At 37.1% G+C, this 144,179-nt stretch overlaps 1 protein-coding gene across 2 annotated transcripts; it reads right to left on the bottom strand.

The window, feature by feature from the left end:
* Positions 1–29,256: 29,256 nt before the first annotated feature.
* LOC131028711 (meiotic recombination protein SPO11-2) lies at positions 29,257–114,291 on the bottom strand. Of its 2 annotated transcripts, none has more exons than XM_057959048.2 (11): positions 114,024–114,291; positions 88,981–89,064; positions 81,092–81,221; positions 80,832–80,969; positions 80,650–80,738; positions 80,389–80,517; positions 80,168–80,262; positions 30,105–30,167; positions 29,948–30,024; positions 29,725–29,852; positions 29,257–29,614 (listed from the first exon to the last, which is right to left on the bottom strand). In XM_057959048.2, exons 1-11 carry the CDS (start codon positions 114,096–114,098, stop codon positions 29,474–29,476), a joined length of 1,149 nt encoding a protein of 382 aa, XP_057815031.1. In that variant the 5' UTR covers positions 114,099–114,291; the 3' UTR covers positions 29,257–29,473. The 2 variants fall into 2 exon arrangements, 1 of the variants encoding a protein (XP_057815031.1); XR_009102640.2 differs by having other exon boundaries at positions 29,562–29,614; positions 29,725–29,808.
* Positions 114,292–144,179: the final 29,888 nt, after the last annotated feature.

Genomic DNA, 144,179 nt, shown 5'->3' with positions numbered 1-144,179 from the left:
CCAATGAGATACCTGCTATGGAAACAAAATGGTAACTCCATGTCATCCTCCTCCCAATCCTCATAGGCTAAGTACAACCACCTTGTCACGTTGTCTATGTCATCCATAACCCATCTCTAGTACACTAGCTTCCCAATCTATGGCTGGGAAGTGATCACGTCATAAGTGTGTACGTAAGCCTATATGTGACCCCTAAATCTAAAATGGACCAGCCTCATCACTGCAATATGCTCATAAGCCTAGATCTATAATAGTGTAACCCCGCATCCTAGTCCGCAGCCACCGAGGTACACAAATTGATGCAATACATGGTATAAGTGCACCAATATGCATGGCCCCAATGCAAACCTAGTCCTCTCTATAAGAAAGATCTACAGTGCTCTCCCCCACCCTATCACTAATTCGGGCAGAGCCTTGTCAGGACATAGGAACCCACTAATCACCCCTCCCACCACTACAACCAAGGTATGTCCGTTGGTGTACATCACCTCCCAGCTCAAATGCCCTCCCCTCAGCTCTAACTACGGGTCTCCTAATACTCGTCAAAGTGCATCCACGTCTCCCTCTCTATCTTAAATCACTAACTCTCCATGGATCGGTATCTACAGTATCCTGTAAACATCTTCTAAAGTGACTGACATCTCGCCAGTCAGCAAATGAAATGCACAAGTCTTGGAATACCATCTCTCTGCAAGAGTAGTCAGTAGTCTTATGTTCGCTCGAATCTCAGGCATGAACATGATGCGTCTCAAACCCATCGCCTCGATTGTTGCATGATCATTGGTAGTTAGGTTCGGTTGTAGTCATTTTGTCATCAGTAATCTCTCTCACGACTCTATTTGAGGTAGATACTCCTGCATCCAATCAAACCAATGGCATCAATGCCAGTAGTACTCATGTCTATTACATAGTGATGCTTATCCTATCTTAGCCTAGTGGTACCTATGTTTATCACATGGTGTTTCTCATCAGGCTCTTTATCCTAGTGTATATGTTTATCACATTGCACTTGATCCTATCTTGCTAGAGCACTCAATGGATTTTATCAATTCAATGGTTTATCCTATATTCAGCTTAGCAACCCTATATGTTTGAGGGCACCTATTGAGTGAATCCTCTCAACAACTTATCCAATTGGTAATACATGTCTATCACACGGTTGTCGATTCTAGCCTTGTTTTCAGTTTGTCTAACCTAGGACACCTGTTTGAATGAATCCTCTCAGTAGCTTATCCAAATGACAGCACATGTTCATCACAAAACTGTCAATTTTAGCCTTTTAAGATAGACGCAGTTTTGTTTAACACATACGCGTTCAAACTACCTAAACGTGTCTTTACTTCACATATGCAATTTTACTATGCACAAATGCATTTTTACAACACAGACGCGACATTGTTTGACAGAGGCACACCCCTATCGCATACACGCACACCTATAACCTAGACGTGGTCATTAGATGTAGATGTGTACATCCTTAATGCAGACATGATTACATTCACAGTGTATTGTTGGCATTTGCATGAAGATTGCATTAATGAAATGTTATGTTGTCATTGATGGCAATTGTAACTGGTAATGATGTTGTTATAATGTTGTTTTGTAACCGGTAGGAAGAGCTAGTGAAAGGAACTACAACCAGTAGGTGAGTTTGTGGAGTGAACTGGTATTGCTAAGCATTGGAGAGTTGAACCGATAAACCCTACCTATTGATATGATAAACCCTAACCAATTAAGTTTGGTGAATTGGTTATATTGGTTTATGATCTGATGATGAGCGGTAATGATTATGACATGTATGCATATTGTATGAGAAGAGTTTCAAAGTGTTTTTGGCACGTTGAGATAACAATTTTTGTCTTGGGAATGAGCAAGTATATTGCATGTAATGCAAACTACGTGATGAGTTACTGAGTTTGATGAAGCGGTGATCAAGGAGCGGTCGAGGCTATCTTGAATGATGTGCAGAGATTGTTATGTAATCCAATGGTTATACTTGAACCGACTTGTTTGTAATCTCTATGAGAGAATTAGGTTTTTGTTGTGTTACTGACCTATTGATTTGTTTATAAGGTCAATGAGTTGTTTTGTTTCAGAGTTGGCAAATTTATAGTTGAGTGTGGTTTCCGAACCGGATGATGTATCTGTAGTTTGTGTAAGGCAAATAGGAGAATGAAAAGGATTTGAACAAGCAAGTGTAGTGGTATTCAAACAGATCAGCAAACCCTTGTTGTTTTCTAACAATTACAGTAGTTAAAATCCCCTAACCAGGTAAGCTCTAACAAGCTTAGTGTTATTCAAATCCTCTAACCAGGTGGTCCAATAGCTTGGATTTCAAATCCTCTACCGAGGTTACTCCTCACAGGCTATTGCTTCTAATAGGGCATTATAGTCAATCCCTTAGCCGAGTGGTCCCTAACAGGATTTGTTCTTAACAGGACTTTTGTAAAGCTTTAACAAGCTTGGCTCCTAACACGGCGAACTTCAGAAGAGTTTAGAATACTTGTGGGTATTCATCCCCACCGTGGTTTTTCCCATTTGGGTTTCCACGTCAAAAATATTGTGTCAAGTGGTGAATGTATTTGTGGTTATGTTTACTATGGTTAAATTGCTTAACTAATTAATCCACTTTGATATGTTATGATAACCGGAAGCAATATGAAATGAGGTTTTACTTATGTCAGTAAAGTATTTGGATGTTTGTGAGTTTCAAGTTGTTTACTGTTAATCTGTTTTAACTGTCAACCGGTTTATCTTGATAGTGATATTACGTTTGTAGTTTAGTGGTTTAACTTGTCAATTCTGAGTTTACTTTGAGAGGTTGATTTTGAGATTGGTAAAAGATTATATCAGTTTTCTATCTACTGATTCACCCCCCCCCCTCTCAATAGTTTACCGGATCCTTATTCTTTCATCATACCATCAATTGGTATCAGAGCTTCTCAGGTCCTCTAAGGTCTAAGCCTAACAGCTTGAGGTAAATATCTTATAGAACATGATGAAGAAGGAAGGTCTGAAGTTTAATAGAGAGAACTACAAAATATGGAGTGATAGAATGAAAATTTATATTAAGAGTCTAGGAAGTCAATACTGGGAACATGTTGGTACTCAATATGTTGCACCTAGTGGGATTATGACTAATGATTATAAGAAAGAGCAACAAGAAAACAATCAAGCACTGGAGGCTATTATCAGTTCTTTGTCTAATGCAGAGTATGTTGATGTTCATGGTCTGGAGACTGCACATGAGGTATGGAATAAATTTGAAGAGATTTATAGCGGTGATGAACATGTGAAGATTGCCAAAGAAGAGAGTCTAAGAGGAAATTTCGATGACATGCGGATGGCTGAAGGTGAGAATATCCAACAGTATGGTCAGGGGATGAAAGAGATAGTTGGTGAGATCAAGAGTGTTGGTGGTAAAGTAGAAGATGCCACAGTGGTTAGTAAGGTGTTGAGAACCCCTTCTACCAGTCTACGCTATCCGAGTTGCAACCATTCAAGAGATAAAGTCAATTGACAAAACTAAGGTAACCCTTGACTCCATCATTGGTAAGCTTACTGCTTTTGAATTAAATGGTTATGATGGTAGTGTCCAGAAATCTGAATCTGCATTTAGAGATTTAGTTTCTAACCCATCTTTGAGGAAAAGTAGAGATGTCAGTCACAGTTATGAATCTAGGTCCAGCAGAGAAGTTGATGATGAAGACATTTTGGTTGAGCTTGAAGCATTGTTGGCCAAGCGGTTGTCCAGAGTTATCGGTAAGTACAGAGGTAAATTACCTTTGAAATGTTTTGCATGCAACAAGATTGGACACATTGTAGCTAACTGTCCTAATGGTGATAATGAGCACAAGCGAGAGAAGTTTAAGAACTATAAAGGAAAAGGCAAAAGAGATTGTCTTATTGCAATTGATGGTGGTATCACTAATGAGGAATTTGAGGGTGATTCTAATGAAGACATTGTCTTTGTAGCCATTAAAGAGGAGACATCTGATCAGAAGGCTTTAGTTTCTCGCATGGATAATTATGATGATTGGATCATTGATAGTGGTTGTTCACATCACATGACCGGTGATCGGAGAAAATTTATTTCTTTGAAGGAATTTGATGGTGATGGCAGAGTTGTGAGATTTGGTAATGACTCACTCTGCATGGTAAAAGGTAAGGGAACTATTTCTCTTAATGGGAAAAGCAGTGCAGACGATGTCTACTGGGTTGAAGGACTAAAGCACAATCTTTTGAGTGTTGTTCAACTCAATGACAGAGGATATCCATTGGAGTTTAAGAATAGTATGTGCAAAATCTATGGGAGCAAAGGTGAACTGATTGCAACCGACAAGAAAACTAAAGGTAACCTGTTTCACCTTAATCCTAAAGTCAACAACTATTTAATTGCTAAAGTAGATGATAGTTGGCTTTGGCATAGGAGATTTTGTCATATGAATTTTGATAACATTGTTAAAGTGAGAAAGTCTAAGACAGTGATAGGTTTGCCTCAGTTGGACAAACTGGTTAATGCTCTATGTAAGGAATGTTATTTGGGAAAGATGACATCCTCAACTTTTAAGAGCAAATCTTTTTCAACGGAACATCTGTTAGATTTGGTTCATACAGACCTCTGTGGACCAATAAGGACAAAAAGTATTCAAGGTGATAAATATTTTATGATCTTCACTAATGATTGTTGAAGAATGATATGGGTCGCCTTCTTGAAGGATAAAACAGAAGCATTCAGTAAGTCCAAGGCACTCAGGGCCTTAGTTGAAAAGGGGAGTGGTAAGAAGATAAAGTGTCTGAAGACTGATCAAGGTGGTGAATTTACTTCTATGGAATTCACTAGATATTGTGAAGAAAATGGTATCAAACGACAGCTTTCTGCACCGAGGACACCACAATATAATGGTATTGCAGAGAGGAACAATCAGTCAGTTGTTGAAGCTACTAGAACGATGTTGATACAAGGAGGTGTAGCAAAAAATTTATGGACAGAATCTGTCTACACTATGAACCGGATTTTGGTAAAAAGAGGTAAGGATAAGACTCCTTATGAATATTGGTATGGTAGATCACCTAATGTCATTTATTTTAAGATATTTGGCAGCAAATGTTTTATTAAGAGAGGTGACTATGCTAGTAAATTTGAAGCTAAAAGTGATGAAGGTATATTTCTTGGTTACTCCACCAAGAGTAAGGCCTACAAATGTTACAACAACTGAACACAGAGAATCATTGAGAGTGCTGATGTTTGAGTGGATGAATATCCTGAAGTCTCAGGGGAAACCAGCGTGGAGAAAAAGGATGAAGATTCTTGCATTTTGTTTCTGGAACCAGAACCGGTGAAACCTGAAACTGGTAAAGAGAATGGTGTTGTACCAGTTCAACCGGAACAGGTAGATTCAAAAGAAGATGATGATAATGAAGAAGAACCTGAAGATAATGATCATGTTATTCTGAGGTATGTGAGACTCAATCACAATCCTGGCCAGATTATTGGAGATAAGGATGCTGGAGTGTTAACCAGAAGAAGAATTAGAGAAAATTCTTCCGTGATCTCCACTATTAAGCCTAGAACTGCTAAGGAAGCATTTGGAGATGATCATTGGATTAAAGCTATGGAGGAGGAGCTCGATCAAATTGAGAAGAATGATACATGGACCCTAGTACCCTGACCGGTGAATAAAAATGTGATAGGTACTAAGTGGGTATTCAGGAACAAACTGAATCAAGATGGTATAGTAGTCTGAAACAAAGCTAGATTGGTTTGCAAAGGTTATGCACAGGAAGAAGGAGAAAATTATGGTGAGACTTTTGCACCAATTGCTAGATTGGAAGGTGTCAAGACTGTACTTGCATTTGTAGCACATAAGGGATTCAAGTATACCAGATGGATGTGAAGTTAGCATTTTTTAATGGAATACTGGAAGAAGAAGTATGCATTGAGTAGCCAGATGGTTATGCTTTGACTGATGAAAAAGACATGATATGCAAATTGCACAAGGCACTATATGGGTTAAAGAGAGCACCGAGAGCATGGTATGAAAGGCTTCATTCACACCTGATGAAGATAGCTTTTCAGAGAACCAGTGAAGATAGCAACATATATCTCAAATATGAAGGAGATAAGATACTGGTTAGTGAAGTGTTTGTAGATGATATCATATTTGAAGGCAATGATGACATGAGCAATGACTTTGCAAATGAATTGAAAAGTGAGTTTGAAATGTCTCTAGTGGGAGAGAGAGAAAAATTCATAGGCTTGCAAATTCAGCAAATGAAGAGTGTTATTTTCATCACACAGTCTAAATATGTGAAAGAGGTATTCAAGACATTTGGTATGAGTGACTATAAACCAATTGGGACACCAATGGTTACGGGATTTAAATTGTCTAAGGAAGATGAAGCCACACCTGTTGATGAAAAGGAGTACAGGTCAATGATTGAGAAATTGCACTATGTTGTTCATAGCGGACCGGATATAGCTCATGCAGTTGGTCTAGTTGCTAGATTTCGGAAGAATCCTAAGGAAACACATTTGATAGCAACCAAGAGGATATTCAGATATTTGAAAGGCACTATTGACTATGGATTATGGTATCCATATGCAGGTAACTTTGATTTGAAGATGTATATAGATGCAGACTGGGCAGGTAATGTTGATGATAGGAAAAGCACAACCGGTGGAGCATTCTTTCTTGGAGGAAGACTTGTTCCATGGAGTAGCAAGAAGCAGATTTGTATATCACAGTCTACTGTTGAAGTTGAGTATGTTGCAGCTTATATGAATTGTACCCAGGCTATCTGAATGAGACACATTTTGGAAGGTTTCAAGATGAAGTTTACAGAACCTGTAAAGATCTTATGTGACAATACCAGTGCCATAAATATTTCCAAGAACCCTGTTTTGCACGCACGAACCAAGAATATTGAATTGAAGTATCATTTCTTGAGGGAAAAAGTACAGAGTAAAGATGTGATATTGGAACATGTTTCTACCAAGGAGCAGCTTGCCGATATCTTTACTAAACCTATGCCTAAGACTACTTTTGAGTATCTTAGAAGTCAACTAGGGGTTGTACCCCTCCATGAGGTCAATTGAGCATGATGTAGAGTGCATCATTCCTAGAGCTACTTGCAGAATTTTACAGCAGGATTGGTGTATAAGTGGAGTTATTCCACAGGGGGAGCATCAAGTTGCAAGTTGTTGATGTTGAACAATGAAGTTTGACATTACATGTTTTACTTTCACTTTGGCATTGTTGTCAAAGTGGGAGAAGAACTATTTGATTATGGGAAGAATAATTGTATGATTGACAAAGAGAAGATCTACAGCCAGCTACCAGTTGAAGATAAGGAGAGTACATGGTAAAATGTAAACCAGGATTCTTATTCACAATCATAGCAATCAATGGTATTGATATTTGTATTGCCATCAATGCCAAAGGGGGAGATTGTTGGCATTTGCATGAAGATTGCATTAATGAAATGTTATGTTGTCATTGATGTCAATTGTAACCGATAATGATGTTGTTATAATGTTGTTCTGTAACCGGTAGGAAGAGCTAGTGAAAGGAACTACAACCGGTAGTTAAGTTTGTGGAGTGAACCGGTATTGCTAATCATTGGAGAATTGAACCGGTAAACCCTACCTGTTGATATGATAAACCCTAACCGATTAAGTTTGGTGAATTGGTTATATTGATTTATGATCTGATGATGAGCGGTAATGATTATGAAACATATGCATATTGTATGAGAAGAGTTTCAAAGTGTTTTTGGTGGGTTGAGATAACGGTTTTTGTCTTGGGAATGAGCAAGTATATTGCATGTAATGCAAACCGCGTGATGCGTTACTGAGTTCGATGAAGCGGTGATCAAGGAGCGGTCGAGGCTATCTTGAATGATGTGCAGAGATTGTTATGTAATCCAACGGTCATACTTGAACCTACTTGTTTGTAATCTCTATGGGAGAATTAAGTTTTTGTTGCGTTACCGACCTATTTGTTTATAAGGTCGATGAGTTGTTTTGTTTCAGAGTTGGCAAATTTCTAGTTGAGTGTGGTTGCTGAAACGGATGATGTATCTACAGTTTGTGTAAGGCAGATAGGAGCATGAAAAGGATCTGAACAAGCAAGTGTAGTGATATTCAAATAGATCAGCAAACCCCTATTGTTTTCTAACAATTACAGCAATTTAAATCCCCTAACCAGGTAAGCTCTAACAAGCTTAGTGTTATTCAAATCCTCTAACCAGGTGGTCCATTAGCTTGGATTTAAAATCCTCTACCGAGGTTACTCCTCACAGGGTATTGCTTCTAATAGGGCATTATAGTCAATCCCTTAACTGGGTGGTCCCTAATAGGATTTGTTCTTAACAGGACTTTTGTAAAGCTTTAACAGGCTTGGATCCTAACAAGGTGAACTTTAGAAGAATTCAAAATACTTGTGGGTATTCATCCCCACCGTGGTTTTTCTGTGAGAATTGGGATCTTAGGATACTAATCATTATAAACAAGATTATAAAGTAAATGAAATATGAAACATACATGCAAAATGTACACATTACACAAGATATACATGGGGAAAACCTTTCGGGTAAAAAACCCCATAAAGCATCATTTAATTAAAACACTTACAAATATAGTCTATCATAAAATAGACATGAACTTGGGGACACTCCTCCAATACTTCCACATGGCCAATAATACCTCATATGCATAGTGATACAACTCACCATAAAGCTCCAAATTCACACACCTCTCAAATGAGAGAGAACCTCCTTAAATATAGGAGGAAGGGTGACTTCACTAGTCACACCTTTTCAATAACCCCCACTTATAAATAATTAATAATCTAATAGTTATTAGATTATAATTATTTCAAATGGGATATGCTTATAAAGCATATAATATATAAGGTTTTATAACCTTATATTAGAACATTATATATAAATGTTATAAGGATGTGATCCCTAATAACATTATGTTCTAACACTCCCCCTTAATGTTAATAGGGGATCACATGTCAATTTCCATAAAAGAAAAAATGAAGCACCCCAGTAACGTAGGTCTTCTTTGACAGTGATAAATAGGGACACAAATATATGCCAACATGAAGATCATGCATTCCGGACTACATGAAAGTCATCTTGTCATAATTTATAATCCCAGTGTTTTAAAAATGATGCTGTGAGGTCTTAAAAATTATATTGGAGCCGCAGTCCCCTCAAATTAGCCTCTCCCCAGGTTCATTACATAGTGCCCGTAGGTCTTAATACAATGCTTTTACAAGTGGAAGTTTTACAAGGAGAAGAATTTACAATATGCCCGTAGGACTTAAAAAAATATGCCCGTAGGTCTTACGATACTGTGCTCGTAGGACTTAAAAAAAATCTGCCCATAGGTCTTACGATACTGTGCCCGTAGGTCTTAAAAAATAAAGGATTTAGCCACTAGGTGGTGTCATTGACATGCACACTCCCCCTCAATGGCATCACCTAAGGCCAAGCATTATTTGAATTTGGAGCATATAATGCCTAAAGGTCTTATGCCTATTAGGTCTTAAATCTAGGATTTAGCCACTAGGTGGTGTCATGTACACTCCCCCTTAATGGCATCACCTCAAAGCCAATCACTGCATAGAGGATTTCAAAGTGATGGCTAAAAATATAATATATAGTATGTGCTCATGATCTTCAAAGTGTCTTTATTATAAAATGCTTTCACTTGAGTGAGGTGCCCATGATCTTCAAGGTGCCTTTATTATATAATGCTTTCACTTGAGTGAGGTGCCCATGATCTTCAAGGTGCCTTTATTATATAATGCTTTCACTTGAGTGAGGTGCCCATGATCTTCAATGTTTATTTTGATCTTTAGAAATGATATTCTCTAGAAAGAGTAAAGTAACTTCAAGTAATATAGTACTTTCATATGTATCCAAATGGAATTCTTCAATAAATCTTCAAGGCCATATTGATTCTTCAAGATCTACATTCATATTTTGTCCATTTGATTCAAAGACACATAGAAGATAGTCTTCTTATTAAAGTATTGCAGCATCCATGTAATAGCACTTGCACCATATGTTTTGAAGGCATAACCTCGCCATAGAAGAAACAATATAGTTAGTAACATAGTAATCAACTTCTTTTTTGGTACAAAGAAAGAACATAATATTATTTTTTTTGTCATTTGCCAAAGATCATATAATATTCCTTATAAAAATATAGTCCAATGATTGGTAGAAAGGAGATCAACATATATTTTCATGAGAAATAATTTGTTGTCTTGCTTAAAATACAAAAATAGACATGCTGCTACATATAGTAATGATCCACAAAAAATTAGGCAACAGGTGAGTTATCCTTTCTAGGTTTGCTCCCCAGACAGTTTATAAGGGCGATAGTCACCCATTTTAAATAGTATGATTGAAAAAAAAAGGATCAAATATAGAATAGAATAACAAATCACTTGGATCTCCAAAAAAAAATGCTAATGAGAAATTTTTTAATTTACTTATGAATATTTAATAGCCTTTATATTTCATCGGTAAATATTTTATCCTCTATCTATAGATGATCATTGTGATAATTTGATAGTAAATCATTCGTACATCAAACATAGTACAAGTAGGAATATCCTCAATGTTAATATAATGCATATCCTTCATCAAATACTAAAAAAATTAAGATAATTCATGATGTTCCTTCCCTTTATTCCTTCGTATGTGACATTTTAAATGCAACATAAGTACTAATATAGTTAATAATAAGTAATTTGGAAGGTCCACTTGAAAGGGTATGTTGACACATTGAAGTAAAGTTAGTTGATTAAAGATTCAAAAACCATTCCATGGGTCTTAAATATATATGAAGACTTGAAAAAAAAATTGAAAGTAAATAGATAAATTTCATGATAATGACAATGGATGCCAAAAATTACCCTATCAAAAATGTAGTTTAAGATATTCTCGGAATAATTTCATGCCAATTAGATTGACAAAGAGACTTCAAGTATATGATTTGCTTCTAGATATTATCATGCCAATTTATATGCTTAGAAGGGGTGTAGAGAGTATTCCCTTCTTTTCGTCCTCATATCTTAGTGAAAATGGAATTAAGTTGTCAAATTTAATATAACAAGAGTCCAAGTTCTTTGAGAGAAATAGTGACCTCTTTAGATAGTTGTGTGGACCACTTATATTCTCAACTTTGTGTAAAGCGGAAAATCGCGATCGAACCCTAGTTGCTCTCCCCTCTTCCAACTCCAAGGAGAGAGAAGGGAGATTCACTAGGGTTGATGGTTTTCACTTAGGGGAGAGACTTTATATTCAAAAGAGGGGTTGAAACCCACAAGATCCAATCCCACACAATGCAAGATTGGATGCTAAATGTGTTTCAAGGGTTAAGAAAGCAAGGCTACCCTCTTTTGTAAAGAATGTTGATAGAAGAATTAAGCTAGGAATGCATAGAAAGTGAGAAAGATTCGCTTATAAACTGAGATAGGAATATAGTATGAAGCTGCGGACCTGGAATTAGCAGTAAAATGTCGATACGGCACTGTCCTGCAAATTTGAGCAAAAGTTGTCGGGACGATGGCGCCCGAGCGCCACGGTCCTCCGAAAAATCCGCGAAACGAAGGGGGATCTGTTCGTCTCTGCACAAGGATTCCAGATCTTCAATTTCAGTCGCGTACCTGCAACCTACACACAGAAAAGCGAAGACGATTGGGGGGTTAGGGATTAGGGGTTTGCCTTTAGGTCAAACCCCGGTTTTGGAATTAACCAAGAAATGAGCAATGCTGTAAATGTAAATGTCTGTAATGTAAAACAAGTACTAATACCTTGTTGTAAGGATGTTTGTATCCTTATGTGCGAAGGTATAGATGTTGTATGTTGTATGTTGTAGTAGTATGTAGTAAGTGATCTCCTCTTCAATGGTTGAATCCTTGTCTTGAATGCAACACTTAGCCTTGAATGGAGACTTGAAATGATCAATTGCTTGAAGGAATGCTTGAATGCTTGAATGCTTGAGTATAATTTCCACGCTTTTTCCATCATATCGAATGAAAGAGGAAAATGTAGTTTATATACTTGTCAATTAGGGCTGATAGACTGATTTTCCCGACCTTAGGCCAACCAGGAAAGACAATTTTCCAATTTGCAAACATAAAGACCCGAAGTCCAAAAGAGACCGGGCCCAAAATAGGACCCAGGGACCAGGGCGCTGGGCGCCATGGTCCTGGGGGACCAGGGCTCTAGGCGCTCTGGTCCCACCTCCCGGGACAGCAGGGTGCAAAGGAGATTCAGGCCAGGGTGCAAGAAAATGCAGTTTTTGGTGTCATGAGCAAGTTTCGGGGTCTCCATTCAGGTTCCGTGTTGCGTCGCCATCGTGAAGACCGAAATGTAGTCGAAATTGCAAGTGTCACAATTTTAGGACGCTACATTTAGCCCCCACTTTAGCGAGAGTATGTATGCTCATACTTCCGGTAAAGTACAAGGAAACAATATTGAAAGACTTTCACCACGTCAAGGAGGCAAGACACACCAAGCCCCCAGTGGACTAAGGATCTTACGACTTCAATTGACAAAGTAAAAGGGAAGATCACGAGGGAGAACCATGACTGTCAGTAGTAAGGTTCCCTCACTATGAGTCATGCAAGAGAAATACCAAAAATTTTCAAGGCAAAGCTGAGTTCTCCAAGAAATTTTCATGTATCCTGAAGGGATAGACAGGGTGTATGCCCCCCTACGTTAAAGCGATCGCACATGCCTCAACGAGGGTGATTGTTTTAACGTAGTGATACACATAAGAAATGAGAAAGGAAAGAAGCACGTTATCGCAAGGATTTAGCCCCCAAGTGTGAGATAAACCCAAGGATAATAGACACAAAACACAAAGCACGAGGTGACTTCGCTTTCCTCGGGGTCAGTATGCTGTATGATAATTCATGTATATCATATGTATGTATGCATAATTGTTCTTCATTCCCCAATCAAGGAAGGTCACCTAGAAGAAGGGAACACATGTGTCTTTTGAGTCAACATGAGAGAGACCAAAAGAGATCTCAATGCTTTCCATCGTCCTCAAGTAGACAACACTAAGGACAACAAATAGAAGAATGAGAATAACACATAGAGGAAGTAACAAAAGAGAGGGGGAGAGAATTTGCTATGCTAATGAAACTAGTCTAGCACGTCATCTACCCCCCGATCTTGCTGATCAATGTTTCGGGAAGGTAGGGAACACGCTAGAGGAGGAACATCCAACACAGCAGATGGAGCTATCACAAGATCCAAACAAGGGCTATGTTCATGTTCCGAGCCACGTTGTTCTTGTCTAGGAGCTAGGATAAGTGCTTTAGAAAATTCATTAGATAAATGGTTATCAATATCAACAAGTTCATATTCACTATCAGAATGAACAGGACTAATATTTTCATCATGAATAACATTTTCATCCATATCATCATCAAGATTTATAAAAATAGGATCTTTAACTCGCACAGGATCAAGACCATCATGCATCTTATGTTTAGGAGATTTCGGCTCAATCGTCGGCTGAGGAGAAAATGGAATAATGCTTGTTGAAGGTGTTTTTGGGGATTGCAAAGTTTGAGCTCTAAGACGACGCTTTCGCTGGCGTTCACGTGCAGAACAATTTCGTCTAGTCTTAGTAGGAAGAGTAGGAGATTGAGGAGGAGGAATGTTCTCATCCTTAGCACTTGGGTGTTTAGGTTGTGGTCTCTTAGGCTGAACAATAGGAGAAGAGGAAGGTCTCTTCTCTCCATAAGAGGAAGGAGGAGGAACTGCTCCATATAAGGGAGGAATATTTGGTTTAGGAAGGAGACCAAGTCCATCATGATGAGGAGGTATAGGTCTACTCTTAGGAAGTTTATTAATCATAGGCATAGTCACATCCATAGGGATGGGTTGGGAATCTTCTTGAGGAAAGACATTAGTTTTATCTTTCAAAGGAAGAACTTCCTTCTCAAGAATGATAGGAATGTCAAGTTTGGGTGTTCTAGGTTCACTTAGAGATAGGATCATATATGTTTTCCACTTTTGATAAGATTTGAAAAGATGATCACTTCGCGGAGGAAGAGATTGGAATTGTTTAGGCCAAAAGTAATCAAGAGGAACGCTAGAAGTTCTTTCAGCTGGTTTAAAGAGACTATGATTGACAGTAACAACTTCACCATTATGGGGAAATTTCAAACACTTGTGAATAGGAGAAGCAATAGCTTTCATGGAAGATAGCCAAGGATAGCCAAGCTTCACACGAAATTGTTCGGAAGATGGAATAATAGCAAAGTTCACATCAAGGGATCTGTTATGGACCTCAATAGGCAATGTAATAGAACCAATTGCAGGAGAAGAAAATGCATCAAATAGTTTCACAATCACATCTATTTTGTCATAAATCACTTGATTCAATTGCAAAGTAAAAAGAAATTCTTCAGTAATAACATTAACCATGCACGAAGGATCAATAAGCACTCCACGGCAAGGTGTATTCTTGACTTTTGCAACTATGTATAAAGGACCATCAGGTGCCCTAATGGTTTCACTGGAATCAAATGTGATGGAAGGTTCTTTAGGGTTTTCTTGCTGCTCTACAAAGTTAATCACATTCGGAGTCATAGACACAAGACCATCAGATGAGAGAGAGGAATCATTAGCCTCAATTGCATTAGAGGTATGAGAAGGTAATGGATCAGTGAAAAACTGAAGATTTTGATTAGGAGGAGCTACAGATATATTGCCTTTATCATTCACTCCAAAAACAGAAATAGTATTGTTATCAATCAAATCTTGAATTTTACCCTTTAAAGAAAAACATTTTTCAGTATCATGCCCAGGCTGACGATGAAATTGACAAAAAGCTTTGTTATCAAAATAAGGTGAAGTAATCTTTGCAGGATCAATTTTCCTTATAGGAGGAAGAGTAAGCACATTTTGTTCCAATAACTTATTCATAATACTATGCAATGATTCATTCAAAGGAGTATACTTTCTTTCTTTCTTGAAAAATTTAGAAATAGGAGGCACACCTGATGCTGCATTCACATTGTTGTTGATGATGTTTTCATTGAATTTGATGGAATCTCTGTTCGGTTTAAACTTTCCAAATGGTTGTTGACTGCTATCACCCTTATCACTCGGAGCCATAGGATGTGATTGTTCCATTTGACTCACAGTCAGTTGATAATTGTGAAGAGTTGCACACAACTGTTGGAAAGAAGTAAACTCAGAAAACAGAAGTTTGTCTCGAATATCTTTTTGTAAATTAGAAATAAAGATTCTTTGAATATCATTGTCAGGCACTGGAAAAGAAATTTGAGCATACAAATGCTTATATCTACCAATGAAATCAGTCACTTTTTCTTTAACACCTTGTTTACAATGCATTAAATCAATCAAAGTAACTTCAGGACTTATATTGTTTTGAAATTGTTGAATGAAAGCATTTGCAAGTTGTTTGAAAGAAGTAATAGAATAAGAAGGCAACGAGCAATACCATTGTAGGGCTTTGTCTCTTAATGTTCTAGTGAACAGTTTTGCAAGCAACCTTTGGTCATAAGCAAAATCAGTACATATTGTTTGAAAAATCTTAACATGTGTTAGAGGATCACCTTTACCATTATAAAGCTCCAAATGCGGGATTTCAACATGTTTAGGAGGGATAGCTCGAACAATGTCAAGAGAAAGTGGGCTCGCAACATCAAATGTGGGCACACTAAACTTAGATTGATTCATAGAGGCAATTTGTTGCTGTAAAGAAGAGACAGTTTGTGCAAGATTGTTAATGGTCGCTTCAGTCGAAGAATTCATATTAGATGTGTTAGATTGAGATGGAGGTGTTATGTTATTGAAAGAAGGTAAAGAGTAAGGTGGTGGGACTCTATGATAATTAGTCATAGGAGATGATTGGACAGGAGGAACACTACAAGGAGGAATGGAATGGTTAAACGAATTGCCCCCTTGTGTCATGTTCATTTGTGGAGATATAATAGGGACACTCATTGAAGGAATGAATGAAGAAGTCGGATTAAATGGAGGAAGAGGGTTAATTGAAGAAGAAGGATTGCCCCCATGACTGGTGATCACAGGAGGAATGTCTTGTGTAGAAGTAGCCATTATGTTTGATGTAAAGGTAGGTACGCTATCAATAGAAGTCATCAAAGGAATAGAATGATTGACTTGAGTAGGAGGTTGTGTATAACCCAAGGTTTCGGCACAACTTTTCATAGGCATCACATTTGAATCTACAATGTGTGCAATACCACGCAAAATATCAATTCCATTCTTATCACTTTGAAGCATAAGTTTTAGACCCTCAATTAAAGGAAGAGCTTGACTATCAGGGTATTCTTGAGACATCCATTGTCGAAAATCGTCAAATTGGTTATCCAATTTCGAAAGTTGTTCTTCAGAAACCTCATGGAGAGCTTCTTCATCATTAGGAGGATTAGAGGAATTACCCATGTCCTCGTTAAAAAGGCTATTCAAATTAGGTTCCATCTCCTCAGTAGTTAAACCTCGGAAAGACTTAATTCTACGGCTTCGTCTAACCGGAATAGTGTAAGTAGGGCTTTCTGTTGTAAAACTCATGCACTAGAGAGAGAGAGAAAGTTTTGAATTTAGAGGTAGCAATTTTCAGTAAAATCAGCCAATCTTCTGGATTTAAGCTGTTAAATACAATCAGGACAATCTCCCGAAATTTCAGAAAAAATGTCAGGGACCGTGGCGCTTCGGAGTGCACACGGTCCCAGCAACTTTTTTTCGAAATTCGCAGGGATGAAAGTTATGATGATTTTAGAGCTAATCTGAAAAAATTGAGTGATTTTACGATCTGTAGATAGGCCAAATTAAAGTTGCAATCTCGAAATTGAACCCTACCAAGATTGTCGAAAAATGCAAAAATTTGAATTTTGAAAAAGAGAGGGAAACTGAAATTTTGAATGTTATGATTTTAGAGGGAATGTCAAGAGCAATGCAAGTTTTGAAATTTAAAAGTTGACTCAATTTCACGCAAAATTCAATTTTGAAAGCGGAAATTAAAATTGTTGTAATTAAGCACTTAATTTCAAAAGTCACAAATTGTAAGAATTTGAATAAAGCACTGAAATTTCGAATGAATGTTAACACACTTTTCAGACTTAGGACTGTAAGAAACACAATTTTGACACAAATTTCAATTTCAACAATTTTTGAATGATTAGAAGCGTTAATCCAAGCAATCCCTAGACCAACTTTGACTGTAATTTTGAAGGTGTTAAAATTGATAAAATCAGCCAAAATTCTGGATTTTAGCAGGAAAATACAATAAGATCTCGCTCCCGAAATTTCGTAAAAAATGTCGGGGACGATGGCGCTCAGAGTGCACACGGTCCTCGCAACTTTTTTCCAAATTTTCAGGGATGAAAGATATTGTGATTTTATTGCGGAATCCAAAGTTACAGCTGATTTGGAGATGTTTTGCTCAGTGAAATTGTCGGACAAAGGTTGAATCAAGAGGGTTTCAAAAATTAGGGTTTTGACACTTAACCACTTAATTTTCAAAATTAAAGCACAAATATGAATTGATAATTTGTAATAGAAGGGCAGATCTGAAACAAACATTAATAATTAAACATTTCACAAGTTTAATTACTTAAAAAGGAAATTTAGGGTTTTTATGCAATTAACCTCTAAAATTTTGCAAAAGATCAAACATGGAAATGTAATCAAGGAATCCAATTTTCAGATCTAACTATGAATAATCAGAAAGGATGTTCACGTCGGGTTCACCAAAATGTAAAGCGAAAAATCGCGATCGAACCCTAGTTGCTCTCCCCTCTTCCAACTCCAAGGAGAGAGAAGGGAGATTCACTAGGGTTGATGGTTTTCACTTAGGGGAGAGACTTTACATTCAAAAGAGGGGTTGAAACCCACAAGATCCAATCCCACACAATGCAAGATTGGATGTTAAATGTGTTTCAAGGGTTAAGAAAGCAAGGCTACCCTCTTTTGTAAAGAATGTTGATAGAAGAATTAACCTAGGAATGCATAGAAAGTGAGAAAGATTCGCTTATAAACTGAGATAGGAATACAGTATGAAGTTGCGGACCTGGAATTAGCAGTAAAATGTCGATACGGCGCTGTCCTGCAAATTTGAGCAAAAGTTGTCGAGACGATGGCGCCCGAGCGCCACGGTCCTCCGAAAAATCCGCGAAACGAAGGGGGATCTGTTCGTCTCTACACAAGGATTCCAGATCTTCAATTTCAGCCGCGTACCTGCAACCTACACACAGAAAAGCGAAGACGATTGGGAGGTTAGGGATTAGGGGTTTGCCTTTAGGTCAAACCGCGGTTTTGGAATTAACCAAGAAATGAGCAATGTTGTAAATGTAAATGTCTGTAATGTAAAACAAGTACTAATACCTTGTTGTAAGGATGTTTGTATCCTTATGTGCGAAGGTATAGATGTTGTATGTTGTATGTTGTAGTAGTATGTAGTAAGTGATCTCCTCTTCAATGGTTGAATCCTTGTCTTGAATGCAACACTTAGCCTTGAATGGAGACTTGAAATGATCAATTGCTTGAAGGAATGCTTGAATGCTTGAATGCTTGAGTATAATTTCCACGCTTTTTCCATCATATCGAATGAAAGAGGAAAATGTAGTTTATATACTTGTCAATTAGGGCTAATAGACTGATTTTCCCGACCTTAGGCCGACCAGGAAAGACAATTTTCCAATTTGCAAACATAAAGACCCGAAGTCCAAAAGAGACCGGGCCCAAAATAGGACCCAGGGACCAGGGCGCTAGGCGCCATGGTCCTGGGGGACCAGGGCGCTGGGCGCGCTGGTCCCACCTCCTGGGACAGCAGGGTGCAAAGGAGATTCAGGCCAGGGTGCAAGAAAATGCAGTTTTTGGTGTCATGAGCAAGTTTCGGGGTCTCCATTCAGGTTCTGTGTTGCGTCACCATCATGAAGACCGAAATGCAGTCGAAATTGCAAGTGTCGCAATTTTAGGACGCTACACTTTGATACATAGAAATTATTGATATCTAGTTACAAGTGTGAGGCCAAAAAAAAAGGATTACTCTTTTAACATACATTCTCAGTAAATGTCTTTAAATATTGTTACCATGGGTCACTTAGTTGTTCACCAATTTCTATATAAACCTCTTTGCATAGATTCATTAATTATTTAGAATCATCCAAATGTTTCAGCAAGTGTCTCTTTTCTTGTATGGATTAAGATTGAACTTAGAGGGTTCTGTTAATACAAAATTTTATGATCTATTTATTCAAGGATCATATATAATGCTTAATGACATATATAATTGTATATAATGTGGTCGATATAGAAAATTCACCCCATAACATTTATGAAAAATATTTTTGTTATCCAAAAGAAGGTTGATCTATGTTATGTGAATACACAAAAAAAGAGAAAAAGAAATCCCTTAAGAAGAAAAAAATAGTTCTACTCTGACATATATTCCTTTTTCCATATGGTGGAAATATACAATCCAATGTATTTTGATCCCTTGAAAATAAAAATAGTTTCTAAATTTTCCCAAATTGAGATTAACATTTTGAGTCCCTAACTTTAAACTCATATTTAGAAGTCATTTGATATAAAAGATCCCCACAAAAAATAGTCTCATTGTAATTCAATATAAAATATAGGCGTAATTACTTCATATGCCCATGACAATAATAGGGGTAGCAGGAGGAAAGGCACGGGATACGACTCGAGCAAGCACAGATACAGAGTCAAATAAAGCTAGAGGGGGTCGTGAGAGATGCAGATCCGCTTCCAGGCGTGGATCCATATACCATTCCAGTTGTTTACCCGGTTGACCTTGCAAGACCAACAACAAGACCAGCCGTGGAAGTAGCACCACCCTGAGTAGCATGTGAATTGTAAGAGTCTAAAAATCTGTACAAACTGAATCAATGTTGATTGTCTGGATGGCTGTTCGTTTCAAATAGACAATGTTTATTGGCCCTTCACATGCCAGATGGAGATGTTGGCGATACGCTAAATCCTCCCAATTTACTCTCACTATCAAATGATATGGAAACAAGGAAACTAGTAAGCAATCTTCAGGACAAATGTTTCTATACTTTAGATGTAAGTAAGGAGGTGTGTCAAGCCCTGGAATTTAACATGGAAGTTATAGGGATAAGAGAAGAAAATCTTGGTGTCTTAATTATGGAAGTAGTCTCTTTGCCTATTATAATGGAATTTGAATCAAAAAAGTCTTTGAAAGGAACAACCAGCACGTAGATATTATGTGTGGTTGACTTCCAAACAGATTGTAATAATGAGAACCGTTAAGAATTCCATAAAAAACGGTCAAATAACTCCAACCCTCGAACAGTTTATTAAGGTTATTAAGGTTGCTTGAGATCTCAAAAAAAACTTTGGTTGCAATCCATATTTAAAGATAATAATATCTGGTTTATAGGAGCGTCTTTACGAGGAGAACCATGTGTTTGACATTATGAGCAAAACCAACATAGAACAAAAAATCGATGTTTTCAATTAACTGCTTTAATTTCCTTATGAATTTATAATACACACTACAGAGTGTGCTTGATTGGCAAACGATTATCTACTTGGATAGGCATCAATTGATACGTTGAACAATATCATGCCAAAGGTCGTGACTTATTTACATTCGATCAGTTGCAAAGAGAGTCCTTTTTAACTATTATAAGGATGAGTACTAGTTCCTTGAGTAGTACAAACTTTTATGAAGATAAGAAATTGACAGAGAGGAGGGCTTCAATAAGTGATTTGATTTATTTAAAGATTTCATTTAAGGACTCTTATTTAAATAATGGTTTGATTGAGTTCATACTTAACAAACTTAAAAATAAAGATAAATTATAATTTTGATTGAATATTGTAATATATATTTTTCATATTTTTTCATAGAAAAAAAAACAATGACCTTATATCAATTGTGATCAAATTGCAAGTGAAATGGTGTTTGCTTGAAATGCCATGTTCAAGAGCTATGAATTTTAATTCCTTTTTATAAGTTGAAAAACATTTTTTTGGCTTTTATAAAGACATGAAATTTGATAAAAGACTTCATGAATTCAATTTTAAGGTTAAACAAATGAAAAACTCAAGTTTCTAAGCATTATATCAAGCTGTTTTTTTGATAATTTATAATCTCACATATCTCTCTAAAGAGAAACAACATCCAACTTTCTAAAGTACTTGATCTAGTAACTAAAGCACAACTTTCTTTACAAAAAAAAATTTGTAACTATGTACATCTCTTATAAGGGAATAATTTTGAGTTAATAAGAATCTGAAATTTGATGTTATTAAAATATATGTTATACTTCACAATCTTATGCATTAATTTTTTTGAAAATATCACTTCATAAAAAAGAATAGTTAGAATTTCCTTACTTGGCTTTGATAAATTGAATTTAAGTGAATGGAGAAGGCATAATAAATACATAGCACAATTGGCCTTGCATGTGTGTTGATTTAGCATAAATACGTTTTCCATCAAGTTTTATAGTCTTCTAGTATAACCTGTAAAAATGATTAGTACTAGCCTAACTCGCTCTGATACCATGTGAGAATTAGGATCTTAGGATACTAATCATTATAAACAAGATTATAAAGTAAATGAAATATGAAACATACATGTAAAATGTACACATTACACAAGATATACATGGGGAAAACCTTTCGAGTAAAAAACCCCATAAATCATCATTTAATTATAACACTTACAAATATAGTCTATCATAAAATAGACATGAACCTGGGGACACTCCTCCAATACTTCCACATGGCCAATAATACCTCATATGCATAGTGATACAACTCACCATAAAGCTCCAAATTCACACACCTCTCGAATGAGAGAGAACCTCCTTAAATATAGGAGGGAGGGTGACTTCACTAGTCACACCTTTTCAATAACCCCCACTTATAAATAATTGATAATCTAATAGTTATTAGATTATAATTATTTCAAATGGGATATGCTTATAAAGCATATAATATATAAGGTTTTATAACCTTATATTAGAACATTATATATAAATGTTATAAGGATGTGATCCCTAATAACATTATGTTCTAACATTTTCCCATTTGGGTTTCCACGTCAAAAATATTGTGTCAAGTGGTGAATTTTTTGTGGTTATGTTTACTATGGTTGAATTGCTTAACTGCTTAATCCACTCTGATATGTTATGATAACCGGTAGCAATATGAAATGAGGTTTTACTTATGTCAGTAAAGTATTTGGATGTTTGTGAGTTTCAAGTTGTTTACTGTTATTTTGTTTTAACAGTCAACCAATTTATCTTGATAGTGATATTGCATTTGTAGTTTAGTGGTTTAACTTGTCAGTTTTGAGTTTACTTTGAGAGGTTGACTTTGAGATTGGTAAAAGCTTATATCAGTTTTCTATCTACGGATTCACCCCCCCCCCCCCCCGCCCCCCCCGCTATCAGTAGTTGACCGGATCCTTATTCTTTCATCATGCATATTGACACATACACGCCTACGCATCGTGAACATGCCCTAAAACTACCCATACACGTTTCTAAGCTTAAAACCTGATTCTGTGTTTTTTTGTTTATCTACCTTCCTAGCCTAATAAATGTGTCATAAATGCAAAATTAATGAGCAAGTTTGTTACATATTGGCTCACCCATGTCCTCTAGCCGCTCGAACCGTCGGATGTTCTCGAATCGATGCAATCTAACTGCCATCTCTCCTCGATTGTTGACTACTCTCTAAGCTCTCTTAGTGCTTTGCTTTGCTCTGATTTCTCTACAAGCAGGTTGTGGATGCAAATGAGGATGTTTCCCTCATGGCTTGTATATATAGGTTGTGTAACCCTAGCACATCGTGTCAGTCTCTTGTTACCCATTGATCCCTCTTGAGTCAATTTTTAACCCGCGCGACTTAGTCACTCTCTCCTTAGCCTTTTTAGCCTTTCTTTCTTATTGAGAGATTGTGTCCGATTATTTTCAACATTTTTCATCCAATCTCTCGAGGGGGCATATAATTCTCGTCCTGGGGCAACTTTGTATCAGTTTATCTTATCTTCTTTGAGCCAACGTGACAAGCTACATTGTCTCAAAGAGAGGCAAATGTAGACACCTAAAGTTGTCTTGTCCTAATTAAATAAATATTTTATTTATTTAATTATTTTATCCTAAGCCTTCTATTAATTAAATAAATTTTTATCTATTTAATTAATTCATTTATCCTTTTCTAGATTTTCCCTATTTAAATAAATATTTTTTATTTATTTAAACTATTATTTCCCTAAATGAAATAAATATTTTATTTATTTAATTGATCCCACTTCCTCTATTAATTAAATATATCTTTATTTAATTAATTAATTCATTAGTTTTTTCCCTCCATGACACTTATCATTTATCTTTTAATTTTTCTCTAACTACCCCCTTCATATTATATTATTTTTCCTACCTACCTTGTAATCTTAGTTGATTATTTATCCTTTCACCTCTTAATCTTATCTGTTCATTTTCTAAGGTGTTCTCTATATAAGGTGATACTTTCATCCTTATCAACCCTAATGACATATGCAATCTAGCTTAATTGTGATCAAGCAACTCTACACAACCATAATTATGTTGTTTGTTGAGCTCTTGTGCACATACAAAATCTAAGAACAACCATAATAAGCAAGATCGATGGAGATAGGAGACAATGAAGATCAAATGCTACTTGGCATGTGAATGGTATTATCATCTTTTTTGTTGATTTGCATGTTCTTAAGTTTCTTCATTGGTGTATGGTGGATTCTTGATTGTACAAATAGGTTTTTATGTGGTTGGATCTTTTATGGTTTTACAATAGTTTATCATCATCATTTTCACCGTATACAAACACTATTACCCTAATACCATTGTTGCTCATATTTCTACAACAATGAATTCTCCTACTTCTTTCAATAACATAACTTGTGCTTCTTCAAGTAATGATATAATTCCTAAACCAACCAATGATCATTCTCCCTCTCCTACTTGTCCATTTTTGTTTTACCCCCTTGAATATGACATTGTCCTTCCTTTGCAATCTTCTATCACAATTCCTATAAAGGATCCAAGGAATGACCCACTTAACATTTCTTCACATATCATCAATGCTTCCCCTTTTCCTAAGCCTCTCCCTATTAATACATTATTCCCTCTTCTAGAGCCACTCGTCTTCCCTTCTCACATAATCTAAACTATCCTATAACTCCCAATGATAAACTTACATTTGCCTCAATGTCACTTTACACTCATCCAACGTGCCTTTGTTTCCCTATGATTCATCATCCTTACCTACTACCCCTACTGAAACATCTTTATGTCCGCATCTCCTAGCTTTACACTCTACTTAGCATGCTTCCATCTCTCCCCTCTATTCACATGATTAGACCCTTCTTACCCACTTCATTCCATACATGTCGATTATTACCAAGTCCTCTACTCTCTACTTAGCATGACCAATACTATTGTTTTTATGGCTACCTAGACCATTGATGATACTTCCAGAGCTGGACCCCTCCAAACACATTGGAAGAGTTGACTCTACAAGCTCCCAAGGAGAGATTGGAGGAACCATTGATATGAAGTGAAAGACAAGTAACTCACATTTGATTTGATGGTCAGATACAGATTCACTTGCCTGTTCTTCTTTAAGCTAGAACAATACAAGGTCTTGTTGGTGCGTGTTTTATGACACATTGAACACAAAATAAAGATGCCCAAAAGACACTTTATCCTCTCTTACATAAAATCACCCCGTATGCTAAGATTGCAAAGAAGATCATATGGTGATTCCAATGTTTACATTGTGATCTAGCAACTTTAGTGTTGAATATAGCTCATTTGGTTATGTATGTTGGTACTCCAAGGGGGACTTGCGGATTTCAGTCATAATGAAAACTTTTTGCTTTGTTTTGGGGATTTTCTCCATTTAGACTTAACAAAAGGTAAAAGGGAAAGGGTTTTAGGAATTCTATACTACTCCTAGGAATTTAAGAGATGGTAGTGATTAGGTGAATCTAAACCATGCTTTGGTTCGCCAACTTAAACAACTAGACAAAGTGGGTGGAATCTTCAAGGGTTGCGCTTATAATTTTCATACTATGAATAATACCATCAAAATGAACAATATTTATTCAAAGTAGAGGTTAAACATCCACAAAATATGTTCAAGTTGCATAATGAACAAAAATCATCTCTTCATTAAAAGTATGAGCAATGATTTCACCAACCAATACTATCAAATCTTGCATTCATTTAACAACTTATTAAGCAAATTCTATTTTATGTTGAACAAAATATGAAACCATGCAACCACAAGATAACATAGAAATTAAAAGCAATGCAAATGAATTTTATTATCTTAGTAATCTTAAGCAACAATTTCACCAATCTCTCCCATACAAATGAGAGAAGAGGGATATATATATAGAGTTTTGAAAATGAGTGAAAGGCCCAAATCAAATAGAGATCAATGACTGAGATCAAAACACATACACCCTTAATAGGGTTTACAATAGTTATCCAACAAGAGCAAATAAAAGATTGACAAGTGTCACAAGGAGCTTTCTTCTAGAAGAATGCATCCTTATTACTTTTATGTAGTAGCATACTCAATGAACATAGACACAAGAGGATTAACCTCTTCCATTGTGACATTATCTTGAATTTGATCACGTCCAACTCATCAACATAGGTGGCAAAAGCATTCTCCCAATCCAATGCTTGTCTCTGAAAGGCATCCTTGATGGAAAAGAAGGTGGATGCCTTAATCAAATTTTGCCTAAGGATCGGTCCTATGAAAGTGGTGAAATTCTCTTGAGCTTTGATCTTCAAATTTTCCATATTCATTTCATTTTCTCGAATTGCTTCCTTTCCAAGCACATTAGTGACTATAAGGAAAATCTCATTTTGATTTTCTTTAATCAGCTCTTCAATTTTGACACCATCAACCTTAACCTTTTCTAAAACTTAATTTCTTGCTATCAATGCTCAATACCATGTGTTGAAGTCATAGATATCTCCAGCTGCAATTACTTGTCCATCTATTAATTCCTATTCAGCAATTTCTTTCATCACCTTCAAGTATGGGATTACTTTATCTTGAATATTTTGAAAATCCTCCCACATTTTTGTCATGCCTTGAATTCTAGATAGTAATGAAGAAGTTTGCCCATATGCCAATATCAACTCTTCCGCGAACATGACAACTTCATTATTGATGTTTGTCATCCATTCCTTAGTTTCTTTAGCTGTTACCTTCATCTCTTCAAAGTCTTCAATTGTTTCTTGTGAAAGAGCGAAAGGCGAGGGAACCACTACATTTCCTTGAGCAATAAGATTGATCAAATGTTGGAGATAATTTCTCAGTTGTTCACTCTCTTTCTTTAATTCTTCTTTCTTTTCTACTTCTCTCTTCAATCTTTCCTTGATTGTCTTTGAAGTCAACATGACCAAGGTTGGTGTCACCAACCCTCTTCCACTTTGAAGTGATTTTAGATTCTAGTTGTGCTCCCTTGCTAACGAACTTCATTTGAACTTTCCCTGAAAGCTTAAGCTAACATCTAGCTCCTAAAAATCATGAAAAAAATCTAAGTTAAAAAACAATAAGGGGGTTGGATGTTTGTTCCCATCCTAGAGTGCAAAGTTTGAAGAAATTTTCAAAGGTTAATTTTAACTAATGAAAATTTTGGAAATTGAAGCATTTGCCCCTAAAAAGTATAAAAAAGCAAGACGATTTGAAGTGAAACTTGTTTTGCAAGTTTGGAAAGTCTTTATTAAATCACTCCAACTTTGACCTCAAGTGTGGAAATTGGTTTTGAAATTATTTCGGAAGATGTCTTGGAAATTTGCAATTTTGAACTACTTTTTCAACACAACCAAATTTTCTCAAATTCCTTCCCTTCCAAGACTTATGCAAATTTCCTCATGCTTTTCACTTTTGTTTTAATCATCTTTCCATTTTCCTTTCAATAGTTGGGTGGATTTTATCCTTTGGCTTCGATCTTGCTTTAACTTTTTCACTTTCCTTTCTTTACCTAGGTGAATTCCCTTTTGATTTCAACCTTTGTTTTTCTTGTTTTAGTCTACCAAATTTTTCCTTCTCAACTTGGGCAAATTTCTCTTTGCCTTCCGCATTTGCTTTCACCCTTAGCCAAACTTCTCATTTATCCACCTAGGGTGGACTTCATGTGTGGATAAGAAACTTTTAAATTTTCCAAGACGAACTTCATCTTGACTTTAGAATTTTTTCTCATCTCTTTATACTTAGCCAAAATTTTGTCTTTTCCCTTCAAAAATGCCAAGACTTAACCACTTTCTTTACCCATTCCTTGGGCGGACTTTGCATGTGGTTGAGAAATTTTTCTAAGTGTTTGGGCGGAATTCATGTGTTGCCAAGACATTTTCAACAAGGCTTGGGCAGACTTTGCCATGTTTCAAGACATTTTCTACATGTGGGAGGCGGATTTTACCATGCCTTAAGACATTTTCTTACCTTCAGATGGACGGACTTGATGTTGGGTCAAAGAATTTTTCTTCTTCTTAAGGCGGAATTAACATTTGGACAAGGAATTTTGGCTATCCTTAGGCAAACTCGGTACTTGATTTCAACTTTTCTTTCAATCCACCAACACTTAGCCAAATTTTCCTTCATCTTCCTTGGGCGAATTTGCTTCTTGCTTGGGGAATTTCCTTATCACTTAACCAAATTTTCAAATTTTATTTTCTGAATTAACATTTGGACAAGGAATTTTGGCTATCCTTAGGCAAACTCGGTACTTGATTTCAACTTTTCTTTCAATCCACCAACACTTAGCCAAATTTTCCTTCATCTTCCTTGGGCAAATTTGCTTCTTGCTTAGGGAATTTCCTTATCACTTAACCAAATTTTCAAATTTTATTTTCTCCAAGGTATCAACACTTAGCCAATATTTGTATCCTCTCCTTGGGCAGACTCGCTACTTGGACAAGGAATTTCCATCGTGTTGGACGGAGTTTGCTTGTTGTCTTGCCATTTTTGGTATGTGTAGGGCAGAGTTTGCTTGTTGACAAGTCATTTTTGTTGTGTAGGGGAGAGTTTACTTGTTAACAAGTCGTTTTCTTGGTGCCTTGGGTAGAGTTCATGCATTGGCAAGCCATTCTCAACTTTTCCTTGGGAAAAGTTTACTATGGCACAAGACATTGCCTTCTCCATTTAGAAACTTTCTCTTTGGCAGAGTTTGTGCATTGGCAAGCCATTCTCAACAATTCCTTGGGCGGAGTTTGCTATGGCACAAGACATTGACTTCTCCATTTAGAAACTCTCTTTGGAGAAGTTTGTGCATTGACAAGCCATTCTCAACTTTTCCTTGGGCAGAGTTTGTGCATTGCCTTCTCCATTTAGAAACTTTCTCTTTGGCAAAGTTCGCTATGGCACAAGACATTGCCTTCTCCATTTAGAAACTCTCTTTGGCAGAGTTCGCTATGGCACAAGACATTGCCTTCTTCGTTTAGAAACTTTATCTTTGCCATAAACACTTAATGGATTTTCTTGCTCATCACCATCTTTGTTTAGAACTTCTAGATCAACACCTTGTCTGGAGATTTTTCCCTTGCTTTTCATACTTGGAGATACAAACTTTTCATTTCAAAGACAAGAACCTCATTGCCATGATCTAAATGACCCAATCCTAGGTCAACTTTCAAAAAAGCTAAAAAAACAAAAAAGCAAAAAGCAAAAAAGTTGCTTCCCAAATTGGTCTCAGAGTGCCAAAAATGAAAAAGCAAAAGGCAAAAAACCGATTTCCACAAAAATAGGAAGTTGTCAGAATTAGCCCTAAGCAGTTGCATTTTCCGTCCTTTGGCTTACCTTAACACTTTTGAGATGTCAAAATGCCCATTTGATCATGATTGGTCCAATTGCCCAAAGGATTTTTTTTAAAAACTCTTTGAAAACCCCTAACTCTAGACTTGCAAAGATTGGTGACTCAAACACTACCCTAAAAAGCGAAAAAAAGGGGGGTCCCCATTTGCAATGGGGCAATGTGTGAAAACGTCAAAACAGGTCCTTAAAAAGTGAATTCTTTTCCTCTAGGCCCTAAGTTGGTCTTTCGGTATGGACTCAAATTCACAAGTATTTAGTCTTTAGTTCTGAACTATTAAATTTCTGAAATTTACATAGTATATCACCAGCTATTAATAAAAACCGAATTATGAATACAAAATACAATCCAAAATATAGTAAATTATTGGATATCCATAAAATTTCTAAACAAATTATAGGGGTGCAATTTTGTTCCCTCATAGCCTTCATCTTTAACTACATATCCATTTTGAATGTCATCTTCAATACACAATGGAACCTTGTCAAAAATAAAATTGAAAAAAAATTATCTTCATCTAGATGACTTCACATTAAGACTCCTTAATTAAATGTTCCATAATCAGATGTAATCAGCTTGAACAATCTTCGTTGCAACATACTGTGCCAAAAAGCCATATCCATGACAATAGAGTGCTTCTATTTCGACCCTGTGTCCAGCTTGAACCATGTATAAGAGCTCCTCCTTGTATTTCATTTGATTCTGATATTAATCAATCAAGTTAATCCTCCACTTCTCTGCAAGCTTTATTTCTGGGAAAAGAAAGTTTCAAAAATTTCCATTTAACAAGACCATGTTTAAAGGCCGGATACCTGCAACATCTTCGATGAAAGTAAACTTTTGGCCAACTGATGATCCCGCGGCTTCAGTTTAAGACGTGCATTTTCAGGTACAAGCTGTAGATCACTCCCTCTTAAACCTAACCACTTAACATCACAAACTGAAGAAAAATCCAGACTCATATACCAGGGCTCCGCATTTCATTAAATTTCAAGTAATGACAATGACAGTACTTGAGCTTAAATGTCAAATTACCATATTTGGATGCTTCCAGCCCCATGGCTATACTCCCAAACTTGTATGTGCATACAATTGCCAAGCCAGCCGGATTCCTCCAATTAAACAACATACTGTGAGTTGACTCAGCTTGACTAGCAAAAACACTAGTGAAATTGAGTCTGATAAATCATACCAATCAACCAATGCCAAAATAAGAAGATTGGGAAAACTTCTGCTCAGTCGATGGAGAAGAATCCTGTTCCAAATCAAAAAGCTTACCCAAAAATCAGGAAACATAAAAAAGGAACAAAAACCATACAATTTTTATCAATTTCAAAATAAACCAACCGAGTTGCACTTGAGCTTCCCTTTAAAGTAAAAGCCATTTACATAGTATCTTTGAAGTTTCATTGCTTATGAAAAAGTAACGACCACAAAACAGAGAATAAACCCTCAAGAAAGGAACACCAAAAACAAAGAACAATCAATCCACATACAAAAAAGTAATTTGTTAACTAAATACTTGTGATAATAAGATTCAACATGCTGACTAATGTCGTCAATGGCAAAGAATCTTAAGAAATGAAGCAACTCATATTGGGAAATTAGCTGATAAACATTTATGTTCTGTCATGCACAAACTCTTAAAAGTAAAACATAAGTAATGGATGCCAAAAAGATCGCATCTTATAACTGCTTTAGATATTGCAAACAGGGACTCACTTGGGAGATTGCTTATAAGACCAAAACATACGTGTTCTCTTTCTCTAGTGAACAAATGACCATTATGTATTGGCATGCTTTCCTTTATATTATTGCTCTGCATTGTGGAAATCAACGGGCTTTAGCCTTGCTCCTGTGAGGCTCTCGTATGGATTTAGCTTCTAGTTTTAGTCTACATTCTTTTGAAGAGACCTTAGTTTTTATTTTAAGCATCATTTATTTGGCCAACAAATCATCTGATTAAACAGTTATGGGTGGAATTCTTGAGCTATCTTAAGTCTTTCATTTAGTCAGCAACTGCTTAATGCAGTATTTCTGTAATCTTTTCTTCATACTAGTATTAACTGCGATCTCAAAAGATATCCAGGGGGGGTAACATTCTAAATTGCTAGAACACTGGTATGTTATTACATTTATGCATAAGCAATATAAACTAAGTTGCCCATTCGGGTATGGGTAGGTACAGCAAAAAAGAAAATTTCCTTGGGTTCGGGTACGGGTACGTCCATGTGTGTAAGATATATATATATATATATATATATATATTTATAATAATATTATAATATGTTTCAATATTTTATAAAGTTAAACATAAAACAAAATAAATAATAAAATATGTTTAAAATTTAATTTAAAATATTATAAATAATAATAGATTTATAATATTAATTTAAATTAAATATTTTAAAATGTTAAATTTTAACATATTAAATTTAACAAATTACCAAATAAAATGATTTAAAACATAAAGTATAAATAAAATAAATTTTATTTGAAAAAGAAAAAATAAAAAATAAAAACAAGAAACTTTGTAGAGTCAATAAAATAAAAATAAATTTTATTTGGAATCTTCCATTTTGGGTTGTTGGGACACATGTAGCATCTATGAGACTTATTGCAGATGTCATAAGATTCTATGACAAAATATTGCTATTTTGGACCCTAGGTGCCCATACAAGTGAGATGCCTTATGACAGTTGTAATAGCATCTTTAAGTGGCTATTTTGGGCTGCATGATGATGGTTTCTAGTTGGAGGCATTGGGTTTTTCTTATGGGCTTCATATCACTTGAAGAACTCATTTGTGTATATAACAAGTGGCTTGAAGAGAGTCTTCATCGAGTTTTGTTCAGCCTTTTGAAGTGAAGGTATCTAGGTGCTGCCGGACTCTACAGAGGTTTAAAGAAAAGTGTATTGTTGCATAATCTTCATGGATTAGTAATATACTTGCCTCTCTATGGTGGAGTTTTTTCCTGCAAGGGTTTCTCTACATAAATCTTGCGTTGTGAGATGTTCTTCTTGTGTTTCTAATTTGTGCTTCCTTGTTTCTGCTATCTTATGGTGAAGTAATGTTCATTTCTATAATGTTTTATGTTATCTAAGATAGGCTTATTAAACATGTCAGAGTGGTTGGTTTGGTATAACAAAGAAGATGAATATCTCCATGGTTTACTGTATAAGACACCTTAATTTTCAAATTTGCATACAATCACATATTTTCATTTGGCGTAGTCTAAGCTTTAAATCTCATCAATGATTTTATTGGATTAGAGATTGAATAAATTTCCAGAAATTTCCAATAGTAAGGGCAGGAAAAGAGATACAATCAACAATCGATGGTATCTTCTATGGAGACTTAAGCCCTACAATTTTGACCACAAGTGACCTAGGTCCAAGACCATGACGTGTCCAATGTATTACTGCACGAGATTGGTGCAAAATTTCAAGATAGTGCACTCCATTCAATCTTCTCCAACTTTCTTACTTGCTGAAATTGTTGGTGTGCTATCTAGTAGAGCGCTGAGTAACGTCTGGAAACAGCTGCCACTGATCTTCGTGGTACTACTGTAATGTCCCCTTCTTGCACCTAGTCAGTTGTGCCTCCCGTTAGCCTATTCTTGAGCTCCCATAGGCTATTCGGAGTTGGTTAGGGGACTCAAAGTTCTATGGAGAGCTTGAGCATGCAGTTTCATTGTGTTTTGACATCATTTCTATTTTTATCATGCAATTTTTAGTAAGTGCTATTTTGGGTACTTAGCCTCGATTTCAGTTCCAGCTACACTTTTGCGAGTGTTTTCTTCTTCAGTGTTGTCATGAAGTTTTTAGGTGATGGAAAATAATGTTTTATATTACTCACTTAAGTGTTTGAAAAAGTGACTTTAATATTTTCACTGAATGATTTAATAAAACATGTCCCAAAAGGGGACACCTAGTTGACGAGACATAACTATTGTGTTTAAGAAGTCATTTGGGGGCCTTTTCTGAAAATTGTCCTAATTTCTCCCTCCAAGTCTATATATTTGGATTTTGGCTCTAACTCATTCATTAGGATTTAGCACACATAACAAGATGTTGAAATGAACCTGGAGAGTTCTCCTTGGGATTGCCAAGGACAAAAACCCTCTACAGTTGGTCTGGTTTTGGTGGTGAAAGATCCACCCTAGCTGGTTGTTGGTTTTCAATCAAAGAATACTTCTATTTTCAGAGTTTTGGTGAAGCGGGTTTTGGTGAGATGAAAATTTATTAGGATTTTTTAGTTGCTTTCAGGTTTTTGGAGTGGATTGTTGGTATTTTGGTGGCTGTTTGTTTTTTGTGAGTTTTGATGGAATACCTAGGTCTGGCCGTACCATTTCGGCTACACAAAGAATCATATTTTGCACATAATTCAAGAAGTTGTTTCTAGCTTATGGGTATTGGTTTCTTCTTTTCCTAGCAGCCTAGCGATGCAAATCCATATATCATTTTCCATGTTTGATGCACATTTTATTTTTTATGTGAAAATCGCCCCTATGGAGGTAGCGCCCATCTTGGTATTGGCACATGGGAGTTTGTAGAGGCATACCTGCCTTCTTTGGTCTGCAAAATCATCTTGTTTTGAAGTGTCTAGGCTTTCCAAATAAATCTGGAAGAGTTCATAACCGTTCATGGCCAAGGGAAATGATTATCATCAATTTATGTGAAGCATGAGTTTGGTGCCCAGGATGCTATAGCAGGGTGTCCAGTGGTATTTTCAGAAGTTGGGAAGATCAAATAATCATTTAAGATTACTCCTCAAGTCTGCAAGTTGATTTGGTGTTGAAAGATTGCTGGAGAAGGCTCGAAATACATCCCATTGACCATGTTTGGAGCAAGAAATAGACCCCAAGCTATCATGTGTTGCTGGTTATAATTATCAGTCAAATTTGCATTCTACGGGTCTGCAATATCTATAATTAATCTACTTTTGGTGTTATGTAATATGGTTTGATGAGACGATAGACATCTTAGTGATTCTATGCACTTGTTCTTTCATTATGCTATGTGTTGAATGTTCTAAATGTCATTACAATGAGCACCTGAATGAAATCTGTAAACAATAAAGAACAGTTGGTGTGAATAAGGTTTTGAAACTAGTAAGGTATTGTACCCAAAGAAACGGACTCGACAAGGCCGACTCAGACTCATACTCGGGACTCGGCGTCAGACTCGGCTCCAAACTCGGTTGGACTCGGGAAAGTGAAAAACTAAGAAATTTAGAGATTTTTAAAGATTTAAAACTTGTTTCAGGCACCCTTTATTGAATACACCTTAAAGACACAATAACATCATCAAACTCTACTCATTTGATTACATACACAACTATACATCAATCACATAAGCATAAACGCAAATTGTAGCTGAAGGAAATAACAAACATAGATATATAAATATTGTCAAATGTATACAATATTACAAAACTCATGGAATAAAAAATCCATGTCATCATATGATCATCATCAAATGTTTCATACAATTACCAAAGGTAAATACAACTACAAGCCTATGGCTCAGAGGAGCCTGCACCCTCCGGCCCCGGCCCCGGCCCCGGCTCCGGCCCCCTGCGAAGGCGTCTAAGGTAGGTCCTGGATGATTCGACAGCCATAGCCGCTCCCCGTGACACCATGCCATGCTCACCAACATCAGGAACATCCGTGTCACTATCTGCCTCTAAATCTCCTGTCTGTGCTCGTTCTCTCCGCTCCTCCTCTGCCATGGCTACAATCTCAACCTCTATATCTACCTGGTCGATCCAATCAGTGTCAGACTCGAAGCTTGAATTTTCCCTACTTCTATCGACGCAGTTTCCCCCCATATTTTTTGACGGGGGTTTGGGGGCAGCGCCCCCAAGGTGGGGTCAAGGGGCAACGCCCCTTGCGCGCTCCATGTCGCGATACAGGGGGGGGTCGAGGGGCAGCGCCCCGCGAGGCCAAAAAAACTTATTATTTAATAAAGGTGTCGGGTGTTATTTTTCTATTGGCTGACATGTTGTAACCCTAATTTTTCTCATTCTCAGGCGAAGGTTGTAGTGAACAAAAACGATACCATTCATTTAAAAAAAACTTTTTAAAATGTTTTTTTTTTGTCATTTTAGTAACCCAGCCAGTAGCTAAGTTTGAGGCTTGGGACTCGCCGAGTTTGGCGAGTTTGAGCCAAACTCACCAACTCGGCGAGTCTGGCGAGTTTCGGACGAGTCTGAGTCCGAGCCCCAGAGACTCGGTGAGCATGACTCGGACTCGGACTCGCCGAGTTTAGGCGAGTCCGGGCGAGTCCCGTTTCTCTGATTGTACCTTGTGTTTTCACCAGTACCTAGGAGGGGGCTTATTCACATGACTTAAGTTTACTTAGGTCCTAGGTGGCATTCTAGAAGGTTGGTTAGTTGTCACATGATCTTATCTTATCACATGACAACTACTTATGTAAGTCAACACTTTAGTTGTCACATTGTATAGAATTATGACACATGTCAACATCTTGTCTGATCCTTCATCTCCCCTTCCCTTTATATCCTAGGCTTCTCATGTACATTGTCATGTCCATTATCATATTCAAGCAAGCTAATCTTGCCATTCTCTCTTGTGGAAGTTATTTTGGTCTTGTAGGGATTCCCGGAGGTGTTGTGGTGTCACATATTGACTCCAACATGGTATCGGAGCTCTAGATCTAAAGACTTTTTCCCAAATCTGAGAATTTTTTTTGGGCATTGTGTTATTGTTGGGTGCAGTTTGAAGCGAAAAGGACACCATGGTCGAGTCCAAAAAAGCCAAAAGCCCTTATTTTCATATAAGGCACTTCATTTTTGGACAAAATTGTTTTCGAGGCAAAAAAATTTGCCCGAACAGGCCATATGGTCCCCTGAGCATGCAAGGTACATTAATTTTATATTCATAGAAAATAAAAATCATTTACTATTTCTCTACACATTTTAATTAATCAAGTGTCAATTTATTTTTTATATGGGCAAAATTTTATCTATACATATGTTCAGCATTTTTGGTTGGCCTAAATGGCACCTTTATTGTTGCATGGTCATATATCCGTCATTGCAGGTCAACGCACCGTTTTGGGAGGAGGCTTTATTAATCTAACTGGCACATTCATTCCTCAAGTCAGTGGTCACTATCCTCTAATCAAATCTACACCTCATTTTGGTTCCACATTTTTATTACCAACCAGTGGTCATGTTGATGTGTGTTTTAGGCACATAACATTCAAAATAAAATACCAAAGCACTTTACCCTCTCTTGAACAAAATCACCTCAGATGCTAAGGGTAAGATCAACTAAAATGATTCCAAGGTTTATACATATCAGGTCTTGACGAGTGGGTAACTCAATGGTCAATGTGAATTGTTGTTTTCACTTGGGGACTTACACAAATGTTCGAATTAACTTCATAGATCACGGATAGGGAATGGGTGTGCTGATAACTTAGGATATGGCAATGTAGCTATGGACTTAAGACTTACTAAAAAATGGGCAAAAGGAATAGGGTTTAGGAAATCTATTCTAAGCCTAGAAATGTAGGAAATGATGAACAAATTTAGTGGAATCAAACTAGGCAAGGTCTCACAAACAGGTTTTGACACGAGCTTAGTGCAATCATCTAAGGTATACTTCATAGATTTTCAAACCATTACCATCAAGCATTGAGACCATCCAAGTTGATACATAACAATGGATATGTAATAATCGAAGTTAAGTTTGCGTGAATTTTCAGTTGACCACACAAGGCACACTTACCAACAGCAAGAGGCTAGTGGTATGGATTAAGGATTCCACACAAATATAATCAACAAATCTTCCACTCAATCTAATAAACATGAAAACAAATTCTAATCTAACTTGGAGGAATTGAGAACCACGAATGCAAGACATCATTTGAAAGACAAAATTACCATCAAGTCGAACAATGATTTATATTCAAATAGCTGCAGCATATACCAACAATTCTACAAAAACTCTCTTACAAATGAGAGACAATGAGGTATATATAGAGTCTCATACAAAATGGATGGTCAAGATTAAAACTAAATCAAGGGCCAAGATCATGCCAACAAAACCCTAGAATTGCCCTAATTAGGGTTTACATCAAAAATGGTGCCACCAACATATGGCCCAATAGAAAGATACCTAGTCATCAAATAGGGAATCTTTTAGAAGATTCCTCCTTGCATCTCTCTCTCTCCTAGAATACTCCAAGAATCTAGCCAATACATAATCTAACTCCTCCATGGAAATGCTAGGTAAGGTATCCTGTTGTAAATTAATCACGTCCAACGCATCTAAGCAAGCATCCAAAGTGTTCTCCCAATCTGGCACGAGCTTCTGTGAACTATGAACATGAATCAACAAAGAGACCAAATCATCCATTTGACTCTTCTTCAAAGAGTCCAACTGACAAAAATACTTAAGTTTCATCTTGTCTCTTAATTCGGCTAAGTGTAAGCCACTAGCATCACTAACATTAACCCCCAATAACTCCTCTATTGAGGCAAGGATCTTCAATTGAATATCATGAATTGATCCTTCCATCTCTGCACAACTCAGTTGTGTGCTCTCATAAGTTGATTTCTTCATGGCTAATGAACAATACCAGCCATGGAAATCGTATCTATCTCCATTGTGCACAACATTCTCCATAACCAATGTGGACTTAGGAACCTTTTTCAAAGCCCTGAGGCGTGGAATAGTCTTTTCCTGAATAGGCCTGAATTCTTCCCAAACTCCTCCAAAATACTGGATTTTGAACATGAGCCATGTTGTCCTGTCAAATGCTTGGACAAACTGAGTAAGGAAATCATCCACCTGTCTCTTTGTATTCTCAATCCATTTCTCCACCTCCGAGAGTGTATCTCTCACTGCCTCATAATGTGAATGTAGTCCACGGTCAACTGCAATAGGGGAAATAAGGGTGGGATTCTCACGCCTTATCCTTGCAATGTACTCTCTAAGTCTGATATTCTCTTCTTTGTACTTCTCCTTTTCTTCAATCTCTCTATCTAATCCCATATTGATTGCCCTAAGGTTGTCACCAACCTCTTGAAATTCCTATTCTCTTGTAGTACGGCCAAGGGCAACTGAAGTAATCTGGAAATCCATGGGCGTAGCAATGTCAGTCGTCACACCTGCAATGGGAACAGCCACCTGCGCAATCCGCATTCCTGTCTCATCTATAGCTATGTGTGACAAAATCTCAGCTCTCTTAGGCTCTGGCTCCTTATTGCTCCTAGCTAAGTAGTCATCAATGTCATCAATAGGCCGTGCCTCTATCATTTTCTTACTTTTCTCCATACTCTTCATCAGCCAATCAGGAATAGCAGCCATCTCCATACAATCATCGAGATACATATCTTGATCAAGCTCTCTCAATGCCAAGATAACATCGTCATCATCATCAAGATTATTCCTAGTCAAATCATATACATTCTTGCCCAAACTAACCTCCAAAAGGACAGTAGGGGATCCCGGTTGATCATCATCCTCATTAGGTGGAACAGATGTCGCTATGGCGTGTAAATCCTGAATATTCTCTAGTAATATCACTATGTTGGAACATTGATCGAACTCCCTGTTCTATTCTAGCATTTCAACTTCCTTAATTGATGAGACACTGAGAGGTGGTGAAGGAATGATAGGCGAAGGAATGGTAGTCTTTTGTTTCTTGACCTCCTCAATCTTCTTCCCTCTAGCCTTGACTTCTCCTGGTGTGTTCTTCCTTCGCTTGGGAGCTTGACTCTCCTCATCCGCATGAATCCTGACATCACTGATAGTCCTTTGATCATCCTCGGAAGCGGAGTCCTCCTGTTTCATATTTTCATAAGTGAAAGAGACACCCATATCAACTAACTTGTTCATCTGAATATCTACCCGTGCTCGGGAGAAACTCAAGACCTCTCTCATCAATACACTCAAATCTATTTCTTTTGATTCTGACCAGTTAGGCAATAGAATCGCCTTCTTCATTTCATTTTCATGTTGTGGATGCATATGATCCCTGTCATCTAACACTTGGTTAGGAATGAGAAAAAGTCCACACTTCCTCATGAAATCCACTGACATCCTAGACCACATTTGTCTCTTCACTACCTGCTCGTCCATCAGGTTGGCCCAATAATCTTCTATGTCTACCTTGTAGATGAACTTCTCTCTCCTGATCCTTCCAACTTTCTTATCTGGATCAAACCTTTCTCTTTTCTTGTATGTTGCAAATCGATAGAATGCAAGCTCCTCACTTGCTGTGTTGGCTGCTAAGGCAGACTGACAAACCTCCAATGTTTTCCCAACTGAAATAGGAAATGTCATGCCCGTCCTATGCTTCTCTTTCTAAATGGAATCAAACTCCAGAAGCTGTCTCACCACTTCCAACAAGATCACTCTGTCAGAAGGATATAGGAAGCCTGTAGGGTTCAGATTGAAATCCATGAATCCTAAGGTATGTGAACGTGGGAAACTGAATATACCACGATCCATATTTCTCTATCAGCTCTGTTGCCTCCTTGGACAACCCCCTGTGGACTCCACCTTGCAGCATCCATGTGATGTACATTGTGAATACATCATTCACTCTCTGATAATCTTCAATTATATACATGTTTAGTTGTGGATAGCACTCATAACTCCTGAATTGTCCTTGTCCATTCTCGACTTCACCTCTACAAATCAATCATTTGTATGTAACAAATCGTGCAAGCAGGTACACCAAATAGGAAGTCATGGCGAATGACTTAGACCGCTCCACATTCCTCAGCTGAAAGTCTAGATTGTCGCTTATGATTCTAGACCAATTTATTAATCTTCCTTTTAGACAATCCTAGATGAAATAGAACATCCATCGATCATATATTGCACCCTGCGGCATCCCCATCACTTGGTTAAGCAGGAATACTAAATCACTATATTCCTCTTTGAAGTCTGTGCACATGAGTGTCTTGGGTGCCTTAGAATGATGAGCCCTAGGCTCGATCATCCACTCCTTATTCACCACGGTCTTGCACACATCCACTTTCTTCTTATATCGGTCTTCATATTCATCTTTAGTTATATCCTTCATGTCTGCTCCACGTGGAATTCCAAACACCTTAGCAATCTCATCCTCGGCAAGGTAGGCAATGACGGCACCCTTAGGAGTCTTGATCATTCGGGAGTGAGGATCATAACATCGTGCACACTCCAGGATAAGCTCACTGCACTGTATGGATTGTGGAAATTCAACGGCCTGATAAATGCCACTCTTCATAATGTTCACATAGGCTGGGGAAGGAATTTGGCTTCCAATTCCGAACATAAGATGTTGCATCTAGTTCATGATCAGGAAATGTACATTCGTGTCTGTAATCTCCTTTCATCTGGATGACATCTTGGATTTTGGATAGAATCCAGTCTCAAGTATCTTCTGTTGTTCTCTCCTTTCCTTGAGTCCAGACTTCGACATCGCACCTGTACGAAGCTTGAAGTTAGAACTTAGGAAAATAAATAATATTCTTGACAAAATTCCTGATTTCTTAATGATTTAGACTAGTTTGGGTATGGAAATCGGGAAAATAATCCACACTCTTGATAGATTTCAACAATTGAATACAAAATGTGACAAGGTTAGGGTATAAAACCCTCATTAAGTTCATCAAAATCAATAACTTTCAGACCAAAGTCTGAAAACACCTCCTTATACTTAGAAATTATGTTCAAATTAGAGTGCAAAGGAGTATATCGGATCAACAATGACTAAGGAAAAGGTGTGAAAGGCTATGTTTTACTTTTCACACAAAACCAAATCTGAAGACACCTTCCGAAGTCAACAATGGCTGCCAGCAAATCTGAAGACAACCTGCAACTTCACAAATTAATCTCTAAAAAACACATTGCAATCACCCAAATATGCACAAACTTGATGAAAATCAATTTTGATGATGAAAGCAATCATATCCGGGAATGTAGGTATGGCTGGTAAAAGTTTAATTTTCTGAGGACAAGTCTTAAAATGAATTACTTCATACTTACCAGCACTTTGTAAAGTGATTAAAATCCCTGAAAATGATCGATAGATGACAAAGGAATGGACTCCAAGCAAAATCGCCAAAGGTGACAGGTGGCTGGAAATGAAAATCTCTGAGGACAGCAGCCAATAATGGAATTTGCAGACCTGCAACAGCTCTGAATAACTCTGAAAATGGACTGAAAATGACCTCCAATCAGCCTCTAGACAAAATCGCCCAAGGCACGAATGAACTGAAAATGCAATGTAGGTTTGAAAACGAATTTTCCAGCCAGCATGAAGGTGCAATATCTCAGCAATGGAGAGAAAACTTCAAGTCTGAAACACCAATCAGCAAGCTTACAAAAATGGCAGCACCATCCAAGGAGAAAAATCGCCAAAGATTGGAGGTGAAAACCTCCCAAACACAAAATCGCCCTTCTCTCCAAAATTGCCAACTTCACCAAAAAAATCGCCCTAGTCTGAAAAATCATGGCAAATAACATCAATGGTAGCCACCAAGAAAATCGCCTTGCTGGAAATGGAGGAAAAAATGCCAATGAAACTAATCTTCAATCGTCACTTGGACACTTCACCAAAAATCGCCCGCTGGAGGAAAAATCACCCTTGCATGAATACACTCGGCAAATATAATGATAAAATAATGTTGGGATCTCCTCCTTTAAACTTGCTTTCACCATCAACTTTCACCACACAAGCAATGTGGGATAAAAACTTGCTCTTATACTTGCCTAGCAAAAATCGATTTGCTTCTAGAAGGTTAAAATCATTAAATGTTCATTGCAAATCATTAATTGTTTTTTTATTTATTTTAAATAATCATTGCTTTTCATCAAAAAACAATTAAATGAGGCTCATTTATTAAAATATTTCAAAATTTAAATTAAATGGCCAATTGGGGAAAATCGATTTAGGTAGGGATTAAAAAATTCCATTAAAAATCATTAAAAAACGTCAAAATTGTCCCCTTAGGGAAAATCAATCCCAGTAGGAATAAATATCCCTATCAAAATTCATCAACGTGCACAAAATTGGGGTTCAGGGGAAAATTGATCTTAGTTTGGAATGAAAATTCCACTTAAAACTTTGTCATTCAACACAAAAATGCCCCTGGTGGAAAATAGACCCTAGTCTAGACATTCATCCGGACTCGAAAATATTAAAATAACTCTCAATGGAAAATCGTCTTGGGTCTGGAATGAATATCCGCACAAAAATCCTCAAAATCTTGTCACAAAAGGCCTAGTGGAAAATCGATCCAGGTGTGGAGTCATCACAAACGTCATCCGCAACCTTATCCATACTCCCAGTGGAAAAAAGAGGGTAGTCAAGACAAAATCCTAACACTTAGTCAAAGTTATACCATCCTGGGGAAAAACGACCCTAATATGGATTCTCAATGGTGGAAAAATGGGGCAAGTCTCGATTTCACGGGAAATCCATGTCCAATCTGGATTTTGAGTGGGAGAAAATCATGGGTAGTCAAGAATATGAGAAAAGCACCTCTAGTGTGGAATTTTGACCTTTTAACCCTTAGAATATGGATTTTCATCCGGAAAAAGATGATTTTTCCACTCAAAATCACTAGGAAACTCAAACTCAATAAAACTCATCTAGACTTATGCAAATTTGCCAAAATTTTGAGCGAAAAATAAGGAAACCTATCAGGATAAAAATGCAAAATCAACTTGAATAACTTCCTAGGAGTGAGAAAACAATTCCAAAAGGTCCCGAAACACTTTAGCACTTTAAAATCACAGACATGGACGTTCAAAAACACATTAACACTCAAAAGGTCTACACTTAGACAAAATTAGAATCATTTAAAAATCTCAACTTTACATGCTTGATCCTATAACTTCAAAAACCCTAAACGACACTAGGCATGATCAAAACTCCGAGACTCGAGCACGGGAAACTCAAAATTGCCCACTAAGCTACCAAAACCCTAAACTAACCAACGCGAGAAGCGGGAAAAGAGGGGGTCCCCGTTAGCAATGGGGCGATGTGTGAAAAGGTCACAACAAGTCAGAACCCTTTGTTCACCCATATTGTCACTGCAAGCGTATTGTACTTTTGTGTGTCGTTTTGGAAGTTGATCAGCATGTTTTATTTGGTAGAGCATCTTAATTCATTTGGTCGATTTTGCATGGTCAACAAGAGGTCAATTTTCTTGGTTGGTTTATTTTCTACAACACATATTACCACCATTGGTGGAACAAATCTATTTCTGGCAGGCTTGGTTGGCGATATTATTTGTTTTGCCCAACACTTTTTAGTGTTGACTGGAGCATTCCCTCCTATGCGGCACATATCAATTTCTAGCCCATGCAATGAGTCAACCTATTTATTACTTGATCGCAATCCTTTCTATCACAACCCACAATCAACATAAGTTGTTTAGTCGCCATTTCAGATCTTACACGACATCTTGAGGCCCACAATCAATACACATATCGGCTTCATTTCATGATTAGCATTTCATTTACTTCTATAGTTTTTTATTGCCTTGATTGTTTTTTGTCTTGGCGCATTTGCCATTTCTAACAGAGAGCTTTAAGTTGGCAGACTTTTTAATGGTCGTCACATTGTCTAATCTGTGGAGGTGACCTATAACATTGGTCAAGTGATCTTCCTTTTCTACAGGGGTCATGTGTATTCTGCAAGTTAACAGCTCCATCAAACCTTCGTACAAGTGCTTTACTTTTTTGCAAGCCTAACTTTTATCTTTTATCAACGTATAATATTTATGGTAGTTTGAGATAAATGTATTTACCTACGTTACCAGGAGACGCGTCTTCTACCCCTTGAGATGTGTACTAGAGATGAAGACGCGTCTCCGGTATCGGAAACGTCTTTGAAAACTTCCCGATGCACAAGCCATTTAGATTGGCTATGGTACCAGCAATATAAGCAATTTTAATTTCAACTTTTGTTCAATTTCAAATTTAACGTTAAACTTTGCCACTGTTCTTGTTTTCAAAGTTCTATGTCATGATATTTTCTAGAAATTATTAAATTATATTTTTTAAAAATTGGTGCCCTAAAGTACCCTGGTCTCCTATTTTTGAAAATTAGTCGTACCAGTACCAGTACCAATCTCCAAGTACCCCTCGTCTCCCGGAAACCTTGGTATTTACCTTGTGCAGTGCCTTCTCCACTTGCTATGTTCAGCAATCAATTTACTATAGTCAGCATTTTTTATATGATCGAACCATTCTCAGGTTGGCTCTTTCAAATCTTTTGCTTGGTCAATTTAATTTGTACTACGCGGGTTCAACCTTTTGCAGGGTTGTTCAAATGCATGGTCAACTTACTAAGTCCTACAAAGGTTGTTTATTTGTGGACCACGTACTTTTGGCAGTAATGTGGTCAATTTTTTATTTTACTAGCAATGAGTACAATAGTTAGCACAATTTTTAAGTTGATTGGTTGGTGTAGATCTATGGTGAGCGCATCCATTGCTTGGCAACAGAAGTGTGGTTGGCCCATCGTAGAGCGCTTAAGTGCCATTTGCATGTGTCACTAACCGCCCTTCAGTTGGGCTAAGCGCATAAGCGCCTCCTCTGCCCTATATCATCGACTCAACCCTTGGTTATGTGCCCATCCGCCACCAAGGGTGGCACACTAAAAAACTTTTTGCCTAGTGCCAACTAAGGTCACATGGGTGACCAACAGCCAGCCCCTAGGGGCCTAATTCACCACCAAGAGCTTAAAATAGGCCTTTTTTCAAACTGTTGTAACTTTCTCATACAAAGGCAAAAATTTGCAAAGAAGATATTGTCAAAAAGCTGATTTTGCCAATTTCACAGTGGTATAGGTATTGTTGTGACGTTTTCACACATCGCCCCATTGCAAATGGGGACCCCCTGCTTTTTAGGTCCTCTTGCTCTTTTGGCTTTGGTTTGTTGGGTCTTTTCGTGGCAGTCTCGTCAGCCTTCTCAGTTTGCAAGTGTTTGGAGGTCAATTTGATCAAGTCTACAAGTCGTTTGAGTAAATTTGGTTGTCTGGAACCAATTTTGTCTGTTTTAGGGTTTTGTCCTTCAAACTTGGATTTAAGGCCTTTCCTTTACGGTTTTTCAAAAACTGGGCATTGCAATAAAATCAAAGCCTTTCAAGGAACCTACTAGTGAAATTTGAGCAAATTCTGAGCACTTACTATTTTTAGTAAGTTTCACTGCGTCCTAGATTGGCCTAATTTCACCAAAAATCAAACTTACTATTTTTTAGAAGTCTCTATTTTTAGTAAGTGTCATCTTGCCCCGATTTGCTCTAATTTTGACGTTTTTGAAATCCTTACTATTTATAGTAAGTTTATTTGTGGCGAGTTCTCAACAGGCAAGAATCCTGACACTGAAGATTGAGCATTCTTGAACACTTCTAAATCAGGAAAATTTTAAAAAGTAAGCTTTTGAATGAAAAATGGCTAAGTGAAGGAATCACTCCAGAAGTTGAAGGCATCAAAAATCTTCGTAAGGCAAGAAAATCTCTTCAATTCTAGATATGGCATCAAAAATCTTCCTAAGGCATTGAAATGCATGACAAAAAGAGGTGGGTGCCAGATCATAGTCATGGAGGAATTTCCTCCATGACGAGTTTTCCTCCACCTTGTGGCAATAGCACCCAAGCATGCAAGTGGGCGCCAAAACGGGGTAGTGGAGGAATTTTCCTCCACCCCCAATTTTCCTTGACAAGGGTGTTTTAGCGCCCAAGAGTTAGTGTGAGCACTCAAGTTGGGGTGTGGAGGAATTTTCCTCCACGCTAATTTCTCCTGCACCATGCCATTCCAACGCCCAAACCCAGTTCAGGGCGCCAAATAGAGAAGGTGATGGAATTTCCTCCTAGGCACAGTTTCCTCCATGCTATGAAAATTTCGCCCAAGTCAGGTGTTGGGCACCAAAACCAAGGAGGCAAGGAAAGGTTGACAAAGGGAAAACTTCCTCCTCAAGCAAGAAATTTCGCCCAAGTCCAAGTCATGAGCACTAGGTGGAGGGGGTCAAGGAAAGATACCAAGAGGCAAAATTCCTCCATGATTGTGTTTTAGCGCCCAAAGCCAATTGAGAACGCTAGGTGAGGGGGTCATGGAAAAGCAAGAAATTCAAAATTTCCTCCACACTACCAATTAGCACCTAAGCATGCATCAGAGCGTTGGACAAGGATATGGAAGGAATTTTCCTTCCAAAGGATAGATTCTTCCATAGCATCAAAGTTCCAGCGCCCAAGGTTGAAGGATGAATTCCAAGGCATGGAAATTCGAAGACAAGGATAAGAGTTGAAAAGAAAATTCCCCTGGAAAAAAATTTGAACAATCTGTTTTTGGGCATGAAAATTCATCTAAATTTCAAAATGATGACAGATTTGGCAAAGTGAGAGAATTCTCTCTCCCTTGGACCTTGGAACTCAAATTTAGAAAAAATCCTAAAAAATAGGAAATGAGGAAAAGCGATGAAAAAGCTTCCTTGGAACAAGATGAACTCAAAAGACACAAGAAATTTTTCCTGGATAGAATTTTCTCTCTCCAAGGGGTTCTCGTCAAGTGGCAACTGGGTCAGTGCATGTTGAATTGATGGAGTATCTTTTTGCATGTAGCCGTCACATGTATGGCATCATGGCTAACTCTTGCATGTTGTCGTTGCATGTGGAGATGATGGTGCATTTATGATGCAATGGGGCGATTTTTGCATGCAGGAATATACAGTGCATGTTGGGCAATTTAGTGAAGAGTGGTGCATTTAATGCATTTTAGATACCAATTGTAATGGGCTGGAATTAATTGTATATGGGCATAATGGGCATTTATTGTTGATTCCCACCTTGTTGCATCATGTGGGGGGAATCTTTTACGGAAAAACACTAATTAGGGTTTTGCATGTAGCGAAGGCATGAAGCCTGCATAAAGGGGTGACCCCCTTCATTTGTGACAGAGGGAGATTTGTATGAAATTGTTGCGATAAGTTTTTGATAATAATAGTGATGCATTGTCCTCTAATGGTGTTCACTTAAGTAATATTTCATAACTTGCATGGTTTCACCTTCCTCGCTTAGAGTAGAAGTAGTATAGTGTTTTGATTTCAATGGAGAATGTAATGGTGTTTGATGAATTTCCATGGTTCATACTTTTTGCATCTTGTTGATTATACGTTGCAGTGTAAAGTTAGCCTGAGCCACCAAATTTGTGTTGTTCAATTATGAATAGTCATTTGGATTGCACCGTGTTGGGTATTCAAATGCACTTTCTCAATGTGAAAATCCTTCAACATCCTCAGAAGATTGCACTAGTTCTTGCGAGTTGTAGTTAAACTTGGCGAAGCAGAGCTTGGTTTATTTGGAATTTGTCCACTAAAGCATTATCTATTGATATCACTACCCTTAGGAGTAGATTTAGATCCTTCTAACCCTTTCCCCTTTATTTTCAGTTCATTTCAGTTTAAGCAGAAGCATCACAAAATTGCTATATCCGATGATGGAGTTCCAGCCACAGCAAAGAAGTGAAAGAACGATCCAAACGTAAGTCCCCTTGGATTACCAACATATCACATCAAGCCAACTGAGTCAGATCCGTTGCAGATACAAACCTTGGAGTCGATTGTTTAAATTTATTGCGATCTTAGCATGCAATCGTACTTTGATCAAGAGAGAGTAAAGTGACTCTTAGGCAACTTTACTCTCTGTTAGGCACTGTCATAAAAAACACGTCAACAAGTATTTTTCAAAAAATTTGTTGTTTGGTGCCATTTTTATGATTGAAGTCAGATCTTGTTTTTGCACTTTCGAGCTTATAAATTTTTGCTCCAAACTTCAATTTTCATGATCCAAGAGACATCATGAAGGTATTCAAGAGCACTTTAGTTCTATTCATGCACTTTTTGCAACTTTATTTCCAAAATTTCATTTTGAAGCTCATTTGATACTTTTGGATACATTGTTATAAATTTGTTAAAAAGTGTCACTTTATTGTGTGCAAATGGGTTACTTGCTTGTATTATGGAGGGTAATCTATTGTTCTACTATTTATACTCTTTGATTTATCATTGATTTGCCAAAAGTTGTACTTCTAACTCCATACAACTATCACGAGTGGAAATCAAAAACAGAGATTTTATTGTTGAAATTGGCATTGCATAGAATCACATTTGTCCAAGATCCAAAACCCGTAGGAGCTACAAAAAAAAGGAAATGGTTTGATAGAAGAGATGAAGCTCTTGGTACTCTCATTATATCGATTTCTCTTGATCTTCGATATCATATTGTATCTTGTAAACATCCTAATGAAATTTGGAATACCTTACAAAGTCTCTTTGGTAAGCTAGATAAGATGAGGAAATTTAAGTTGGAGAATGAACTAATATATCTTAATCCTAGAGATTTTGACAATATCCAAGAGTCTTCACTAGGCTCAATTCTCTTGGATTGGAGTTATCTTATTGTTGGGTCGCTAATGAGGATGAATAGTTGATTCTCTCTATTCTCTGTAAACTAGGTCCTAATTATTCAGTGTTTGTTTCTACATTTTTTGCTACTATGGATGTTCTAGGTAGTGTACACAAAACGCCCTCTCTTGATGGATTTGTGGATCAGCTCACATAAGAAAAACCAAAGTTGGCACACATAGGCACATTGAAGCCTTCAAGGTTCAAGAACTTATTGCAAAAGATCCAAAACCAAAGGCTTCAAGTGGCAAAGGTAAGAAGCAAAATAAGGATCCTTAGTCTAATGAGCATGCTAAGGATTCTCCAGTCTAATGAGCATGCTAAGGAATCTCCTTCACAACACACCCCTATGTATAAGCCCTCTTCTAAAGAGGAATCATCTAAAAGGAAGTTTAAATGTGCCTATTGTAAAAGACAAGGACATGATGAGCACAGGTGTTATAATAAAAAGATTGATGAACTCATACACCACCTTTACAAGAACAACATCTATATGCCCTCATCAATGTCTCCTTCTTCAACATCACAATCAATAGTATCTTCATCAGCAAAGTTAGGAACTGCGTGAGTTTCACATGGTATTAATAAGATAAAAGGTAAGGCACTCTTGGCTTCTAAAATTCCTGCACATGGAGATGGCTTCTTGATTTACGAGCATCTCATCATGTGTCATCTTCTATGGATATGTTCTCTTCTTTTGAGCCTTGTAATTCACCTAATATTTTGATGGGTAACAACACATACATGAAGGTTTGTGGGAAAGGTTCTATTGACATGGAAGATGGAACCTTTAATGATGTACTTTGTGTACCCTCCTTGTCATCTAATCTTCTTACTGTTTATCAAATTGCTCATAGTGGACAAGGTAAATCAATTGAGTTCACTCTTGATTATGTATACATTAGGAACATAGAGACTAGAGAGATCATTGCTACAGGAATGGTTGATCATTCATCCCGGTTGTATTCCTTCTCTCATTTTGCCCCTAATGATGACAATGTTCCTTCGATTAATGTACACATCATTCCGTCAAGGGTGAATCATGTTTGTGAGGAGAAGTTTGGTCACTTGAATCTTGGAATTCTTGAGACTAGTGTTGAGCTTCCTACTCCACATCCTGCTTCTTTAGCTTTAAGTGCTTCTCTTCAATAGGTTAATCCTGATGTTTCAGATCTTGCTTTTGGAATGGGTATTTGACAGGTGTTTCAGACTTGTTTGTGGAGACTCATATTGTAGATAGTGAAACATACTTGAGGGATTTTCTCTCCTCTTTGATGATAGTTTCAGCACGAGTGTTGATTCATCTTCATTGTCTTTGGAGATTTATCAAAATTGGCATTCACTTGATTTATAATGTTTCATGGTTGACATTAATCATGATTATGTTGTGGATTATTCAAGATTGGAGTCTCCTACTTAGTTTTCAAAGACTCACATTTCAAGACTTCCTTCTTTCAATTGGACATGGAGTGGCTTCTTCATCATTCAATTGACTTGTTTCTTCCTAAGGGAAGATGTGTTGCTTGTAGGCATTGGATCATCTTTTGTTTTCAGGCATACTTCATTGACATTGGAGCTTCTTCATTATGGGGAGGATATCATGTCTCTCTCTTTCCTTCCTATGGAAAGATTCTTGATTGTATATACATGATGTATGTAGTCCTTGAGGGGTGTCATTGAATCCTCCATGCATTATCATTTGTTTGTTTCTTTTCTCTCTGTTAGAGAGGAGTTTTGTCCCAATAGGTTTTCTCCTTTTCTCCTTCTGTGAAAGATTGCATTTGCATTGTGCATGGGTACCTAACAATGCCTAGTAGTCGAGACCCATCATCATAATAATGTTGCATCTTTGCATAATAATCTACTCCCTAGGTTGCAATTAAGGGGAGTGTTGGTATGAATAAAGTATTCTACCTAGTGTTTTCACTAGTTCCTAGTAAGGGACTTATTCACATGACTTAAGCTTACTTACGTCCTAGGAGGCATTCTAAAAGGTTGGTTAGATGTCACATGATCTTATCTTATCACATGAAAACTACTTCTATTACCTAAGTCAACACTTTAATTATCATATTGCATAGGCTTATGACACATGTAAACATCTTGTCTAATCCTTCATCTCACCTTGTCTTTATATCCAAGGTTTGTCATGTACATTTTCATGTCCATTATCATATTGAATCAATCTTGCATTGTTGAAGCAAGTTATTCTTTCCCTTCTCTCTTGTGGAAGTTATTTTGGTCTTGCAGGGATCCTGCAAGTGTTGTGGCGTCACCTATTTACTCCAACAAGAACAACCAACAAACAATGCATTATCCTTTCATTATGATCTTTCAAATCAGCACACTTTCAAAATCAAAATGAGGGGATTCTACTACATACTACAAACCTAACAACTCAATTTCGTGTTATTGCCAACCCTAGCAGTTTGTTGGGTATTATAGCAAACCATGAGGTTTGACTTGATAGTACCAAGTGTTGATGTTTTTTATGCACTTCATACACAGAATAAAATATCAAAGGTATCTTATCCTCTCTTGAACGAAATCTCCTCAAATGCTAAACTTTGTGATCATACAAGGTGACTCCAAGGTTCCAAATGTCTGGTCTTGACATGTGGATTGTTGAGACATGGACCAGCTAGGACTCGAACCTAGGACCTTCCATACGCTGTTGGAGTGCTCTACCACTAAGCTACTAGCCCCTCTTGGACCAGTCCATCGTCGGTCTCGGTGTGACTTAACACCAACACCCCCCCTTAAGCCATACCTCTCGTGTGCTTGGGGCTCTGTTGACGTGTATTTTGTACACTATCAAACACAGAATAAAATACCCAAGGGTACCTTATCCTCTCTTGAGTAAAGCCTCTGAATGCTGAAGATATCGCGAAAAGGATCAATCAAGGTGACTTCAAGGTTCTTCGCTGTAGGATCTCTACGTGTGGATAAGCTCTCTGTGGTATGATGTGATTTGCTGGATCACAAGGGGACTTACACTTGCTGACTGAACGTCTGATTTGCTGGAATCAAAAGTCTTACTAACTTTGATTTGAAAAAAAGGAAAAAAGATGAGGGCGAGGAAAGGATCTAATCCTAATACTAAGAATGTAAGAGCAATGAATGATCTTTGATGAAATTCTAACTAAGTCTTGTTTTGACGTCCCAGGACCATCTCCACAAGGTTAGTGCGATTTTCGAAGGAAAGCTTTATGATGTTCAAATCATCACTGCAGGCATAGACACCATCAGGCTGATGCATATCAATGAAGAAGCAACAATTGAAGTTAAGCTTAAGCTGAATGATTCCAGTTGACTACACAAGGCAAGTCTACAATCAACAAACTGCTAGTAGTATGGATGTACGAATTTCACCATCAATCAAACCCATTTCTTCACTCATCTAATAACATGAAATCAAATATGAGAAGTATAGAGACCATGCAAATTGTTGAATCGACCGATAAATTTCACCATTTCTTCAATGAAGTTTTACAAGCCTTTTACAACAACATCTTGGCAACAATCTTTGCCTTCTCTCTCTACTCTACTTTAATTGCTATTCTATAAACTAGCTAATCACCTTCTAACTACTCTCTATTTGTCTTCTATTAACTGCTTCTAACTATTCTCTTCTATTGTCTTTACAAATGAAATGCCAGGGCTTATATAGTGCCCTCAATACAATTCGATGGCTTAAGATCAATTCGAGATCAATGGCCAAGATTTTACAATGAAAACCCTAATTAGGGTTTGTTACAACCATTACACAACATTTAATGCTTGACCAATGATAAAATTATATTAATTGGACACATGTCTTCTCTGGAAAATTCAACCAATGGATAGCTGGGGTAGGTACATCGGAGTTTGTGCCATCTCCCATGAGTTAGGTACATTGAATCTGGACATGCTGAGGTGGACCACACTGACTGGAGAAGTGATGAATAGGATGCCACCTCGTCTAACACTTGCAACTTGGTAGATATTCAACTTGATGTTGCTGAGAAGCTCGCTTTAATTAACTCTTCTGAAACTATTTGCTTCTTCAACGAACCCTTTGCTCTGACTTCTTGTGTCTTTGATGTGCAAGATGATAATGTACCTCGCCTTGGAATGTTGGATTGGAAGAGGTCACCCTTATCCTTACTTGATCATCTTTGATGAGAACCTGCCGACTTGTAGATCCTCCAGGCTTTGGAGTCGCCATCTTGATACCTACAGAACATTTCAAAATTAGTTCTTAAGCATTAAATCTTGAAGTGTAGAAATTAAGATTCAAGAGGAAGATTTAAGATTTTAAATTAGGAAACTTCATGATAAATCTTGAGTTATCATTGCCTAATTAACCATGCAATACTTAGACTTTTCTAAAAAATGTCTAAAAATCAAACCTTGAACAAGGGTGTTAAGATGATTTTGCCATACCTCCTCTTAAGTTTTAAACTCTAAGAAACGATGTAAAAAAAATAGATTTCGGTAGGCAAAGTGTAGATCAAAGCCTTCTCTTGAACAAATTGCACCTCCTCTAGCTTGGAAAAGAATAAACTCCACTAGCCTCTTCAAAAATCTGGAAATTTGCCTTCAAATACCTTCAAAAAATCTGGAAATTATCCTCCAATCTAGCAAGAAATTCGCCTCTCCAATAGCCTTCAAGATGAATTTCGCCCTCCTTAGTCTCCACACTTAGTAGAAATTCGCTCCACTCCAGCTAGATTTCGCACCTTCAATTAGCTCTCCAAATTCGCACTTGAAAGGATGATTGAATGATTTGAATTGTAAAAAAACACCTCCAATATATAGAGCGCTCACCTTCCACTTACCCATGAGGCCGACCTAGCAAATAAAAGGTGAAATAATAAATAAAACATCAAAAGGAGTAGGCCGACTTGTCAAATAAAGGCAAAATAATGCCTTGAGCGCTCACTTTGTATTTTTAATTTTAAAAATTGATTTTAGTGCCTCCAAGGTGGATTTTTTAATTATTTCAAGGCTTAAAATTAATTTATTAAATGCAAAATGCTTTTAAATTAATGCGAATTTTAATTTAATTTTTTCAAATATTTCGAAGTTAGCAATTTGGCATCTAATGCAATTTGGAGGATATCAATGCTCAAATATGGTAAGAATAAAGAATGCCACTAACTTCGCCCTGGACCCTTGGAAAGGGACAGGAGCGATTTTTCACTTTTGGTCTTAATCCTTCACCTTTTAATCGCCAACTCTCATTGTGGGGTAAGTAATGATCTCTTTCATCCATTCCATACACGTTTACTTTGCTTTTTGCAAGGCAAAATAGGTGTTTTAAAGATTTTCGCCTTGGTCTTCTAGTGAGGGACAGGGGCGACTTTTGCATTTTAGCCTAGGATTATCAAACTTTGAAGTCAAATCTTTGTTCACCATGCTTTAGAAGACCTTTTCCATCCTTGCACAACCTTGCCTTAACGTAATCTTGGAGGGAAGTTATTGGTTTTGTAAAAATCACCCTGGATCCTTGGAGAGGGATAGGAGCGCTTTTGAGTCCTTTGTACAAATTCTTGATCACTTCAATCTTCAAATTACCTCTAAGGCATAGAACATCATTCTCCACTCCCTTTTGAATCTTGGAAACAAAAATATCATCTCAAAATGTAAGGTAAATGGGCATACTTGGAAATTTCGCTCTGGACCCTTGGAGAGGGACAGGAGCGAATTTGCAAATTGTCATCAAAATTTGTAATCATAGCATCTTAATTCCACCTCAAGGCATTTCAAACATCATTTCAAACTTGCGCCTTGGCTTAGATTTGTCCAAACTTGGAGAGAAGTGCTGGATATTAGGTTTTTCGCCCTGGTCCTTCAGTGAGGGATAGGAGCGATTTTGTAATTTCAAGCTTATCCGTCCTTTGCTAGCCCTCCAAATTATCTTCAACGGGTGAAACACACCTTCTTCCATTCGTTTCAATCACAAAACTTGTTTTGTCCTTGCAAGAAAATTGCACTTTTAGAAAATCGCTCTGGACCTTCAGTGAGGGACAGGGGCGAAATTATCTTTGTTGCCCAAAATTCAACAATTTTCAAACTTTCAAATGCATCCAGTAACATCCAATCTTCTCTCCAGGAAACCCTGCACAAAACAAGTTAGCCAAAATTAGCGAGAAATAAACTTGAACAACATTTTCGCCCCGGACCTTCAGCAAGGGACAGGAGCGAAATTCACAATCTAGGCTAAATTGCTTAATGTTTTAGTTTCAAACCACTTCACAGGGCAAGGTAAGATCATTTTCAAGGCCAGGAACAAGGTTTCAAATTCAAGCGAGTTGGCATATGATGTCTTCAATGAATTTCACTCCGGACCCTCAGCAAGGGTAAGGAGCGAAATTCCCAATCTTGGCCAAAATTCATCATTTTCTTCAAGGTGTTCAATCAATTCCAAAGTCCAAACAAAATGCTTTACAAATCAAAATTTGGTCAAATAAGGCCAGGAATGAGTCCTAGGTTGATTTTCGCCTTGGACCCTCTGGAAGGGTCAAGGGCGAGGTTCGCTTTGGACCTCCTGAGAGGGTTAGGAGTGAAATTCACTCTGGATCCTCAGCAAGGGTCAGGAGCGAAATTTGACTTTTTGAACTCTCCGACAGGATAATTTTATGGAATATAACATCTTTCTTCTTTCTTATACTTTAAGTTATATTCCATATATACTTTCAGGATGTTTGAGAGTGGTTTCAGACCTCCAGGAGTTATATTGCAGAATCTAGTTTTTGGAGGTTTTTCAGTTTCCAGACTTAGTCAAATTTCAGGATCAAGACTTTCAGACTTAGCCAAATTTCAGAATCGGGACATTCAGACTTAGCCAAGTTTCAACTTGACCTAACTCAAGCAGAACCTGCTATCCAGGTGATCCCCTTGGCGACACTCAAAATGCAAAGGCTAACAGACAAAACCCTAAAAGACCTAGAAAACAAACCCTAAAAAGCAAAAAGCAGGGGTCCCCATTTGCAATGGGGCGATGTGTGAAATGGTCACAACAGGCTCCTAGCCTGAACCTAGCTCTGATACCATGTTGAGACATGGACCAGCTAGGACTCGAACCTAGGACCTTCCATACGCTGTTGGAGTGCTCTACCACTGAGCTACTGGCCCCTCTTGGACCAATCCATCGTCGGTTCGGGTGTGACTTAACACCAACATGGATAACCTCAATGATTTCATGTGATATTGCTGGAATCAAAAGAGGACTTACGTTTTGCATAAACTCTTGCTTGAATGCGGCTAGAACTTGAAATCTAATTGATTTGAAAAAAGATAAAAAGGATGAGGGTTTAGAGAAATCTAATCCATTCCTAAGATCAATGATATCATTGGATCATGCTAGGATGAACACATTCCTTAACCAAGCTTTGCTTCGTCATGTTGCCAACAACTACACAAAACCGATGCGATCTGTTGGTTGAAAATTTTGTACACCTGGGAAGGCATGCGAAATTGTGGTTTCAGCCACAGTGTGTGAGATATACTCTCCTAATTTCAAAGGGAAGGCTCCCCATTTGCTTTCTACTTCAACAATTCAAAAATAAACTCGAACTCTAAATCTATTCTAAATCTAGGTGAAACTCTGTCTTGTTCTCTTTTTTCAGAATAGACACTTATTCTTTTCTCTTCTTTCAGAAAAGAATCACAGCTGAAAGCACAAATGGTTAATGAAGTAAACTAAATAAAGAAGCAAAGTTTTCATAAAGGCACAAAGTCCTCCTTGCTTTTCCGGGACGAGAAAACAGAAAGAAAGCTCAAAGTCTTCAACTATCTACTCTCCTATCAACCTTTTTAGATGAGGTTTTGGTAACCAAACACAGTATGTAGCAGCTCAAGGTCTAACTACATGATGGACCTCTTATGCACAAACATAGAAAATAAAAGCAGCACAAAGTCTACGAGTTACCCCTTTTGCTTGAGCGTCCTACAATTGTTTCAAACATGACAAGCAGCTCAAAGTCTGCAGTATCAAATCTGAAAACCAATCTAAAACTCCAAACGCAATAAAAAGCTCAAAGTCTACAAGATTGAGCTTGAATCCCTCTTGTATAACACCTCAAAACTCACAATCAATCTCCAAAAAATGTCGTCACATAACACCTTGAATCAACACAAAGTTTGAAAGCAATTTGCATCTTTTAATTGATTGCAATTTGATTTACAACTAAGTTCAAAGTCTTAGAGTGCACATACAAACTGGCAAAGTCTTGATGCATTTCCCAAAAGATATGGATTACAATAGACCCCCTCAAGTATTTATAGGATAGGAGCCTTGAGAAAAAGGTGGGAGGATCCTAACTAACTTGAGAAATTCTCTCAACCACCATGACTTATTCCAACTACAGTCCTAATTTAACTCAACTTGTAGTTGCTTTACATGTAATTACATTTTACAAAAATGCAAGTGAAAGCAACACTTGCAATTACAAAATTTGTTTTTACATGTAATTTGTCAAAACAAAATTACAAATGCACAATTGAAACTATTCTATGTGTTCGAAGACACAACTCTAACTACATCATCCTTTGTTTGTGATGATCTTCATGCTGCTTCAGGATGCTAGAACCTAAAGTATTCAAGATTGGTGAAGACATCTCGAACCAGAATGAGAATTTGCATCCTAAATGATATTTGTGTCTTTGGCCAACGAACTTGAACCTTATCCATGCTTGGGGTAGTACCATTTCTTCAGGAGGGAAAGGGCTGCCTTCCCGTTTTCATGTCATGACCATCTTTGTCCTGAAAGAATTCTATAATTTGCATCCATGAATTACTGTTATATCTCTTCTTCTTTTGTTCAGAGATGAAGAACCCATAACACCTTATTCAAGATGAAGTTGTTATAAAACAATGTCCATGCCTTGATCTGTTGATTTGATAGATCGTGTGTGCAAACAGGACTGAGAAGGGAAGGGATAAATTGATGCAAAAATGGGCTCACAAGTGAATTTCAGGTTTTGAGGACTGCATTACATGGGAGGAAAAACAAGAGCATTGACTTGCAATTGTGAAGAACGAATATGCAACTTCATATGTGTAATGGGAAAATACAAGTTTGCATTTGTAATTGGATCCTAGAGATTCATTTTCACGTGTTTTTTAGTGCATTTTGGACCAATTTCAGGTTTGGGAAGGTTGACTACAAGTAAGAGAACATTGCAACTTGCACTTGTAATCAGGTCTTCAAGACCCGATTGCAAGTAAGCACTTTGATTGGGTATAAGCTTGCAATCTTGTGGGAAAACCTTCATAATCTGTCTTAAGAAGAATGTGAATTTGTGTATTCTTCCAAAGGGTGTTGTTATCACAAAAGCTTGCACCCTTGCTAAGCTATCAACTCAGCAACCTTGTGAAACGTGGAAACAACCCCAAAGTGTGGGACCTTGCGGAAGGAGGTTGAATCTCCAGAGAAGGCCGGCTTCCTTCTCACTCCAGGTGCAGGTGTTGAACCAACTCAACACTTCAAAACTTATTACTAAGCCTATCCTAACAATTTGCAGAGGTAAAGGGAAGAGAGAATTGCTTGAAACAAAAGGGAGGTGATGCACCGAGAAGAGATTGTTCCTCTCCCTACCGAAATGACACAAGTAATTAACTGAAACACGCTGAAGATGCACAACTTTTTAGTTGTATGAGTGACCCCAATGCATATATGAAGGTTAGAATTCACTTAATGCCAAGAGGGGAGAAGGATTCCCACAAGTCACACTCAAAAAACCAGTTAACACAGCATATATGAAGAGAAAAACCACAAGACATACACCTATGATGGAGGTAAGAAAGCATACACAGCATACATAAGTTGAAAAAAGGCAAGAATGTAACTTCAATTCATTCGAAAGCCAAAGACCAATCTTACAGTTGCAGAAGTGCAAAAAAAAATGATTACAAGTCTTCAAGAGAAGAGAAGAGCATTAGAAAGCTCAAGGCAGCAGGGAGAGAACCCTTTACAATGAGGCTTAACAGCCTTATATAGAAAAATGGTTACAAGAGTGATCATGACCCCCGCATGTGAGTCTGGGAGTGCAAGGAAGTGCATGCACTTGACTTTTGTACATGCAAGCAACCTAGCCATACCCTTAGAAGGTGGATTGACTGACCTTCCAAAGTCAGAGTATGCAGACATGACATAAGTCACCACAACAAGCATGGCCCCGTACCTTCCTTGATGGAAATCTTGCCAAAAACATTAAATGCACCCCTGTGGCTCCACAAAATAAAGTGCATAAGTCACCAAAACTGTCGGAGCATTTAAAGCCTTGAGTGTTGATCACACCATCCAGAAGTGTCGCCAGTCGGAAGGAAGCCCGGAGACTTCGGAAGCTCGGACTCCCGAAGTGAGGAAGACAAGGGAAGAACTTCAGAACCTCGGGGTTCCGGAGTTCCGGAGGGACTAGAGAGAGAAGGCAAAAGGGGAAGGAACTTCGGAACCTCGGGGTTCCGGAGTTCCGGGGAGAATAAGGAAGAAGGGTGAGGAGGGAACCTTGGAACCTCGGGGTTCCGGGATTCCGGGAAAGGCAAGGAAGGGAACTTCGGAACCTCGAGGTTCCGGAGTTCCGGGGAACTTCGGAAAGGAACTTCGGAACCTCTGGGTTCCGGAGTTCCGAGCAAAGGAGAAGCTGGAGAAGAGGCGATGGAAAGGAAGGCTGGGAACTTCGGAAGCTCGGGGTCCCGAAGTTCCAAAGAGAAAGGGGAAAAGGGACAAGGAACCTCAGAACCTCGGGGTTCCGAATTTCCGGGGGGAAAAGAGAGAAAAGCTAAGGGAAGGAAGGGAACTTCGAAACCTCGGAGTTCCGGAGTTACGGAGAAGGAAAGAATGCAGCTAAGGCAAAGAACTTCGGAACCTCGGGGTTCCTGAGTTCTGGAAAAGGAAGAAGGAAAGAGACAAGGGCAAAGAGAAAAGAACCTCGAAACCTGGGGCTTCCGGGGTTCCGGGGAAAAAGAAAAGGCCAAGGGAGGAACTTCCTTCGGACAAGGCAACACTTCACACTTCATGATTCTTCTCTCCTTGATCAGCTGGGGCAGCACTGGTCCATGGAACATATCTCTGATCGGTTCTCACTGATGGACCAAGGGTGTCATAAAATGACAACGGGTGCTACAACAAGTTTTGTTGTCATTGCTCATGTTCTATCAATGCATGGTCATCAACAATCATGCAAGGTACTGCAAGCTGTTTAAAAGCGGCAACTATTTTGCTGAGCTAGTGAATGGTTTCATTTAGGAAGGTTTCCATGGTCAGTTAGTTTAGGTTAGGTTAGTTTCCTTTTTCAATAAGTGCAGTTGCACAAATCTGTGTCTTGTTTTCAGTTTGTTTGTTTTGCGTCAGTCATATCATCCTTCTTGTTGTTTGTCTTTATAGCTTGATTCTATAGCCCAATGGATAATAAAGGCACTTAGAGTTTTGGATTCTACTCCCTTCAATTGTTCCTACAATCAAAGGAAGTTCGCAAGTCGGAACCAACTGTTCTCCTCATTTTTGAATTTTCAAAAATATAAAAAACCCTACAAATTTTTGCTCAAAATGTGTCGTTTTTGTCTCTAAAGCACATTTTATGAGGTACAAAACTCATATTTGTGAATGCCAAATTATCAGGGGGTGTGTTTTCCATTGTTGCCCATGTTTTGGTTGATTTTTGTCTTCATTTTCTTAGCTTTATGTGCAATTTCGGGTTTTAGGGCAGTCACTGTGAGTAGGAGATTTTAAGGCTCTAGGCACGCTTCCCAAGGTGGAAAGTCTACATTTATTGATGTTAAATCAATCACGAGCTTATCTTTCATCCTTGTGAAAATTTTGGTTACTTTTGGCCTTGATTTTAGCCATTTTCTGTACAATTTCGAGTTTTAGAGCAGACACTACAAGTGGGGGTCTTTTGGATGCCATTACAAGTTAACTCACTGCAAGTAAACTTACTTTATGTTTCTTTTTTCACTTTAAGTGTTTGTAAGAAAGTTTTGAGGTGATTGCAAGTAAAAAAGAATTACAAGTTTTTCAACTTGTAATGAGTCTCCGAAAACCTGAAATCAGTTTTGCAACTGATTTTTACTTGCTCTTGCTCATTCAAACCCCTATTGGAGGGAATTTTGGCATGAAGAACACTTGGCAAGGTCTACAACTTTATTGAATCCCCATTTTTGCTCTACCTTTACCACGTTTTTGCAGATTTGGTTTTGGTTTTCTCTTCTTTCCTTGACCACGTGAAGACTTGGTACTTGTTTCATTGTCATTATTTGATCTTTCAAAGCGTGGGCAGGTAAGAATGGCTTTAATGCCTATTGTTGTTGTTTCCTCTTTATTATGCCCTCAGGTTTCATTTCGGGTTTTGAAAGGGTGATTGCAAGTTCATAATTCATGGTTTTCATTACTTGCAGTCATGCCTCTGAGACCCGATTGCAAGTGATTTCAAGAGTTTTAAAACATTGTTTGCCTCCACAAATTCCCATGTTCTAAAGACAGATTATGAAGGTTTTCCCACAAGATTGCAAGCTTATATCCAATCAAAGTGCTTACTTGCAATTGGGTCTTGAAGACCTGATTACAAGTGCAAGTTGTAATGTTCTCTTGTTACAAGTGCGGTTGTCGTTGCACCAAAAGATCAACCTATTAATGCCCGATACAACCACTAAACTTATAGAATCCACAGGAGGTGGTTAAGCCATGTCACAAACCAGAGTGTTGCGCTCCACAGCACAAGGAGAGCAAGGGCGTACACCTTGCAACAATCCCCCCCACTACCGCAAGCGAGGGGTTTGAACCTGTGACCAAGCTCTGATACCACTTGTTACAAGTGCAGTTGCTATTGCACCAAAAGATCGACCTATTAATGCCCAATACAACCACTAAACTTATAGAATCCATGGGAGGCAATTAAGCCATGTCACAAACCCGAGCGCTGTGTTGCACAGCACAAGGAGACCAAGGGCGCACAGCTTGCAACATCTCTACTTGCAATCAACCTTACCAAACCCGAAATTGGTCCAAAATGCACTCAAAAACACGTGAAAATGAATCTCTAGGATCTAATTACAAGTGCAAACTTGTATTTACCCATTACACGTATGAAGTTGCATATTCGTTCTCCACAATTGCAAGTCAATGCTCTTGTTTTTCCTCACATGTAATGCAATCCTCAAAACCTGAAATTCACTTGTGAGCCCATTTTTGCATTAATTTATCCCTTCCCTTCTCAGTCCTATTTGCACACACAATCTATCAAATCAACAAATCAAGGCATGGGCATTGTTTTATAACAACTTCATCTTGAATAAGGTGTTATGGGTTCTTCATCTCTGAACAAAAGAAGAAGAGATACAACAGTAATTCATGGATGCAAATTATAGAATTCTTTCAGGACAAAGATGGTCATGACATGAAAACGAGAAGGCAGCCCTTTCCCTCCTGAAGAAATGGTACTACCCCAAGCATGGATAAGGTTCAAGTTCGTTGGCCAAAGACACAAATATCATTTAGGATGCAAATTCTCATTCCGGTTCGAGATGTCTTCACCAATCTTGAATACTTCAGGTTCTAGCATCCTGAAGCAGCATGAAGATCATCACAAACAAAGGATGATGTAGTTAGAGTCGTGTCTTTGAACACATAGAATAGTTTCAATTGTGCATTTGTAATTTTGTTTTGACAAATTACATGTAAAAACAAATTTTGTAATTGCAAGTGTTGCTTTCACTTGCATTTTCGTAAAATGTAATTACATGTAAAGCAACTACAAGTTGAGTTAAATTAGGACTGTAGTTGGAATAAGTCATGGTGGTTGAGAGAATTTCTCAAGTTAGTTAGGATCCTCCCACCTTTTTCTCAAGGCTCCTATCCTATAAATACTTGAGGGGGTCTATTGTAATCTATATCTTTTGGGTAATGCAACAAGACTCTACCAAGTGGAAAGTTGAGTTAGGAAGGCTAGGCTTTTGGGGGCCAAGTGGAAAGCTTAGTTGGATGGTCGGGCTTTTGGGGGCCAAGTGGAAATATTGTAATCCACTACCATTCTCCTTCAACATTAAATCTCCTTGCTCAATTAACTTTCAAATCTTTGTCTTTTTCAACAAAGCATTTTGTCATCACTCAACAAGAAATTAAGATAGCATCATTGTCTTCAAGTTCCTCAAACATTCAACCTCCACCAAGCATGGATCTTAGCAAGTGAGGGAGTAGTACATCCTAGGCCGTTGTTTTGAAGGGGAAGTGGAACTTCTCAAGGTAGGTTGTGCATTTGAGGGGTAAGTGGAAGTTGTCAAGTATGGTCGTGGATTTGGGCATGAAGTGGAAAAAATCCTCTTTACTCAATTTTGCTAATTTCAACTCTTAGCCTATCCATTTGCCTTTACTATCATGCTGATCCTTATTCAATTCATTTCAGGACCTCCCTATCCTCATTCATCAAGGCAACCACATTATCATCAAGTCTTTTTCATCATCACTTGGGCCTTGATCGATCCTCATCAAACACTTCATCTCAATTGACTGCTCATCACACTTGAGATTCGTACCCTAGCTCGACTTGAAGGTTGCACTGTGAAGCATCACCCAATGGTCACCTTGACCTCTATCTATCACTTGGCTTGCACCTATCACTTGAGCACCTAGAACTAAGAAGACCTCAAACTAGTCTAGAGGAAGACCTAACTACTGCTAGACTGCCTGACTTGATCACTTCTTGACAATCAAAGGCACTGCATCCCTCACTAGCAAGAGGTTAAAGACACCAAAACTACTGCCAAGCTAAAGAGATTAGCTAAAACAACTACGCTACCAAGCAAAAGAGTGGGGGTCCCCATTTGCAATGGGGCAATGTGTGAAAACGTCACAACATCTAGCGCCACCTCAAATAAATGTTCCTGAAGATTTCAAAGATAAAGACCCAATCCATACTTAGAAGCTCCAAAAATTTCAACCCAACCTATCAAGAGACTAGGAAACATACTTAAAAAGGAAGAAGAATCTTGAACCAGATCAAGGCACTTAGTCTTTGATTACCCATGTGTGTGCAAGTGTATTCATTCCAACCCATAAGAACACTGTAAGCCTTAGAATCCACCATGACTAGCTATGTGATTTATCCTAACTTCATAAGCATCCTAGATAGAGCCTCATTGCCAACAAGCGTCCATTGCCTCGATGAGGTTAGTGTTCTAATCTCACAAAGATCGCTCTACTTCCGATAAGTTTTCTTTTGTACTTGTAGAGATGTCCACACACCCAAAGCCAAGTATTTTGATATTTCTTTTTCTTTTCAATTTTCTCTCTTCTTGATTTTTCTTTTCTGTCTCATTTTTTTCTTTCTTTTGATACTTCATTTCTTTCCACATATTTTCTACACTTTGGTTCGTAAGCAATGAAGCTCAAATGGGTTTGAGAACTATTGTGGCGCCGAAGCAAGATTTTAGATTTTTCACTAGCCACGACTTCACCTAAGAAACCACGACGACTTAGAGCAACAAATTGAGTGTGTGAAATATAGTAATCAAAAGATGTCGGTATCAAGACACAATAAGTGATTCCCTTTTGATTCAAGTACAAGTCCTAACCAAATGATAAAATCAAGGAATAATATCCTCGGATTCTAAAGAACTTCATAAGTAGATATCTAGGAAATGGACCGAAAATAAGATCCAAAATGTGCCAATGCATGCGAAAACAACACAGACACCTTTCTCGTAAATGAAGGCTCCCACTAAGAACACTTAAACTAAGCAAATCGACTAACCAAAGCAAACCAAAACTAAAGAAAGCAAACCAAATGACCCGAGCCACTTAAGAATTTTGACACAGATGACTCAAGGCAAACTAACAACTTGGCTCAACAAAACAACTAAACTAAAACATACGAAAGAAAAACCTAGCCTAAAACTATATACAAGACTCCTAGAATAGACACGACTCAAAGAAGCTACACATGTACATGACTTGACATGATTTCTCAAATTGTGCAACAAGAGCATGGCAACAGTGACGGTTCATAGTTGTGCAAATTTATCCTTATACTCGGAGAAGTAGGCTGTCACAATGCATCTCTCATGCTCGGGCAAAAATCTACTCAAAATGATCAATTGAGGTAATCCATTAGATCCATGATCTCTCCATATGCAAGTTGTTTCTCCTAAACCTCCATAATCAAAATCATACTAACTTTTAAAACTAGGACCAAGGAAAGAGACAACCTGACGTTGTTTGTGCTCAAATAGAAACTCTTGTTCACCATCCACCAGTGCATCATAGGAAGAGAGATTATCAGCTGTTTCAAGAGGTCGCCAGTGGTGATGGATCATTCCGCTCACATCTTTGACATGCAAATTCTCACTGTTGGTTCTTCTTGAATCCTTAAGAACAGACCTAGCGCAACCTCAAATTGCTCTTCACTTCCATGGTGAGAAAAAGTTCAATATCTTGCATTAACCATGCATCCTTATGAAACTCCATAAGCATATATTTAAAAATGAGAGTTTCCTTGATAAGTTGATCCTCAAAGATTTCTTCTAGTGGATGCTCAAAAGCTGAGATTGATGGTAGCACAGTCTCAAAGTGCTCTTCACTCTCTAGTTCCATTTGTTCATCTTCAAGGATGCTTAAAAGTTCCTCTTATAGGATGGCTTGAAATTCTTCATTTGATTCTTCTTGTTGTTGTAAGGATGAATGCTTATTTGAATCTTCATCAAGGGTTTCTTCCTCTTGAAGTGTATTGAAATCACTTGTTCTTGAAATGGTGAGGTATCGAGTGATGGCGAATCATGATGACTCTCCAAGTCACTTATGCCTTCTACTATGTTTTCTTTCTCAATCTCTTTATGATCCTCTTCACAAGTGTCCATTGTTTGTAGAACTTCATGTCTTGATGTTGCCAAGCATTGATCATTACTTACCACCATCTTGTTGTGTTTGACGTCTTCCACTATTTGCTCAACTTCCTTGGGCACAAGGTTATCCTCAACTGTGACATCTTGATTACTTGGTTCATTTGTGTTATCTTCTTGCAACTTATTCAATAATGATTCGGGAGGTCGAAGTTGATGATGAATCATGCCTCTTGCAACGATTCGTTTGTCTTGCAACAACTTCGGCAATGACTCCCCTTGTTCTTCTTCCATGAGACCTTTCAACGCCCCTTCAAATAGCATTGTGGTCGTGATGTCTTTCAGCGCCCCCTCGAACTATTCTTCATATTTGGATTCACTTGTGATAACTTTTAATTCCTAATTTAATATGTCCATTTCATTGTTTTCTCCTTCAAGGCTGCTACTTGAAACTTCTTGCAATTCATTCTCAAGGATCTCCTTTTGTAGCATGAACGAGTATTCCTCAAGGAATTCCTCTTCTTGCAATAGACTTTCTTCATTGAGTGTTGAATCAACACTTTGATCATCACTTGTCACTACTTCTTTAGCATGAACATCCTCTCACTACATCCCTCCTTGGGCACAAGGTACGCAAATTTGTTCTCCACAATACCAGATTGACTGTCAAGCTCAATTGTACTACCTTCGTTGGCGGATGATGTTGCATTGTATTCTTCTTTTGCTCTTCTATACTCATCAGCTGCAAGGTATGCACTCCAAGATTTATCTACGATACAGTCGTCGTTGGATAGGATTGGTAATCCGAATTGGCATCTAACTTGATTGATAGTTTCTTTGCACAATAAGCAAGTGAATTTAGAATGGGGTGCAATATGAATCCTACACCACAATGGTAGCAAAATGCTTTCTAGGCATATTTCACCTTTAAGACCGAGCTAATTTTCGATCATCCCTGTGAATCTTGAAAAAGGATCATTTCTTTCTGGGACACTGAAATTGCCTGATTCCACTTCTGGCTTGGGGACATCCCAAAAGAAGATTTTGCCTTGTAGTGCTAACCTCATTCTTGATAGGAACGCCAAGCAATGTATTTCATCATGCTCAACTGTCTCATGAATCCTACACTGTTCTGGCACTACAAATTCTGACAAGTTTTGTGGATGTAGCTGCACATTCAAATTCCACCAAAGTTCAAAGATATCAACCTGTTGATCATCTTGGCAATGTTGTTGCCCCTCCATTGAGAAATCTTTTCTTTTTGGATTTTTTGATAATTTGATTTTTTTGGATTTTTTGAATAAGAGAGATCTAGCAAATCTCAAATGTAACTTGAAAGCTCATTCTGGTTCAAGCCTACGGAAGACTTTTTAGCATTGAACAGCCTCTTTCCTTTGCAATTCCAATTGATGACCCAATGTTCTTTCCTTCCTCCTACGATAACTCTATCAAGTCTTGGGAATGACTCTCCACTGATCTTCCACTGGATTCACCTATTCAAGAGTTCCTATTCATCGTCGTGCCATCCCTCTAGCACAAATTTTGTTGATGTGTTTTTTATGCATTTCATTTAAAAAATTAAAATACCAAGGTATCATATCCTCTCTTGAACAAAATCTCCTCAAATGCTAAACTTCGTGATCATACGAGGTGACTCCAAGATTCCAAATGTCAAGTCTTGAGGTGTAGACAAGTTCAATGATTTGATGTGATATTGATGGAATCACAAAGGGGCCTTACATTTTGCATGAACTCCTGCTTGAATGCAGCTGGAACTTCAGATCAGATTGACTTGAAAAAAGATAAAAAGGATGAGGGTTTACAGAAATCTAATCTATTCCTAAGATCAATGATATCACGGGATCATGCAAGGATGGACACATTCCTTAACCAGGCTTTGCTTCACCATGTTGCCAACAACTACACAAAACCGATGTGATCTTCCAAGGAAATGAAATGTTTTCATATCATGAATCATTCACCCAAATACCCGATACACTAGTGCAACTTGAATAAACATATCCACAATTGAACTTAGCACATTTTAATGTTCAGGCTAACTATGAACTGCAATTGAAAATCATCCAATCGCAATTAGTATGAACCAAGGAATTATCAACATATGCATGTTACTTCATAACAATCAATGAACTTCATCTAAGATGAGGGTACAACAAGAAATCATGCAATATGTAGAAAAAACAACACATTCCACCGTATCTTCAATGAAAAGGATGTTTGTTTACAAGCTTGGTAACAATTTTTGTCTTCTCCTCCTACTCTACTTTATCTACTAACTGCTTGCTATTGTCTATTATTGAACTATTAACCTTTACAAATGAGGAGAGCAAGCCTTATAGAGTGCTCTCAATACAATTGAATAGCCAAGATTAAATCCACATCAGTGGCGAAGATTGAAAGATAGAAACCCTAAATTAGGGTTTGTTACACCCATTACATAACATTTAATGCTTGACCAATGATAAAATTACAATAAATAGGAGACAAGTCCTTCCTTGAATGTTTGATCAATGAATGGTGAGGTTAGGTACATCGAACTTTGTGCCTCCACATGTGGTAGTTATCTTCCTTGTTCGATGAGTCAAGTACATCAAATCTGGACACCTTGACTTGGAATGATGTGATTGGGTTGAAGATGACCGAGCGCCACCTCAGATTACTCTTTTTGTAGCTCATCACAAGTGTTTGTGATATGAGCAATATCTCTTGATACTCGACATTTCCAAATGCCCGAGGTAATGATGGTAGGAGATATTGCTAAATTGCATCATCTTCTAGCTTTGATTAACTCTTTCAGAACTATCTCCTTGATCATATTTGCATTCTCTTTCTCTTGTGTGGAAACTCCTTTCTTATGATGTTTATAACTTGTTCTTGCATTGCTTTCCATCTTGAATCTCCTATCTTAGATTACCTCCTTATTCTGACAAGTATTCTTGGATTTCCCAAGGAAATTCAAGATAGTCATATGTTCCTTCCTGGATGTTGATCTCTACACTTGCACTAGTAAGTTTCTTGATGCTGTTTTCTTTGATGTTGCAAATGTCATCTCTCCATATGATTAAATCTCCTCGACCCCTTCATTGCTGTAGCATCCTCACTTGCATTGTGAAGTCCTTGTATTCGATTCCTCAAACCTTGAATGTCTTGATCCCTCCAAGTTGTAATGTCTTCTCTCCATCATTCCACATGTGTGTTTCCTGAATCAGACCTTAATGTTGCTTGCAGCCAGTTCCTTCATTTGATCACCTGCAATAACAAACAAGATAGCATCAAACATATATGATATAAACAGCTTTCACATATTTTCCAAGCTTTCTAATCTGATATGCCTTCCTAATTAGGGTGAATTGATGTTCTGATTTCTGATCTTATGTCTGATTTTGTAACGCTATAAGGTCTGATCTGATTTGAATTTCTGATTTTACCCTGATCTGTCTTTGGCCGTGGATCCTGAGGTGCAAGGGAATTTCTTCATGATGGCCATGGAATTTGATGGGACCTGTAGGGAAAGCCAGGTTATAGAACCAATGATGCGGTACAATGGGATGCAGTGGTGGCTGGTCTCTCTTTGGCAAGGCCTGTGGGATGCTGGTAGTTATTAATTGAAGGGGACATAACCATTGTTATTCTGGTTTTGAGAAAATCGGATTTCCTGAATTAGAAGCTTACAGTGTTTTAAAAGAAGTGTTGTCTACTTGAAAAGATTTCAAGGATATTTCTTCGTACATTGTTATCATGAAGGCAATGGTGTGGTTGATCTGTTAGCTAATGCCAAGATGGATCAAATGCCCTTTTTGGCATCGATCAGTAATCAAGTAAATTCATGGGAGGGTCTTGAACCCCTTTTTACTAAAAGAAAAGCCTATGTGATTGATTGAAGCCTTCAACCAGTTTTGTGAGGCTCTTGGTGAGGAAGGTTATGATGTTTTAAGATCGTTGCACCTCCTAGCGATGTTCATATGTGATGATGCCTATTAGGATGACCGATGAAGGATGATGCCTATGAGCTGTTTTTATCTTCAATGGCTTTCATTTATTTTCTCTGCAGCTTTATGTTTGCTGTCATGCGATGATAATTTGGTGTGGCTGCTTTGTGTTTGCTGGCATGTGAAGATCCTTTGCATCGAGGCAATGTCTCTAAACAAAAACATGGAATCTTGCTAAGAGTATTATGGGTAAAAAAGAATTGTTAATAATGATTATGTGAATTCAGTCTAGGGCATCTATAGTGGCAGATTTATGTGCTATGTTGGAAGCGGCTATCCCATGGAAGGAAGTACAAAAGTGGGTGGAACTTCTTCGACCACTTTTGTAGTATGCGAAGGCGGAAATTGGTCCTAAATTTGATGTGCCATGTCCCCTTTGCAAAACAAAATGAGTTAATTGAGGAACTATAGCCTTTCTTTATTTTCAAAAAGCTAAGGGATGAAATAAAGGAAATAATAATAATAGCTTAAGTAGGCCCAATCTATTCATTTTCAAAAGGGCAACTTAAATATTAGTATAGGGTCTATGCAACATATAAAATGTATTAATTCAAAAGGTGTGTTTTGTAATTTAAAAAGTATTTTTAAATAGATGGAGGGAAAAAGTATATTCAAATAGAGGTCCCAAAAAGCAACTATAAAAGAAAGGCAGTGTTCAAAATCAAAACAATTTATCCGAATTTGTCATTTCATTTTTCCTTCCAAATTGGAGTTTAAAGAGTCTAAGGATGAAAACCCTTGGTGTGGGAGATTCAAAGGATGAAACCCCTCTTGGTTTCCACATTCAGATTTGAGGACAAAAATCCTCTTATCCATTGAAGGTGATTCCATCCAGGAGTCACAGTTGTGTAAAATTATTCAAGATTGAGGGTTTCATATCTAACATCATTATGACATCTTAAAAATTAAAAACTTAAAAAATTAAAAAAATTCATAATATCCATATCATGCATACCACTCCTGATCGCAAGCTTTTATTTCATGTTTTGAGATATAAGAAAGAGTAATCAAGCATTGCACATACCCTACCCCCAAAACTCTCTCTTACTCCAAACTGCCATGGAAGCTTCATTGATCAAAGATGTGATAGTTCAAGGAACATAAAATCTCATGGACTCTTGAGGATTGCTCAAGGAACCTGGGAATCTTGTTCTTTCCAATCTTAGATGTAATGAAAAGCTATTCTAAAAAATAAAAAGATTTCTTATGACCTATGTTCCAAAAAGACAAATGACAGATCTTGTGAGGGATGACAAGGTCCCAAATTCTAAATTCTATGTTTCTTGAATAGTAAAAAGGCTCATCATTTTCTCATAGATTGTCCATTTGTAATCTCCATGATTTGCACTATATGCACTATATTTGTGTTCACTCAAATATATTATATTTGAGTGGCATGAGACTAAACTTCAATAGTCAATAGTTGATTGCCTGCCATGTCTAGGCCATCCTTGATAGCCATTTGTTGGGATCTTTGGTTAAATCATAATTTGAAAGAGTTCAATTACAAGATATAGTCAGCTACCAATTTGTCTTATGAGGAGATATGCATCTTATGGTACGATAAGAAAAATGATCATTACATCAGCTGTGCAAAGGAATCAGAAGGAAATCCCAAAATAGAAAAGCTTATGCTCCATAGCATTTTCAGGACAAGGACAGCAGAACACATTTCAGGGACGGCAGTCTAGGAGGCCCTTTTTTGTGGATATGTATGCGTGTGAGCACGCACATGTGCATGTGCGTGTGTGTGTGAAAATTCAAATATTTAAGCTTTAGTGTTTCTCAAATATTACATATTCATAAAGATCTATAATAGCGGACTACAAAAGAACATAGTATGTTTATAGTGAATAGCTAAGGAGACAGAAGAAAGTATAATTCAGCGACCCCTGATTTTAGCAAAATACATAGAAAATTGAACTTATAATGTGTACACTTTGTTACTTTATAGTACCAAAACTGCATGATACAGCCTATCAATCCAAACTGTTCTCTTGATGAGCATAGGAACATCATGTTTCCAGGTTTAGAACAAAATGAGACTAAGAACACGTGAGCATATGATCCCAATGGCATATTGTTTGAAGAGCATCATGTAATGTCCCCTTTTTAGCAGACATGGATTTTTGGAGGATTAGCCTATTATATGGCCCTCGTAGGCTAATGAGGTTGGTTAGAGGGTCTCCTGAAGATTGTTTCATCTCCAGCATTCAGAGATTTACGGATTTGGCCTTCATTCGATATCATTTGGACTCCGTTTGCCATACTTATTATTTATAGTAAGTCAGAAGTAATAGAAATTGACCCTTTCTATTTTTAGAAAGTGTATTTGGTCACATGAGGAATTATGAGGAGAGACTACTACTTCAAACGACACGTTAATATGTTGTGTATTTAGGGTGATATTAATATTATTGTGGCCAAATTAATATTAATTCATTAAATGGTTAATTATAAAGTTATAAGTTAACTTTATAAAAAAATCACTTAAGTTGAGGGTCTAATCATCATAAAGAGGGGACCAAATTATATAATTAATTCATGAGCACATTTTCCTAAGTTGGGGGCAGATTATTAAATAAAGTGAAAGATATAATATTTTTAAGAGTATTAAATGTGCTTTATGAAGAAAATCGAACTTCCTTGAATAAGTATTTATTTGGCATTGGAGTTCGAACTTGGCATTCTATTGGCATTTGTTAAACTCATTTTGGAGAGCACAGAGACGGGTTTTTGAGTTTCAGCAAGATGGGGCATTGGAGAACGAACAAATCTTCAGTGTTACAGCCTTATGAATTGGTGGAATACCGAGTGAGTTTGGCTAAAAGGGGAAGCTTCATCCAGAGGTTTCAATTGTGCATATTGAAGGCCATATTTTCCAGAATTTCAATCAGGTTCGAATCAGTTTAGTGAAGAAGAAGAACAGCAAGGAATTAATATACATTGCCAGTCAAGGGGTTCCTGTAAGTCAGCTGCAAATTAGCTCCATCCTGCTGTAAGTGGCGCCATTCCCTAGGTGGGGCGATTTTGGACTTAGATCCCACAATAAATTCTGCAAAAAAATCATTGAAAGGGTGCTGGGGTGTTTAAAGGACAGACGCACCATTAGAGTGCAGTAAGCTTGCCTACCCAGGCAATTGCATCACTACCTATGCTGGCCGTACAATTGCTTTTTGCTGCTGCAACATATCAAGGGCTTCAAGCAACAAAGATATCAATTATCCAGGTATGATTGTAATGTGCCAATATTTTGTAAGGATTAATAAATTTATAATTCTATTACAGCTGTCTTAACCTGGGAGTTTCAAATCAGCATTCTGATCATTAGAGTGTTCTTGGTATCCGTGTCAATTGTTCGACAAAATGTCCATTGGCTGTAGGAGTGCATTTTGCTTGTAAAACTCATTTATATGCTGTTGGAAAGTTCTAAGGAAAGTACCTCTTGCATTCAGCTTGTTGCTTAGTCATTGTAGTGTTAATTTCAAGCTCAGATACCGGTTCTCCCCTATTTTGGCTGGGTCCTGGTCCTGGTCCGTGCCCGGTCCTGGTCCTGGTCCGGTTCGCTCTGGGTCCCACCCGGGTCCTGCCCAGGCGGCTGGGTTCCCTGTGGGTCCTGCCATGCACGACCCACAGGGAACCCAGCCGCCTGGGCAGGACCCGGGTGGGACCCAGGGCGAACCCAGGAGGACCCGGGTGAACCCAAGCCCGTGGGTTCCCAAAAACGGGGCCCACGGGTTAGCAAGCATTTAAAAACAATAAAAAAACAATATTTTTAATCTTCTAATTACATCTAAACCCTAATCCGCCCCTCTATGATGCATTTCATGCAATTATGGATTTATGATTTATTGATTTATGATTTATCTGTTATCATCTATGTATCATTGTATGGGAAAGTTACATTGTATGTTTGATGTTTCATATTTGTATGTTTGAACTGTGAACATATATAATTTTGATGTTTGAAGTTTGAACATATATATATATATATTAAAAAAAATTAAAATATATATATATATGTACGGACGAACCCGTACCCGTACCCAAAAAAATTATTTTTTTGCCGAATCCGCGAACCCGTACCCGAATCCGAACCCGAATCCGAACCGGAACCGGTAACTTAGATTTCAAGCATTCAAATTGAATTCCATGTCCATTTAAGCATACAAATGAGACTAAAACTCAGACCAGCAAACTGAGTGTTTGTATGTGAAGTGTTTGACATTATTCCTTGAGTTGGATTCCATCGTTTTCACACCTATATTAGCAAGGAATATTACAGGTTAATACTCTTAAAGAAGTCTGAAGTTTTTCATCAGTCATATGCCAAGTAAAAACTGCATAACACGCAAGTTATACTAGCTGCTCAGACTTCATAACATGCAGGTTATACAAACTGAAACAAAGAACAGCAAGTACAGACTTTGCAAGACAAGTGTTTGGCAATATTCCTTGGAGCTCAAATCATCACAACAAGGTCAAATTTACCAAGGGATATTACACATCAAAACATTTCAAGAAAATTATTGATCCAACTTTCCCAAGGCATCTTTGAGTCTACTTTTAGATTTTGTAGAGAATCATCATACAAGGCATCAAGCAGGGTGTGTTTCAAATTTCATGCCTTCAAGCCATGAGTTTTTTTTTTGTGAGCAATGTGAAAATTCACCGGTGACTAGTCATAAACTTTGCATGCTCCTTTCCTCTTCTTTCCTCCCTTTACAATTTCATAGCTGCAAGTACAAAAATGGTTATGGTAATTGTGAGTGGTAGTGCAAATGGGTGAGTGGGTTACATACAGGTTGTGTTTAGGGTTTCATAAGATGTGTAGAGAGGTTGTGGGCTCTCCATGCCCTTTTTTCTGTTTCTTTTAATTCTAGAAAAGGTAGTGTTGATGTGTCTTTTGTACACGACCAAACACAGAATAAAATACCTAAAGGTACCTTATCCTCTCTTGAACAAAGTTTCCTGACTGCTGAAGATCTCGCCGAAGGATCAGTCGGAGTAACTCCAAGGTTCTGATATGTAGGTTCTCTACGTGTGGATAATCTCTTTGCGGTACGATGTGATTTTGCCAGAACCACAAGGGGACTTACTTTCGACGACCTGAACGTCTAATTTACTGGAACTCAAGTCCTATCTACTGGTTGGAAGATAAAGAAATGGCAAAAGGTACAGAGTTTAGAGAGTCTACTCTAAGACCTAGAATGCAAGAAGATGGATGAATGACTAGGTGGGGTCCTACTGAGCTGGGTCTCACCATCAAGTTGAACAATTCAACACCAACTCAGTGCGATCTTCTAAGGGATGTTTCAAATATGTTCAAATCGTACACCATCAGATACTGATCACCATTCAAGATAATGCATGAACAACAGAGGTGTTACGACTCGAGATTAAACTCGTTCTATGCCAGTTGACCACGCAAGGCGCACTTACAGTCAACAAAAGGCTAGTGGTTTGGACTAGGTGGATTCCACGCGAGTGCATTCAATAACTTCTTTCATTCAATTTAATTATCTATCATCTAAAATGAAGATTCAACAAGAGACCATGCACATTGCAAAGAAACGACACACTTCACCATAACTTCAATGAAAATGGAGTTTATTTACAATCAATGGCAACAATTTCTTGCCTTGTCCTCCTAATCTACTCTAATTGCTATTCTATCAGCTGACTATTCACTATTTCTAACCATTCACCGACTATTATCTATTATCCAACTATTCACCGACTATTATCTATTATCCAACTATTCACCTTTACAAATGAGGAGCCAGGGCTTTATATAGAGGAGCCAGGGCTTTATATAGAGAACCCTTTACAAACAGACGGCTCTGATTGACTTAGAAGTTAGAACCAATGGCTAGGATTACAAGATAGAAACCCTAATTAGGGTTTGTTACAACAAACTTCCTTAGCCAATGAGAAAATTACAATCCAAGAGTGAGGACCAATAGGAAGCAGGGGTAGGTGCCTCGAAGTTTGTGTCGTCCCCGATGAGTCAGGTACATTGAATCTGGACACGCTGAGGTGGACCAATCCGACCAGAGGAATGATGACTGGGATGCCACCTTGCCTAATGATTGTGACTTGGTTGATCCTCCTCTGTCTTTGATATGATGAATGATGTACTTCCTTGCTTGACCAGGCTTCCTTATTGTCAAGTCTTCCTTCTCCAGTAGCATATCTCGCCCTGAAGTGTTGGCAAAGCCTTTCTTTGTCATCTTGTGGTAGAATGAGGTCTTGAGGCTAACTTGAACTCCTTGAACACCCCTAGTCTTCCAACTCTTCAAAGCACCTTGAGTCCTCCTTTTTGCATGTGGAACGTCCTTGATGATGATGGACTGGAAGAGGTCGTCCTTGCCCTAGCCTGGTCTTCTTCCATCCGCAAAACCAATCAAAAGGTGATTAAGGACACATAATGAACTCATTCTAACATAGCATTTCCTACCTTAAATCATCAACAAGAAGATATTAAAATGAAGTTTGCTCAAGATTCTCCCCAGGGACAGGCCCTATAAAAATTTCGCTCTGGACCCTTTCGAAGGGTCAAGAGCGAATTGTGACATTTTAGTCCATTTACTTCATCTTTCCATATGTTCACAATCTTTATTTTTCACTATTCCACACTCTTGTCATCATGACATTGCAACTTGCCTTTGCCTAGCTCAACCAAGGTGAAAAATAGGCATTTCAAAGGATTTCGCCCTAGACCCTTTGGAAGGGTCAGGAGCGAAATTCATCTCTTAGCTCAAAATCCTCACTTCTTGCACCCACAACCTTCTCAAATGCATGCTTGTGGCAATCTTTAAGTCCAATCCACCTTGATCACTGTCTTGGCCTAGCACAAACTTGAAGGAAAAATGATATTTTGTGAATTTCACTCTGGACCCTTTGGAAGGGTCAGGAGCGAAATTCAAGTTTTAGGCTTGATCCTTCATTTCCTTTACTTCAATTCATCTTACAAGGCAAAATAACATCACTCCACCTTCAACCACGCCCTAGGAATCAAAGTCTTGGCTTCACACAAGGAGAAAATAGGTGGTTTGAAGAATTTCACTCTGGACCCTTTGGAAGGGTCAAGAGCGAAACTCTTGACTAAGCTTAAATTCGATCATTTTATTGTTTCAAAATGCCTCTAAGACAAGCATATGCTAGCCTTCTCTTCTCCAAAGCCTAGGAATCCATCTCTTGACCTTCATCATGAGCAAATTAGGTGAAATTGAGAATTTCGCTCTGGACCCTTTGGAAGGGTCAGGAGCGAAGTTCTTGACTTGCTTGTTTTCCTTCACTCAACTCCATTCTTCTCACTTTGTTCTAACCCGCTTCTCACCTCTGGATCTATCTCTCAACTTGCTTGACAACATTTACTTGGCCTCAAAAATGGCTAAAAGGAGAATTTCGCTAAAAAACATGGCCAAGGACAGGACCTATAAGGGATTTCACCCTGGACCCTCTGGAAGGGTCAGGAGCGAAATCCTTGTCCAAGCTTAGAATCTTCATTTTTGGAGGCAACAATCCATTCAAGGGCAATCCTAGGGGCATCCCCCAACTTCCCCCACCTTGGTCTAGGCTTAGCTTGGCATAAAAATGAAAGGAAAAGGGTGATATGATGGATTTTAGGATTTTCACTCTGGACCCTCTGGAAGGGTCAGGAGCGAAATCCTTGTTTTAAGCTTATTCCTTCATTCCTCTCAATTCAATTCATCTTCGAAGGCAAGGTCACACCACTTCACACCCATCCAAGCCATAAAAACCAAAGACTTGACTTGATTTGAAGGGAAAATAGGTGATTTTAAGAATTTCGCTCTGGACCCTTTGGAAGGGTCAGGAGCGAAATTCATGTTTTTGCTCAATTCCTTCAAGTTTGAAGATCACCAATCAAGTCAAAGTCATGCCTAAAGACATCTCCCATCCTATCTCACCCTGACCCACACTTGACTTGGCACGAAACTAGGAGAAAAGAGTGGTTTTATGGAATTTCGCTCTGGACCCTTTGGAAGGGTCAGGAGCGAAATTTCCCCCTCTAGGACAAAATCTCCACCTTCTATTGCTTTCAATCATCCCCCAAGGCAAGAACATAACCATATTTCTTCCAACATGCCCTGGACACTAAGAACTTGGCCAAACAAGGAAGGAAATGAGGTCCATGGAGATTTTCGCTCTGGACCCTTTGGAAGGGTCAAGAGCGAAAATCATGTTCTAGGCTTGATTCTTCATTTCTCCAACTCTAAACCACCTCAAAAGGCAAAGACATGTTATCTCACTTCCATCCACGCCATAAAGACCAAGGACTTGACCTCCTCTAAGGGAAAAATAGGTGATTGCAAGAATTTTGCCCTGGACCCCTTGGAAGGATCAGGAGCGAAATTCTTGATCTTGGACAAAATCTTCACATTTTGATGCTTTCATTCACTTCCTAAGGCAAGAACATATCAAAACCTTCTCAATATGCCTTAGAAACTAAGATCTTGGTCTAGTCAAGGAAGAAGTGGGTGTCTTCTAAGAATTTCGCTCTGGACCCTTTGGAAGGGTCAGGAGCGAAATTCAAGTTTTGGGTTGATTTCACACCTCTTTACTTCTCAACTCACTTCAAACTTGATTTAACCAATATCTTCTTACCACAATCAAGTCCCCTTACCACCAAATTAGCTTGAAAACTTCACCTTTCAATGCCTTAGGCAAAATAGGGGGGTCAAATGAGGATTTTGCTCTGGACCCTTTGGAAGGGTCAGGAGCGAATTTCCTCCTCCAGGCTAATTTCTATCATTTCATCACCTCAAATCTCCTCTCAAAGACAAATGTGCATAAAAACCTTCCCATCACGCCCCAGAAGTCAACAAACTTGGTCATATTAAAGAGCAAAGTGGAGAAAAAATGAATTTCGCTCTGGACCCTTTGGAAAGGTCACAAGTGAAATTCTTGTTTTGGTCAAAAATCCTTCATTCTTTCACATTCTATCACCTCAAAAGGCAAAGACACATCATTCTCCTTCCAACTATGCCCAAGGAACAAGGTTTGTGTGCAAACAAAGAGGAAAAAAGGTCTCTTCTAAGAATTTCGCTCTGGGCGCTTTGGAAGGGTCAGGAGCGAAATTCTAGTTTTAGCTCAAAATTCACATTTTCCAATGCCTTCAATCACTTCCTAGGGCTAGAACATACCAATTTACCCCTACCATGTCCAAGGAACAAGACTTTTAGTGCAAACAAGGTGTCTAGGGAGAATTTCGCTCTGGACCCTTTGGAAGGGTCAGGAGCGAAATTCACATTTAGGCTCAAATCTTGACTTCATTTCTCACATTTCTTCATCCAAACAAGCGTTTTGCCCTCAATAATGCCTAGGAATGAGTTAGTTCTAAGTTTGGGTCAAACTAGAATGTCTTATGGAGAATTTCGCTCCGAACCCTTTGGAAGGGTCGAGAGCGAAATTGAAATTCGCTTTGGACCCTTTGGAAGGGTCAGGAGCGAAATTTGACATTTTAGCCTCTCCGTCAGGATTCATATATGGAATATAACATTTAAGTATAAGTTCTTATACTTTAAGTTATATTCCATATATACTGTTAGGATGTTTGAGAGTGGTTTCGGACCTCTAGGAGTTATAATGCAAAATCTCGTTTTTGGAGGATTCTTCAATTTTCCAAACTTAGTCAAATTTCAGGATCAGGATGACATTCCAGACTTCATCACTCACCAATTTGACCTAACTCAGACCTTCAAAGAGGATATTCACTCACCAAGCTTCATTGACCTCCTGAAACTCAAACAAGACACAATTAGCAACAAGAGCAAAACTAGGCCTAAGGAAGACTTTCAAAAAAACCCTAACCCGGAGCATCCATTGACTAACCTTTAGCTAAAACAAAGCCTGTTCTCTTCGTGATCCCTCTGGCAACACTCAGCATGCAAAGGCTAATAGACAAAACCCTAAAAGACCTAGAAACAAACCCCAGAAAGCAAAAAAGTAGGGGTCCCCATTTGCAATGGGGCGATGTGTGAATACGTCACAACAGGTAGACACATCCTCAATTTTTCCAAAGGACAAAGGATGGCTAAGGGGTATCCCTTGTCATTCCCATGTCTTAGGAACAGCAATGGGGACAAGGACACAAGGATGGGGGGTGAGAACACATTCCCAATGTCCCAAAGGACACAAGACAACCAAGGTATGCTTCTTGCCATCACCATGTCCTGAGAATGGCAAAAAAGGAGACAGACATAGGGTTGTGTGTGAGGATGCATCCCTGAGTATGCCTAGAAAAACTAGAAAAGCCAATATTTGAACTTGTTGCCAAAGAGGCAAAGTATCAGCATCTTTACCCAAGAAAACAAATTTGACTTTAATAAGTGTAGTCATGCACTACTTGAAAAGCCTCAGTTTGCATATGTTGAGCAGTGAACTATGTTCATGAAAAGTTGTCGTATGACTTGTTCTCCAAAGGAAATCAATGGCAGGTAATCATATTGTATCTCATAAGATTTTGTAGCTATTTGTGATCATCCAATTATCCCCTAAAAGAGGATCTTGTAAGAGGGGAGAATGAAAATATGGTTGAATTTGGCCTATAACCATGCATAGAAAGTTGTGGCAAAAGTACATTTCCAAATGGAATGACCAACCTACTCCTCTCCCCCACATAGAATCTAATCTACCAACCTTATGTAGCCATGATTTGACTGCAAAACCATTGGTGAAGGCTAAGAAACCAAGACATTTTGTCTGAAAGAACAACCTGTTTTCAAAATAGGCCAGCAATGCATTTTGCATTGCTCTGCACAACCACTACACCCCCATGGATAAATATGTCTAACTACAGAAACTCGACCTCTTAAACTAAATGCAAAATTCTGGGATAAAAGAAAATACACTCAAGCGGGGCCCAAAATTACATACTTGTAAAAAATAAAATTAGTCTACACAGTCATGCAGACTGATAAATGAATGTAGCACATTTCATAAGGTTTCTGAGGTAAGATTACCTTGAAGCCAAATCTGGGTAACCTTTACCAGTGATCATTATGCTTGGAATGTAGTTATATATCCGATCTTCAGCCAATCTTTGGAAAATAGCATCCTAAGGTTTCTCAATAGCAGGTACATGAATTAACAAAGTAATTTACAGATATAATGATGTGTAGTTGATTTAATCATCTAAAAAAGTTATAGTCTATGCTGAAAATAAATTTCTAGAGAGCTGTACTTTTTCGACCAAAATAACATATCGAGCATCTGACTCAAAGACCCATTTCTGTAGCAAGTGCAGATTGCCATTGATGAGATGACCTGAAGGCCCCAGAACAGTACAGTCTACAATATCTCCATTAGGTTCCTAAAGCAGAGCAAGGAAGATTTACAAAAGCATGAGATCACGATTGCAACATAAATAGAGTCTAAAAAGCCTGAGACTCTAAGCCAATTGCCATAATGCTAACTAAGAAGATGACACAGTAAAAGACCATACATATATTACTAGTTTCCCAACTACTGCTCCTCGACTGGAAGCCATGATTCCAAGGCTATGGCGACTACACTGTACCAATGCAACTACATCTGCAGAATGAAATAGAGAGACTATTTATATTTGTGTCATTACAATGCTCAACTTAGATAGCAATGCAATCAAATGTTGAAAGAAATAGGCACCTTGTATTGCACGATTAACTTGAACTTGGCTACTGAAGTATTTTGGAGAGTCAGAAAGCAACCTATAGAAAACTTCCCGTTGAGTTGCTTGCTTTCCTATAACCAAAAGTTGGAAGCATAGTTCCAAAACTTTCCAAACTGGAACAAAAGTCACTTCAAAACAGTGTAAGCCCGTGCACACTCAAATCCCAGACTAATTTAACAATCTAATCAAAGATGTCACAGTTCTGAAATTTGAAAGGACAAAAAAAAATATTCACCTCTAACAAATGCCATTTCAACATTTTTTTTCATGAATGACCTCTTATACATAGAATAAGAAAGGAAGATTGAATCCACATCACCAAAGCAGCCTTGACGTAATTTTGTATTGTTTGCTGTTCTGCAAACCTGTGCAAGTTAATAGTCATTGTAAAATTCACTTAGGTAGCTGTCTAATTTGCAAAGCCTGGTCAGAAAAATTTTGAAGTTTCAGCCCTTCAGAATATACTCTTACATAGTCTGAAATTTGAGAGAGTACAACTTACATTTTTGGAGGTTATCAAAACATGAGACATAATTATGATGAGTCAGAATTTTCCTCTAGTGCATCTTTGGCAAATTCAATAATCTATATAGAGAGAGAGACATATACACACGCATGAATGCATGTGTATATATGCATGCATATGAAAATATATTATTCACGCAAGTATGTGTACAATATATTATACAGGAATATACATATACACATGTATGTGTATGTGTGTATAATTATTAAAATGATGGTACAAAGCAAAGAGATGAAAAATACAGTTGTTTCTAATGATTCATGTATCAAAAGAGTCCAATAAAATTTCTGTTTACCGATTCTTTATAGTGTGCTCTTGACCAAGATCTCTTATGTTGATAAACTGATTTATCCTCACTCTCAAAGAGTCCAAGGATGTAAAACATTTCAGAAACTGTTAACCACTTCTACTTATTCCTATTACAGTTAACTCATTGTTGTAGCTTCTGCGCTCTGGCTTACATTCCTATGTTTCATCCAAAAGTGCAAAAATAGTTTTATCCCTTCATTATGAACTCATGCACTGAAATACAAATCTCGGAGAAAAATAGCAACTAGTTATGCACAAAGTTACTTCTAATTAGCTTATGAAATATGAGACAACATAATGAATAATATGAAAGACTTCGTGATTCCTTAACTAATCAGATGCAAATGCTCAAGGACAAACACAATCAAAACTAAGAAGATCAACAACTTAGTTTATTTACATCATTTATTCCTTTTCCCCATCTCAGTCTGTCTAAACTAGCTACAAATTACCACATAATTTTATAAAGGCAATTCAATGCCCAAGCCTAAAATGCAATAATCACTTACAACCTTAACAAATTGGATGGGATAATCCTTCTTGCTATTTGCCTGTGTACTTCAAACTATTAAAAAAGGTCCAAACTTCAGGAGTGGCAATATTTGGTGCTAACATTCTCCTGCTGCAAAATTGTGTTCAGTTCTCCAAATATTTAAACCAAATATTGAACATATCAACCTTCTACTTCTGTGGAAAAAATTCTACAATTTTCGGTGCAACACCATGGACCCAGTCTATGAGAAAGTTCTTCAAATTGACCCACTCGTTGAAAGTACTTCTGCCAGAAGTTATTTGACAGCAGCTTCATTGGTGGGGTTGAGACAACTATGTCATGATACAAAATCTTGAGTCACTTCGTGCATTTTCTGAAGTGAACTTGAGGATTCCAGCTGATCCTGAATAAGGATTTAGAGTTAAGCAAATGTTTGGACTTTGGACCTCAAATTATCTCTGGGTGGACATTAACTATTGTTGTGTTTTGACTTTGGCAAATTCCTCCATTGTAGTATTGTCATGCATAAATCCCTTCTTTGACCTCCTTGAACTTGATCAAGATTTCCTACAAATGCACATCGATTGATTTATCAAGCATCAAAACTAAAGAGAGCACCTTGTGCATATTTGCCTTACATTTCTGCATGCCTTCATGGAGTGTCTACAATTTTTCATTATTTTCCTTTAGGTGATCCAAGATAGGACATCTATCTTCTTGTGCTTGCTCAGGTTGGTTAGTTCTGTGTAAAGATCCTACCCAAAATTTTCAACAAACTTGCAAATGATGTCAACAGGCTTTCGTCAAACAGTTGGTGCTCAACTATACTTTGTGTGTATTTCAACACTACTTGCATAAATACCCAGGTGACAAGTAATACATTGACAATGTTTGACAATAGACAACAATATTCAGGTCAGATTTACATTACAATGCAAGTTGACACAACTAAGATAAATATATTTTGAACTTGAAATGAAAAGATTTCTAATCTCTATCTGCTGATAAAGACAACTGTTGTAGTTAAAAACTGTCGTTGCAGATAACAGGGGTAATGTCTGATAATTACACTAGCTCAGATGCCCTTCCTTGTCACACAATGTTGGCATTTATCAACAAATATCCCTGACTTCCTTTCTCAGATCTGAATATTCCCTAATACCCTATATACTGATGTAGGCCTTCTCACAGAATACCAAAAACCATCTGAAATGGAAAATATCAGTTGGAAAATATTAATATATTAAAATATTTTCCATAACTTGGCTGTATCTGAAATTCCTTATATATCTTCTTTTGATCTACCTTAGCCTTGTACCAAATATTCATCTTATTAATGTGCTTTCTCACCTCTTCATGCAAATTCTTCAGGTGATTTGCAAGGTCTTCAGCTTCAACACTTTTATTTTCTCCTTTGTTCATCTTTCTTAACTTTGAAGCATTTATGGGACTACTTCCATATACAATCTAGAATGGTGATTTACCAGTGCTCCTATTTACAGAATTGTTGTAAGAAAATTCTTCTTGTGTAAAATAAAATCCCATCCCTTAGGTTTATCTCCTACTAAGCATCTTAGCAGGTTACCCAAACTCCTATTTACCACATTTGTCTGCCCATCAGTTTATGGATGGTGTGCAGAACTAAACTTCAACTTCTTCCATAATGTCCTCCAAAAACAACCAACAAACTTGGTATCTCGATCTGAAACTATGCTCTTTGGTAGACCATGAAGTCTCACCACCTCTCTGAAAAATAGCTATGTAATATGAACAACATCATTAGTCTTCTTACAAGGAATAAAATGTGCCATCTTTGAGAATCTATCCACCACCACAAAAATGGAATCATATCGTCTCTATGTCCTTAGTAAACCAATAACACAATCCATACTGATATCCTCTTATGGCCTCTCTAGTACAAGCAATGGCTGATATAGCACTATGATCTGACTTGTTCTTTTCACCATCTGGCATACTCTGCAACGCTGTACAAACTTCATCACATCTTGTTGCAACTGTGGCCAATAATAATGCTCACTAACAAGAGCTATGGTGTTATCTCATCCAAAGTGTCCAGCCAATCCTCCACTATGCTTCTCCTTAATTAGGTTTTCTCTCATAGAACTCCTCAAAATGTGCAATTGGCTTCCTTTGAATAACATCCCATCTTGGATTATAAAATCCAACCAGCTTGTCCTATCTAAAGTAACAGGATCCATGCAAGCTCTGCAAGTCTCTCTAAAAACAAGATCCTCTAGATACAAATACTTGAGTTCATCAAACCCAATAACTTCGTTCTGCATCTACTCAAAGCATCTGCAACTCTGTTTGACCTTCCACTCTTGTGCTTCAAAACAAAAGTGTAACTCTACAAAAACTCAACCCATTTCAAATACCTTTGATTCAACTTCCCTTGAATACTCAAATATTGTAAAGCTTGGTGATCAATAAACAAAAGGAATTCTTTCAACAAAAGATAATGTCTCCATCTCTACAATGCATGAACTATAGCATAAAACTCTTGATCATAAACAACATACTTCCTTTTGGCATCATTCAACTTTCAATTGAAATAAGCAATGGGTTTACCTTGTTGACTCAATACAGCTCCTATGGCATTGCCACTAGCATCACAATCTACTTAAAATACCTTATTAAAATCTAGAACTGCCAAAACAGGTTGCTCCATGACTTTGTTCTTCAACACATTAAAGCTCTTCACTGCTTCTGTAGTCCACTTAAACTCTTTTTTATCCCCTCACTGTTTCAATTAAAGGTGCACAAATACTACTGAAATTCTTGATAAACTTTCTGTAAAAACTAGCCAAACCATGAAAAGATCTCACCTCAATAGCACAGCTCTGGGTAGGCCATTCAATGATAGCTTCACCTTCTCTAGGTTCATTCTAAGACCATCTTGTGAGGCAACAAATCCCAAATACACTAACTCCTTCACAAAACTACACTTCTTCAAGTTGATTGACAACTTTTCTTCTCTTAAGTTCTCAAAGACAATGAATATGCATTAAGTGCTCCTCCAATGTCTTACTGAAAATCAAAATATCATCCAATTAAACACTAAAAAATTTACCCATAATTCTTTTAAAACCTTGTTCATGAGCCGCATGAATGTGCTTGGTACATTGGTTAGCCCAAAAGGCATGACTAACCACTTGTACAATCCATTCATCTCCTTCTCTAATACGGATTTGGTGATATCTACTATTAAAATCTATCTTCGTGAAGTACTCAGCTCCACTCAAACAATCCATAATGTCATCCATCCTTGGTAAGGGAAATGTATACTTGATAGTAATCTTATTGATGGCTTGAGAGTATGTACACATCATCCATTCTCCATTCTTCTTCAGTCACATGGACTCAAACTCTCTCAAATCAATCCCTTTCGCAATAGCTCTTGTACTTGTTTATTCAACACTTCATTCTCTATTGGAGTCATTCTATGGGCTACCTTAGTTGGCAAATAGACTCCAGGAATTAGGTCCATCTAATGACTAATCTTTCTCACTAGTTGTAAACCTTCAAGTACATTATTAGATAATATATCTTGAAATTCATCCAACAAATCTACAACTTTTAGAGGTACATATTCTACTTCCTCTTTGTTAGCTTTGGGAATTAAAACAAAACACATATGCTCATGCTTCATGCCATCTAAAAAATTTCTTCCATCAATTGAACATATTCTTGCATTACTACATACCTTTTCCTCTACCTCTTTCAATGGCTTCAACTTACGACGAACTCCATCCTTTGTCAAGGAATATGTGTTTGCATGCCCATCATGTACCACATGTCAATAGAGTTGCCATGGTCTTCCTAACAACATATGACAAACATTTATAGGCATAACATCACATAATACCTCATCATGATAATTTCCACTCTTAAACTTTACCAAACATTGTCCATTGACCAATGCTTTATGGCCATTCTGCAACCAAGCAATCCTGTTTGGATGCAGGTCCCTCCTTTCCAATTGTAACTTTTCACCATTTCTTCAGAAACAACATTATCGTTACTACCACCATCAATAATCACATTGCAAACTTTACCTTCATAGTTATATCTTGTGCAAAACAAATTCTTCCTTTGGGTTAGTTCTTTCTCCTCATTCAGCAAGGCTCTTCTACTAACAAGAACCTCTCCTCTTTCTGCATCTTCAAAAAGTTGAAGACTCGAGATCTTCATCTACATGGGCAACTCATGCATTACCCTTAGGTCTTCTATTTGTCCTCCCTTGATGTTGGGGACACTCATATGCTCTATGTCCTCCACATTGGAAACAGGTTCCACAAAAGCCTCCTCTTCCAAACCCTTGTCCCAATCTTCCTCTTCCTCTTTGATCTTCATTATTCGAATAATAGGGACAATAGACATTATCTCCTCTTTGATTTTGGCTACTACTTGATCCTTCAATCTTCTTTTGATCTTCACTTTGGCTTCCATATGATCATCCACTAGTCTTTCCACCACGACCAACACCTCTTTGCTTGCTTTCAAACCTTTTGTTCAGCTTCTCTTCTACCTCCAAAACAAATTGATATGCATCTTCAATGGTAGACATTCTTACTATACTCTTCTTAAATACTCGGCTTCAACCCATTTATGTAACAAGCAACTTTCTCCTTGTGACCTCAAAATGGCATGTTCTAATCAAAACTTAGTAGAACTCTTTTGTATACACTTTGACAAATTTTTCAGCTTGCTTCAACCCTTGCATTTTCTTTAGCAAATCAAGCTCATAGTCCACAAGAATGAATTGTCTCTTCAACTTGTCCACCATTCAATCCCATCTTGTTATTTTCTCTTTTCCTCTTCTATTTCTTTCTAACTGAACTTCTTTCCACCAAATATTAGCATGACCCTTTAGCTTGGCCTTTGCAAACTTGACCCTTTCAAATTCTCCCACCTCTTTATATTCAAAATACTCCTCCATATCATTGATCCAATCGATCAATTCCTCTAGATTTAGGTTTCCAGAAAATGTAGAAACCTTGATTCTTGGCCTCTTTCCAATCTTGGAAATGGCCCTCAAGAATCTATCTTCATCAGGATTTCTTACTTCTTGTTCTCCTCCAAATTGTTCTTCTTCTTGAGATTCATCCGCACTTTCATCTCTTGCTCTAATATCAACTCCTCTATGCAACTCCACTTGCAATGCCTAAACTTGTCTTTGGATGGCTCTAAAACCCTCTTCTGTCACAACAACATTTCTTCCACCATGGTTAATTCGTGGGAGCATTTTTTTTCTCACTTTTCTCACAAACCCACAACCACAATCCTTGTGCAAACTGCCTCATGTATGCCAACTTGTTTACAAACTCAATAACTTCTCCTCTAATACCACTTGATGAAGGGTACTCCCCTTACAAACCCAAACACAACAACAACAGAGAAATAAACAGAAAATGCAAGAAAGAAACACTTGCTTTTTATTATCCAACTGAAATGAAACAACAACATTCAAAAAATAACATGCTACAGTCACATGGAATTTCTCATTACAATAATCTGCAAGCCAAAGGCACAATCTACACTTTTGGAACTATCCTCCATAACCCCCATTTGTCCTCTTTATCTTGGAAAGTATAACTGCCTTAGAATGTTCTAGAAAGTGGAACTCCCCCTTTATATTGAGATGATTCTTTCTCAAATCATTATATTTTCCATTTCTGCTCCTTGGGGTCAATTTTCGGGTTCATCCATGCAAAAATGCAAACTTACTAAAAATAGTCACCTTGCCTTTTTTAGCCCTTATTGACAATTATTCACCAAACTTAGCAGAAATCAAAATAAACAGCATTTTTGGGTGATATATATTGTTTTAAACTTTTAAGTACAACATTGCCAATATTCCAACTCCGAAATAGACTACTTCCAAATCCATGAAACTTAATTTGTGAGGTATTTACGGTGTGTTAGAAATAAATACGAATATTTTAGGTTTTTGGATCACTATTACAAAGGCTTCTTGTGCCTCACTTTTAAAAGAAATTATCACATCTTGCAATGCTAAAACTATTGACATCTGATTTAATTTGATACAATAGTAGAAACATGTCACAAGCAACTCCAAGGATGTAATAGAGACAAATACCCAAGAATACACCAAACAAATCAAATTACTAAATAAGAATTGCAAACAAGATGCAATACCTTTCCCAACAAATTGTCAGTTTCTTGTATAGGAAGCATTGAATTACACCACCATAAATATCAAAAAAGGTTGATATGTAAGTCCACAACTAAAAAACTTATGAAACCCATTAATTTAATTACAAAAATCAGATTGTAGTCTCGAATCAATTTGGGATGAGACTTCGAAGAACCACAATCTCATCTACCAAAAAATTGATGGAACCATCAACAGCTCTAAGCCCAATTTGATTACGGAAGAACCAAACTAAGAATCGCAAATCTAAACAACATACCATCCAAATTGTCTTTGCACCAACCCATTGCTAAAAATTTCTAACAAAAACATTTCATATTAAGTAAATATCATCTAACAACCCTTGGGAATGTAAAACTGCTCTACTCACCCTCATGAACTAGAATGCATTTTCTAGTTGATTTTGAATGTATTTATTATTTAAATATACTGACTATGTGTTCTAAGTCATGTTTACTACATTTAAATCCAGGCTACTTTCAAAAATTAGATCATTTTTACTAAATTCAATTGAAATGCAAAACATTGTTGACAACACTTTTAGTGTAATTAATTTGAATGCTAGTTATCAACGAGGAACAAGAGTTTGTGATCAAATACCAAAGGAAGATCACAAATTGATGGATCTGGGGACGACAAATATTTCAAGAATCTTAAGACTATGACTTTGATTCTTGCCTGAACCTGCACATGCAAAAACATATTTCTTCAATGAGCTAATTTCCTTCTTGATGATAAAATTCTTTGATTGCGTAAATATTGACTTGTAGATTTAACTAAGACTAAAGGCATGAGCTATATATAAAATGGTTCATTATGGATTCTATACAAATAGGAGGGATATTTTAAATCTCTGAATAATTTAATCAATATAAGATCCAAAGAAGAAACCCAAATTAAGGCAAGATAGAATAGAGAAACAAAACCATTGGCATTCTATGAACACTTACCACAAACATCAAGAAACAATTCAAATATAAAAGCAAGAGTTAGAAAAAGAATTATTTCAAAGGCTAGTAATAGACCCATTGATAGTGAGGTGACAAAAAATTGAATTTCCCCCAACATGTTGAATCAAGTGCTATATATTTGCGAGTTGGAAAGGGAAAGGTGTTGCTGTTGGTTGTTGGGATGTTGTTGATAGCAAGGTTGCACAAAAAAATAGAGAACAGTGTGTTGTAGAATTTACCTTCTATTTTGTATTGAGCTGAGCAAGTTATTGAAAGTAGAAGTTTGGTCTTCATTGTACCATTGCCTAATTGTTTTTGTAATCCATCAGAGAAATAAATAAAAAGTGCAATCTTTAACCACTTGAATGCCTCAATGAATGTTTGCATAGTTTTGACAATTCGGCAAACTGTCTTAATCGCATTTGTTGATTCAAATATTGTCTTTGATTCATTTGTCTTCACAGAGGCTATAAGACCCCTTGGAAACATTTTTATTAAGTGTCCTTTCAAAGTAATACAAGAAGTGTATGAGTCTATTGATGAATATGTGATTGTCTTGCAATATCATATGTTTCCCATCTCTACATGCAGAGCCTAGGTTATGAGTGGAATCATTAAAAATTATACTGCATGCCATCTTCTTTGAAGTGTCATATTGTGGTTTACTTGAGTAATGTTCCTTGTTGATAAAAACTTGACTCATCTGCCCCCTTCCAGATAAAGGCACCTGTATGTAATTTGTTTCAATCTGTTGCCATCCCACTACAGTTCCAAACATCAAAAGTCAACCTTTAGTAACTGAATTAGTATTACTTGATTTCACAACACTGCTACAGAAAAGTGCCTGTAATCCACGTTAAGGTCATTCACAGTGAGATCTGCATTCCTTCCACTACTGCAATCATATGTAAAGTGAGATAATGTACCACACAAACCTACGGAGTTAAGAAGAATAATGAGTTACAACCTTGGATCAAGGTAAACCATCACATTGGTACTAAGTGACAATTCAATAGGAGCTTCAAGTGTTTCAAATATGGTTTGCCTCAAGGTTAGTTGCATCATTGCCTATCTGTACGTCTTTTCAAGAAACACACCTCAGGGAATACCACCTTGGTCTAGCAGAACCTAAAGAAGGAGATATACGTCCTAATCCATTGGTCCTATCATGCCACTATCTAATCAATAGTCCTACCTTCCATCTTCAATGGCATACCCCTGGCCTTAGTTGTTAGTGCAGAGTCTTGAGGATATATAGGTTACATGTCTAGTCATCAACACAAAGCAAGAAAGTGACACAAACATTTCCAAACTCAAATAAACTAAAACGGGGACAATATGTAATGTCCCCATTTTGAAATAGGATTTAATAATAAATACTAATAATAAAATTAAAATATAAAAGAATAAAAATTAAAATAATTAAAATTTAGTTAATTTTAATGAATGGTCAAAAGGCATGAAATGAAAAGTCGTGACTCCCTCAAATATGAAGGTATAAAAGGGAGAAGAGAACTTCATTTGAAACGGCAACTTGAATCTGCAATCAGAAGTGCAGATCTAATTTAAATAGTAAGACAGAAATGAAGAGACATGACCATTTAAAAGGATATCTCTTTCCAAGGAGATGTGTCTCCTCAATGAGTTATGAAGGTATAAAAAGAGTAATCAATTAATATGAAGAGGAAGGAATAGAAATTCAGATTCTGAGTTTAATACAGAAAAGTGCAAGCATCAATCCATCAATAAAAGGAATATCGTTGAGCAGAGCAGAAAACAATTAGCATTGCTCCTCATAAAGAGAAGATTAGTCATAAGGTATCAAACAGATCAAGAAGAATGATCTAATAAGCATGGGTGCCCATAAGAGCAGATAAACACATTAAATCATTGAATGAGATCAGATTTGGCATTTATAAGAAAGTAAATATACAGCAGTTCGATTTGATACAGTGGTTGTGGTATGAGTTCCCCATACATAGCATAATGAATACTGTTTATATCTGCATACTACTGACTAATAACGTATTGCTGTTTATGAGTGTTTAATATAGCATAATGAATGTTATTTCTATCTGTTCATTGCTGATCCATATTGTGTTGTTTCTTATGACTGTTTAATATATAAATGTATAGAATATGTGACATAATATAGGATGCTCTATATATATTCTATCTAATTATTATAATCAGCCATGGTACAGGAAATGAGGGATTACAAGGAGGTGAATGGCGATGAGGTCCTCTTCTAGGTACGCCAACTCATAGTGGTGACCAAATGGTCCCATGGGACCAAAGGGGTACAAGGGGTACTTCTTTTGGGCTTAAAAGGGTTGGACTTCCGGGGCACCCTATTGTGAATAAACCTCATCCCTCTATCATGGTGAATTAATACACCAAGAAGTCCAACCATAGGAAGTGGGAAATGGATGGCAAGATGAAGGGGGAACGGTTATAGGACACCCCATTAGGTAAACCGCCTCATATGGATGGCATAGGCCACATGAGGCCTGTTGTGACTTCTTCACACATCACCCCATTGCAAACGGAGACCCCTCTTGCTTGCTTAGCTTAGTTGCTTTAGTTGTATAGGGTTTTGATCCAGCAGTAACTCAACCTCGAAATAGTTTTGATTGAAAAAAAAATCGCATGGTATAATGGTTCAAGCAAACTCCCAAAATTCCAAAATGGTAAACTTCGCTCTAAGTAATTGCCATTCACTTTGCTAAGGATAATAGAGTATGAATCAACTTAGGTTGATAGGAAGCAAAAAAATTTGTAAGTATGAGACCCTATGGATCAACTTAGGTTGGTAGGAAGTCTCTAAGTGTGCCTGCGGATCAACTTAGGTTGATGGGAAAGTGAAATTGCTTAAGCTCAAATGTCAACCTTCAATGATAGGAAAAGGGCTGCGAATCAACCTAGGTTGGCAAGAAGGATTAATGAAGAACATTCCAACTTGAACTAATAGAGAACCTCATGTGCATCAACTTAAGTTGAAGGGAAGTAAGCAAGTATTACAAAGTCACCTGCACACCAACTTAGGTTGGTAGGAAATAAAGTTTGATTAATCAAGTTCGACCATCAACAATGAGAAAGAAGTGTGAATCAACTTAAGTGGATAGGAAGGCGCCTTTCCTGAGAAGAGAAGAAGTGCGCATTAACTTAATGTTGGCAGTGTGTTGTCATTGATGTCAACCAGTATAGTCAACCGGTATGCAAGAAGGAGTATGCAAGCAGACAAGGTGTGCTACCGGTAAACATGGGATGCAGCCTCTACCGGTAAACATGACCACCGGTAAGAAAGCAAAAAGAAAACAGAGAAGAACATGATCACCGGTAAGAAAGCAAAAAGACAACAGAGAAGAACATGATCACCGGTATACAAAGAGGAGTGTAATCTACCGGTAGACATATTAATCAGGATGCACATTGATGACATGTTTTACTCAAGGATAATATCGGTATAAAGGCAGGAGTAATACTAATGGTAAATAGACTTCGTGGATAGATCGATGTGTTTGATGACAAGTCAAGTTGATCCACCGACAGAACAGAGGAAAGCAGGCATGAAGGATAACCGATAAGGTGACATATACAAGCAAGGTTAGTGAACCGGTGGCTAAGCACCGGTAGTGCATACTGGTCGGTAATCTTGTCTGAACCGACTCAGTGGACTGAACATAGGTGGATGTCGACAAGAATGACATGTGGATACCAAGTGGCATGCATCCAGAGGTCGGTGAAGTTTCCATCAACGTGGTAGGTGATAAGTAGGTCGACTTTAAATGAGGAACCCGTAAATCACGGGTCAAGGACAGAAGAAGTGCGGCTCAAGGCAAATCAAGATGCAGAAGTTTTTTTTGGGTGATGTAAATCAAGCAAGACAATCCAATCTTTGTGCTCGTTGGTCAAAGGAAATAGTTGAGGTATTAATGGTCATTGACAAAGCAAGGCCGAAAATCAAGTTGCGGATTGCTAAATATAGAAAGCGTGTACAGAAATCATCAGATTTGATGGTGATGGTTGATCTGCTGCAGATCATCAATCGAGGAGATAAAATCCAATCAGATTTGCTACGGATTGGGTTGGTGGAGAAAAACCCTAGCGCGCCACCGTTTGAACTCTGGTCTTGGCGGGAAAGACAGGTATAAATATGCAGACTGAAGATGAAATGGATCATGCTAGATGTCGGTAAAGATAGAGTAACTGTGAGAGCAAAGAGTGATCAGAGAGAAGATCAAAAGCATCAAAGTGTTGGAGTTGACTGACAGAAAAGTTGAACCGGTAAGAGGGCTTATCAGAGGTTTTACTGGTAAGGTTAGAGCAACCGGCAAGCTGCCAAAAAGGATAAATTGTGTGAACGGACAAGGGAGATTGAAGGTGAAGGAGAAAAGAGAGGGTACCGATGGAGGTTATGCAAGACAGAATCAGGGTGGAAAGGGTATAAACAGAAGACAGTGAACCGGCAGAGAACTAAGCAGAGGAGAACCGGTAGAGAAGAGTTAAACCGGTGAAGTATTTTGATTGCAAGAGTTATAAAACTCATTTGTAACAAGGCTACAACTATTGTATTGATCCAATCTATTGTATCTCACTGAGTTGGTGCTCGGTGTAGGAATTGGTGCTCCTTGGGTTGGTGCCCTAAATCAATAGGGGTTGGTGCTCCTTGGGTTGGTGCTCTAAATCTTTGTAAAACTGTTTTTCATTGTGAGGCTGGATTGGAGCAGTAGACTCCAACAGCATTTCTCACCAAGGTTTTTCCCACATTGGGTTTTCCTCGTATATCCGGTGTTGTGTGTTGTGTGTCTTTGTGTGTTTGCATTTGATCACTTTCCTTATCTCACCGGTATATCCTCCTTGTGTTTGATTTGCTAACCGGTACCAAGAGTTAGGTTTAAAAGGTTTAGAATATTGGGAACCATTGATTCACCCCCATCTCAGTGGTACATTGTGTTCAACACTTAACTTGATAAGAAGTTGATCTTTTTAAGATCACGAAAGGTGTGAATCGACCTAGGTTCGTGAGAAGGGCAAACAAAGGGAAATAGAATGTAACTTCCAATCATAAAGGGTAAGATCTGACTATGCTTCAAAAGAAGAAAATTAGACGTTGCAAGAGAGGAAGTTAATTTGCATCTAACTTAGCCCTTTGGCGAATTTCAAAAGGCAAAAATAAAATCGGCCCTTTAGAAAGATGAAAGATGAAAGATGAGACCTTTAAGTTGCAAAGATGGAGGTATAGAATCATTAAGTATCAAGTCCAAAGTTCGAACCTCTAAGGAAGCAAGTGTTGGCAGATTGTTGGCAAGAGACATTGCACAAATCGTTCAGTGTTGTAATTGATGGCAACTAATGTCAGGTATCCTATCCGCAGTATGTGATTTGCTTATACCGGAAGTCTGAGTGAAGATTTGTTTGAGTCCGGCCAGCTAGAACAGTGTATCTGGTAGAGTTCAATATTTTGGTTGGCATTTCAGTTCTGGTCTATATCTTGTGTTGCAGATCTGGTTGGAGGTTGATGGATGTCTGAAAAGCCTTATCTCAGGATCTTAGCCTCCGGTGATGACTGTCATGTGAGTTATGAGATTCGGTATTGTAGTTGGTTTTTCATTTGTTCGGCGTTGATCGGTGTTATGGATTTTGCTCCGCATTGCAATATCTTGGTTTACGTATTTGGCAGAGTGTTTGGGACGTTCTGATGTGTCCTTCATTCAGATGATTCGTGATTTGGAGGTCCGCAAGTGAATCTTTCAATTTGACAATCAGTTTTGTTAGTGTTCTTGAGGTTCAATATAATGATGATGAAGATTCTAGTAAGTGGTGATGTTGCGGTTGTTGTTGTGATAATTCATGATGCTTGTGGATGTTTCTAGATTGTGTTCTATGCGTGTTGATGGTCTGCATTGATAGTTGTACGCGTTATTGATGATTTTCCTTGATCCGGTGGTGTTCTTCATGTTCTTGGCCAACATGATGATTGTAGAATGTCGCGGATGTTCGAGGCATAATTCTTGGAGGTGTTTCTTATTCGAGGAATTGATTTAGGCCCATACTATGTCTTAGCCGACATTGTTTTGGTTCACATGTAATGTTGTAACGTGTATGGTTATAACTTTGTAATTTGTGATGTGTGTTGAACTGACCTTGAAATATAGGTTGATGATTTGTATAAATATATGTAATAATCATATGAGAGATGTATCTACAAATGTATCCGAATGTGTGTGATTGAATAAGTGTGAGAACAAATGTTTTGATCTTTCAGAAGTGTGAAGAAGTGTGGCAGTGCAGATCAGATTATGTGCTTAACCGGAACTATAACCAGGCATGAGGATATGCTATTCTATCAGTTCATGATCTTCCGGATGTAATCCGAATGTTTCTGTAAGATAGTGAGTCTTCCCAAGGGTTGTAGCCCTTCTTGTTCTTTGTTTTGAGCAGTGAGCTCTAGGCAGTGTGTCTGAATGCATGTGCATTACCCATTGTAATATTTCATATACTTCTAGCAAGGTATCATCTCATTGTGGGTGTGTTCCCACCGTGGTTTTTCCCTTAACCGGGTTTCCACGCACAAAATCTTGGTGTTGTGGTGTTGTGATTATTTGCTTTGTGTTAATGCATCTTTCTTTTCTTCATACGTACTATGTGGTTAAGAGATCAGTTTAATAAAGTTAAAGATTGCGGAACACTGATTCACCCCCCCCTCTCAGTGTTCCTTGATTCCAACAGCAAGTTGGACAAATAACAAAATGAATTTGAGGAAGATCTGAACTTAGACAGCTGGAAGGCAAAGCAAAATCGAAAAATGATGTAAGTCGATTTGGAGTTTAATTTAAAAAATTCTTAATTTGCTTGCTGAAGTCAGCTTTCAAAGGGAGTTGAAAAAAAATGTGATTTATTAAGTAACAAAACGTTTTCTTTCCTAGCAAAGTCGGCTTGATAGAAACCTTGAAGAAGTACAATTCCCTTTGGGAATTAAAAATAAATAACAAAAAAAAAATCTTTTAAGTTGCAAGTCAGCTTGTATAAGAAAGTGAAGGGGTGTAACTTCTAACTCCAAGCCATATAAGTAAAAGGAGAAAGAACCTCTTAGATGATACAATGCAAATCAAATAACAAGTTCGCCCAGCAACAAATTCGCACAGCAAGTAGAATGAAGAAATTCATTCACGGTTGATAACATTGCATGAAGGAGGAAGTTCGCTAACTTCGGGTGCATAAATTCGCCTTGAATAAGCATCATGAACTCATTCCTTACAGCCTGAAAGAAAGAGCTTCAAACATCAATTCGTGGAGGAAAGAATCAAAAGGCTGGTCAAAGACCAAAGCCTAAATCACCTTGCATTCTAAGTGCTGGTTAAGGATATATCTATCTCAGAAATTGGATTATAAATTCTTATCAAATTTTCCAGAAGTAAAGAGAGAAAGATATATCTCTGATTTTCTGAGTGTAATCAGATTTCTAGATCACAAAATTCAGGTTTTGAATATGAATTGAATGCATTATTACATTAATTTCAGAACTTAATAAATGATTCTAAGTTGTGCAAATCTGAAAGCATGTATGTTCATCAGTAAAATCAGGACTTAGTTGTATCATTTAACCACGAAACATACTTTAAAGCATTCTAACTTCTAGATTCATGTAGGAACATGTTGGGAGCATTCTAACTTCTACTTCAAACGCACAAATTTGGATCTTACTCATTCTTGTTGTTATTCATACCAATCACATTGGCCAAAGGAGAACTTAAAACTATTACAATTTGCCTCAATCAAACATCTACCACAAACCAAATGTTGTCCGAGTTTTCCCAAAGAATGCGTGATGCAAGGATTTCCTTATTGTAAATAGAGAAACCTTTTTTAGAAACTCTCAACTTTTTGTTGTCCATCATTGTGGGGTGGTCCTTTTGCACTATAACAGCTTGTGGGGTGGTCCATTTCTCTCCCTTGAAATATTATATTCTACAACAAAAGCTTGTGAGAAATTTGGAATAAGAATACAAGGCATGAGTTGTTTACCTCCCCAAGCTTATCATCAGCTTCTTGTATTGTATTTATCCATACAAAAGCTCCTTTCTTCCTCAAGCCGGTTATCCTTATAACCTTTTTGTCGCAGATGCATCAACCCCAAGGTCCTCTCGAATCTCCTAGTGTGATAGGGGATGACCAGTTTAAAAAGGCACAATTTTTTGTTGATCCTTCTACATGCCTTGAGCATAGGAAACATTTCCCGAGCATAAAACTTTTGTGACCCCAAACTCCAACTTAGATTCTTTTAGCAATAGAGCCTGCTGCTCTAGGATTTCAAGGATCAAATCTAGAATCCTTCTATGTTTTGCTACATATAAAAATATCATCAAAAGATGCCACGATATTTTTTCTTAACTGACCCTTGATTACTTGATACCTTGCAGATTTAGAAGTGGCCAATGCTTTAGTCAAACCAAATGGAATGACCAAGGACTTAAAGTGTCCAATATGGCATTTGAAAGTTGTCTTTTGTACATCCCCCTCATGGGCACAAATCAAGTGGCTACTTGGTCTCAAATCAAACTTTGAGGAATGAACTTCCCCATTCAACTCAACAATGTATTCACTAATCTTGGGTGTGGGGAATTTGTTTTTTGTTGTCTTGGATTCACTGCTCTATATTTGATACACACACACATGGTGTAATCTTCATCTTTCTCAAGGACCGATGAAGCAAATGGGTCAGAAGCCGACTCAGAACTAATGTGTCCCATTTTAGATATAACAGTAGATTAAATCAAGGAGTTTTTTTTGCAAATTTGAAGAGAAATTTTCCTAATTCATTGTTCCATTTTGTGTTGTCACGAAAGTTACAAACTAAAACACCAACAAACCAATTGTTGGAAGTTGCATCCAAGTGCAATCTGGCAAACTTAACTACATCTTCTTCCATCATGGGGCCGCCAATGAAGTAAATTTGCAATTTTTCCAACCAAGCTTCGACAAATATCTTGTTGGTACTATCAAAAGTTCTTGTTAGTTCATTCACCTTATGCTTTAATTCTTTCCCACTATTATTCTAGTTACTCCCTTGACCTCTTCTACATTGAATATTATTCCCAACAACTCCAAGTATCTGTTAAAGGGTATGGCCACCTTGAAATCTTTTGTCTCCCCCTGAGATTATCCAAACAAGCTCCACTGTAGAAAAAGTTTAGACCCCTCTCATTCTTCTTCTCCCTATAAGAACATGGGTATAGAGGGTTTTGAAATGGAACTATCATTGATCGATTATTTGCAAATGATCTTTCCCTTCTTTGTGTTTTCCTAGTGTCACCTTGATTCTACAAATGGATGGTGGTGGGTGAACTCATCTAGATCTGCAACATTCTAGTCAATAATTAGTCCATTCTCTCTTGGCCTACTAATAGCACCTTGTCATTCTATCTTGCCTCATCTAGAGACCTATTAGGTTGTCCTAAAGAAACTCCAATCTTTACTCCTCTACCATGGGTCTTTCCTTTCACGCTATACATCACAAAATGGCAAGATGTTAGCATTGATACCACTCTAATATCCTCAAAAAAAAATTAATATAAAATATTTACCACTTTCTAATCACCAAGATTCCATGAGAGTAAGCTAAGAGAATGTAGTATATTAGAGTAGCCTCCACTGCAAAGAAACTCCAATCCTCAGAAGGCCCAAAAGGAGAATCGATAGTACAGCTAGTTGACATTAAGACAAACACTTGTCATGCATCCCAATGTATACCTACAACCATTAGGCATTTAAGCAAACAATTGGCATGAAAGCTAAGTGGCTGATCAATGTTGAATGCTACCATGAATGTGGAATATGCAAATTATATCTCCATTAAACATATGCAACCTCCAAATATTTCATGATATAATCATAATAGAAAATGATGCAATGAAGTAATGATTTTCTAATACAATGACCATAGATAGAAAACCTGGTATTTCAATGGCTGCCTTGATATATTGGTTTGATTCTCCTCATATGCAAATCCCTTGTCAAATATATATAGCTGTTCAACCTTTCTAAATCCCCTTCTATAAAACTCAAACTACTGTAGCGCACTGTTCATGCACACTGTTCATACGCACTATTCACGCGCACTGTTCATGCGCACTGTTCACGCGCACTGTTCACGGGCACTGTTCATGCGCACTGTTCACGGGTACTGTTCATGCGCACTGTAGCAGCAAGAACAAACTTTAAAAAGAACGATTACTAATGGCTGCCAATGAATCTTCAGGTCTGCACTCGATAGTCCTCAATATTCTTCAAACCCTTGTAGAAAACTTCACCAATTTGCACAAATGAAAGAACTGAAGTATTCTTTCCCACAACTGCAATAATTCAGGTGTTATTTCACACCTTCAAAATTGCTATCAATAGGAAATTTTCGTTTCCTATGATCAAAGAAGAAAATTGCGAAAGCCCTGGGCTCCACAATAAAAATCAATCAAAATACTATTCATCAACTGGATGCCGAGAATGAACTCTTGCCTTTCCTTTTATTCTTTCCTTAAGAGAGCTCAAACACCTTCCTGGCCAATGTGGGATAAAAGATTTATTCCCACATTAAATTATTCACTTAACGCACTTTATTATATTAAAGTGACTTTATTATTATAAAGTTACTTTAGAACTTTATAATAATATTAAAATATTAAATAAATCACTTAAGTCACTTAAACTAGCCGTCTGAGCCAGGAGTCGACTCTCCCTGTTCTCCATGTGATTGGATGCCTGTCTAAAAATAGAAACCCTGAATAGTGACTTACTATAAATAGTAAGTATGTGGAACTGAGTCTAGAAATAGCTGCAAAGGCCCAATCAAGGTCGACACTGCCAATAAGCTATGCTCAGGTGTCTTTCTATTAATAGGAACCTTGACTCTCCCAAAATAGTAACTTACTATAAATAGTAAGTGTGCCAATCTGAGTCAAAAAACCTGTGCAAAGGCCAAAACCTGAATCCAGCTGAAGAGTAATGTCTCTAATCACCAAGTAACTGCCACACGAGGCCCTCTATCAATAATTGTTAGCCTACGAGGGTCAAATGATAGGCTAATTCTTACAAACTCTGATGCTCGCAAAATGGGGACATTACAGAGAATACAAGTAAATATAATTATTCACCACTTTCTAATCACCCAAATCTCATGACAGCAAGGTGAGAGAAAATGGTGGATGAAAAACAACTTTTATACATATTATTTCCAATAACAACAATGCCTAGAAAGATGTAACAATGGATTGCACAAATCAAGTTTAAGGAATCAGTGAGTTTTGGCAAAGGCTTGCAAGACTTGTGAGCTCTAAGGCTCGTTGAGTCGACTTGCGACGGACTCGCAAGCCGAGTCCTCATATGAGACTCGCACAGTCCTAGGCTTCGACTCGCAAGTCTTGAAGGGGGACTTTCGTGTCCGGCTGGGACATCCAACAACTTTAAAAAGTGGGTATTCTAAATTTTTTTTCACTTCTTTTTGCACTTTCTTGTCCAAAACAAGTCTGGTGCAACTCAAACTCATCCATTTCTTCAGAATTCGGCTCAAACTCGTCCACTTTCAATCATCTAAAAGAAAACTTCCTTTCTATCATTAGATTTTTCTCATATCTAAGACCTTGTGCAACTTATCATTGTTGCCCCTCAAACCCATTAGGGTCTCCACTCCCAAACCCCCACTAGTTATTGAGTATGAATTATCAAATTTCAAATATTAAGTGTTTTAAGATTATATGACATGTGTAGTGTTTGAATTATAACAAGTTGATAGTCTAATTTAGCTTTTTTGTTCTCTAAATGCATTAATTTCTTTTTGTTTTTTGTAAAACTACGGTTTTTTTTGCTGAGTTTGTGTCGAGTCCAGAGTCCATGCAGAGTCTTGAGTCCCAATCCTATTTTGGGTTGCTGAGTCCACACCGAGTCTCTGTCCTAAAACTTTGGCACAAATAGCATAAATATGTTGAAGCATTAAAGAATAACACAAAAATATGAAAAAAGCTTCCTCCACAATATAATGTTGTTTTAGTGATCATAAAATATATGCTTCCACAATATGTTGAAGCTTAAGAAATACAAAACTTGCTACAAATTCCAAAATATATACTAAAAATCCAAAAAAAACTTTGAAGTACAAATAGAACCTCTGTGTGAGATTGTCCACAAGAAACCAAAGGGGTTTTGTCCTCTAATCTCTAGAATCCAAGGATTTTCACTTATCATCCTTAAATCCTATAGATGAACATGAAGCTCAAACTATGATAAAAAACTAAATAAATTGGTAGATGTCTCAAAGGCAACCAAGCACCCTCAATAAATAGCACCAACAAGGCACAATTTCAACGCCCCACTTTCCCTCTCAAAACTAGCACCTAAAATTGCGAGAATTTGCCAAGATCTAGAGGCAATGGAAAGCACAAATAAGAGAGACAAAATAGATGATAGGAATAAATTGTATTCTATCAAGATGCAAAATATGATCAACTGGATCATTACAAGATGTTCAATGATTGTCCGTACAAACAATGTAGATGAGCCTACTTATATAGGCAAGGCTATATGGATATGTGAGCACACAAACATGACATGTGGCTCAATAAGAAACAAGGGTAGGTAGGAAATAGGTGTGGGTAGGTAGGAGAAACATATAATATTCCACATGAGGTGGAATGTAACAACAAGATAAGATCAACACCATAAAAGGTGGAAATTCTCCTACACACATTATCCCAATGTGGCACAAACACCCAAGTGTCTCATACCCAAACTACTATTAAATGCATGTACCTAAGTAAACTTAAGTAAAGTGTAATAAAATCCAAGATGAATAATTATTTACACCAACAAAAATATTAATGAGATTCTTTCCCTAAAATAACCCCCACTTCATCATTAATACCAACTTATAAATATCATTAATAAGCTGTAATAGAACTCTATCATGACGAAGATGCCAAGTGTCCTAGGGATTACAACCATAGAAGGACTACTCATAGAAAACTCGGCAAGTTTTTTCCTCTGGCGAGTTTTTACGCCAATGACTCACTGAGTCCATATTAAAAACTCGGTCGCGCTACTTCATATGTTAAAAACATCAAAAAAAATGTTCATTTCATCATTCTGAGTTTTCTAATTTGCTGCTAAGGGGAAAAACACCCTCCCAAGCATTTCCAATCTGATTTCCATCGATTCTTGTCAATTATAAGTGGATTTGAGGAGGTTTTTAAAGCAAAATCAGATTCCCATATAGGTTTTCTGAATTTTTTTCCTATGTTTTTTTAAAACATTTTATTTATTTTTTGTTGCATCTAGATGAATAGAAAATCATTCCTAAATAGTCTAAATTGATTTAGAGTCATATGAACAAGATTTAACACCATTTTTGACAATTTTTATTGAGTTTTTCATTGTTGTTCAAGAATCTCTAGTTTTTCAAAAAAAAAATCAAACCCTAACAATTTTTTTTATTTTTTTTAACTTTCAATGATGTCTAAAATTATTTAAACTAATTTAGATAGTTTGATAAAAATTTTAACTAAAATATTAACTTTCACTTTTCACTTCATGTGTGTAGGTTAACGGTTAACCTTAATTTATAATGACAAATACAAGTGGTTCAGCTTCAACATCAAGGTCTACCCCATTAGTAGATGCATGCCTATTTGGATATGTAGGCACTCGTCCTAAAGGTGCTAGAGATAGGGCTTGGAAGTATGCCTTTGAAAGATCGGAACCTGGGTCGATGATATGCATTAAATGTGAAAGAGTATTTCATGGAGGCACAAACCACCTCAAATACCACCTTGCAGGCATCGAGAAGCATGATGCTAGAGTATGTCTTCGAGCGACAGAAGAAATAAAAAGAGACATTAATGCCATACTTGCAACTAGGGAAGAGAAAAAGTTACAAAGGGAGAGGACAAAACTAGCCATGAGAGTAGCCATAACTAAATCTCAAGGTGTTGAACAATTGACCTTGAAGAAGAAGAAGCACTTCGGGGCATAGTGAGCTCTCGTAGTGGCCCATGTATCGGCAAGCCCAGCACCACCTCAGCCACCACTTCTGCTTCTAGTAGAGCGCCTGCTGCATCACCATCAGTGCCACAGTCTGTAGGTAATAATTTTGTGCCTAGAACACACCTAGAGCACAACCATCATTAGAGGCAACTGGATGGAATAGGGAGGTGCATGAGAAAATAGACATTGCATGTGCCAATTTTTGGTACTTCAACAACATCCCATTCAATGTGGCAAACAATCCTTATTGGCTTGTTTTGGTTACCGCATTGACAGTTTCAAGAAAAGGATACAAGGCCCCTTCTCGCAAGGACTTGGGTGGGAGGTTAATAAATAGTCTACTTGACTTCATTTTAAAATATTTTTCTTGTTTATTAAATCAAAATTGTGTACTAAAACCTAATTTCACTTTGTACTTGTACGTTGCTCACAAATGCAGTTGATAGGGCAAAAGAAGTGGTGGACCAAAGAAAAGAAAGGAAAAAATATGGCTACACTATTCTTTCTGATGGGTGGACAGATGGCAAAAACCACACCATTAATAATTTCTTGGTTGCTTGCAAGAACAATGTGGTGTTCTTGAAATCAATGGATGCCTCCAACAAGGTGAAAAATGTTAAAACTTTGGCTCTAATGTTGGAGCAAATTGTCATAGAGGTGGGAGTTGAGAATGTGATGCAAATAATCACGGATAATGTAGCAGCATATGTGGCAGTAGGTAGAATCTTCCAACATAGGTACCCCACTCTTTTTTGGACACCTTGTGTAGCACATGTTCTTGACCTTCTTTTGGAGGACATAGGAAAACTTGACTGCGTGACACCAATTGTAGAAGATGCAAGGAGGATCGCAAAATATATTTACAATCACCCTTGGGTTCTTCACTTGATGAGAGAGCACACCCAAGAGAAAGATTTGGTAAGAGCGGGTGTCACAAGGTTTGCAACGATTCTCTTGACATTGCAAAGCATTCTTGGTGCATTGACGACTTTGAAACAAATGTTTGTGAGTCAAGCATGGCTAGACTAACCTTATTCAAAGAAGCCCGAAGGAGAGGTTATTGCATGCATAGTCTTTGACAGCCTATTTGCACAAAGATCTATAGAGATGGTCTCTCATTATTAATTTGTAACTTCAATAATTCATCTTTTTGTAATTTATATTTTTCAATTGTATGTATCGGAGCCCTTGGTTAAAGTTCTCCACTTAATAGATGGGGACCAAACCCCAATGGGGTATGTTTATAAGGCCATGGATAGAGCCAAGGAGTCTATCAAAAATTACTATAAGGGGGATAGAGTCAAATTTGATCCCATCAGTGAAATTATTGATAAGAGGTGGAACAATAAGCTCCACCAACCCATTCATGCCGCAGGGTACTACCTCAACCCTCATTTTAAGATCGAGGATTCTTACTCAAGTCCTAATGGAGAGGTCATGGAGGGCCTCACTACATGCATTCAAAGGATGATACCTGAGGTTGAGGTGAGAGACCTCATTGTGGCCGAACTCCAAAATCATGAGGAAGCAAGGAATAAGCTATTCTCTTCAGAGCTGGCCAGGAGAGGAAGAACCACTCAAACCCTAAGTATAATATTTGCCATTTAGATTTTGGAGTCTAAAGTAATTGATAATTTAATAAAATATGTTTTCATTTTTCACTTTGCCTTCTAACTTTCCAATATTTTATTTTGCAAATGCTTGGTGGCAAAGTTGGGGTGGAAATACCCCAAATCTCAAAAAATTTGCCCTAAAAATCTTATGTCAACCTTGTAATTCATCCAATTGTGAGCGCAATTGGAGCTTGTTCGAGGCCATCCATAAGAAGAAGAGGAGCAAGTTAGCTCAAAAACGCCTCAATGAGCTTGTCTTTGTGCAATATAATCTTCGGTTGCACATAAGGAAGGTAGAGGAAGCACCAACTGGTGCAATTGATTTGGATGATATATATCCTTACAGTGATTGGACATCACTGGGGCAGCCTCCATTGTTTACTGAGGATTGAAAGGAAACCAGGTAGCAGAATACAGCTTCCTACACTAAACTATCAAGAGAGTGAATGCAAAAAAATTCTAAACCCTTTAACAATTACAAATTCAGATGCACATCTAATTAAACATTAATAGATATTCAAAACAAAATAAACACATAACACAACATATACATCGGAAAACCCTTTCGGGAAAAAACCCACACTCCAAAAGCCAAACTCAATTGTATTATCAGCAACAACAACAATTACAATACAATCTCAAAGCTATGCTCTTCAGAAGTCTTCACACTATTGCAGGATTCAGGAGTAATTCCGGAAGCATAACGATGTCTCTCAAAATCTTCAACCTCTCTTAAAAAATAAGCCAGGTAAGTCATATAATTACCATTATCATGACATGTTGCACATAGCAACTTCCAAAGCATTAACACCTATCTCATCCAAAACAGTTATCTTGTCCAATGTAATGCAAGTTCAAAATAGCAACTCCCATAACTAGGAATAGGCACTTTCCTTACCTCACACCACTTGTCAAAAGTGAACTCCATAAATATTAGTTGCTCAAATACAACTCCAATCCACAATAGAAAACACAAGCCTCTCTTTAGTCAACATAGGAAATTGCCACACTCCAAACTAGAAATATATAACAACACCTTCCCAAAATGTAGAATCTTTCAAGTGGACACCAATTTTCAAAAAAACAAGATTATGCCATCTCCTCACTACCATGTAGGATGCCACCTCACCAAGAGAACCCACAAAGTGAATGGCAACTTAGGAAATTAATAAATTAGAATAAATCAATTATTAAATAACCAATGCTAGGACTCCAAGGTTGAGACACCTAATCCCAACATTCTCCCACTTGTCGAAGACCTAACAAGAGTCTGCATCATCAACTGCTTAGGCCCCAAGGCCCATCGAACTGGCACACCATTTGAACTTCTCAGTGCTCACTGGCTTTGTCAATGCATCTATGACATTCGCCAAAGTATCAACCTTCTCCAACTTCACCTTTCCATATTCTACCATATCACGAACAAAATGAAATTGTACATCAATATGCTTTGTTCTAGCATGGAAAGTAGGATTCTTAGCTAAGCTAATGGCACTCTGGCTATCATAACAAATTGTAATGTGTCCTGCATCAAAAACAATATCAGAACACAACCTTTTAAGCCAAATGGCTTCCTTACAAGCATGAGTAGCTGCCATGTACTTTGCTTCTATCGTGGACAAAGGGACTACAGCTTGTCGCTTACTCATCCAACTAATAGCACCACCAAACATCGTGAAAACATATCCACTGGTGGATCTCCTGCTGTCAATGTCACCTGCCCAATTTGAATCCACGAATACAAACTGAATGTCGAGGTCCACTAGGATAACCATGAAAACATAGGGAATACTCGAAAGTACCCTGCAAATATCTGAACACTCTCTTCACTGCATCCCAATGTACTCGTCCAGGATCAGCCATAAACCGAATCAAGACTCCCACTGCTTGGGTAATGTCTGGCCTAGTACAGACCATGGCATACATTAAACTGCCTACAACACTTGCATATGGTACTCTGGTCATGTCCTCTATCTCATCAGGAGATTTTGGACAATCCTCAACTGATACTTCGTTCCTTGCAGAAAAGGAACTACCAAGGATTTGCAAGTTGACATGTTGAATCTCTCCAACACCGAGTTCACATACTTTCTCTAGCTTAACCAGAGCTTTTTGCTAGCTCTATCTCTTCTGATCTCCATCTCCAGGATATACCTCGCCGCACCTAAATCTTTCATATCAAACTGTGCTGACAACTAAAACTTCAAATCTGAAATCATGTGCTGACAACTGAAACTTCAAATCTGAAATCATGTTACCATTTCCAAAAAACAACATATCATCTACACACAATGCAATAATGAGAATGTGACCATTTTCAGTTTTGAAATACACACAATGGTCAGATTTAGATCTCTGAAATCCCAAACTCAACACATAGGTGTCAAATTTTTGGCACCACATCCTAGGAGACTGTTTCAAACCATACAGAGATTTCTTCATCTTGCATACCAGATGTTTTTTACCTTCAACCACAAAATGCTCAGGCTGTGACATATAAATTTCTTCCTCCAAATCGCCATGAAGGAAAGTTGTCTTCACATCCATTTGCTCAATTTCCAAATCATACGCTACTGCAAGTGATAACAGAAAACAAATGGATGTCAGCTTCACTACAGGAGAGAAAATCTCACCAAAGTTAATTTCCTCCTCCTGTGAATACACCTTCACGACCAATCATGCCTTATGCTTTTCAACACTATCATCAAGACCCAACTTCTTGAACATTCATTTACAACCAACGGGTTTACGTCCATCAAGCAAAGGTACCAGATTCCAAGTTTCATTTTTCTTCAAAGAAGCCATCTCTTCATCTATGGCTTTCTTCCAGGAATCTGCATCATCCATACCCATAGCCTCTCTAACAATCCTAGGCTCATCAGTGTTAACAATCAAGGCAAAAACACAATTTGAATCCAACAAAGAATAACTAAACCTTTCTGGTGAATAAACAAATCGATCCGATTGTCGCCTATCACGCGTAGAACTCCTCAATAGTTGAGGTTGAGGTTGAGGTTATTCATCTTCTAGAGCTCTCCTCATTATCAGGTCCACTAGGAGTACGTAGTTCATCTCTTGTCGGAGTAAGTGGAACTTGAACTACCTCCTTTTCCTCTTTTTTTGGCTGCAATAATACAATGGAAGGTTTCATCTCTTTGAAAATTACACTTCTACTATAGAGAACCTTCTGGGCCACTAGATCCCAAAGCTTGCACCCTTTCACACCGACACCATAGCCAATAAAGATACATTTAACCACCTAATTTTCCAACTTAGACCTCTTCTCACTTGGCACATGTGCATATGCCTCGCAACCAAATACTCTAAGATGCCTTAAAGAAGTCTTTTTACTAGACCACGCCTCCATGGGTGTCTTATCAACAAGAGCTGATGTAGGAGATCTGTTGATTAGATAACACGCAGTGGCTACAGGTTCAGCCCAAAACTTTTGCTCAAGGCCAGCTCCACTCAGCATACTCCTAGCCCTCTCCATCAACGTCCTGTTCATTCTCTCTGCAACAACATTCTGTTGAGGGGTGTATGGAGTTGTCTTATGTCTTTCAATCCCATGCTTTTTACAAAACTTATCAAACTCTGTAGAACAAAACTCACAACCGTTGTCAGTTCTCAAACATTTAATCTTCCTATCAGTCTGATTTTCAACCAAGGATTTAAACTCCTTAAACCGACTAAAGACTTCAGCCTTACTCATGAGGAAATAAACAAATGTCCTCCTACTGTAATCATCTATAAAAGATACAAAGTATACAGATTTTGATAACGAAGGAACATTTATAGGACCAAACACATCCGCATGAATGTAGTCTAACACACTAGAAGACTTATGAGAACTTTCATAAAATTGCACACGGTTTTATTTACCAAAGATACAATTTCACAGAAGTCGAAATCGAGATTGCAATCTTCAAGGCCTTCTACAAGACTCTTAAACTTTAAGGTTCGGAGACCCTTCTCACCAATATGAACAAGTCTTTGGTGCCATAACATTGTCTTCTCTGCAGGAAGCTTCATTTCCAAAGAATGAGCACCCTTAGGTACCCAAAAGGCATGACCATCGGAAGTAGATGCAACAGAATTCTTCACTGCTTTAACTAATGGTTAGGATGAAGAATCTAAAGATTTTCTCTTCTTCGACTTAACAGAGGAGTTATTGCACTGAACAATGCATGCATCCAGCTTGAACAAGGTTCCTATCCGAACTCCTCTAGCCAAAACCATAGCTCCTCTAGTCATCATACATACTCCACTCGAGAAAACAACTTGCATACCCACATCATTCAATTTACTCAATGAAAGGAGGTTTCGTGCCAAACCTGGGATATGCAACACACCATCAATTCCCTTCACTCTACCATCAAGAAATTTAATTCAAACTCTTCCACGACCAGCGATTTCTAGATGAGAATCATCACTGAGGTACACCTTTCCATCATCAAATTCTTCATATTTCGAGAACCAATCTCTATGTGATGTGTGAAAAGATGCTCCGGAATCTATTAACCACACATCTTCGGATGCCTACATTGCCAAAACTGCAACCAATGCTTCACCGAAATAATCATTCTCCATATCAATCCTACCAGATGTGATCGCCATCTTTTTCTACAATAGGATATCAAGAAAATCACTTTTGCAAAACTCCCACTGAAACTAGATCAGTACAAAAAACCCAACAATCCCCACAACTAAGATCAAAGGTGATCAAGCTCTGATACCAACTAAAAGGAAACTAGGTAGCGGAATACAGCTTCCTACACTGAATTATCAGGAGAGTGAATGCAGAAAAAATTCTAAACCCTTTAACAATTACAGATTCAGATGCACATCTAATTAAACATTAACAAATATTCAAAACAGAATAAACACATAACACAACATATACGTGGGAAAACCCTTTTAGGAGAAAACCCACACTCCAAAAGCCAGACTCAATTGTATTATCAGCAACAACAACAGTTACAATAAAATCTCAGAGCTATGCTCTTCAAGAGTCTTCACACTATTACAAGATTCAGGAGTAATTCCGGCAGCATAACGATGTCTCTCAAAATCTTCAACCTCTCTTAAAAAATAAGCTAAAGCACCACATATTTATGAAGCTCAACACAAAGTAGAAGGCTTCCATGGTTTCCAAAACCAACTTCAAAGCCTAAGAGGTAAGTCATATAATTACCATTATCATGACATGTTGCACATAGCAACTTCCAAAGCCTTCAAAGCCTAAGAGGTAAGTCATATAATTACCATTATCATGACATGTTGCACATAGCAACTTCCAAAGAACTAACACCTATCTCATCCAAAACGGTTAGCTTGCCCAATGTAATGCAAGTTCAACATAGCAACTCCCATAACTAGGAATAGGCACTTTCCTTACCTCACACCACTTGTCAAAAATGAACTCCACCATAAATATTAGCTGCTCAAATGCAACTCCAATCCACAATAGAAAACACAAGCCAAGACTCTTTAGTCAACATAGGAAATTGCCAAATCAATCAATTTCCACTCCAAACTGGAAATATATGACAACACCTTCCCAAAATGTAGAATCTTCCAAGTGCCAACAATTTCCTAAAAAACAAGATTATGCCATCTCATCACTGTCAAGTAGGATGCCACCTCACCAAGAGGACCCACAAAGTGAATGGCAACTTAGGAAATTAATAAATTAGAATAAATCAATTATTAAATAACCAATGCTAGGACTCCAAGGTTGAGACACCTAATCCCAACAAAGATGACCTCTATGATTTGGAGAGGCAGGCTATGGAGGAGGGGGGTGGATTTGGATTCACACTGGATAACATTGAGGAGGATGAGGAGGATGAGGAGTCATTGTCAGTGCCAAGAGCAGCTAGAGGAAGAGCTACAACCAGGATGGAGGTCGAGCCACAGTTTGAGCCAGTCATACCAAGCGAAGAGGCACAGCCATAGTAGACTTCTAGGACTAGACCCTCTAGTGTTACCTCTCCCCTAGTTTTTACTAGAGATGGGAAGAGGAAGATGTAATTGTATTGATGTATTTACTTTTACTTATACAAAAACTATTTACTATTTTGCTTCCAACCATTAGCATTCCTCATGAGGATGCAATTTTGTACCCACTTTGCATTTAAATCAATTAAATATATCTAGACTCAGCTTGTTTCTTTTGTGTTCTCATTTATTGACTCATTAAATGCAACTCCTCATTGAATTTTACAAAAAAAAAACGCATTTCTAATTAAAATTAAGCAATTTTTTAAGTTCCTGAGATTTTTGCCGAGTTTTCACCAAGTTTTTTTTTCAGGCCTTTGTGAGTTTTTGGTTTTGGCGTGTAGTTCAACTATGATTACAACAACGCACTTCTAGAATCTAACACCCAACTAATTCATTATTCTACTATTAAAAAAATTCTACTCCAATTTTTTTATGTCTACAAGAACCATTATCAAAATATTTTGCTATCCTTATTCAAGAAATAAGTAATAGACCTACATAAGCTTTATTAATTAAAAAGGGGTCATTAAATACAATGACTACCATGCAAGCATTAAGAATTGCATACGTGTATGAACATGTTGATTATTTTCTAGGGGTGAAACATCAAATACAGCATTTCCTAAATCTCCTAATTGCTTTTCATATTAATGTTAACAAAATTTGGAAAGAATATCATCTTTACAAGATAGAAAATTTCAACCATTGTATATATTGAAGAGTGTTACTGTATCACTAAGTTGAAGACCAACAAGGCAATTGACGTTAGCTCTTCGATTGGCTGTAAGAATCTCTATATCCACTACATCTCTTCATCTTAACCGTAAAAAGTAAAAGGTGGCATTTGGTAGAACAAGGCTCATTTTAGAAGGGGCAATGCATAGTAAACAATAAACTCCTAAAATGGTTGAACATAATTTACCCTAGGAATACATCCTTGGAGATTTTAGGGTATTCTCTAGCACATCCCAAATGAAACATTCCCCCATCCTCCTTCGTGCACACACCCAATTAGAGGGCCATCTTCCAAAGATGTTCGCCATTTCTGTCATCCCCAAGGCAACCTGGGGATGTCCAAAAGTCCTCAACCATCTTGGAGATAGTGAGCATCAATTCATCAAAGACTAACAAAGAAATTCATGTGAACTCTTGGATTGGTTGTAGAGACCCATGTATCCATCACACCTCTTCATCTTCACCCTTAAAGGCAAAAAGTGGCATTAAGTTACACAAGGTTCATCGTAGAAGGGGTAATGCCTAGTAAACAATCAACTCCTAAAGATGGTTGAGAATAGTGTGCCCTAAGAAAATATCCGTAGGGATTTTAGGACATTCCCCATGTCATCATGGATGAAACATCCCCACACAGTCCCTAGCACCTAGGGCCCCTACAAGGGACCATCCCTACGATGCCTTTGTAGAGCAGAAACATCTCCAAGGAGATTGGGTGCATTTTTATTAAAAAAATTGATATGCTTATTTAAATTTATAGTGCGCTAATGAAAAATATGTTTATTTTCATCGTGTTTACTGAGGACAAGTTTCCAAAGGATAATTTCTTCAAACTTCTCACTCATGCACTCCTCTGTTGCAGGGTTCTAGAAACAGGGAATCTAGACCTGAGACACCATGGATGCTACCCTTGTAAGCTAACTAGCAACCATAATCCCTGAAGGTTTTAAAAAGAGGTCTGGCCTAAGTTATAAGAATGAAAAGGATTTTCAACTCAATAAATTTCACAGTTTTGAACTTCATTAATATTGAGACATGGACCAGCTAGGACTCGAACCTAGGACTTTCCATACGTTGTTGGAGTGCTCTACCACTAAGCTACTGGAACCTCTTGGACCAGTCCATCATCGGTCCGGGTGTGGCTTATTTCCAACACCAACACCCCCCCTTAAGCCACACCTCTCGTGTGCTTGGGGCTCCTAGCCTAGACCTGGCTCTAATACCATGTTATCAGACATGGACCAGCTAGGACTTGAACCTAGGACCTTCCATATGCTGCTGGAGTGCTCTACCACTGAGCTGCTGGCCCCTCTTGGACCAGTCCATCGTCGGTCCGGGTATGGCTTATTTCCAACACCAACAATTAAAATTTAGGTTTAAGAAATTAGAGCCAAATACGGCAAGCAGTTGTCTAGCCATGACACTTTTGGTTCTAAGTTGAAAGATTAAATTGTTTTCTAAATACGAATCAAAATCAATAAATGTTTCTCTTACATGTATGGCAATGAATATTGGCTTTTTCCATAGTTTTCACTTATGGAGACGACTTTTTTTTCTTGAGAAATTTCCTCCAAGAAAGAATTATCATTAACATCAAAAAGTTTTCAAAACAAAAAAGGGGTAAAGGAATAAAATTCCTGTTGCTAAAAGATATTCAAAGAAAACCTGCAACCTCTCCAAACATTTTCTTGACAAGCTAAGAAGAGAAAGTTGCAACTTGACATCAAGCTAAATAGAATGTTGTCCAAAATATCCCAAAATAAACTACTAAAAGAAGCCGGGATGATGATGATAACTGCAAAGGTAAAATTCCTTACTCATCTTTGGAAGTAGGAACAGTTAAGAAACCTATATTTAAAACAATATCTTCTTAGGGTAAGGTCCCATGAGGGGGGCTTCCGGATCTATTTTCAAGGAGAGGAGGTTCCATGAATCAAAATAAAATTATGCTACATGATAATTTGGAATCTTTTCCTAGAAGAGCTAAATTTGAACCAAACTACCAAGCTACAAACGAATATGGAAAATTTCCGCCAAAAATAATCATTAACCTACATCAAAATATTCGTCGCTAGAAAGAGAAAATTAACCTAATTATTTTTCACCAAAACATATGCATAAACTCAACTAAAATTAAAGACAGTCGAAGTAAATATTTACTCTACAACTAACAGAGAGAACAAAAAACGCGCCCCTGCATTAAGGTTTCAGTTACATGTTTCTCAATTTAAATGCTAGCATAATTATTTCTCGGCAGCAACTTCGATAAATAAAATGCTGGAAAAAATAAATTTGAAATGGCAAATTCTCGTGCCTGTTCAGGCGTTAAAATTTCTGCATAGCAATGATGTTGATCGGAGTGGAAGAGCGTGGCTGCTTGTTCCGCCATTTTTAATGAGAAATGCTTTATATAAGTGTCTTCAGGCTCTTACTCGTGCAATTGAATACACTCTACATCGCTTTTCGAGTTTGTTCAAATTCTTTTATACAGGTAGAACGATTAAAATATAATTTGAAAAATATTTTCGAGACAGAGGCTTCAATTGGCTCAAACAACCAAAATGAGTTCATTCCAAGTTATTCGGAATGAATATAGGTATACACTTTTTTTCTGCCATTCTAGATGTAATGTCGTCCTTTTCAATTGCAATCATTTTTTTCTTAATTAGTTATCATGAATATTATTTATCTAAAATTTTAGATGTTATGGACAGATTTTTACATATATTTTAAGTTTTTTAAAATTTCTTTGTATTTAAAAAACAAATGTTTAATTTAAATATTTTTTATTTATAATATTGTAAATATAGTGGTTTTTTTATATAATACATAAATCTTATATTTATTGTAAATGATGAAAATGTGAATAAAAATAAGGTAGAAATAATGCAATGTAAGATCCAAATTCATAATCCATATAATCACCAAATGAAACTTAAGATGTATGCACAAATCAAACGAAAAACAAGAATACCATGACAAAGATCTTCGAGGACTTCATGATACTTGAGATATGATTGAATGCTTGGTGTAGATTTACTATCAGATTTGTAATATAACTTGATGTCATCATGATAGTATGAAGGCTTGTTTATAATTGCTTGATAGTGATAGTGATAGTGTTAGCTCTTGATAATGATAATGCTAATGAAAGTGATAACTTGAGTGTAATATAGTTGCTAAAGGGAAAACGAGTGAGTGGAGGTTTGTCTTATATACCTCACATAACATTTGATCAATGTTGGAGAATAATTAAAATGATCAATTGATGAAAAAAATTGAGAGAGAGTAAAACCTATAATGCACATGGATGACGATCCTACATTGCCCAAAAAAAAAATTTAGTTTGATTTTTAATTTTGATGTGTGTTTTAGTTTGTTTTGATGTTTTTAAGTATCTCGAAAGCTTTGATGTGTTCTAATTTGTAAATTTCAAATTTCGTTCAGATCGCAGTTTTAATGTGTCGCATGTAGTTTTATAGAAACAATTATTTTTTGAAATCTCTAAGAGATGGCTAAAAATCCTTTTAGGGGTAAATTCTTGATTCTATTTCATCAAATGTGCAAAAAAAATTATAGTTAAATTCTTTATTGTTTGGAAGATTATAATGCTTGAACTCTATGCTAACAGTTTTATTGTAATTTCTAGAATTTTATGATAGGTCAAGAAAAATCCTTGTACAAAAGCTTTATGGGGTCATTCTAAGCATATTCACAAGTTTGCACATAAATTGAGCATCTAGGTGAAATTTATGAAAAGAATCAATTTTCAACAAATTTTCAACATTTGATTTTGCACATACAAGCATCAAATTGATTGTTTATTTTTTGGTTGAGCATAAGAAGAGTTTTGTAACTAATTTTTTAGAAATTTCTTATATTATTTATTTCCAATTTCTATTCAAGAACATAGGAATTTAATCACGAATTAAAAGAAATTACTAAATAATAGCTGACACCTCTTAGGCATTGAAATCATTTTTGTGATGTTAAGGCAGTTTAATAGGAAAATAAATGCCTACTTGAAGGATAATGGTATTTAATATTAAATTTATTTGTTGATTATTTAAATTGGAGATAAAACAACTTTTAAAGAGGAGTCTCTTATTTCAAGGTAAGGAAATTGTGTTGTCCTCATTTTTGGATTTTCAAAAATGTGACAACCTCTACAATTTTTTGCTTAAAATGTGTCATTTTTGTCTCTAAGGCACATTTTACGAGGTGCAAAACTCACATTTGTTAGTGTCAAATCATCAGGGGGTGTCTTTGCCATCATTGACCAAGTTTTGGTAAGTTTTGGCCTTCATTTTCCTAGCTCTTTTGTGCAATCTCGGGTTTCAGAGAAGTCACTGCAAGTTGAAAATTTTACTCTAAGGCACACTTCCCGAGGCAAAATTTTGCTTCTTGTTGAATTGGACTGATCTTCGGTTCATCCTTGATCCATGTTTTAAATTTCATCACGTTTCAGGTTCGTTTGCTATGTCTTTCATTCAAAATCGCGTTTTATTCTCTAGACTGCAAGTGGAAAATTTTCTTTCCTTTGCAAGTTTGGAGTTTTCTTTATGTTTTTGTTTTGTAGGGGTTTTTTCTGGAAATTACAAGTGCACTTTATAAATCTTGTAACTTGTAACTTGTTTTTTTTTTTCCCCTTTTTGTATGAACTTTTTGGACAAATTACAATTTAATTTAAAATACAAGTTTAATGAGAACTTGTAAGTTCTCATAAAAGTTCCTACTTTGTGCTTTTAGTTGTAATAGGGATTTTACTTTCCTATTACAAGTCTTTTTAAGTTTTTAAGTCTTTTATGTTTTATGTCTTTTAGTTGTAATGGGAATTTTATTTCCCTATTACAAGTTTTTATGTTTTTATTTGTTTTAGTTGTAATAGGGATTTTATTTCCCCATTACAAGTCATGTTGCTTTTTCTTTTTGTGCTTTTGTCTCTTAGAAACTCAAATTTGCCCAAGTGAATGACAAGTGATGCAATTTAAAACTTGTAAAGGGGTTTTAGAAACCCAATTTCATCTTTGAAGTGCATGTTTTGCTTGAAGTTGAAGTTGAAGAACCCAATATGCACTCTTGCTTCCACAAACCCGGCTTTTGTGGCATTTCTCCCTTGAATTCGTCCCTCATCTTAGCTATGGCTCTGGAGATCGTTGGTTCTCACCACTTTTTTCAGATTCAATGATTTTGAGAAACACGTCTTGCATTCATGAGAGCCATTTTTGAATCCGTTTTTGCTAAGGTTCTTGCCACATTTTAGGAGCATGAATTTCACCTTAGTTGCCACATTAGAACATGTCTTGCATCCTTCATCCATTGAAGAGTGTTTGAAATCAAATATATCTCTTTTTCCAAGCCATTTTTTGTGGAGAGGTTTAAATGCAAAACTGATTTATTTGTTGAAGTTCGTTGGCGAAAGACACAAAGATCATTAAGGATGCAAATTCTCGTTCCGGTTCAAGATGTCTTCACCAATCCTGAATACTTCAAGTTCCAGCATCCTGAAGCAGCATGAAGATTTTCAAAACAAAGGATGATGTAGTTCGAGTCATGTCTTTGAACACATAGAATAGTTTCAATTGTGTATTTGTAATTTTGTTTTGGCAAGGTACATGTAAAAACAAGTTTTGTAATTGCAAGTGTCACTTTCACTTGCATTTTTGTAAAATGTAATTACATGTAAGGCAACTACAAGTTGAGTTAGATTAGGACTGTAGTTGGAATAAGTCATGGTAGATGAGATAATTTCTCAAGTTAGTTAGGATCCTCCCACCTTTTTCTCAAGGATCCTCCTATAAATAATTGAGGGGGCCTATTGTAATGGAGATCTTTTGGCAATGCAACAAAACTCTACCAGTTTGTATGTACACTTTAAGACCTTGAGCTTAGTTGTAAATCAGATTGCAATCAATTAAAAGAGGCAAATTGCTTTCAAACTTTGGGTTGAATTAAGGTGTTATATGATGATATCTTCTAGAGATTGATTGAGTTTTGAGGTGTTATACAAGAGGGATTCAAGCTCAATCTTGTAGACTTTGAGCTGCTTATTGTGTTTGGAGTTTTAGATTGGTTTTAAGATTTGATATTGTAGACTTTGAGTTGTTTGTTACGTCTGAAACTATTGTAGGACACTCAAGCAAAGGGGTACCTTGCAAACTTTGTGTTTCTTTTATTTTCTATGTTTGTGCATAAGACTTGTGCATCATGTGGTTAGACTTTGAGCTGCTACATATTGTGCTTAGTTACTAGAAAATCATTTACAAAGGTTGATAGGACAGTAGAAGTGTTGAAGACTTTGTGCTTTCATTTCTGTTTTCCTATCGCGGGGAAGTGACGGAGGTCTTTGTGATTTCATGGAAACTTTGATTCCCTTTATGTTCCAAAAATCCTACAAAAAAAGTCTCATTTATGTATTTGCTATTATTTATTTCCAATTGCTATTACTTTTCTATGAAGAGAAAAGAGTATAGTTTTTCTTGAAATAAGAAGAAAGACTATTGTTCCACCCATATTAGATTAATTAAGTTTGTAGATAAGGGGAGCCTTCTCTAAATTAGGAGAGTATCATACTCACACACTGTGGCGGAAACCACAATTTTGCACATTCCCAAGGTGTACAAAATTTTCAACCAACAAATTGAAAAGCCACATTAGCTAGAATTAAATATTCCTTCAATGCCAAAAGTTTGGGGACCAAGTTTGCATATTAACAAGTAGATTTTAGTCATCATTTGCAATAGGCAAGGTCGCCTAGTTTGAGAAGAAATTATAGATGTCTCAAAGCAAATAGAAGGACGCCTTGGCTAGAGTAATTGCAGAAGGGTGATTCCACAAAAACAGGTTACACTTTTTGGCCAAACTTGACATTAATATCAACATTTTGAACTAAATCTTCACTTTCCGATACTTACCAACTAAATCGTTAGGAATTTAAAGATGATGCAAACTAGTGATTTTTTAGATTTTGTTGTAGATTCTAAAAAAAAATTAATTAAAATTAAATTATAATTTTTTTGTGTCTCTTTTCGTAACTAGTTTTTAATAGTAAACAACATTTTTTAAAAGTGATGTGTATGATGTTGCACGTAACTTTTTTCTACAGGGGATAAAATTATGATTCTTTTGAATTTAGATTGGTAACATCGATATCTAGTGCTTGCATGTAGTTCATAATATTTTGTTCAATATTTATTTTAATTAAGTTTTGAAGTCAAACCAATTATAATTTAGACATAGGTATATGATATCCAACATAATTTATTTTGTATGTATCGAAATTCAAATTATTTTTGGACATCAATACCTAGTGCATAGATATTTTTCAAAAAAAAAATATTGATTTACTATTTTTTGACATGTGTAAAACAGAGAACTTGGTTTTCGTGAAAACCCCGTGTTCAATAAAACTAAAAAAATATATAACAAAACCAAAATATATCTAGATTAGACTTGTTCGAAAGCTTGTTTTGAGGACTACGATCCTAGAACTTGGTTTGTCAAATTGATTCTATTTAAACCTTCAACTTGAGTTTTGAAAGACAAAAATATATAGAAAGTTGCAAGAGGAGAGTGGAAAGTGAAAATTTAAGGTCTTCATTCAAATACACCTTTGAATGATAGGCACCCCTTCGTTTGAAGGTAGCTTTGTTTGAAGACTCAAATATGTTGCAAACAACATGGTTAACAACCACCTTCGAACAAAGGTCTCTCAATTAAAAAATGTAAGAATTTGTTGAAAATAGCCAAGATAAAGGGCATATTGAATAGCACAACAAGAGACGCAATAGATCTGATGATCATAAATTGTATTCTAGTCAATTGCAAAATAAGATCAACTGGATGATTACATACAATGTATGATGAGCCTACTTATAAAGGCAAGGCTAAGAGACAAGAGAGAACACAATGATGACATGTGGCTCAATCAGATGCAAGGGTGGGTAAGGATAGGTAGGAGAAATAGTTAAATATTCCACATGAGGTGGATCACCCACCGAAGGTGGAATTATAATCCCACAATAAGTGGATATGATAAAGTAACAACAATACCACACCATAACAGGTAGAATTTCTCCTACATACACACTCCCAATGCATGCACATCTCCCTAAGTGTCTCATATGCAAACTACAATGTTATGCATGTGCCTAAGTAAACTTAAGTAGAGTATAATTATATCCAAGATGAATAAATAATTACACCAACACCCACCCTTAAGTGCAACTTAGGGGAATGCACTTGTCTACAATGCAACTAAGCAATGCAAGATTGGTCCCAGCTACTAGGCCATGTTAGATACCCATGTACAAATGCAAATGCAATCTCTCATGAAGTGGGGAAAGAGAGAAAAATACAATTGGAAACCCTCACCCCAAAAAAAGAGAGATGAAATCTATACAAAGAACTCTCAAAGAAGTATGTGAAGGACAAAACCTCATGTGAGGACCCCATATGTGAGAATAAGAAGAAGAAGAGAGACTAAGTAGGCCCCCCTCAATGTAGAATATGTGCCAATGGTAGAAGCTCAAAAATGAATGAAGAAATTGCTCCACGATCGTCAAACTGCGTTCCTCCCCTTAGGAAGAAACAAAACCAAAGGTGTATCCATGAAGTCTCCCCAATCATGAAGGAAAGATGTAGGAAAAAACTCAAGATGTATGAAGTCTCTAAAAACTACTTGAAAGTGTCCCCATGTCGATGCTGAAAGTTACCCCCTCCAAAGGTGGTGTAATGATCCACACTGCTGAAAAAGGCACTCCAAGATCTAGTGGAGATGAATGTAGAAGAAGAACCAAAGACTCACATGTCTCCTCTAAGGGAAAAGAGACCTCCTCCAAATGTTGTACATAAGTATGCACAATCATGCCAACCTTGAAAGGATGATCATGTAGAGAATGAACAAGAGGGTCAAAGTGTTCCCTCACAAAAATCGAAGAAGGATCATCTTCATCACAGAGAAGATTAATGTCATCAATGATGTCTCCCAAATTTGCAATGTAGGACTCCACAAGAAAACCTATAATGTCTATCAAGTAGTCATCCAATGAACTGAAGCTGGAAGAAAAGATATATCCTGCTACGGGTAAATGCACAAAGTTGTGTCCACTTAGTGTGGAAGTTTTACACTTAGACAAAAATGGCAAATCTCACAGAGCGCATGAGAAACAAAATAGGATCTTGTTTCACATCGGGATCTCGAGCCAAAATTTGAAATGGGATCCCGTTTAGCTTCAAGATCCCGAGCCCAGATCTAAGAAACGAGATCCCATTTCCTCTTTTTTTTAAAAAAAATTAATAAAAAATACAAGCTATATATACATAAAATATAAAATTTATATACAAGTCACATTTCTCTTTGTCTTTTTTTACCTTTTTATCTCACTTTGTCCCCTCTCTCCAAAAATCTAAAACTATGTCTCTACCTCTCTCTCACGTCCTTAACTCTTTACTCTTTATCTCCTCTCTCTCTCTACACCTCCCCTTGCCCCCTACCTACCTATATTTCTCTATATATACATCTCTACCTCTCTCTTAACGTACCATCTCTCTCTCCCAACCAACTTATCTTTCTCTAGGTATGTCATAATAGGTCCTACTAAGGGGTCTTATGTCATAATAGGTCCTAGTAAGAGGTATAATGTCTTAATAGGTCCTCTTAAGGGGTCTTATGACATAATAGGACCTATTATGAAATAATAGGTCGTATTATGTCATAATAGGACCTATTATGAAATAATAGGTCGTATTATGTCATAATAGGACCTATTATGAAATAATAGGTCGTATTATGTCATAATAGGACCTATTATGAAATAATAGGTCGTATTATGTCATAATAGGACCTATTATGAAATAATAGGTCGTATTATGTCATAATAGGACCTATTATGAAATAATAGGTCGTATTATGTCATAATAGGACCTATTATGAAATAATAGGTCGTATTATGTCATAATAGGACCTATTATGAAATAATAGGTCGTATTATGTCATAATAGGACCTATTATGAAATAATAGGTTGTATTATCATAATAGGACCTATTATGTCACAATAGGACCTATTATGTCACAATGGGACCTATTATGACACAATAGGTCGTATTATGTCATAATAGGACCTATTCTGACACAATAGGTCGTATTATGTCATAATAGGACCTATTGTGTCATAATAGGACCTATTATGTCACAATGGGACCTATTATGACATAATAGGTTGCATTATGACATTATACGTCCTATTATGACATAATACCCCTTAACAAGTCCTAGTAAGGGGTATAAAGTCGTAATAGGTCCTCTTAAGGGGTTTTATGACATAATATGACCTATGATGTCATAATAGGACCTATGATATCATAATAGGACCTATGATGACATAATAGGACCTATTACATCATCGTAGATTTTATTATGTCATTATTAGTCTTATTATGACATAATACCCTTTAACAGGTCCTACTAAGGGGTATAATGTCGTAATAGGTCCTCTTAAGGGGTCTTATGACATTATAATAGGTCCTATTATGTGATAATAGATCTTATTATGTCATAATAGATCCTACTAAGGGGTCTTATATCATAATAGGTCCTCTTAAGGGGTCTTATGACATAATAGGACCTATTATGACATAATAGGACCTATTGTGACATAATAGGACCTATTGTGACATAATAGGACCTATTATGACATAATAGGTCCTATTATGACATAATAGGAGGTATTATGCCACAATAGGACCTATTGTGACATAATAGGACCTATTATGTCACAATAGGACCTATTATGTCACAATAGGACCTATTATGTCACAATAGGACCTATTATGTCACAATAGGACCTATTATGTCACAATAGGACCTATTACGACATAATAGGGCATATTATGACATTATAGGTCCTATTATGTCACAATAGGTCCTGTTATGACATAATACCCCTCAACTCTCTCAAAAAGTACCATCTCTCTCTTCCAACCAACTTATCTTTCTCTACATATGTCATAATAGGTCCTACTAAGGGGTCTTATGTCATAATAGGTCCTCTTAAGGGGTCTTATGACATAATAGGTCGTATTATGACATAGTAAGTCGTATTATGTCATGATAGGACCTATTATGTCACAATGGGACCTATTATAATATAATAGGTCATATTATGACATTATAGGTCCTATTATGACATAACACCCCTTAACATGTCCTAGTAAGGGGTATAAAGTCATAATATGTCATCTTAAGGGGTTTTATGACATAACATGACCTATGATGTCATAATAGGACCTACGGTGACATAATAGGACCTATTACATCATCATAGATTCTATTATGTCATAATTGGTCCTTGTATGACATAATACCCTTTGACAGGTCCTACTAAGGGGCATAATGTTATAATAGGTCCTCTTAAGGGGTCTTATGACATTATAGGACCTATATGACATAATAGGTCCTATTATGTGATAATCGACCTTATTATGTCATAATAGATCCTACTAAGGGGTCTTATGTCATAATAGGTCCTAGTAAGAGGTATAATGTCATAATAGGTCCTCTTAAGGGGTATTATGACACAAAAGGACCTATTATGTCACAAGGAGACCTATTATGACATAATAGGTTGCATTACAATATTATAGGTCCTATTATGTCGCAATAGGTCCTATTATGACATGATACCCCTTAACATGTCCTAGTAAGGGGTATAAAGTCATAATAGGTCCTTTTAAGGGGTTTTGTGACATAATATGACCTATGAAGTCATAATAGGACCTATGATGACATAACAGGACCTATTACATCATCATAGATCCTATTATGTCATAATTTGTCCTTTTATGACACAATAACCTTTAACGGGTCCTACTAAGCGACATAATGTTATAATAGGTCCTCTTAAGAGGTCTTATGACATAATAGGACCAATTATGACATGACAGGTTCTCTTAAGGGGTCTTGTGACATTATAGGACCTATATGACATAATAGGTCCTATTATGTGATAATCGATCCTATTATGTCATAATACATTGTACTAAGGGGTCTTATGTCATAATAGGTCCTAGTAAGAGGTGGGTTTTATGACATAATACAACCTATTATGTCACAAAAGGACCTATTATGTCACAAAAGGACCTATTATGTCACAATGAGACCTATTATGACATAATAGATCGTATTATGACATTATAGGTCCTATTATGTCACAATAGGTCATGTTATGACATAATACCCCTTAACAAGTCCTACTAAGGGGTATAAAGTAACAATAGGTCCTCTTAAGGGGTTTTATGACATAATATGACCTATGATGTCATAATAGGACCTATGATGACATAATATGACCTGTTATGTCATCATAGGTCCTATTATGTCACAATCAGTCCTGTTATGACATAATACCCTTCAATAGGTCCTACTAAGGGGTATAATCTCATAATACGTCCTCTTAAGGGGTCTTATGACATAATAGGACCTATTATGACATGACATGTCCTCTTAAGGGGTCTTATGACATTATAAGACCTATGATGTTGACATAATAGGTCCTATTATGTGATAATCAATCCTATTATGTTATAATAGGTCCTACTAAGGGGTCTTAAGTCATAATAGGTCCTAGTAAGAGGTATAATGTCATAATAGGTCCTTTTGAGGGGTCTTATGACATAATAGGACCTATTATGACTTAATAGGTCGTATTATGTCATAATAGGACCTATTATGACTTAATAGGTCGTATTATGTCATAATAGGACCTATTATGACACAATAGGACCTATTATGTCACAATAGGACCTATTATGTCACAATAAGACCTATTATGACACATTAGGACCTATTATGTCACAATGGGACCTATTATGACATTATAGGTCCTATTACGTCACAATTTATAAGATCTTTTAAAATCTAGAATCTGTATTATAACTCCTAGAGATCTGAAACCACTCTCAAACATCCTCCCAATATATACATGAAATATAACTTAAAGTATAAGAAAGGAAAAAAGACAAAGGGAAATGTGACTTAAACTTAAATGTTAATTTCATGTATATATGGTTTTATTTTTTAAAATGTATATATAGTTTTGTTTTTATTTTTTTAAATTTAAAAAAAATTAAAAAAATTAAAATTAAAATTAAATTAAAAAAAAAGGGAAACAAGATCCCGTTTACTAAATGTGTTTTTAATTATTTAAAAAAATGAAACGGGATCCCGTTTCTAAAAATTTCAAACTTTGGTTTAGTTGTAGCTTCGATTTTGACTTGGGAAATGGCTTGGAGAGCCGACCCTTTGGCTTGGACCTGGTTTGACCTGCAACTTGAAGGCCAAATCAATCTTCATATAAAATAATGACTTCAAAAATATATCTAAACACCAAATTTTCTGAATTTTTTTAAACAATGAAAACCCATTATAGTAGAGACTGTCTAGATTCGAAATATGTAATTTTTTTAAAAAATGGATCAACATTTTTATTTTTAAAATAATTACTAATGAAAGAGGTCCATAAACTAGAAATAACATGGTTTTTTAGTTTTTTAATAACTTTTTTGTCTCTAAGTTTTTTGAATTTTTTTTTATATGGCATCAAACTAGAGACAATTCTATACAGTTAAAAAAATAAAAAATAAAAAGAAAATGTTAATTTTAGGTCAAATTATGCTTGTTGTACACAAGAATTTTTCAAAACAATGATTATGCCCAAAAAAAAATTAACAAAAAAAAAAATGCAGAAAAAGATTTACAAAAAAATATTCTCATCAAAGGTGAGTGAGTTATAGATCTTTTCCCAAAAGGATTTATAAAAATAATTTCATTTAGGTCAAATTATGCTTGCCGTACACAGGCATGGTATGGTCCTGAAAAGTGACTTTTAAACTATATGTTTTAGTAATGCCTATTCAAACTTCATTTTTTAAGATCTGGTTATTAAAATAAATTACATATTTGGAAAGTATACTTCAAGCACTATATTTTCTATTACTGAATTTTTTCAAGATTCATCTTTAAGTGACTCAAATATTTAGGTCAAACATGATGAAATTGAAAAAAATGGGAAAAAACTTCCACTTTTTGGCCAAAAAGTGGACACAACTTCTTGCAAGTACCCCTACACTAAATCACAAGAAGGAAAACTAGTGCACTATCTAGATCATCAGCTTCAATAGGTGATGTGATATCAATAGGAGGAGATGGTATGCAAGGCTCAAGAACAGGGCCACATGTGAGAACCCCCAAGTTCAAGTACCCAAAATTCTCCTCGATATCTGAATCATCACAATAAGTGTGATCATCATATGAAGAATCATCCTCATCAATAGGAACAAATTCTGCAAAGGAATATAACTGAGATGCATGATCCACCACCCCTCTAGCAATAATAGCTCTAGTCTCTAAGTATCTAACGATAACTGAATTAGGTGTGAACTCCACAATTTTCCTTGTTGCCCCATGAGTGATTTGATAGATGGAAAGAAGATTGTTTGTCAAATGGGGTACACACAACATATTATTGAAGGAGTTATCCCCAATGGCAATAGATCCTTTCCCAGTCACATCCATGTATGTATGATTGCTCATCAAAATGGGGGGCATGTGAAAAGGCTCAAATGAAGAGAACATAGACTATGAAGATGTCATATGATGAGAAGTCCCTGAATCTAGAAGTCATCTCCCTAAATTATGACTTGTAGTAGCACAAAGAGATTTTCCCTTACCTTTTGACTGTGAGGAAGGGGAAGGAGATGAATCCTTCTTCTTACAAGCGGATGGTAAATCAATGTTGTTCTTCTTGAGAATGTTGGGCAACTCATCAATCTGCTTAGTGTGGCAACGATGCTCATCATGACCACTCTTCTTGCAATATGAACAAAACCTCTCCTTATATGATTTGCCCTCAGGTGAGGAAGTAAAATCCTTTCAAATATTGTGGAGAGGAAGATTGTGCTCCATCTTGTTGTGTCTTAGGCTTGAACTACTTTTGATTCTTTTTGGAATTCATTCCTTGATTCTCTTTATTGGCCACCAAAGCTTGTGACTTTGAAGATTTGAGAATCCCAATGCTCAACAACTTAGATTGCTCCAACATCAACATTTTTGTAAATGCATCAAAAGAAGGCATTGTGAAGGAACTACCCATTATCAAGCAATGGGTTTGGAAGCTAGAAATAAATTTTGCATACTTTGATGGAAGATTTCCCAAAAGGTTGTAGACCAACTCTGCATGCTTCTTATCAATGCCATAATCCTTCAAGTGCGCTCTTAGCTCATTTGCCTTGGTAACAAAATCTTGGATAGTATCAAAATTCTTGGGATCCAACATGGTGAGATCATTATCAAGTTGATAGCCTCAAATCTCATCAATTTGACCATACAATTTTCCCTAAGACATCCCATGCTTCCTTAACTATTTTACACTTATCAATGTGAAAGATGAGATCCTTTGATATTGTGGTGGCGGGAAAAGCGAGATCGAGTGACTAGGACCTAATCCTACTTTTGCCAACACATTGGGAATATAAAAGAGCCTAGGGAGATAGATCACTTTGGCTACTTATTGTGGGAAAGAGAGAGCCAAGGATTGCCTCTTAGGGTTTATATTCCTCTTGTTGCAAATGATGAGAAAAACTAGGGTTTGAATGGTCAACTAGACTAGGAGATAAAGAATGAAGCACAAATGAACTTGAAATTGAACAAACTTGCAGATCTGAAACCGAGATATTGAAAGCATGAAATGGGGAGGATTTTGGATGTGTACCTAATGCTGAAATTGGACAAAACTGACTAGGTCTAGGGTGTCACACCTCTATCCTGTTTCTGTAGACAAGAAGCTACAACTGAAACATTGCAAAATGGATGTCTTGAGTCTGCAACTTGTCAAACTTGATTGCAAAATGGAGGGACCAGGGTGTCATGCCCCTGTCCTTGACATATTTATGCACTTCTGATACTTTTGAGTGGTTCTGATGGCTTTTCCAGATCTGAAACTGCCTTTGGATGCTTGTTTCTGCACCTGCAACTGAAAAGGGAAGGCTTGGGTGGCTATATAGGGTTTTGCCTTAGTCAAACCCCTATGTTGGTGATTTCCACCTCCACAAATAGCCAACAATGTACTAAAAATGTGTATGCTAGAACCTTATGTGTATGAAAGATCCTAAATGATAAGTAACTAGAGCTACCCTACGCATGAGAGTAAACCCAAAATGTAAATTTGAATGTAGATAGCAATGCTTCAAACCAAATATGCTAAATTATCTAAAGCATGAATTTAAATATGCAAATTGATGTAAAGAAGCTCATACAAAGACATGAAAATAACATGAAATCATACCAATCCCCAAGGGAGAGATATTGCCACAAGATCTCTTATCACTCTTCAATGTCTTCAAGGCTCCTAATTGATGATGAGTTCTTGACAAATGCTTGATGAATTCTTTTGAATGTTGTTTAATGATGTTGAAGACTCCACATAGGCTTCTCTTTCACTACATAGAAGGCTCCTTATGCTTTCTTTGTTGAAAACTCCCTTAGATTAGATAGATTTTAGTTCTTTAGTTGGCTTCAAATGAAGAAAGAGAGCTCTTATGTATGAAACCCTAGATCTTAATTTCAACTTAATTGCACCTTTAGGCCGACCTAGGAATTGAATTTCTCACCAATATTTTGGGGTTAAGCATTATAATATCATAGAATTGTGCTCCCGAAATTTCAAGAAAAAAGTCGAGGACCATGTGCATTCCCGCCACGGTCTGACCAACTTTTCACCAAATTTTTAGGACTGTTAGATATGATGATATTAGAGTGAATCCCAAAGTTACAAGTGATTTTGAGGTGTTTTGATATGCGAAATCAGGCCTTAAAGGTCAAAATAAGACATAGTTAGGGTTTATGATTAAACGATTTATTGGAGGAATAAAATAAAAAGGGGCACAATTAGGGTAAAGGGCCCAATTTTATGATGTATGAAGTGATGAAATTTGACTTTAGATTTAATTAAATTCTTAAAGGGAAATAATAATGGAAGATGCAAGACACACTAAGGTGTGTGCTAACCTAAGTGTGAAATTGTAGTTGTACCACCCTAGCAAGGGTGTACAATTTACGACACTACATTTACCCCCACTTTAGTGGTCATATGAAGCTATGTGCATATGCAAGCTAAAGTAAACAAAAGTAAACATTAATGAAAAAGGATATATCTACAAGTTGTCGGATGAAGCCCCCATCGGTATCTGCAGTACTCAGTTAGGATCCGCACCCTACAAAAACACATGTTAGATAAAATCACAAAATCACATAAATGTTTACTAAGGAAGGTGATGAAAATTCCATGATGAAAATTCGAGGGTAGCTATATGTCCCCCCCTATTTCGACTTGCTAATTTTAGTGAGTTGAAACAAGGTATCATGTTTACCACATCAAATTGTGAAAGAAGGTTGATGACAAATGCTCACAAGAAGATTTGATATAAGATCAAAAAACTAATGGAGAATCATTTGGTAAGAAAGAGAACCAAGCCTTAATTCCAACACAATAGAGAGTGTGAGGATTTGAGATCTCTCTAACACAACATGAAAGATTTAAATGGAAATAAATTCCAAGAGAAGGAAGAAGAGATAGAAAGCACAAATACACAATTTGGTGATCCATGAGAAGAGAAAAGGAACCATGGACATCTCGCCCCCAAAACAAGGTGATCCATGGAGAGAGGGACATGGAAAACTAGCCCCTAGTGTCTGTTTGGGTGATCCATGTAAGGAAGGAGAGTGAGAACACCGTTAGTTCGACTCAACCTCGTGCATGTGTGTGCAATTAGAACAAGGATACCTACCTTTGGCATCAATAAGATATCCATCATGCAACAATGTCATAAATCCAAGCAAGAGAGGGAATACTCTTCAAGCAAGGATAAGATAGTTGAAAAAGAGATATCTTTCTATATAAGTGTAAAGGAGATCCTTGGAGGAGAAGAGATCTTTGTTCAAAAGACATCTACCTTCAAGAGGAGTTGTCTTAGACAAATATAACATCTTCTATAATGAATGAATGCAAGAGATTTGAAAAGAGAAAAGGATTGAGATGACATCAGAGAGAGATTATTTATAACAACACTCTTCTAAAAGAAGGCAAGAGATCCTCATCAAGGATGTGCACGTACACAAAATAGAAGGGTGTATTATAAAAGATACTACTCAATGAAGAAGAGAAATTGATGAATGATCAAAGACTTCCAATCACCAAGGAGGAGGTCCCAATTAAGGATATGTACTTAGGATCCCCATTAGGGATGCTTGTTCCAATATGAGAGAAAGAATTCAAATATGAATACACTCCTACAATCAATAAGAAATCCTTCTAGAAGACACTACTTCACAAAGGGTAAATTTTAATCTTAAGAAGGAGAGATGTTTGAAATCACTCTTGCCCCCCATATATATAGGGAGAAGAGATGAGATATAAATAGGCTATTATGTTGCTTCCAAAAGTATGATTGCACGTGAAATTGTACCATCGTGAATGACAATGAGCCCCCGGTAAGTGAGCTACCAATGTCACATAATGATGAGCAACATAATAGCCATTAATGTTATTTAAAGACGTGATAGATTGAATGAGGTATTTGAATATGACATGTTAAATTCTCTACTATAAGTGAGATTAAAAACATGTATAAGGTGATGAATGTTAAAAAGTCTTTAGAAAGAGAGAAGTTTATAGGAGAAGAATGGGCCACTAAGTCATACTTATCTTGCACACAAGAAATATTAGGAGAGGGATAAGTATAACTCATTAGAGCATTATTCCTAGAAGAAGGATTTTAGAATGAGTAGAAGATAAAGCCTCATAAGTGGGATTAGAAATCTCTTGAGGAGATTCATAAAGATATTTTTTCATCACCAAGATTTCCTTATGAGGGGGATGAGTTTTGAAAGAAATAAAAGATGATTTAATTGAGGTGAGGTTATCATCACTATTAAATATAGTATTCACATTGAGAGATGGTCTTTTAGATGCTTTGGTGGGCTTAGAAGGATTATATCCAAGTACAAATGAAGCTTCATGTGTATTATGTTTGAAAGGAACTTTAATTCCTTGTTCATTTGCGCCACAACCATTGCCATCATAGCCACTCTTAGCCAAAATGTGAAAACCAGGACCATAAAGAGATTCCAAATCAGAAGGAGATGGTGATGCCTCATAAGTCTCAGTGCTATATGAATTAGAGAAAGGATTTGAAGAATCATTTGAATTAGAAGCAGCCACAAAGTGGTTACTTAGTTGTTTAGACAAAGTAGGTTGCTCTTTAGGTTCCTCCTTAGATTTCTTCTTCTTAGTCTTAGATCCATTAAAAGGTACCCTATATTCTCCTATAAAAGTAGGGGTAAAGTCTAGAGATCCCCAATCATCATTTGCGAGAACTTCTTTGGGAGAAAAGATATCCTTGGGAGGAGATTCTAATTGAGTAGGAGAATCATGAGTACTAGAAGGAACAACATCATTAAAGGAAATGGATGTATTTGAACAAGTAGAAGGATTGGAAGAAGAATGGGAAGTAGTTGAACAAGAAGACCCATATTTTAATGGTTCTTGAGGTTTGGCAGCAAACAAGGTGTATGCCATATTGTTATAAATGAATTTGACTTGCCTATGCAAAGTTGAGGGGACAACTTGCATGCTATGAATCCAAGGTCTCCCTAATAGAAGGTTATATATCAAATTACCAGGCGTAACATGAATAGGTGTAGGTAACACAACAATACCTACCCTAACAAGCAAGGTTATGACACCTAGACATTGTTTATCAACATTATCAAAGCCTCAAATAGTAAGAGAAGAAGGCTCGATGAGAGAACGATCCACATTAATCTTATCTAATAAGTCCACACCACAAACATTAAGGCCAAATCCATTATCCACAAGGGTTCATCTTATAACACTATCATTGATAATAACCACAATCATAAGAGGATCATATTGATTTTGGATTTCAGGAGAAGGTGTGTGAATACAACTTGAGCTTTGGATTTGTTTGTAGGATCAATAAAAGTGGACATATTATTAGGTGTCACTGCAGGTGGGACATCTAAGTTTTTCAAAGCGTCTTGTAAAATCCCATGGTAAGTAGGTGAAGTTTGAACTAAATCCTAAATAGAAATATTAGCAGGAGTGGCCTTAAGTTGTTCAATGAGATCATACTCCTTGCTAAGATTTGATATACGAGGTGCTTGAGGAAGGGTAGGTTGAGAGAGAGGAAGTTAAGTTCGGATAACTAGAGGAGGACTAGGTTGCCTATTGTTTCTTGTGTTGTAGGTATGAGAAACCATATGATAACTCTCTCCAGTAATTTTCTTAGCATACTCATAAGGGATCTTAGTAGGATAACCTCCTTGCATAGTAAGAATAGGTTTCTTAGGAGTAAAAAAAGAATCATAAGCATAACCACCTTGAACCACTAAGATAGGCTTACGTGGGGAATTTTGAGAAGGACAAGCACCTTGAACTACGAAGAGGGGTTTATTAGGTCTTTCATTCACATGTATCAATTTGATTGAGGATGGTTTAGGAATATCAAAGGTGTTCTTAGAAGAAGAATGAACAAGATTGTTGGAAGAATTGTTGATAATTTCTCCTTGCATTAAAATATCATGGATAGGATCAATTTTAGGAGGGAGAATAGAAAAAGTATTAGTAGGAAAGGTCATATCATCCTCTATCACCAAAGGATATATATGGGGAACAAACTCTCAAGGAGAAGGATCAACATTACTCTTCAAAGTCTCACCTTTAAGAGGGAGCTCTTTGAAAGAGATGTCAACAATCTTACCTTGAACTAGGGTATCCTTATGAGTAGAACCTAGTTGAGGAGAGGGAGATGCTTTATTTTTAGAGGGAGAATGATTGAGATTCATGGAAGGTGAGATGTTATCAAGGGAGTTATCAATCATGATTACATCCCCTTGGGATAGGGTTCTCTCATGGGGTAGATAATAATCAACACCTTCTTTTAATGCTTCATCCCAAATAGTGAGGTCATTGAAAGGAATACCATGCACAAAAATGTCCTTATTGTTATTGCCAATTTCGGGAGAAGGGATAACATTGTTTATTAATTATTCATCCTTAGGAGGGAAAGAATCACCACATGTATTTAAATCATCCTCTTTCCTCAAAATGTCTTTAATAGGATCTTTAGGGGAGAGAGAATTGAGGAAATTGATTATGATTTCATCTTCTTTCTCTAAAGAATCTTTAGGGGTAAGACAAACTTTAGGAGAAGGGCAAGTATTTCTCATTAATGCATCATCTCTAGTGGGAATTTTGTTGGAATCAAAAGAGGAAATGCCATCACTAGGAAAAGTAGGGACTGATGAGTTGAGACATTGGCATATTTTTATCCTTAGAACTCTTAAGCTTTTGTCATATTTTGATTTACATAATATTAATGATGTATCGAAAGTTTACTATATGTATTTCATATGTTAGCCTGAACCTATTAAAACATGTTTTTGTCTTGGCCAGTTTATTCTTGCAGCCATGTTATTCATTCATGTTCCCATGTGGATTGTTTAGGGCAATATCATGTGTGAAATTAATAGATGTCCTGATTAAATAAAATATGTATGTATGTTCTTGTATGTTATTTCTTTTGAAGTGCAGGGAATAAATGATGTTGCGGTGGAAGCTCGCCTATCACGCCAGTTGCAGGAAGAGATATTCAAAAATATGACCGAAAGATCGAACAACAGAGATGTTGAAAAGCATAAGGAATGACATAGGAGAAGCAATCACGCGATACTACTGATGTCTAACTCAAGTGGACATTGGTGTTGTAAATACCGCCATAGTATGTTATGACTATGGTTCGGTTTAGATCCGCATTTTCTGTAGCTTAACTCCAACTATCTCCTTTCTCGATTAGTTATCTGCCTCTTCTCTTCGGCGTGATCTGTGTTGTCTAAAATAGATGTTTTCTTTTAAAATAAGCTCTTCATCTCTTCTCAGAGGTTAGATAGAAAAAGAGAGAAAGTAGAGTAGAGGATTTTTACAAGTGTTTTTGAGTTTCTTTTTATGTTGAATCATGTAATGACCTCCAAAGAACGACAAATACAAATATGTTATTCTGAGCACTTAGAGTTATTTTTGGGAAGCCTGGAATCACTCACCCAAGGGGCCCCACTTGGTGAGTGTTCCTATGCATTTGTTAATATTAGTTTCCTTCCTTAGCTACAATAGATGTTCTTGCATTGACTGTTCCTGCAGCCACTGGAAACAGATCCACTGACTGTTCCTGCAGCCACTGGAAACAGATCCACTGACTGTTCCTGCAGCCAAACCAAAATAGAGTAATTTATGTTTATCAACATTGAACTTAGCGAGTATTGCTTGAATGAATTTATGTTAATGCAGAAGTTTTCCTGTAGCCTTTCAATAGTTTCAATTCTTGCTTATCTTTTCTACATAATGTTAGTTGTTGCAGTAATGTAGAGTAGTTGTTGCAGGAACTTAGTGCATATATAGTGCAGACCCATTTCAAGTATTATGTCCCTGGGTTGATAATCAAATGAACACTAGCTATAGAAATAGTGACTTTACCAAGTGAATGTCCAAACTTTGGGTTGAGACTTCAACTAGAGTTATTATTCTTATTGTTCGGTCGAACATTTTTTGGCGGTGTTGCCGGGGATGGTGTCAAACTAAGAACCTGTTATGGTTATTGTCTTTTCAGTTTTTAGTTAATTATTTTTTTGGGATACCTGATTGTTTGAAAAAAAATTATGAATCTGCATGCATAGGCGAAGAAGAGATGATCTAGGTAGATTTATGCCCAGTCATCCTAATCATGCAGAAATTAATTCCCCAGATATAAATCCTTTTGCTGAACTTTATCAAACCCTAGAGAATTTGAACCACCCTGAATTTGAATTTCCAGAAGGCAGTTTTCAGTTCCTCTTTGGACCCCCCAAAGAAGAATTTCTTATAGTAACTCCCCCCACAAGTCCAATGCAAGGAAACCCACCTCCTGGTGGAAATAATCCACCACCATGTTTGGACCCAACGTTTGAGTTCCCCATATCTGATCAACATGATAATGCTAATCTCAAGAGCATTCCATCTTCTTCCCTCCCTAAATTCTATGGATTAGTGACAGAGGATCTAGACACATTTCTGTTTGAGTTTGATGTTCTCTGTAGGATTTTTTATTATAGTATAGATGCCCATAGACTCAAAATATTTCCTTCCACTTTGAAGGAATCATCTTTAAGATAGTTTATGAGCTTGGGTAGTAGCACAATCAATACATGGGATGAGATGAAACAATTGTTTCTTGCAAAGTATAAAGATTATTGTAGAGGCATTGATCATCATGGGGATGATATCTTTAGAATGACACAGAAAGAAGATGAGAGTCTTGAAGTTTATCTGGAAAGGTTTCTATTTAGTGTCAAAAAGTCCAAGCATAGTACTCTAATTGAAGATTCCGTCAAGTTGATATTTTTGAGGGGAATCTGTGGTGAATGCACTGATTCTTTGGATCTTATGGGAGGAGGTGAAATTACACAGTCTACGTGGAATGAAATAGGACAAATTTGTAAGAAGTATTCCAGATCTACTTCTAAAAAGAATAGGCATTCCAATCCAAGAGCACCTTCATCAACATCTAGTACTAGAGTTTCTAGAATGGAACTTAGCCATCTGTTGAAGGAGTTTAAGGAGGACATCATAAACAATATGGCTACTCAGTTGGATACACTCTCGACTAAGAAGAAGCATGAAGAAGCTGATGCATTTCTTACAAAATTTTGCCCTCATTGTAGACAGCGAAAAAAGGACTGCAGATGTAAAATGGTTCCAAATCTTGAGGTTTCTGACTTCAAGCCAATACAAGGTGAGGATGAGCAAGTTTTCTATGCTGTTCAAAGAAGGCCAAATTTCCAAAGACAAGGTATGCCTCCGGATTCATTTACTTTTTCTGGTTATAGTGGAAATTCTTATGTACCAAATAATCAATGGCAATCACCATATGCTCAAAATTTTGGTAATTATCCAAACTGGTATGGTTCTCAAGGCCAAGGGAAACATTTTGCTAATCAAATGCCACAGTGGCAGCAGCCACAGGGAAATTGGTATCCACCTCAGGGCCAAGGGAGCCAGTTTCAAGGGAATTGGCAACCTACTCCTCAATGGAGGGGGAGTCAACCATGGAGTACCCAATCTTTTGGTTATCAACAATCTATTCAGTAGCCACAACCGCCTGTAATAATGCCTCCCCCTGCAGCCATTGTTGTCCCACCTAAACCAACGCAGTTTCCTACTCAACCAATGCCAAATCCTAATATTAAATCTCAGCAACAACAACAAGCTTATTCAGCTAACCCTAATCAATACCCAACCTATTCTCTATCTATAAGTGATATTCACCTCCGATCTGGGACAACTCTGCCTAATCCATCTCCTTCAGTTATTACTGAGGTACAAGAAGAACAAGAAATCTCTAATCCAACAACCACAATAGCTCAGAAGCAGAGATTACCACCATTTCCCAAGAGATTGCAAGAAAAGGAAGTTCTTACAAAACAAGAGCAAGGTTTTGATATCATAGATCAACTGAAACATGTCTATGTTAAAATTTCATTGTTGCAAGAAATAAAAGATGTTTCTATATACAATAAGGCACTTAGAGAGGCATGTCTAAAAAAACCTAGCAGGAAGAAGAAGGATCCACAAACAGTGCATGTGATGGGTCAATTGGCAGATATTATGTTAGGAAAGGTTTCAATTCCTAAATATCTGATCCTGGTAGTCCTGTTGTGAGTATAGTCATTAATGGAAGCCAAATAAGGAATGTCTTAGTTGATTTAGGGGCAACCATTAATGTGATGACAAGAGAAGCAATGCAGAAGCTTTAAATCAATAGTCTAAGGTCTACACCCATAGTTTTATAGCTTGTTGATAGGTCTACAATGCAACCTGATGGTATGATTGAAGATGTGGTTGTTATTTTGGATTCCTGGGAATACCCTGCATACTTTATGATTCTGTCTCCAAAGGCAACACTGGGAGGATATCCGGTGATTTTGGGAAGACCTTGGCTTGCCACGACTGATGCATATATTGGATGTAGATCAAGGGATATGACTATTTTAGATGGGAACTCTACAAAAACATTTTCTTTGTATTCTCCTGCACAACCCCAGTTTGATCAACAACAAGCCGTCTGGCCTACTTTGGGAGAATAATCTGAAGGAGTTGACTCTATTAATCATAATCGAGGGCCATTCATGAAATTAAATGATGAAGACTCAATTCTTTATAAAATTTTGACAAATGAGTTGACACAAGAACAACAATTGCAGGAGTTGGTACCAAATATTGCAGATTTAGACTTTCTTGCAGCCACTGATATATTGCATACTCTGTTGCCGCAAGAAGTTTGTACTTCTCATTTTTTTGATATATCCTAGATTGATCTTACTATCAAAATAGAAGTTGATTTGAATAAATATTTGAATATCAATAGTGATCTTGCAGATACTCAAAAGGTAGCACTCGTGGACTTGATTAAATGCCATAAACATGCCTTTGCATGGGATTATAAGGACATGCATGGAATAGATCCAATAGTTTGCACCCACCATATCTATATAAAAGAAGAATGTTGCCCACTTAGACATCCACAAAGAAGAATCAATCCTGCATTAAAAGAAATAGTTAAAGAGGAATTGCAGAAGTTGTTAAAGGCTGGGTTCATCTATCCTATCTCTGATAGCCAAAGGGTATCACCTTTGGTAATAGTTTCTAAGAAAGGAGGAAAATGGAGGGCATGTGTTGATTATAGAGCTTTGAACTTAGCAACAAGATGAGATCATTTTCCATTGCCATTTGTGGATCAGGTATTAGACTCTTTGGTTGGGAAGAGATACTTTTCATTTATTGATGGATTTAGTGGTTACAATCAGATTCAGATAGCCCCAGAGGACCAAGAAAAGATAACATTTACTTGTCCTTGGGGCACATATGCATCTTTTGTTCTTCCTTTTGGATTGTGTAATTCTCCAGCCACTTTTCAAAGAGTAGTGATCAATATATTTTCAGATATTTCTCGAGACATCATGGAAATTTATATGGATGACTTTACAACTTATGCTTCTAAATTGGAAGAAGCATTGGGGAACCTGAAAAAAGTTTTGCAATGGTGTGAAGACTATAGTTTGTCATTAAATAGTGATAAGTGCTTCATAATGATGCAGGAAGGAATAGTCCTTGGTCATAATATCTCTATAAAAGGAATACAGGTTGATCCAATAAAGATTGAAGTCATTCAGAATATTAATGCACCGGTGAAGCAAAAAGATGTAAGAAGTTTCCTTGGTCATGCTGGATGCTATAGAAGGTTTATCAAATATTTCAGCAAAATTGTAAGCCCCTTATATTCTATACTTACCAAGGATATGGAATTTAAATGGACTTCTTCATGCAATGAAGCTTTCTTGAAGCTTAAGCACGCTTTGACCCAAGCACCAATTCTTAAAGGTCCGAATTGGTCTTTACCATTTCAAATTCATACAAATGCATCTGATTATGCAATAGGATCAGTCTTAGGACAAAATATTGATAACTTGGAAAGTGTAATATATTATATTAGCAAGAACTTGCAGGGGCCTGAGTTAAATTACATAGTCACTGAAAAGGAAATGTTAGCAGTTATATATGCACTCAACAAATTTAGGCACTATATCACAGGGTATCCCATATTTGTGCATATTGATCATACTGCAATTAGATATCTCATGAATAAGCCTTCAATTATCGATAGATTAGCTCGTTGGTTATTGTTGATGTAGGAATTTGATATCACAGTTATTGATAAACCAGGGAAGTCCAATGTGGTTACATATTATCTTTCAAGACTTCAGTTATAGGAAGATTCTACAGCCATAGATGATGCTTTTCTGGATGAACATTTATTCCTTATACAAGCCCACAATCCCTGGTATGCTGATATTGCCAACTATTTAGTTGTTGCTAAAATGCCACTTCATTTCTCTCCTAAGGAAAGAAGGTTATTAGTAGAGAAAAGATTTAACTTCTCATGGACTACTGATTGTTTGTTTTATACTGGATCTAACCAAGTCATGAGAAGATGTGTAAGAGAAGATGAAACATATGATATCCTGCATGCATGTCATGATGAGCCATGTGGAGGACATTTTTATGCTAAAAGGACAACACTCAAAATATTGAATATAGGATACTATTGGCCCGCATTTTATTAGGATGCAATACAGTCTACAAGAAAATGTGACAAATGCCAGTGCATGGGGAGACCTACTAAATCTTATGAGATGCCATTGTATCCACAAATATTGGTTGCACCGCTTGATAAATGGCAATTAGATTTTGTTGGCCCAATTGATCCACCTTCTAATGGCAAATCCTACATGTTAGTATGTACATATTATGTAACCAAATGGGTGGAGGCTCACGCCATCACACATGCAGGAGATAATAAGGTGTTTGAGTTTCTTTATGAGGGGATATTTATAAGATACGGAGTACCAAGGGAAATTGTATCAGACCAAGGCCCATAATTTACTTCAACATTGATTGCAACCTTGGTCAATGAATACAATATAAGGCACAAAAAATCTACCCCATATCATCCACAAGCTAATGGACAGGTAGAGGTTACAAATAGGGAGCTTGAGGCTATTCTTACCAAGATAGTAGCTGTTCATAAAAAAACTGGTCTCATAGGCTTTCAGAAGCAATTTGGGCATACAGAACAACTTGGAAGACACCAATTGGTTTTACACCTTTTGAGATGGTGTATGGAAAAGCAACAATGATGCCTATTGAGATTGAGCATAAAACTCTTAGGACAACTTTGCAATTAAATATGACACTTTTTGAAGCACAAAAAGAATGTATTTAGCAATTGAATGCTTTGGATGAATGGAGAAAAATGGTTGTCCAACAGACAGAACTAACACAAAACTAGAGAGCAAAGTGGCATGATAAATATATCAAAGAGAAAAATTTCAAAGTCAGTGACTAGGTAATATTGTATGACTCCAGATATAAAGATACTATGGGAAAGTTGCAAACCAAATGGTTAGGTCCATATGAGATAGAGGAAGTTTTCAAGAATGAAGTTGTTTGTTTGACCATAATTGACCCGGTTCGGTTTAAGCTTTTGGTGAATGGTCACCGATTGCGTCTTTATCATAAGCCAACCAACAAAGAGGAGTTCCTGCAACAATTTACTACAAAGGATCAAACACAAGTTCCTGCAGCAACTGATCAAGTTCCTGCAACCATTGATCAAGTTCCTTCAACAATTGAGCAAAGTAATGGAGGTAAGGTTCCTGCAACCACTACAGTGAACATGCTTGCCACTTCATAATTCTCCTTGAGTCAATTCACAAAAATATTTCCATGTCTTATGGAAATATTATTCTCCATAAATAACATTTCCATCCACGTCATCCCATCTCATTTTCTTATTTGTCATTTCATTTCATTTCGCCTTTCTTTTCGCATGACTGCAAGTATATACATATTTTATTTTATTTTAATTATGAATTTATGATTTCATTATGATTATTGCCTTTCCTAAATCCATGTACACTTCCCTAAATCCTTTCAGCCTGTGTGGACACGTGCCAAAGTAAGTTGGGGGGGGTGTTTTATGGTTTAATTTCCAAAATTAGTAATTACTCATCCTTTTCGGTACCTTGATTTGATTGCTTGCCATCATTTCTTTAACAAGATATTCTTTGGCATAAGAAAGTAATAAACTCTGTCGCCAAACTCTGCCGCCAAATTTGGAGATAGGTAAGGAAGTTTCAATTTTCAGTCTATAGAATATTTTGGTTCTCCGTTTCTCAACTGCAGTGTTTGCTACATTAACAGATTAAGAAATGGGTGGAGATCCAATCCGCCATGAACCAATAGTCAATGATGCATTGCTACAGGATGCTCTTTGTGAGCATTATTTCAGGCAGCATGGTTGGATTGTTTACTTTATGAAAATAAGGGATTATAATGAAGAAATTGCCGCAAAGTTTATGCATTCATTCAATGAAGGAGAGGCTATTGTTAAAGGATTAAGGGTCATTTCTACAGAGCAACGAATAGCTAAAGTTACAGGGTTGCTGCAGGAAGGAGAATTATTTCTAGAATCAAAAGATGCCAGAAGCGCCAGAGCAGAGTTTACACTTCCCAAGATGGACCTCTAACATCGGACAATCAAGGAACCAAGAGGGTTTCCCTAGCAACAGAGTGGCCCTAGGTGGCTTTATATGTAATGAAATACATTACTTGCAAAGGGAGGTATTCAAATTTATATTCACCCCATTTCAAATTGCTTAGTCATTTATGGCATGGCCAGAGAGTGAATGTTCCTAATTTTCTATACCACCTCATTTCCATAAGTGCCAAAGAAACACGAAAGAATGGAAATTGTTCTGTTAGCCATCATGGTTTGATTAAATTGCTTGTAGAACGTTCTCTTAGAGATATTTCACAGATGGAATGGGGGGTATTTGAAGACATATTGCAATATACGTTGAAGATGATCCTGTTGCAAATGAGCCAATAGTTGAAAAATAAAATATTGAAGAACCCTCTTCTCCTATAGTTTATGCAGAGAATGAATTGCTCATAGCTGAAGGAGCTATGACTATTATGGAGGAAGAGATGGTTAAGACAAATGTGGAGCATCCCTCCACTTCTTTTCAAAGAAAATCACCATCTTCTAAAAGAAAAGGGAAGGAATTGGAAATAATTGATGCAGAAGAAGAACCTATGGTTCAGCTGCAGGCAATTCGAGTTTCTCCTGTAGCCAAGAGGTCTAGGTCTAAAAGAAATACTCCTGTAGTAAAGCCACAGGTAGAAACCATTCCCGCAGCCACTCCAAAGGCTTATGTGAGAAGGACTCAGAGTAAAACCTAGAAGGCTTGTCCAACAGGTGATCCGACAGAGGTTATTTCAGTGGAAACATTAGAAGAAGGGAGCCCTACAGATATTGAAAATCAAAAGGAAGATGATGTTGATAGACTCTCAAATCTTGCATATGTGGCAGAGCAGCTTGAGGAACTTGTTGAAGAGATTCCACGACCTAAGGTAACAAACTATTAGACCTCCAACATCCCTAAGCAGTTTATCTATTGCATTAACATTTTATAGACAATGGGAAATAGAGGGGGCTGGATTGCAGGGGGTTATTGACAAACAACAAAGAGAAATTAAAAAGAGGGATAATAAAATTGAAGAATTAGAGGCTAAAGTTGATACAATCACTAGTATGATCCCCGAATTGATGCAATATAGGGCACAACCAAGGGTTTATTCTCTACATTTAAGGGAGCGGTATTTAAATTTCAAATTAAACTGCATTGTTAGGGACCTTAGCCCCTCTTTAGAAACCCCTGAGGAATTTTATGATGCTTACTAGACTTCCCCAACAACTGTGAAAAATTTGTTATGTGAACTTTATTTGCATAACTATGTTGTAGCTTTAGATAGTGAGTGGAATCCTTTGTTATATATTGGTGATATCCATATAAAAGCTTTAATGTCATGGATTCAAAATGAGATCAGCATGGGGGCACAAGCCAGAGCACATAAGGATTTCAAATTTGATTGTCTATTGCCATTGAGGAAGGAAGCAAAAGAGCCAAGAGTTCTTTATTATGAATGGAAAAAGTTACTAGTAAGGAAAGATGTTAGGAATCTAGTGCTGCCGATGAGGGAAGAAATATACCAATCATATGAGTATTTAGTTCAAACTAAAAGTGCAGCTGCAATTGATGGCTTACCTCAGCACTGGAATAACTTGCCAGAAGAATTGAAGTAGGGAGAACCTCATTCACTGCCAAATTTCCAGGCAGCAATGCAAAGAGCCCCTAAAAATATACAACGAAGCAGAGAGAAAACCAATAACTAGGTACCTTTGATCTTTCAGCCTCCTATTCTTATGTGGCCACTACTGGGATGTAAGACTATAGATAAACCCTATGAAGCAGTTACAAAAGAAGCTAAATGGTCTAGGTTGGAAAAGATGAAAGGATTTTACTGGAATTTAGCTTCAAGAGGAATAGGTCAGCGAACCATTGGTGACCTAAGAGTTAGTGCAAGAATGATAAATCTTCTTCTTGTTGAAGGATCAACAAGATCTTAAGGTTGGGGGCCATGATGAGTTGAGACATTGGCATATTTTTATCCTTAGAACTCTTAAGCGTTTGTCATATTTTGATTTACATAATAGTAATGATGTATCAAAAGTTTACTATATATGTATTTCAGATGTTAGCCTAAACCTATTAAAACATGTTTTGTCTTTACCAGTTTATTCCTGTAGCCATGTTATTCATTCTTGTTGCCATGCGGATTGTTTAGGGCAATATCATGTGTGAAATTAATAGATGTCCTGATTAAATAAAATAACTATGTGTGTTCTTGTATGTTATTTCTTTTGAAGTGCAGGGAATAAATGATGCAGAAAAGCTCACCTATCACGCTAGTTGTAGGAAGAGATATTCAAGAAGATGACTGAAAGATTGAACATCAGAGATACTGAAAAGTGTAAGGAACAACATAGGAGAAGAAATCACATGATACTACTGAAGTCTAACTCAAGTGGACATTGTTGTTGTAAATATCGCCACTGTATGTTATGACTATGGTTCGGTTTAGATTCGCATTTTCTATAGCTTAACTCTAGCTATCTCCTTTCTCTATTAGTTATCCACCTCTTCTCTTCGGTGTGATTCGTGTTGTCTAAAATAGATGTTTTCTTTTAAAATAAGCTCTTCATCTCTTCTCAGAGGTTAGATAGAAAAAGAGAAAAAGCAAAGCAGAGGATTTTTACAAGTGTTTTTGAGTTTCTTTTTATGTTGAATCATGTAATGACTTCCAAAGAATGATGAATAAAAATATGTTATTCTGAGCACTTAGAGTTGTTTTTGGGAAGCCTGGAATCACTCACCTAAGGGGGCCCACTTGGTGAGTGTTCCTGTGCATTTGTTAAGATTAGTTTTCTTCCTTAGCTGCAGTAGACGTTCTTGCATTGACTGTTCCTACAGCCACTGGAAATAGATCCACTGACTGTTCCTGCAGCCAAACCAAAACAGAGTAATTTTTGTTTGTCAACATTGAACTTAGCTAGTATTGCTTGAATGAATTTATGTTAATGCAAAAGTTTTCTTGTAGCCTTTCAATAGTTTCAATTCTTTCTTATCTTTTCCGCATAATGTTAGTTACAGTAGTAATGCAGAGTAGTTGTTGCAGGAACTTAGTGCATATATAGTGCAGACCCATTTCAAGTATTACATCCCTGGGTTGACAATCAAATGAACACTAGCTATAGAAATAGTGACTTTACCAAGTGAATGTCCAAACTTCGGGTTGAGACTTCAACTAGAGTTATTATTCATATTGTTGGGTTGAAAAGGGA

This window comes from Cryptomeria japonica, chromosome 1 (genome assembly GCF_030272615.1).
Source record: "Cryptomeria japonica chromosome 1, Sugi_1.0, whole genome shotgun sequence".
Taxonomy (NCBI): Eukaryota; Viridiplantae; Streptophyta; class Pinopsida; order Cupressales; family Cupressaceae; genus Cryptomeria; species Cryptomeria japonica.
Note: the sequence above shows the minus strand (reverse complement) of the source record. Positions and strands in the feature narration are given on the sequence as shown.

What these genes read in the sequence shown, in the direction of transcription:
- LOC131028711 (XM_057959048.2), bottom strand. Translation starts at nt 114,098, where the DNA reads ATGGCGGAACAAGCAGCCACGCTCTTCCACTCCGATCAACATCATTGC. An exon ending in AAATTTTAACGCCTGAACAG is followed by an intron (nt 89,065 to 114,023) that starts GCACGAGAATTT and finishes TTGCATGTGCAG; the next exon opens with GTTCAGGCAAGAATCAAAGT. An exon ending in AGTTAATCGTGCAATACAAG is followed by an intron (nt 80,739 to 80,831) that starts GTGCCTATTTCT and finishes TTCATTCTGCAG; the next exon opens with ATGTAGTTGCATTGGTACAG.